Here is a 138,879-nt window from a genome sequence, read left to right on the forward strand (position 1 = left end):
CAGACAGCTCCCACTACCTCCTGTGTGAAGGATAGAATGTCTGGGTAATTTAAGCATGACATCTCCATCTATTTCACAAACTAAGTGCTGCTCGTTCACCACAATAGAATGCATTTAGACTCATATTTATATTGTTAAATAAATGGCCTCTGTTTATCACTGCATGACATTTTCACCACCGTCTCTGTAAGGTGTTACATTTAGTTCCTTTGTCTGTCTGATAGTTTCTCTTGGCTTGGAGTCAAAATAGAATAGAGAAATATAGCAGACACATTCACACAGTTTGTTATTGTTAGCTATGTATTTCAAGAATGTATGATGAGAGTGTTGACTTGCTGGGTATCAGCACAAAGAGGTAATTATCTGGTATGATTACTCTCCCAGTGCAGTGCCACCAGGCGAATAAAGCAATATTACACCCTACCCTTAGGGGAAGAAACATTACACTATTATGTCTTTAATCTCTTGACAGGTTAAATATTACTTAAGGCAAGCTATATAATAATACTCCAGCCCATTATTGTTTAATCTGTCACCTCTGTGTGAGTTTCTACATAATTGTAACTCTATGAATCATTCACTTTACCATATAAAAGCTTTACTGAATGAAAAACTTGCTGTGGTCCATCTGGTCCAGTGTCAGAGTGATGTGTTGTTTTTCAAACAGTAGGAGGTGCTGTGTGATTTCAAATCCATCTTGCAGAGACAGGGAAGAAAAATGCAACCACCACTAGGGGTGTGTGGGTCAGACGACTGCCAGCCATCACTCATGTTGATGTGGCTTTAAAACAGCTAAGGTGCACTGTCGGATGTGACTCAGCCATCAACTGAGAGAGGGAATTGTGATTGCTTCAATACACTTGCCACATATAATGCAGGGATATAATAAACAGAGTGAGCTCTGCACTGAATCACGGCTGGACAAGCTGAGAGAGCGCACTAGGTGTGGGAGTTCTTAGAAATCACATTTCCTCCATGCTAGTTGTGTGTGTATATAGATGTGAGATTTCTGCCATTGGAAATGTGTAATGATAAAGAGGGGGAGACATGCTGATTTTAATTAGATTTTATGTTTTTGAATCATTTTTTGTGACTGAACCCCACACCGGGGATATGCATCTGTATTCAGAATACATTTAATTAAGTTTGGTTAAGCCTGAGATGCTCACATGTGTTTTTGTTGTAAAATCATTGAGCTGGAAATGAAATGATGTCAAATTCATAAAAGCCTTGCTTGTGCTGATTTCAGCCCATGGTATACACAGACCCCCCACTTGCTTTGGCAAACACAATGTATATCATCCCTGCTTGTCTCAGAGTATTCAAGCTTGACAAATACCTCTCATACTCAATGGCACTGAAACAAGGAGAGGTGACAGAAGGGCGACAGCTACAATTACTCAGCCGTGGAACGTCTCTCTTCTCCCCTCCAATCCTCCCATGCACAAACAAACATGGCTTAAAAATCACTGCATTGGATTTCACAGTGCTTCTTAACTCTGTCCTGACAAACGGTGATTGAAGACGTGTTCTGCTTTTGTCTGCTTCCACAAGAGCTCAGAAAAGGTCATAGAAGTAGTCTTTCACTTTGCTTTTGCAGTAGTTTGATCCTCTTAAAAGCTGAAATAGTCTTTGAGCCATGGTTCTTCTTTTACGTCTTCATTGATGTTAATTTATCAAATATAAAACCTGCCTAAAAATGTCCTTTAGATCTGACAGAAGTCTACAGGAGCTACAGGTGTGTCAATGTCTGCAGTACCGGCTACAAGAATGATAGAGACCCACAAATAAAATGCTTGCACATGAACATTTGATTCCTATGTAGTGTTTACCACTGTGGCAATGATTTGCATTTAGATGCAGAATGGGGATGTTTATTAGAAATTACATTTCCATATATCTTCCTTTGAAGATGTATGGCTTTGCTTTGAAGTGAGTATATTATTTTTGAACAATGGGTGTGAAGGAGACATTGGACGGAACAGACTGTAGTTGCAATACTAATAAGATATTTTGTAATAAATAGCTTACAGGACAAGGATTATCTTAGCCATGCTTTTAAGTGTCTGTTTTGTATGTGCCGGGCATTGAGGAAGGTGAGCTACCAATATTTCCATTTACCTCGTTGTATAGTGTGGCACAATCAAACATCCCTTTATATCCACCCATTGTTTTTCAATTAGCCAATATAAAAATAACGCCATCCATAAAAAGCAATGAATATACTGCAGACACAAAGTATGAAGTAAAGAAATAAGATACAATTAAAAAGGAGAAATTAAATGACGGTTTATGAGACAAGGCTTAAGCAGAAATTTGATTTGTTTAAAAAGTCAGACAGGCTACCAACATTTTAAAAATAATGTAATAGACCCCTTTAGATCCAGAGGTGTTCAATGTGATAAGAGACACTTTTAGTTGTATTTTTGATAGCTCTATCAAAGCTCACAGAAAGATCCCTTTCCAAGAAAACCATCTGATATTCATCAAAGCGTTTATTTTTTTCAAGCTGTCAGTGACTTCATTTGTGTGATGAGGTTTTCTGCTTGCCAAGTTTCTTAGAATTGACCGCTGTAATTGATATTTTTACATCAATGATTATGCAAAAAGAATGTGACAATATGAAAGGGGGCACTTGTAGTGATCCTAGAGAGAATTATCGGCTAAAAAAAGCTACGGAGTTTTATAGAAAGTTCCAGCTCGTCTTTGCTCGTTGTGGTTCACTCTCGCTGTCTCCTTTTCGACTTTAGCATGCAGCTGTTTCCGGAAACAAACCTCTCTATTTTACAGCACTGGCAGACACTGTTAGAGCTCGCTGTTGAACCTAGTGGAGCAGCTAACAGCTTGAGAGACAGATATTTCTCTCAGGAGTTGGTAAACGGAGACAAAAACATAGCATCACACTACATAATAAAGTAACTGCTTGCTATCCCCATTTACACTTAGAAGGGGATGATATGTACATTTTGTGTTCACAGCTTGTGCCCACTATCCACACATGTTATGTTTTTGCAATGTTGCATTCTGCTTCCTAGTTACTGAAACGCATTACCACAATTGCAGTTGCTGTGCTATGCAATATTGAACTAAATATCAATATGGCAATGTACAGTAATCTCCTTTTGTCTTCTGTTCTTTAAGGAGAATCGCCTGGTGGTAATGTTAATAGTGAGGTTAAATCGCAGCATGGCCAGTAAAATGTGGGAAAGAGTTGTATATAAATACTCTCGCCTCTCAGCTATCATCAATGTATCCAAAGCTGGCTTGCCTTAACACAACATGAACACAACTAAAGGGTTTATAACTGTTTGCACGTTGAAACCACAGTAAAAATATTATTTACTGATTTCTACACCATGCAGTTGATAAAGTGATTATATCTTAATTCATTGCAGCTTTTTTAAGCTGGCTCCACAGATCAGAGATTGCATTGTTTTATGTGAAATGACAAAGAATCCTAACTGAGCAGCTTACTATGACACCACATCATTTAAACATAAAGAAGGGACTTTAAAATGACTGTTGTTGATGAAAGACTTGTTATACCCTCTGTAGATTAGAAAAGACAGATCACTGCTGAATTTCTCTTTCATTTAAGAATAATGAGTCTCCTCCTGCAGCCAGATAAATTAAGCTTTGTTCAATACTGTATTTTAATTGAACCACTTAAAAAATGGAAATTACATGAAGGTCCTCTTCTAATTTTTGTGATTATGCAGCAAAAAGGAATAATGTAACTGATGTATGTCTCTGTAACAGGACCTCAGCCTTGGCCCAGGGTTGTAGGTGCCTTATATCAGTGTGTTAAAACAAATAGTGAGGATGAGATCATGACAGATGAAAGAGGGGTTGCTCCTCCAGGCTATGTCTATGGGCCAAAGGATATTCTGTCATCGGCAGGTGCACACATATGCAATTTAGGCCACATTATGATGGTATGGTTTCTAGTGTTGTGGTTGGAAAGACCCTGTAGGCAGGAACCTGATCTGATAAGTATTGTAGAAACTGTGGGAAGTCCTGGAAATCATTTCAAAGAGGCGCACAAGAGGCAATAAGAACTCAAACTGCATAGATAGAAAACTAAAGATGTCATGTGAATGTGAATATTCTTTTTAATCCTGCATTTTCTGTCCCTCAAATGATCTGATTGCCATGTTCACCTTGCATTTGATAAACAGAAGTAGGAATTAGCATTACATAACTTACTGATAACTTAATATGCCGGGGCCCCATTGAGCTCTTGAAGGTAACTTCAGAGACGGGTTTATCTTCGTCTCATGTAACAGGTATGAAGACCTTCAAACAGCTTTTGATCTTGAAAAGTGCACTGAGGTGGGGACATGGGGTAATATAACCTCTGCTGGAGCACAATCCTTCACTTGTAGACAATTACACAGCAATATGGAAGTTATTTTGTATCTTTGGAAAGTCCTTAAGTACAAAAAGTTGAACAAAATAGCTTGCATTTGTTGACATTGAAATGAAACATAATATTTAATTATGAATACATTTGCAGCACAAAATAACATGACATCCATTCTCAAGCAGCTGAATAATGAGCTACTATGATACTTATTTGTGTCATATTTATTGAGAGTATGTTTTTTTAGTGTCAGAGCTCCCTCAGCGCCAAGGATTTGCAGTGAAAATGCCTGACATCAAGAATAAAGTCTGAATGTGTGTAACTATAGCCTACAGTACAAAAGGACATACACAATTACAGAGAAACCATCTGTCTGAGTCTGAGAGCTGGTTAGCGTGCCAGTTTGTGCTTGTTTCTGTGACCTGGGCTTTAATTATTGCAACCATTGTTTATTCATCGGTTTTTAACCCTTTGTTTTTCCAAACAGTATGTTGCTGAGCAGACGTAGTTGTGTGCAATCAACTAAAGGCTAACTAGCATATATTCTCCTGTTGGGAATTGAGCAACTGGAATGGGAATTAGCTCTTGGATATTAAACCTCAAAAGGATTTAGTAATGACTAAGGCAGTGAGTAGAAAAGTACTTTCAAGTTGTTCATTGTTGTTTGATCAGACACCCATGATTTAAATCCGTTTTATGCAGCCAACATTGATGTAAGGCTGATAGTGTCTTACACCGTAGAGCTTTTTATTTCACTTTAAAAAAAAAAGGGGGATTTAGTAGAAACAAAATGCTGATGTTTCTGAAAGTAGGGGGTTGGAAATTGTATTTTTTGGCATTTTTGCTCAGGTATTGTATTGGCTGAAGTTTTCGGACCATTCCCAAGTCTACTGGGGATTCATCTTGTTTAGATTCAAATTGACTGAGTGATGATTGAGTAAAGACGGAGGACCCTGGCATGATGTAAAGGACATATCATTGCATTTTCCTTCAGCAAGCCTGAGCACAGAAGTATTTTCCACAGTATTTACCCACCCATATTGTAAATACTCATTAATTCCTATTTGAGCACTACAATCTGTTTTGTGTTGGACACTGATTAACTATAGTATTACAAGGATATTTGTACTAGCATTGCTGTGTTGCTTGGAGCTATGATTGTTTGCTCAGTATTATACTTGCAGATAAAAAAAAGGAAGGGACAGCTGTAATTTACATATGTAAGATTAAAGATAATCCAGGCAGATAAATAGAACAAATACATTGTGATCTACATTTTATAACGAGCCTCAGGGGATAAAGGAAAAAAATCCTTTAGGTTTTTGTTTGGCTGCAAAGGCCTATACACATCCCAGGAATGTGGAGAATGGCGAGAGAGCGACAAGAGAGGCCTTGTATTTGTAGGTCTATCTCCTGCCCGCCCTGTAGATTAGCCTCTTATCTGTTAAATGAGACGGTGCCGACGGATTTGGATAACAGGACTTTGGCATCGACACTATGCTCCCTGCACTGAGGGCTCTGCTGTATCACAGAAAGTCCCTATGCCAGAGTTAAGCGGCACAGACAGCCTTGTACCAAGCAGTGGGTGGATATGGGGAGCCACATAATAGGCAGCTTCAGATGCTGCCATTCCTTCTGCCTGAGCGCAGCTGATGCTTTTTTCCTTATTTTTCCTGGTTGTCTCTCATCATAGATATGAATGTAACATGGGACAATGAGTGATACGCCCCAGAGTTTAGATTTAATTCACACTTCCCACATTTCAGGATGTGTTTGATTCCCGTAGCCATTGACTCATTCCATCTCTGTCTGTGCTGCTATCATGTGACTAGCCGGGTAATAAGGCAGGCTGAAATGAATCCTCCAGCTCTGAATCATGATTTGATCTGACTTGTAGTCGCCCTCACCCCGGGCCGGAATTGATAGGTGGCGTTAAGTACACACCTGGGACCCAATGTTGGGTCCCTGCGCTTTCTCCCTATTTCCTTCCCCCCTAAGCCCAGGGCCTCAGACAGATATTAAACAGGAGTACTGCTCAACTTGGCTGCTCATGCAGACTTACCGAGACAGAGCTGCATGAGTGCCAGTCACCGTCAGGTTCAATGGACGAAACTGGAACACATTCCTGAGACCTTACACATTGCTTGCTAGTTAATACATCTCTAAGCCTGCATAGAAAAACCAGTGAGGTATTGGGAGAGGAAACAGAGTTTTGTTCCACTGAACAGGCTTGTCACTCTAAGCAGAGATTTGACTGTTCCAAAATCATCCAAAGGGGGTCATGGATATCTAAAGCTTCATGACCATCCATTCAACAATTCTTAAAAAGACAAACATTTTAATCTTATAGTGGTGCTAGAGGACAGGACATAGAATCAGTAATGTCAGTAGGCTTCGTCCTCTCATGACCTCAAATGAGTGAACCAAGTGTTATGGCAATCCATCAAATAGTTGTTGAGATATTTCAGTCCTGACCAAAGTGGTAGACCGATGAATGAGTACATTGCCATCGATAAAGCCATAGCAAAACAAAGTGTATATTTAGATAATATGCTGGATCACTGTCCAATCATTGTAATCCAGGCAGTCACACCATTCAATTATTCCATTGAAGAGTTATAGTCATCACTAAACTAAGCGTTTCAAAGGTCATAGCTATTAGACGGAATTAGTTGTAAAACTTGTCTAAATAAGAAACTAATGACAACTGGTGGCTGAATATGTTATCATAGTTTAAATGTTCATCGGGTTTCCGAGGAATTAAAATATATGAGGCTGTAACCACATTACAGCACGGAAATACCCGTAACTGATTTGGTGACTGGGATTTCCAGGCAACTGCTAAAGAGTCACAGTACACATTTAGGGGCTATTGAGTATTCAGTAATCAGGTTTAGAGTTGATTTCTGCTCTTCATTGGGGTCATCCTGTGGCTATGCCATTTGCTAATTCCTGTATTTGCTGACGTCTTCTTGATGTGTTTCATAGTCATTAGACTTGTTTTTCTCTGATAAGAAAACTAATACCTCCGCCACAGAGGCCATTAGGGGCTTTTCCTCACACCAGCATTTAGCATTAGGTGTCCTCAAGAGCTGTGTGTTAACCCTATAATGGAGTGGCCTGATCTGCTATTGGATGAATGTACTGAAACTGCTTATGTCCAATCCCATGTAATTGCCTTTGGGGTCTCTGATGGGGGATTTATTATGCAGTGTAATTTGCAAATTATCGGCTAACTTGACTCAGCAACACTTGGATAGGATTCATTTACACGACATGTACATATAACAAGATGAAACTGAAAGTGCCAATTTGCTTTATACATATTAGACATAATGATGTCATGATTTGTTCTTGTCTTACAGTAAATAGGATGTTTTCACAGCTCAGGGCTTGTGTACAATCAATGTTCGTATAAAGAGCACTACTGATGATGGTACCTCTTGGAAACCCTTAGTTGCGCTGAGCAGTGAGAGCAGATAACTGGGGGCAGGCACAGACAGGAAAAGTACTCTCGTCTAAAGTCGCTGTGCTGAAAGAAAATCCTCCTTCTTCCTGTCCTATTATCTGCTCAACATAACACATGACGGAGTAAGCAGACACCCACTGCAGACCAAAAACAACACTTTAAACAGGTAAATAACAACTTCGAACATTCTTGTAAGCATATCAATTCTTATTGTTACAAATGGGCCTGCAAATTACTGTTGCCCCTTGAGAACCAAAATAGTATTACAAGGCATATGTTCTGAGCTGAACATATAAAAAGCATAAAGGGGCTTTCCGTTTGTTATTGAGTGAAACCGAGAAGGGTTGTCTAAAGTAATCTACCATTGTGAGAAATGGGAGATTGGCTCCATTGAGGGTCTCACTACTCAACCAACCCCCCTCTGCGGTCCAACAGTTCGCTCAGAATAACCCTCCTAATAAGTCACTTGGAAGAAAATGTGGAGAGTCAGCTGATTCGTAATCCGCTCTCTTTCTCGCTCTGTGCTCACACATCAAGAATCAGATTGATATGTGCAATCACATGAAAGCCCTTCTGCGGTGGGGCCATCATGGTCTAGTAGGCCTGCAGGTGTTTTTGTGTATGTGTGTTTTGACAAAATGAGAGCTAGCTGACGCATTTGCAATGGAAATCCCTCATCCGTAATATGCCTCAAGTGTAGATAAAAAGACGAGAACATCAACTGCTAGAAAACACATGTATTTTTCTCCGCTGACATTTAAAACATTTGCATATTAACTCTGTGCTGATGGTGTATTTATTAAATTTAGAGACGATTAATAGCTATAAAACAATAATTACAAGAAAGTGAACGTAACTCTCAATGTGAAAGCCATAATGTGATTAAAGAAGGAATGTGAACATAAATGATATACATGTAATTTAGAATCAATTGTGCACATTCAATTAAAAAAGAAAATGAATTATGATAAGCAATTTCAAATATGTTCTTTGTAGTCTCCATGAAGATACAACATGCATGCTCTTTGTTCACTGTCGCCTAGCAGGGGTGAACAAAGGGTCAGGGGGATTCGGATGATTGACTGGTCGGTGAACTACTACGGACAGGCTCCGCTAATTTAAAAAAATATATCCTAATCACTTGCCAATGGTTTTACTAGTATTTGAAGGCTCTCTTTTGTTTCCATGAACATCAAGTCAATTCCTGCTCTAAGATATATACACAGTTTATAGATCATGATAATGTATGATGATGGAAACAGATAAATGGCATCACATATTTCACACAAATATGTTCAGTGCAGTAAAAGCCATCTTGTTGGCAAAGGGAATGATAAGAATGGCCATTTGGCAGCATAATGACATCTGTGATTGTGGTTTCATTTTTTTGTAATATTGTGCTGCTTTCTTTTTTTCAAAACTGGCTGTCAGTCTGGGAGACTATTCTTTTTTCTTCAAACTTTTCCTTCCTCTTTCAAGTATTTTTCCCAATCTAGCTCATGCCCTATTTAAACCATAATAACGCAGGATAATACAGTACAGCAGTCTTTTATGTAAGCTCATAGAGAGCTTAACAAAGAAATGTCACCTTCTTTTCCACCTTGAAAGGGGAACGTAGGAAGTCGTCAAGGTGAAGAAAAGTAATCTCAAGGAATATTTTGCAGTGCAGAATGCTGGAGAGCAGGACGGGGACTGAGCAGCTGCTCCCCAGATTCACAAAGCGAATCAAACTGTAGTGTACAGTATGCGTATACCTTATATATATAATATACTAAAAGCTATCCAATGCATGTCATATAATTTCCAATTTAGGTAACAGTAGTGGTTAAAGGTTACTTAGTACTTTTAGTTAAGTACAGGTTTGAGTTATCTTTTACTTTTCTGAGTATTTCAAAGTTTTGCTACTTTTACTAGTCCACTACATCTCATTAGAAATACTAAACCTTTTTACTACATGCAATGTTTTGTTGAGTTAGTAGTTACCTTACAGATTGAAGATTTTATAAACAAAATCAATTATTTATAAAATATGATTAAATGTAAAAGAATAATGGGAAAGAAATATGTCAAGTATATAGCTCTATGTGAAAAACCATCTTGCCATAGAAGAACACTTTAAGTACATTTGCTGATTTTACTTTTTACTTTTACTTAAATGTAAAAGTATATCCCTTGTAACAAAGACTTTTAAGGGAAAGTGGTATTGTTACTTTTACTTAAGTAGAGTATTTCTTACATCAATTGGTAACAGACAGTATTAATTGGAGAGAAGTTAATATATTAGGAGACGCAAGGTTCACTTAATATACTTTAACTATAATAATTGACCCTGAAAACACTTCATCCTTGAAGTTTCGAACTCTTGAACCTTTAAACAACCACATGCCTGAATCTTGTGACTAATATCACAGTTGCCTTAACTCAGCTGCCTGAATGCACTAATGCACAAACACATTATTGCAAACAGTCTGCAACATGGTTGTATGATAAGCCTTCTCAACTAGCAGCACGTTGTCAATACAATGATACAATATTCCTCCTTCAGCTAATGTTTGTTTCCTCTGAAGTTGGATTTCCCCTAAGACATTGTACATTATGATACCAAAGTCAATATAAGATTTTGTATTTATAAAGCAACTAAAATAAAAAAAGCTTTTGAAGGTAAGATACAGACATCATGTTGACCTACACACACTGAAAATAAGTCACTTATCATGTCAGCACAGTTCATTGAACAAATATAACCTTCGACTGTGAGCGGTCTGCATCTGAACTGTGTGACTTTGACTTAGGATGGGAGGCAGTTAACTTGTAATTCACAACATATTTATTTTGGCAATCTAAGTAACAATAATATGGAAGGCTCTATGAAGCACAAATAGAGTTTGGGGAGATTTCTTGAGAGGTGTATTTACATTTCTTTATACAGAGCATTAAAGTAGGTGCATGTTTCTTTGTGTTCAATTTTTAATCCTCATCATAAAACAACAGGCTCTTTTTTCATGAAAATGTAGATAGATTCAGGCTGATTGATTCTTGTCTTCACTCTCTACGTTTGTATGTCTTTATTACAGGGAAGGCTATTAGGTTAGATTTTACAATAACTTTAGGCCATTTATATCTTTCAAACTTGCTATTGTGTGTCTTGTGCTTTGTTAAATTCCCTTTGTTGCGTGCTATCTCGCCTCATTTTATTCTGTACTGACTTCTACTTGTTGTAAGATCAAAGTAAGCATATTCTCTGTAAAGTCCTTTCAGATATACTTATGATCAAGGGCTGAATAGAAAAAACTTGACTTTTAAAATGAGATACAATGGATTTCATAATACGTTCTTTGAGAAAGACAGACGCTTGAGAAACATTTACCAGAAGTAAATTGTCAAATGTGATAAACCGTGATGACATAAGTGAGCAAATGTTTTGTACAAGCAAAATTAACTAAATTAACTTTCATGTATGCTTACTGTATTTAGAAAATACACACATTAGTTGTGTGTGTCTATTGCAGGAAAGCTACGAAGGTCCTGGCAATATCCGTTGGCTGATGGTTGCTCTGCAAAGTTATAAGAGAAGAATGTCATCTAAATATGAGTAAAATCACAAACAAAGACACCTATGGTTGCTTTTGCATGGACAACATGTTAATACATATTTTTAATACATACTACATTCTACCCCACTGCAACTCAGAGGTTAGTTGAATACTTTTACCCCACAACATTCATTTGATGCCTTTAGTTACTTTGCAGATTTGGATTAATAATATCAAATGTAATCGACAGTTAAATAATATTTTTGTTACACTGGGAGTAAAACACACAAGTTACCAAAGTAATTAAAATTATATGCACTTTTGCCAGCTTTGATAAACACATTTATGCACCAATAGTTATAATCAATACAAATATATTATTCTGAAATGGGCCATTGTTGATGAATATTTAAACTTTTTTACTTGAAGTACATTTTGATGCTCAAAGTTTGTACTTTTCCTTGAGTTACAATGCTTAATGCAGGACTTTTACTTGTAGCAGAGTATGCTGAAGTACAAGGTCTGAATACTTTGTCCTGCTTTGTGTACACAATTGTGAGGTGATGCACCGACACAGTACAGGCAAACAATAAATCCTTTCAGTGATATTTTATCTTTTTCACCTGCATGACTCTTAACGAAAGAGGGGCGGAGTCATGCTGGCTCACACACACACACACACACACACACACACACACACACACACACACGATTGGCCTCAACCTGTAGACCTGTCTGCGAAGAGGACAGAGGCAGTCAGGGAGGGGTTGCTGCTACCGACATAATTAAAATACAGAGCAGTGAACTATCTGTAGACTAACTTCACCAGCGCGGCATCTGTTCCCCTTCTACTGTGCACAGATACTCTACCCTCTAAATGCTAGATATGCGTCTGTGGCGTTGAGGGGAAAGCGCATGTTTAATGGCATTTTGGAAGTCTCCGCGGCACAGAAGAGGAGACATTACGGCGCGGGTTAGCTAACGTTAGCTCGCTAACAAGGTCAGTTTGAATTGTCTTCTGTCGCCGTTTTCACTATAGCATCGTTGAAAAAGCCACCCTTGTCATCCGGTCTTAACTTGGCTCATGAACAAAATTAGATTGGATTCCCGTCCGCAGACTGGACAGGTAACCAGCTATTTTTGTCATCGGCATTACTCTCTTGACGATAGCTTGTTAGTTAGCCTCCACTCAGTGGCTATCATTGCTCAATCCGTTTGCTCTTATTCGACTTTGGTGTTCGACGTTTGAAAGTGAATGCCTTAATGGAGGGTATTGTGAAGAAGCGAGCTTTGTCAGTAACATCAGAAACAACGCAGTCTGACTGAGCTAACGTTAGGGGAAATATTTGTATAGAGCTAGGCACTTGTGTAGTGGCGGATGCCCCATCAGAGCAGCAGCAGCTTGCTAGAATAAAACAGGTGCATCCCTGCGCTAGCGATGGGCAGATGCAGGAAAGCACTAAATGCCACTAGTTAGTGCATTTGCGGCTTTCAATTTTAAGGCAGTTTTAGGAATGTATTATCCAATAAAGACTGCGTTTACTTATTGTGGGTTGTTAAATGATTTATCAAGGTTGAATGTCGTAGGCGGCGTTATCATTTACAAAGGCCTCTTCTACATAGTCCAATAGAAACGGGGGCAACTGAAACGGGCCCGGTAGCTAACGTCTGAGTTAGCTAGCGTTAGCGGTAACACGGTAACTGGCTGCGGGGACAAACATATCAATCCCTAAAACTGTTGAGTTAAATAGCATTTACGGTGTTGTGTTTAATCACACGATGAAAAGGGTATTTTTGTGTTATCAACCACACGGTATCTATCGCTGCTGGTGTTACATGGGGAAGGGCTGGTTTAGCCTAACTTAGTATTAGTTAGCTTGGATTTCCCAACGTGTTTTAACGTTAGATTGAACGAGTTTGTGTGTCTTATAATGTCACAATCATTAGGTGTAATGTTAATCAGTTTACACGAATTAAGAACATCTTTATGACGGATAATGTTCAGATACAAGTTGTTGGGAAGCTTAACAGAGCAGAGATTTGGTGTTGTTTTACAGTTAAACCCTTACTTTGGTTTCATGCTTCAGAATCCCATTAATTCGCAGAAAAACACATAGGAGATGTATTGACTTTAAACAGTGGGGTTTGACAGCAAACAGTAGTTTTCTTGTAGCGTTAAACGAGTTGCTCTCGGGTCATCATGCCAGGTTAGACTTTCACTCAGCCAAGGCCGACTTCGTGTTTTCTCTCCACATATTTCATTAGTTGGTTGAACAGTGTAGAGGGCAACACAAGGGAAACATCCAATTGCAAAGCAAGCTTGTCTTGTGGATATGTTTGTTATTCAGCTCATGCACTATCTGGAGGCTGCTGGATGTGGTACGTCAATTCAATTGGCCCTGAGTGCCACTGTGCATCTAAGCCCTAATTATTTTTGACGATTTTCAAGTTTTAACTACTGCTGAACTGCAGAAAGCAAGATACTGTGGTTGTAAACGGTTTTGTCCCCCCAGAAGTGCAGGGCGTCTTTGTGAAATGGCCAGAAATTACCTACACTTGAGCCTGTGTCCTTGTACTGTTTACCCTACATATAAAGGCTCCTCACAGTGAGGTTTTAATAGATATTGTATTGAAAATCAAGTTATATTACACTCAACTCCAAAATCATTTTTGCAAGAGACCCTTTGTTTGGATCACTTGGGCTTTTGAAATTACGTCTCTTAAATGTATCAGTAGAATTGCCACATAGCTTAACTCCAGTGCTCTTAGAAGTTGTTATTATGATGATGATAACAAGGAACAATTATTTATCTCCTTCCATTAGCGGTGTGCGATTTGATTAAGTCAGGTTGTCTTCAACACATATTCTTTTTGTGCTCTCTTAGAATGATTGTGATGAAGTACATGATATACGTTTATATTTTTAAGTCTCAAATAATGCGTTTAAGGTCAATCCTATAAACAACCGGTAATATGGCTTCATCATATTATGCATCCTTTAAATCTTGGCCTTTTCTTTAAATGACACATCCTCATTACATGTTCCATTATGCACATGTTTCATTATTGTTTTGTTGTTAATTCGATCGGCGTGTTGGAACACTTTAAATCGACTTATTAAAACGTTTCATATTTCTTAATGAGATGTTGTTTAAATTGGATTCTGAATGACTAGCGCACTGTGAAATGAGAATGTGATATAATCTAGGCCACATTGTGGAGAGCTTACTTTGATGCTCAGATGTGGGTTTTGTTCCACCCCATATGTATGTGGCAACTGCCTGAGGTTAGGTGTGCTCGTTCTGAATGAAATTAAGCCTATGTGTCAAACCTATTTTCATGTTAATGTTTTTGTTTTACATATAAACACACATTGATAGATGAGTCAAGCAATACGTTTTGCTTTTACACTCAGCTGGCATATTGTAGCCTATTGAAGATTCAGCCTTTAAAGATGTACTGCACACTTAAACATGTGTTTTGAGCTGTAAAACTGAATAATGGAATACTGATGTTAATATACACAAACAAATTATAAAATTGTTCTAATACTATAATTCACCCCTAAACCTTGAAAAGCCAATGCTGACAGAGTCCGCCAGTTTGGATTTATCTGTGTCATGAAATTATTGATATTAAAAACTAAAGTGGATGCCACTTTTTCTAATGGATAATGTTAGTCTAGGACCTGGGGGTGAAATTAGACTTAAAAGAGACACTTTACTTTTTGAAGTAAGAGAGACTCCTTGATCTTTTTGTCTAGGATCTTCGGAGTCACATGAGGGTTGATCCGGGGGAATGAGTGATGGGGTAAAAAACCAACTGAACCGGCTCAGTAGATTCCAGACTAGGTGCATGTCTCAACCTGTTTAATGGTTTCGGTGAGACATGGCTCTGTACTCTATTTACAAGAAGTTGACAATGTTGCATTGGCACAACTGGTTATCAGTTTGTTACTGCTTTTAAAACAAAATGTTTACAGTGACTCTTCCTGTTGATGTAATCTGTGTATTTAACGTTATTTATTTGATAAGTCCATTCATCATTTAAAACTGCATAGAGCATAGTGTAGGACACATCAGCCTTGTGAATGTGAATTGATTGTATGTTCTAGTTTTCCCAGCTGGCAGTCTAGTCATAACAGTTCCCTCCTGTGCCAGAAACCCCACAACATATACCTGCGGTAGATATAGATCGTTGCCATTTACAAGGAAAGCTGCATACAATGTTTCACACAATGGTCTGCATTGTTTAATCTCAAGTATTGGCCATCGTGCTTTTAGTAATCATCGAGTGTAGATGATCGACTGACACGATTGATATTCCCACAAACAGATAACTGACTGAAGCTGCCTTTTTAGTGTGTAGGTTTTTGTCCTGTGATGAGTCATACATTTTTGGATTTTCATCAAAAGCAGTGGGTTGGCATGTCTCAATAGCACTGGCTCAGTTCTGCACCACTATGGAGGTACAGGCTTCTTACTATTGTATGATCAGATCAGAAAGTGTGCAGTTATTCGCAAAGGAGAGCCAACATTGCAGAAAGTAGCTTTTGGTGGTATGACCACCCTGGTGAGTAGAAGGTTGAATTTAGCAGATAAGGAATATTATTTAAACGTGTGCTTGTCCTTAGTCTGAATAAGGGCCCCTCAATGTCTGAGGCCAACGTCTTAACACAAGGGAGAAGAATTACATGTTGTTCATTCTTATCCTTTGCAACATATGCTATCAAATGAGAGGTCTGCACAGACTCTGCATGCATTCCCACCATTACTGCCAATTCCCACAGAGATTCCAATCACTCCCACCTGCAACAATGTTCTCTATTGAAATTCTTTCTTCCTCCTCAACAGTGGAAATACAGTCACTCAACTGTTTTGATAAGTCGCCTTTTAGAGGACATGAATTGCAAACAAGCCTAATTAAATGGGTTTTAAAGCTTAAAAGAACTGCTTCAGATGCTGGGAACTAAAGATGAATGACACTGTTATAGATTGTCCTTGTTTTTAGGTACTTGATGTCAATTCCCGCAGGAAGGAATACAAGCCAGATGTTTAAATGTCAGACTGACTCCAGGGCAGCACTGATAATGTTATTCCTTTAAAGAAATGTATATGACCAATTGTTGGGGTAGAGAGGTGAGCGAGAGAGACACAGCTGGGATGAGTGCACTTGCAAACTGACCTTCAGAGTGTACAGTTCTGCTAGAAGAAGAATGATGTGTTCATTAACTCCATATCTTATCCTAAAACAATGAGTTTCAGTGTCTTCCTGTACATTTTTTAACTGAAACATTTGTGTTGGTTTCCATGACATCCTATCCCATTGCAGTGCAGCCTGTTTTGCTCGCTGTGTTTTGAATGAATCATCCAAATATTGTGGGGTGAGTTCAAACCGCATTAAACTCACTTTGAAACATTGGGTTTTGTATTAATTCACTGATTTCATGATGTGGGTTGTTGATCGAAAGTTAAGCCCCTGATTGACATGTATTTTAGTCAGATCCTCTGTAAGAAGGCGCCTGGGTTTGGGGCCATTGGAAGGGGCAATCATTTGTATAATTTGACGTCAAAGCCTTCTGCCAGTCAGCCATTAGGATTCCAGCCGATTGGATGACCCTCCTCTGCCTGTTTCTGAGTGCTACAGGATTGAGGTTGGCTGGGTCAGCACAATGGAGACTCTAATTCCAACCCCGAGGGCACCTAATTAAAACTTACAACCAAGACAAACAACCTTTGACACGCATGCATCTCGTGAGAATTGCTATTACTGAAAATGCCATGACCGAGAAGTGAAGATCAGTAGGCGATCAATATGTCCATTTTCTAATACCGTTTATTACTTTGAAACTTCATGTGTAGAATCTATTTTGAATGCTGTTGGCACACATCACTAATTGCATGCCTTAATTTGGGACCAGTGTTTTCAGCCAGTATCTTTGTTATGATTTATGAAATATATATATTTCCTCTACTATAAATGTTAGAGGGAAGACAAATTCTCCGTCCAATGTCACTCCTTTCCCTGATCTAAAATGGACTTCATAGACATAGAAGTTCATTTGAGACTGTCCCTCCTTCCTTTTCTCCGTCTCTATCAAATTACACACTAGTTTGCTGTATATGTCAAAAGCTAGTTGGTAAACAAATGAAATGCTTTAAGTCAATTGTCAATAATGACAAGCTTTTATAGACTGTATAAGTACATTTCCTGCTTCAGAGACAATGAATGCCTTTATATTGGTAGGGGACACAATCTGCACAAGCCTTGTAAATATAGTGCACTAGATAGTGAACAGAGGGATTTAGGACGCAGCAAAAGTATGTTGCAGTATCAGGAATTTTAAAGGAATAGAACAATGTTGCCGCACCATCATACTCAAGTTTACTACCATATTCTGTGATGGCGTAATACCATTTTCAAACAACTAGAATTATAAATGCATACTATGAAGTATAAACGTGCAATATAAAACTGTGTTGGTAACAATTGGGGTGCTGCGATCGTGGAGCAGAAACCCTACTGTGGAAGCGTTTATACTAATTCTATGTTTGCATTGTGCTTTTTTGCATTCGTCACACTCATGTTTTTTTCTTCTCTTCTGTTTTCTCACGTAGCTGGCTGACATGGCTGTCTAACAGGCTGCCAAGGATTTCTTCATGGATCACAGAGGACAACAAAGAGAGACCACTGCATCTGTGAGCATAGCCAATAACTAGGGAACTTGACCTACAAGCATATCATCGGACGGACGTCAGTGCATGTGGCCTCCTAAGTTGTTCATAGACATCTGTTGGGCAGCCCAAAGGTCTATTGCTATGCACTATAAACGGAAAAACACGAGCTGTGGGGATGCTGGTAGGAGCAGTTTTCTTTGGTGCAGGACTATCCCTCTGGTAGTGGTGCTTCTTGTCACTATGGCCCACGGCGCTGCGCCAGAACAGCAAGAGACACTTGTGGAGATGATATCTGTGGAGCTGGAGGCTTCTATGCAGTCCTCTGTGCTCTCTGAGCTCCAGGCTGCAGCATCTTCAGTCGGTGCGGGGCCGCCCACAGCTATCCCAGATTCCTCTGCAAAGAATGGGGGAGCGCACACTGGCATCCCTGACTCCTCGGCAATCGTGGGCCAGGTGTTCCAGTTGAAGGTTCCCACGGGACCCGCAAATGCAACGTGTCATGTCAAGGTAAGTAAACAGAAGATGAGACATAATAGGAAAAGAACGTTGTTGAAAAAACACTGATTTGACATGGAAAGTTGTCATATTGAATCTTTCTTTGGTGAAATAAGTGTTTGGTACTTACAAGTATGGAATATAAATGAGTTGATGTTCATTTTTAATGAGATGGGAATTAATCAGTCAAAGTTTTTATGTTAAATAAAGAGACTTCTAATAAAGAGGGCAGTATGGGTCGCCTTTAATCTGATGGACTGAAGGTCTTTTTTCCTGTTGATTAGAAGAGGCCTTTTTATTGGTTCAAACGGAAGCAAGCTAAGTGTCATTATTGAAAGGTATAATCAAAAAATGAAAAATATATACCGCAGAGTATGTAACATCACTATCTTCTGTTTCTTTTTATATCGCTTAAGGGGGGATAGTGTTTTTCTTTGACTCTAGATAATATATAGTATTTATCTCTTCAGTTTTTATCACTGATGATTGAAGCTGGCTTTAGTGCAATTTGTTCCAGTCTTGACTTATGAATGAGATGAGATTATTATTGGCCCAAGTTGTGATGCAGAATGATATCCTGTCATGCAGTAATAACTCAAAATGAAGAGTGATGACTCACATAGTTATTATGAATAAACGCTCGCCCTGCTTCCTGTTCATATTGGTGAGATTTGATAAACTGAATGTAATATGGCGGGGTTTAGGGAGATGGTGAACACATTTCTCCTTTCATTCTTGATATTTGAAAGTTCTTCATTCATCTATTAGGTCGGTTTAATCCTAGTTCCTGTTTGACTGGCAGCCTTAAAATTCAGGCTCACAGGCTTATAATTATGTTAAACAATTCGCTCTTAAGTCATTACCAAACATTTAAGAGACCATTTCTACAGTACGCTACAGTATATACTTAATAATAATAATACATTTTATTTCGAGGCGCCTTTCAGGACACCCAAGGTCGCCTTACAGTGCATTTAAAAGTTAAAACAGCTTCCACTTCTTTGAGTAGGAATTGTATTAGAATATGAATCAAAGTCATTTTACAGCATCACTTTTGTAATGTTAACTGGCCAGTCATAACTAATAACTGTAATTTGTCACATTACAAATTAGGTAAAGTTTGATATTTGCTGACTTAAGTTACATCTGTTACTCAAAAGATTAACAATGTTTCTTTTTTCTTCCTGTAGCTCACTGAAATGGGGAAGGAGACGTTGCCCTCCTGGCTGTTTTGGGACATAGAAAGCTGCATTCTGAGAGGTTTGGCCCTAGAGCAGGATAAAGGTGTGTATCATATCTTGGTGTCAGGAGAGGAGATAATTGGCAAGACTGGCAGCCAAGTGTTCCCCAGTACGGTGTTCTCTATTGAAGTGTACCCTGAAGAACGGGCAGACACCGAGCCAGCCCTGCTCACTCTGCAGTCTATCAGTGGCATCCAGCCTTTCACCTGTGGCTCAGAGGAGCTTGTCACTGTCCTCACTGTCATCTTGGACGCTGACCTGACAAAGATGGTTGCTGAACAGAGGGTCAACCTACTGGGCGTTATGAGGAAATTCTCTCATGTGGCCCTGGAGCACATGAGGGTGGTCCCTGTTGTCAACAACCGCCTATTTGACATGTCTGCTTTCATGGCTGGACCGGGGAATGCTAAGAAGGTGGTGGAAAATGGGGCCCTTCTGTCATGGAAGCTTGGATGTGGCCTGGACCAGGGCAGTATCCCTGACATAAGCAGCGTCCAATCCTCCGCTAAGAATGGGACCATGTCAGGCAGGCTGGGATACCCTGTGGTCGGCTGGCACATTGTCAACAAAAAGCCCCATGGCGTGAAACGGGTCAGACGGCAGTTGTACAATACTCCCACTCCATTGCCCTCCCTGCTTCCTCCGACTTCTCACCCAGAGCCCCCTGTACGTGTTGTTCCCACCCCTACTTCGCCCTCTATTGCCCCAGCAACAGAGGTCTCTGCTCCCCCTGTCCGAGGCCCTTTGCCTCTTCCAGTGAAGCCCACTATGAGGGTTAGAGATCAGATAGCCCACACACCTGTGTTTGGACCTCCCCAACCCACAAGAGTACTCGGAACGACAAGCAGCATGCCCATTCAGCCCACCATGACCCGGCCTACAATTGTAGAGGCCACTGCTGTGCCAACACCACCAAGCACCACCAAAAGACCCAAGCCTACTTCTACGAGGAAACCTAAGAAACCCAAAACATCCACCCCAGCACCCAGGGAACCCAAGTCTACCACACCTAAACCGCCCAAACGCACCACTCCTCTCTCTTTGGCTCCAGACATAAATCAAAACCCAGACATCCGCAACGCTGTTGATCAGGTGAATGTATGGGTTGGCACATACTTTGAGGTTAAAATTCCTCCTGATACATTCTTTGACAAGGAGGATGGTACTACTGATAAGCTGCGTTTGACTTTGAAGAAGACCCCCAAAGAAGCAGTGAGTGAAACATCCTGGATACAATTCAACAGCACCATCCAGCTTTTGTACGGCCTCCCAGAGGAGCAGCATGAGGGGAAACATGAGTACTTCATGTTGGCCACTGATAAAGGCGGGAAGAGCATCATGGATGCATTTGAGGTTCAAGTCAACCGTTGGTCTACTATTGACAAACCATCAGTTGTGTTTGCTGCCCGCTTCCATGGCGACCCCAAAACATTAAGCAATGATGTCCATAAGAAGATTCTTTTGATAAAAAAACTGGCGTATGCCCTCGGTGATCGCAACAGCAGCACAGTAACCCTGCGAAGCATCACTAAAGGCTCCATCGTGGTGGAATGGACCAACAACAGTCTCCAGCAGAGTCCTTGTCCAAAGGACCAGATCTCAGTACTCAGCAGCAGGATCTCTGATCCCCAAGGGACACCTAAACTGGCCTTCATCAAAGCTATGGAGCCTGAATTCAAGCCCATTAACATCTCCATTCGTGGCACCAATAAATGTCAGAGCTACACGTTTATCCCGCCAGGAGAGGTGCCAATGCCTGTTCTTCCTACAGCCACTCCTTCACCTGGGACAGGTCGCAGGAGCAGTGACGATGTCTACCTCCACACAGTCATTCCCGCTGTAGTGGTAGCTGCCCTGCTGCTCATAGCCGGGATCATTGCTATGGTCTGCTACCGCAAGAAGCGCAAAGGGAAGATGACCATCGAGGAGCAGGCCACTTTCATCAAGAAAGGAGTACCCATAATATTTGCAGATGAGTTGGATGATTCCAAGTCACCCCCGTCCTCCAGCATCCCGCTTATCCTTCAGGAGGAAAAGCCCCCACTCCCCCCTCCAGAGTACCCCAACATGTCTGGCCCCCACAGTACCCTGCTTAACCAGGATCTACTGGAGGAGTATTCTATGTATCAAGATGATGACCCGAATGCACCTCCTTACATGCCCCCACCACCGTTTACTGTCCCCATAGAGGGCAAAGGCTCTCGTCCCAAGAACATGACCTCATACCGGTCCCCCCCTCCCTACGTGCCTCCCTAACGCACACTACAGCTTTCAGTTTGGAAAGCAGGTGCAACGTAGGGATGCTTGTTGAAAACTTCTACAGGAGTACATTTACACGTGTTTGATGCTTTGACTTTGTAGAGGAGCAGTCAACCATACTCATATATTTGACCGTCATGGATAAGACACTATATCGTACAATTCTACTACTGGCACAGGGCGAACGGATGGGAAGAGTTTGTTATTCCAGCCCTCTTTTTTTTCATTGTCCTTCAGATCTGCTTTTGACCTCTTGCAAATTCTTTTTTGTCTGTTTTTGCCAAGAAGAGTCAATTTTATCTTCAATGATGTACTATTTCTATTGTATAGAAAATAATAAAGAAGCAGGAAAGACTGAAACCCACAGGGACTTTTTGAGCAGATGTCACCATGACAACAGACTTGAGGCTCTCCCTCAGTGTTAATCTTTATGAGTTTCTATATCACTCTTATCTGTCCTTCGGCTAGGTTTACTAAGATTTTGCACCTGTTATTTCTAGAGGGGAATGAAATACAAAAAGCCAAACCGAAAGCATGAAACCATTACACAAATATCTGTTTGTTTCCTAGACTTTGATCTTGCCCTATTCTCCTATGCTTTGCTCCCTCTTGACAATAACATGCAATCCTTGCACTTATGCAAATTCTTGTTAAACCTTGCACTATGTGTCTTGCGCATAATTGAACGCAGTGAGTGGTAGTCCAATAAGGAGAAAATATTTTCTTTTTGTATCCTTGAATTACCACATGACTGAGATTCCTCTGGTACTTGATCACTAAAGACATTACACTGATCACGCCTGTTGTAGATGTAGCCTAATTAAGTTACAAAACAAATAATTACTTTTTTTTTTTTCTTTGTTAATGTGTGTGCCACTGAAACCTGCCTCTGAGAAGACTGGTTTTGCTGTTGCCAAGGTGATGTCTGTGGTCGCAAGGCAAACCATGTGTGGTTGCTGCAACAATAATGAAGGGGCCAATGGAATGCTGTGTTTCTCAGCAGGGTGAGAATTAGCGACATAGTCAATGAGGTAGATCCACTGTCTTATATTGAGTTGGTTTTGCCGCTATGAGGGGTGGGCGGGTGGGCATAGAGTACTGTATTATCACTGCTCTGCCTCTAGGCGTTGCACTGTTATGTTAAGTGCACTGCCTGTGGTCAGTTCAATGAGGCATGGGGACGGGGGGGATGTACATAATCGTGTGCCTGTGAAATTAAACAACTCCATAATGTTAGTGTTTTATCAGTAAACCTAGTCGGGAAAGGGAGGGCCAGAGTGGGAAATAATTTTATTTTTTACTTGTATGTCTAGATTTATGATCACAATCATGGAAAAAAATGACTTTATAGTTTGTGATGGTACAAAAGAACGTTTACCTGCCCATCACAAAAAAAATAATGCATTATCTCAATATGATGGGGAACAAAGAAACCACTACAATATGTGAATTATGTACATTTCATATCTGATATCACCATAAGAAAAAATGGTTAAAAATCTAATGTTTTTACTGAGTTTTTGATACAGTCTTAAACTTGTTTTATGAAAATATATTAATAAAATGTAATACTATTTGTAAAGCCTCAAATATGGTGTAGTCCTTCTTTTGTTTGAGAAAATGGAACTGCATATTCAATATATGTCGATGTACATTCGAGGGCTGATAAATTAGAATATAGTCAGTGATGTATACATGAATATGATTCATATATATGCAAGTATTAATGGGCTTTTGTACAATTGGGAAATTGAAGTGCAAACATTGTGATATTTAAAGCTAGTGTGTAAAAAGGTAGGTTTGAAATACCTTATAAGCCACTTTGCTTTTCAAATATATTGAACCTGAGCTATACACTCTTTGTTGTAATAACCACACACAGCAGGCAGGCCCTGTGAGACATATTTAAAGACAAGTGCTCCCTTTCTGCTGCATTTGTGTGGGAAGTTTTTCTTTTTTTGGCTCTGTGCGCCTACCTCGCTGTGAGAAATATCAATAACAATGAGAAATACCTGCTCTCAAATGCTTTTAGTATAGAGCTTGTGATGGCTTATTTTTGAGAGGTCAAAAACTGTTTTACTGCTCGGCGACCAATGCTGCCTTGACAAATGTACATTTTCAGTATAAGTTGCAATACAAGACCTTTTGTAGACCTAAAGAAACCCTGGAACGGCTATAACCACCTCTGGCTGTGAAAAGTTGCTTCAGGAATTTAAAAACAATTGTAAAAGTCTGTTCAGTTACACTTTAAGCTCCTACAGAATCGCTTATTATATCCAGACTCATCTACCATGACGTATTGCAAAGTAAAAGATTGTCTTTTATATCACAGACTCATGTCCATAGCGTCAAATGCAAGATTCATGAGGCTTTAGTTTTATGTGGAATGAGTAATGTACTTTTTTAATTCCTTAATTGTCGGTGCTTTAATAACCTGCCCTGCTCTCATTGGCTCAGCTTTATCAGTTATAATGACACATAATTGGTGATTATGAGGTGGGTGTGTTGCAAATTGAATGTCATCATTTATCAATTAGCCAACAAGTATGCGAGTGTGGGAGAGCAACACATTTACATATACTTTTTAATTTATGTGCTGTTTCTTAGTGACTCTAAACTAACGAGTTTGATTAAATACAGATTATGTTGTTAATACAACAACAGACTCAATAATGAAAGAGGTGAAATGTCCGTTCTCACATTTAAACTCAGGTTTTTGTTGACTTGGTTTCATGGTGTGGGGTAAAAACGGCATCAAATGTAATGATAAAACAATGCCACACAATTCACTATTAAAAATGAACATAAACAACAGCTGTAAAAGAACTGCAAAACATATTTAAAAATAATTAGAAAGTTAATGTCGGTTAATCTAAAAGGACTGCAAAAATGTCATAGGTTCTAGGTGCGTTTAATTGTTGTACGTGATATTTAATTGAATATATTTCAGTTCTGCACTGTTAGACTTCACCTGAGGCGTTAAGAGATATTGATCATTCATGTTCTGATGTTTTTATTTTAGAGAACAAAATGAAGTTAGAAAATAATGAGCAACTAATATAAATAGTTTATAGATGAATAACATAATTGTCCTGGTGGCAGATCTCAGACATGGGCAGTTTAAATAGGGAGACAACCTTTCTTACCCCCAGTAACTGCAGATTTTGCAAAAGTACCGTGTAATAGCAGCCACCTACAACTGCAGGACTGATTGCCTCTGGCTGTCTCAGTTTGACACCTCTGGCACTCAGAGTATGCGGCTGTAGGATGATATTTTATTCTGCCAGCATACAATCGAGTCGCTGACCGACCGCTGACAGACAGAACTCTCATCCTGAAACTCCGGCAACTGACAGCAGCTTTATAGGAGCTGAGATTGGAAGAAGGCAAAGACTGTGTGCCTTTTTCTTGCAGTGACCTACTGTAATCTGTCATCACTGCACCTTGTTAGCTAGAATGCACCAAACCATACTATAATCTATTTTGCAACTTTAAATGTCTCAGCACAAGTTGCATATCGGATTTAGAACACACTGAACAACTTCTGCAAACTTACTTTACTTTCCTAAAGCACATCTACTGCATGCAGGGATATGATTTCTATTAATACTCCCCTGAAAGGATCCTCTTACTGCTACGAAATCAGTTGAGTAGTTTGAATCTACAAATGGACTCGAGCTAATCGATAGCAGCAGCCAGTAGTAGGTAATGAGGGTGTATCAGAATGTGGAGCCGAGGCTATTGTATGTGCTGCCAATCTCACTTCATCAATCTCCCACTGCTCTCATTAATAATGTACTGGGAATGAAAGTTAATGTATGTGATGAAAAATGTATAACCTTGTGAGAACCTATGGAAGAACTGACCTTTCAGTTGATGTGTATGAGGCACTGCACTTATCACCTGCTGCTGTGGGTGCTCTGCAGCGCTGTGCCCCGAAGCCACACGGTGCATCTGTTTCACAGCTTTTCATTTACAAATACAATATGCAGAATACAAATGCGTTTTTTTTGGGTGTAAATTGCTTCACAGATTTGTACATATTCATATCAAGCGTTTGTAAAAACACCTGTTTTTGTTATTTCAGACACTGGCTGAACACTAATCAACACAGGTGTTTTGTAAGCGCGTTCGTTTATAATTCCTGGGGTCATAACAAATTGTAATTAGGCCCGTGGCGGTGTCGGGCCAAGCTCTCATTGCAAACAGGAGAGTCATTTCCCACTGCAGTGTTATTGACACAAAGTTTTCTCTTGATTAAAATACAAATGAGAAATGAATCAGCCTCTGCATGCACCCTAGTGCTTGAGGAGGCGGAAAGGCGATCTGCTACTCCAGAGGAAATGGAGGATGTGATGGTGGGCAGCAGCAGCAGCAGCAGATGATGTGGACAACTCAGGAATAGGCCTCATTAGATGTCCAGAGCCCAAGTTATGTGGCACTCTGTTTCCCATTAGGCTGAGAGCACAATGATAAACGAAAACTTCATGATGAAGATAATTGTCTTGGTAGCAATGGGTATATATTTCATATTTTATTATAGCAACCCATAAAAAACGTTTTGCATAATATACCTACCTGATATAGATAATAAGGAATGTGCTCTTGCAGTTTTATCTGTATCCATAAAACGGTGCCTTGTGTTAAAGATGCACTCAGGCGATAGAACAACAAACCACACGGAAAACTACCATTGTTTGTTTGTTTTGAATAATCTGGAAATGTAGCTATGCAGGTTCTACTATCGACCAATTATCCAGATCAAAACACAAAACAACTATAAATTGGTGCATTTTTAAGGAAAATGTATTGTCCTGTTGTTTTGTAATATGCCACATAAAGCCAAAGGGGAAACACATGGAATGGAAAGTTTCATTGATAATATCCAGATTTCAAAAGTGATCCAAATACTGTTTCCAGACGCATAATGTGAATTGTGAAGCGTCTCAACATTACCCAACAGATTAATCAAAGCTTTTTGTTGTGACCGAGGATTAACCAAAACTGAAAAAAAGTTTGTTCAACACAAACACATGATCTTCTCATTAAAACACAAGACCAGTCGGATGTTTTTCTTTCCTTTTTTATTTATTTAGGGATCTTACTACTGCCTATTGTAGTTAGAACCATGTTCGATCAACCCGGGGCTTCCATCTGTCATCAGAGGTAAGCTTTAATAGTGAGTAAGAAAATCACATTATTAGTTAGATTTAATTAAATAACTTGAAATAACTGCTTACATTCAAGAATTGTTTTCACAGTGCAACATTGTATTTATGTGTACAAAAATGTCACTGTCACTATAAATCCTACACTCTGTAGCCTATATATATATTTTATTATAGTTTATAGATATGTAAACATGCACAATATCATCCATTCAGTATTTATATATTTCACTATTTGGATGGATTACAACTTGTAGAACACTCAACTTGTATACATACATTTGATTATTAGCAAATGGTTATTTTTAGATGTATATTTATAATAATATACACATGTAGGCTATGTTGTGTCTATTTCCTAGACTTTGTTCTTGTTCCTACGCTTTATGTCTATCTCTAAGTACATATTATGTTTAAGTATATTTAATACAAAAACACATTGCAAGTTAAATTCCTTGTTTATACGGACAGTATTATTGACAGGTGTTTCACAGGAGGTTTGATAGTGGTGTTGCTTCGTGATGTTTTGCTTTTCTTGACATAATGTGTTTACGTTGGACAGCAACCTTTTCGCATAAGGGACAATGCTGATTCCAACATGGCAGGTTGCGTTAAAATGAGAGCAAAAGAGGGTTTGTTTATGTACATTTAGGAATTCAGGACAATAACCCAAATGAAATGCAAGCTGAAAAACATGTGAGACTAGAGTATGTGTTCTTATGTTCTCTTGCAGAATGCACCTCACTTCAACTGCAGGATGCATGTTCTCTTCACAACAACAATGACCACAGCGCCATCTTGTGTAAGAATAAGGTACGTTAATTTGAAGGCTTCATGAAGGCTGACACAATGAGCTTTCCTGCTCTGAGCACGGAACAGGAAGTGTTTTCAGAAGTACATTTAGTGATATGTCAGTAGTGGTTGTACAGATCTTATTTATTCTGGGACTTGGTAGTGAGAATACAAGGCTCTGAGGCAGGAGAAAAGAGAGGAGAGGTGGAGATCACTACAGCATCAGTAGATGGCAGTAGCATTACACCATGGCGAAGGTGCTGAGGTAATCTTTGCGTGAGATTATAAAATATTTAGTAGAAAAAATTCACAAGTAGCCTTAAGCGTCGGTAAACAAAACAAATCTGTAATTATCATTTATCAGATACTTTGTGTAAAGGAAACATATCCTATTATAAGATACTCGAGTTTATTTATATTCATTACCTTCCAAGTAACCTTAATGCCATGTGAATCAATGATTGTATCACTGCTATTTATTAACCGGAGCATCAACAAAGAAGTGATCCTTAGGTAATTCCCCCTGATAATAAAACGTGTCAGTCTCTCTTAAGTCACACTCCTAATTCGAAAGTCAGATAAATTATAACAACTGGAGACCCCCATAATTCAGTCACAGATTTAGAAAGGGTAGACTAATTGCATTTTGGTTTTTATCTCATAAATTGGATCCACTCCAGAGCTGGGATGGAAATCCTCGTCTTCAGCGGTGGATTCTCACGACGGAGCTAAAGTTGGGAGGGTTTCAGAAGCGACGGAGGGAGAAAACATGACAGATGCTTGCTTGTGCTGGCTGCTCACACTGGCGTTAATGGTGTGAGCAGCATTTTAAGCTTGCTTCAGGGGCTGAGGGCGGCCGCAGACACTTGTGAGAGGTTATTAGAAACATTTACATGGCTGTGCATTCGAGTGTTGAGGGGAAACTGCAGCACTGAGGTCAGGTCAAATCCCCGCCTGCTCTGTAATCTCATGCTGAACCAACCTTTACATGAGTGGCAACGATCTCAGTTGAATGAACATCTTCTTTTTGCTCTAAATACACAAGGCAGCAGCAGCAGGATCACTGTTACTTTATGCTGTGTTCAGCATATTCTCAGTGATGTGTGTTTAGCTGGAAACGTTGTGACCTCTGTGAGCAAACACAGTTCAAACAACATCAAAATAGAACATCAGGGTTGCTCAGTGTGTGGTTGCTCTGCACCATTTCTACCTTTTACTGGCACCCAGTGATCTGCTAGACTCGTGTTAGCACAGGAAGTGTGTGCAGAGCTTTGGTCTCTGCGTCTTGCTCGCTCCCCGCTGGACTGCAGGCCAGATGGGCTAGGGACTGTGGAGTCGGCCCCTTCTGTTCTCTGTGAGGGTCCACTCATGGGACTGAGACCCCAGAGACCAGAGTTATAGGAACTAGATCACAAGGTAGTTGGATTGCAAGCTGAGCGGGGATATTCACACACATATGCATTCAGTGCGCACACACACACACACACACACACACACACACACACACACACACACACACACACACACACACACACACACACACACACACACACACACACACACACACACACACACACACACACACACACACACACACACACACACACACACACACACACACACACACACACACACACACACACACACACACACACACACACACACACACACACACACTCAGATACATTGAGGAACTAAACGAAGTGTGCACACGCAGATTTGTTTTACACTCTCCTGAAGAAGAGAGATCTGTCAGAGGACATGATGTTTTTCAGATTAACATTATGCTTTTATCGAGTACACTAGCAGTTGGCAGCAGAGCTTTTATCATTTTCGACAAGCTGTTCAGGAGGGTTACATTATCCAAGTGAGCTTTTTCTTGTCATGTCATGTGGAAATTTAGTCAAGTCATCTTCAACTGTTATTGCAGTCCATTAACGCCATTGTGAAGATACATAATTGATGCAGCCTTTGGGTAGAGTTTAATCAAATGAGGGTGCTCCACACTTCACCGCCAACTGAAAAATGAGACACACAATCTTTAGCGATGTAGTTTGTGTGGTTAGACTATAATTCACACTTTGGATTGATTTATAACTGTATGACTGTACACTCCCTGCACAACGCCCGAAGCAACACTCTTAAGATGTTTTGATTTATGTGGTTTATTCATGAGCACAATTCAAGATCTGTTTTTAAAAAAAAGAGAAAAAAACATATAAAGACACATTATGAAAGTATTAAACCAGACAGCTGTTTCTACCCTCGCAACAAGAAAACTTGTACCGTGTGATTTATTCTCTGTACCTTTCAGATTTCACATTTAATTTCATCTCTGTTTAATGTAGATTTATTTCACTCTTCCTCAACTTTTCATTTCCATATCGGTATTTGTTTTCTCTTTCTCATTTACTTTTCTTTGAAATAACAGTGAACTGTGTGGGATGTGCAAATGCATTGTTTATGCTATTCTCCTTGAAATTAAGAGCTTTCTTGTTAAATTTCACAGCCAGCCACTTATCTCTGTCAACTCCTGTTCAAGGCACAGATGATTTGTCTTGCTTTGAATGCTGTTGTCTTTTGTTGGTTGTGTGGACCTGAGCTGTGATTTCAAGCAACACATGTACTACCTTATTTTATTCAGTCTTCTGAACGTGGTTCATCTTTCATGCAGTCGAAACACAACACATATGCAACATATTCACAAGATGCATGCTGCACTGGGTTCCTCTTTTCTCCATGAATGCCTTTTTCTGACGGGGGGGACATTGGGAGAAAGCAGCCGATTAGTGCACCTACTCAACTGTGATTTCTGAAGAGCATTTCATCTCAGTCAGCCGTCTCAATAACACAGCAGTCAATTCAAATCCATGAAGTCAGATAGGTTATTCTCAAATAATCATTAACTGGATGGAATTAGAAGTTTGGATGTGGAAGAGATGGGAGGGAAAGATGGCAGGAGAGGTATCAGAGTTATTACAGCAGAATCAACACCGTACTAAATCCCCCAGCCAACAATGAGTGAAGATAAAGGAGGTGACTGAGCTAATTGTGTACTGTCAGAATCCATATCTCTAACGACTGTCAAATGAGCAAATTTCAAATTATTCTCTCCACCCACTCAACTCCCCCCAGGAGCAAAAGTGGTGAGAGAGAGGGAGAGGGAGAAATAAATACCAGGAGACACTAATGTGATGAGAATGATGCCTGGTCTCTTCCGCTGATTAAAAATGCAATAACGCTGTGACAAACACACTCACGCACACACTCGCTGTGCAGCCTAAGCTGAGCATGAAGTAGGTCTGTGGACTCACAGATAAGAAATGTCTCAGTGACCAACACTCATTTATGACTTACAAAAGAGGCACTGTATCTTTTTCTTGGATCGATCGCAGAAAAACAAACAGCATCTCGGCTCAGAGCCTGTTTTTAGAAAATGTAGTCTGCCTTTAGTTGGTAGTTAGTGCCTATGAGGAGGAGATGATTCATGTCTGACCAACGGCCATCTTACTGTACAGCTAATTGTAAATTCTTTGTGTCACTATGTGCTGCTTACAGTAACTGGCCTCATTTCATCGGAGCACAGCAGATAGAGGAAGAGAAAAAAAGATGCTGGTAAACAAAAGGCCTCATAAGTAGGTTTTGAGTACAAGATGCAGCAGGGGGGAAATAAGAAGAGTGAAGAGTGTCTTTATCCACCCCACGTTATATCAGGCCTCAGTTGGTCACTGACGGGAAGCAGATAAGGTTTCAGTCTGGCTGGAGTTGGATAATTGGACATTTATGGAGAGATAGGAGAGCCCAGGGCCCAGGAGCCATGAAACAGAGCTAATCTAGACTCCACATCACTAAATTGTCTGTGAAAGAGCGCATCAGGAGTTCTGACAAGATAAGGAAGGCTTTCTTCAAAGGCGGAGCTGGACCAAAGTGACATGAAAACTCGAGATAGAAGAAAGCCGTTTGGCGCTGGGACTTCTACATGTCACATGTGGCACACGCTGAAACATACTTTTTGTCTAGCAGTGCTGTCACCTTGTCATCCAAATTGGGTCAGACACACTTGTAATTCTTACACAGTGAGGACACTTTTGACAACGTTAAAACCAGACAGCTCTTAAGAGTCAAGACTCTTTGGAAAGCCTGTGTACATTTTTCAAGTTTTTAAAATACACTCTTCAACTTCACTTGCGTATAAAACCTGCAATTGACTGTCCTTAGAGTTTGAAACATTTAAACTCTGGTGGAGTGTGCCCTGCTCTCTATCAGTCCGCCGTGATTAGTTTCCTCTCTTTGATGTTTCCCAGGAAACTGCTGCCTACAGAACAGGTGCATACTGAGCAGGTGGGCCCTTACGTAGGAGCCTTGAGAGTTAGAGCTGAAAAAAAAAGCATACCGCGTACTATTTTCAGTGAGTACAAAAAGATCCCTGAATAATGCCAAGTCATAAATATGTTCTGCATATCAATGCTTGCTTCACTCAACGTTTTTTCTTAATATCAAGGTCCAACATACTTCTGCTTGAGCTGTTTACTATTGGTTTGCTTTTTGCTGAGCTGCAACTCTAAACCCGGTGCAGCCTCTATGATTTCTTAAACACAGACACTGACACAGGCAATTAATTTGGTGGGGGAGAGGCTAGTCGTAATTGGGCATAAGTGGGATTTTTCTTGGCTGAGTTCAACACAAAATGACAGACTGTGTGTATGAGAAGTAAAGACCATCTGGTCCCACAGGAGCTGAGAGAGAAGCCAGACAAATGGAAAGAGAAACAACAGAAAACCTGTGTGGGTAAGGATTTCATTCCCTCGTTCCCCCACTATCTCTCTCTTCCTCACACACTCACAGAATAGACGAATCAGCAACTCTTGGTAATATATCATTTGCGGATGTAACAGCCAAGAGGGAGATGCTTACCGGGTGTGGAAACAGAAGTCTCTCATGCGTGGCCTATGTTTTATATAATAATCAATATTGAAAATACTAACATTATGCTTGCTGGCCGGCACAGGAATAAAGAGCGGTTAGCTCGTAAAGGCTGGCCCATCAGTAGGACAAATTGATCCGACATGTTTTATTATTCATGTAGGGGAATGGTGTTGAGACTGTGGTGGAGCAACAGCGAGAGACAAACAACGGATGTGACAGAAAAGAGCAAAAGGTGAGTAGAGGAGTCCGATGGTGGACATCCCCTCCTCTCGCAGGGTCTCATCTCCATTGCATGGCAGCACATGTTCAGCGAGACGCTAATGTGCCCTGTCATGGGGCGAGACAGTAAGCGAGCACACAACATTTCCATTGGTTTACAGAAGCCCATAAACAACACAGTGATTAATAATACTTGTACATACAGCAGTTTAAACATGCAGAGCTCTCTCCTGCTATACAAACAAACATACACTCATACTCACGCACAAGCATAGAAATAACTAAGATATATGCTGTCTGATTTAATTGTATAAAAGATAACAAAATTATTTTATTACATGTTCATAATTTGACAGACATCACAACATACTTGCATGATTGTTCTGATATTTATGTTTCCCACACAATAATGAGGCATAATTTACCCAGCACGAAACTATATTTAAAACAAACATGCTTGCAGATACAGGGAAGGTCAATTCAACAACAGATTAAAGCCATATTCTGTCATTTAATGAAGTTCAGTTCTGGTTAAAGAAACAAACGGCAGAAGGATGGATGCTGAGGCTTATTATCATTTTCAGGATTTATTTCATTTTTTTTTTGCTTTACATCAAAGAGAACAGACATACATTGGCACATGCAAAGTGAACACTTTGTGGTGCTTTTCATAACCATCCAAATCCAATTGAACAAAGACCGGATATCTATTTTTGTACTCCAAACATGAAAATACTCTCAACTATTTACAAAAAATATACTTACAATGCCCATCACTCTAACATAATATTAATCTGGGACTGATTGGAGTTGATTCAGTAAAACAAAGTACTGTATGTGGCAGAGCTTGCTGTTCAAGGTAATTAAATCAATTGCAAGACAAAGAGGCACAGAAGAAAACCACTTAAACGATACAAAACAGAAATCAGATAATGGGAACCCCAAGAGAATATGGCTTTAATGACATTTTAAAAGAAAATATCTTGAAAGCACATCCACTGTCCTTTTTTTTTTTTGTGGTTTGTCCTCGTTCACAGTGACCCCTTTTAGCAGGCAAGTTGTTCTCTGTCAGAGAGAAGGGGGCCACAACACAAGTTTAAAACCTTCAGTTTAGTGAGGCGGAGCCAGCCACACTGCCCTGCAGCCACTAGTCTCTGTCAGGACTCATGTATCATGTCTGGATGAAGATCGGATGCTTTCCACAGTCCTGGAGTGCATAGGTACTGCAGGTGGTGCTGGGATGCCAGCGCTCGCTCTCATGTCTCTGTCTGTCTGTCTCTGTTTCTCTACAGCTCCCTTCCCTTCTCAAATCACAGATAAAGGACAAACGGCATTCATTTTCAAGCAGATCAGATCCTGAGGTTGTTGTAACTCACATATGTTTTCTTGGTTGCTTGACCTGAAAACAGAGAAAAAGCTAATTAAGATTCACTTTGAGCATGGCTGAAAGAAAAACAAGGAAAAGATCTTGAAGAACCAAACATCGACAGATTTTTAAAACTCTTTCTTCTGTGCTGTGCATCCTTAGCACCAGCTGTGTGCAATCAGTTGCAATATGTTTGAGCTCAGTGTATCATTTCAACTCACAATGCCCCGTGTGCAGCCTTAGTTTCTATTTTCAGATGTAACTAGGGATAAAAAACACAAACACCACACAAGTGAGCACCGAACAAATGCTAGGGCATGCGATGTGATCCCAGCCTGGATTGCCATGGAAACATATCAGAATGTGGCTGAGTGCCTAGGTGCTGTGTGTGTCTGTGTGCGCTTCCTCCCGTTTATCCATCGTTATGAGAACCAATTACAACTTCCGTTGAAGGCTGTTAGGTGTAAAGGTAGGTACTTTATTTATTTTAATGTAGGCATGATATTGTGGGGGTTAGGACGAAGATGTGTGTGTGTGTGTGTGTGTGTGTGTGTGTGTGTGTGTGTGTGTGTGTGTGTGTGTGTGTGTGTGCGCGCGTTGTCCTTTCTGTACACAGGAGGAGAAGATCCTCGTACATTTTCTTAATCACAGACATTTCTATAAATTCTTATTCTACTGCTTTAATGTTGCTATGGCGACCAGCTCCCATGGGCTATGCAATTAAAGTCGCACCATTTCTTTACAGCTGCATTTTGTAGTCTTGGCCAGCAAGTATGATGAATAAAACATTAGTAACTGTACAACAGATTCTCGCTCTTAACCATAAACCAGGAAGATCAGTCTTTTTTTTAACCACAGTGTGTGTGTGTGTGAGATTTATACATTCCTTAGTAGTTCAATAGTTCAATCGCATAGTGGATATTTAATCTCAGCCCATAACTTCCCTTTATTATGTTGGCCAATTTTTGTAAGGTTAAGTTTTCTTCCCACAGTACTTATTGTATATTAAACGAAATCTGAAGAAAAACATCAACTCGTCCGAGAAAGCCTGCTTTGGTTAATCTATATTGGAAAAGAAAGTGAGGCATTTCAATATCTCAAATTTGCAAGGTCTTTTAGAGGCGTAATCATGAGCACATTACACAGCATCAGTATCAATGTAAATCTGCCGAGCAGCTAATGCTCTTAATCCCGTAAATCATTCCGAGTCATCGAACACGGGGCTGATGGGTACTGAAATGGAGGTATTTGGCGCTCTGATGGTTACAGGAATTGACGGACAGTCTCACGGGACGGTTAAGGCCCGGTTCAGGTTTTCAGGGCGGTCATGCACATCAATTTGCGATTTAATAAAAGTCACTTATTTTGCAGTCAAAAAAGAAGGGCAAGGGGAGGAGAGTGAGCTGGGAGGGGCGATGAGGCGAAAAGACATTCACGTAGGAGAGACAGAAGGTGAGAGACACACAGAACAGATGACACGGTGCACTTTTGGGAGGGCCTTACGTAGACTGCATGCCCTGCTTGGGGACTTCTGATGTGCAGCTGCGACAGATGTTAATTTTTCACCCTCAATGCAGAGTGCATTTGCTCATTGAGCCACATGTGCGACTGGCAAGGATATGTTCCCGATCCCCTGATACTCTTGCATCAGCGGTCTGATTTATATGTGCGTAACTCACACATCCAGTCACACACAGTGAAACACAAACGCACAGATACACACTTGTAGTTGTAGGCACACACAAGCATATTCTGATACTGACAGATGAGTGGGACAACTGTTGGGTGTCTGGAGAAATTCCCAGTTAAATCTGTCATCTCGTAGGCATAATTCAAAGAGAGGTTTGAGGGACTCGTGCACCTGTGGGTGCCATGATCGCTCTGTGATTAGAAAGCGCTGCAGGAGGGGAGGCCTTTGGAGACTGTGATGTGCGATTTGCATGAGCTGTCAATCATTTTCGTCTCCATCCTGTCAACTAGACAAGAGCAAATCTAAATTCCAGCTTTGGCAGCTTTTTCTTCTCTCTAAAACCCTTTCAATTTGTGGTGTTTCTCGCCACAAACAAACACTATCGTACTGAACTATTGAAGACTGTAGGCATCCCCACTCCCATCCTAAGACCCAGTATTATCTTTTCTAACAGGATCATGCTTACTGTTTTGGATGAAGGGTGGCATGAGTAACATGCAGCCAGAGCGTCAGATTATCTCCTCCACTCTCGCATCAAAGCCCTGCTTCTTAAAATCTCTTCCCAGAGCCCCCCCCCTCCCCCTTCTTTTGAGCTCACTGTTGTGCACTTGAGCTAAAGGTCTAACCATTTATCAGGGAACCCAAGATAACCAGGTCCATTCTAAGGGGAAATTAAATATACTTCTTACTCAAGTAACCACCTAATTAAATCCATGGAATGAAGGAAACAGGAGAAAGTCTCATCGCCCCTCTTGGAAATATAGGACATACGACCAATCAAAAGCTCAGCACAGATATATGAAGAGCTCAGCTCCTTGCTCTCTCTATTTAAGCTGTATTAACTAATTGGCAATCTCAGGACCCATTGGCTATCTGTTTGAAAGTGATTAGTACCTGGGGGCGAAAGCCACTATTTCCAGAAGATCTGGTGTAGCCGGCGGATATCTATAATAATAATAATAAATGATATTTCTATAGCGCTTTTCTTGAACCCAAAGACGCTTTACATTTGGGAGGGAGGGTAGACAAACAAAACAAAAACAAAACAAAAAAAGAAACAAAACAAAACAGAAAAGAGGTCAGGAGGAAGTTGGTTGAGAGAGGGGGGGGGGCTTATGGATATACAGAGTTGAAGAGGTGGGTTTTGAGGCGGGACTGGAACAGGGTGAGGGACTCAGACTCACGGAGGTGAGTGCCAAGATCTGTGCCAAGATGACCTTTTCTGTGCGCTGCTCATTGTTTATACTCTAACTAACGCAAGGATGGAGTTTGAGTTGAGAGAAGACATCTATGACAAGTTGTTTTACAAGTAGCTAGTAAACAAGCTAATTTATCAAAAGCTAAATCATTGTCTGTATTAGGACCTTTTGCAAGCATTCAACCAAAGCCTGTGAAACATTAGTCAATAATACTCGAACTACAAAGTGAAACCAAATTTTGTGTCATTCCTAAATATAATATATAATGTAAATGCATAATCTGTTTATCGATATCAACTCATTGTAGTCTAAAGGAATAGTCTGTGCCGACATGTTTGCAACCGCTGATGAATCATTTGACTTGATTTTGACATCCCAGAACCGACAGTGATATATTTAGGCTATGTGTTCAAACATAGAAAAGCATTCATGTTGTGTTTTATAAGTTATTACCTGAGTTAATAGTTGGCCTATTATACGCTCTTTGAATACTTTTTTGGGAGGAAAGTGTTTAAAAGAGTGAAAGAAAGGTCTATTGGATATTATTTTTGGTTTTGAAAGTTGTGCTTGGACTTGGATACAATTACCACACTACTTTTCCACCAGGAAATCATTGGGTACGTAATGCATTTCTTCATGATTTGGACAATATAGATAATGCGATTTTGAAAATGTATTATTGTGTTTTCTTTGTATCAGATGTGTGAACTTCCAACCATTCTTTCCCCTGACCCATAGAACAGATCTTGGGCACAGACACCTTCCTTGCATTACGGCCGAATAACTATTGCATTCTAAGTTTGAAAGCAGTGGTACATATTTTCACTACACCATAAAGATGGTCTGAACGTGTGTGGTTCTTTGTGCATAGGGATACTCACTCATGGGGTCAGCAGCAGGGTTCTCACACAGCTCAGTCTTAGCCTCTCCGTTGGGCCTCTCGTTGGGTTTCTGGGACAGACGGGATGACATTGTTGCAGCTGTGACCACAGCCTTGAAGCTACGCTTCCGCTTTTGTACGTTCATCTCAGGGTGGAAGATAATAATGTACACCTTGGGCATGTAGAGCATGCCCAGTGCTACTGAGGCACTAAGGTTCATGGAGATGGTCAGGGTGGTTGTTTGAATGTACAGCTGGAAGAGAGCACAGACAGGAGAAAGGTGATGTTAGTACAGACTGGAATGGCAACATACATAATACAAAAGGGAAATTCCTTTTTATGAGATTAGGCAGTTATATGTAGCACACACATTAGTCATTTTAAACCCTTATCAAGAAAAATGAGAGACAAAGGCGCTATGATGGTTTAACATTTGTGTCCAATTACAGACAGTCACACTGTGGAGCACAGCGAGGAGGCAAAACCTAATAATAACCATTGCCTGATAACAGAATATGAGCATCCAGCGAAAAAAGTGAATTGCCGTTGTAATTTCTTCAACACTGGAGTATAGAGAAACTTTTCTCAAGCATCATTGGAGAATAGGTTTGTTTTACTTATATAATGCAACACTTTTTCATAATAACTAACTAGTTCTTTCTTTGATAACCAAATAGTATAATCTGATACATACTGTAGGGATGTGGATATTTGCTATGTGTGGCTGTGGAGAACAGAGCAATCATGCGTACGGTGAAACAACCCAGCAGCGTTATTGAAAGCCTGACCTAGTGCTACTTAGTCAAGTTGAAGACTGTTCAAGCGTATTAATGACAAAAGCAGAAGCATCACCATGACTGTAGCACAACGTCCTCAGCAGGCATCCTTTCTACCAGTTTGTCCACCTAGACCCTTGACTTCACTGTCCGTCACATGTTGCAGTCTTCTTTCCTCTGCCCTCATGTTGGATCATTTATGTCACCACTCACAAATTCATCAGACCAATGTTTAGCCGCTGAGCTACTTCCTCCTCCACTAAGAATGCCTGGAGCCAGTCGCAGTCCTAGAGTACAGCATGGACTAACAACACTGCATCTGCACGATACAGCAGGTCTACCATTTATTTTTCTACAGCCCTGCATGCAGTGGAGAGCAGCCTGTGAAGGGCTCTCACTGTGTTAAGTGGTAAGATCATTCACAAGATACCATTCATGGGAGCACACAGGTACGGTCTCTTAAATGCGTTCCACATAACATTCCCTTCAGAGGTTACATAACACCTTTCACATTGATATGAGATAATTACGAGCTTACATAACCCAGATCCCGCTGCAATATAAGTTGACTCATATTTTATATTGCGACCTCGTCATATGATGCTGATTTCACAAAAGGGTAGGGAGGGCAGTTATTCAGCACGCAAGAGCCTCTTTTTTCATGTAAGGGTCTTAGAGGAGAAAGAATTGCTTCAAGAGAGGAAATTATTGTTTCAAGAGCAGATCACCCAAGCCCCCTCGCTAACTACTGCACTCGAAAGCATTAGATGTCACTTATATGCTGCCAGCAACTGGGGATGGGAGCAGAGAGGGGATACCATTGTAAACACATTAGCCAGTGCAGTAGTGTATCTGCAGAGCAGCGAAATGCTCACTGATTCATTGAGAGGCAGAAATGTCACCATTTGCATAGAGTTTTTCTTGGTAAATAGCCAGACTAACAGCAATGTATTTCCTACAAGGCACTCATTTACATGCCAGTCATGCCTTTGTCTTCCAATCTCCATTGTGAAGCATGATATCATCAACATGCCAATACACTCAACTGCCTCTGTCTCTCTCCATTGCCTCCTGTTTGCGGAGCCGCATGAGAGGCAGCGATCTGGCTGGCGCACCATGCATTAATAACTGTATGAATATCACAATTCCCTCAGTGCACTCTGTTCTGTGTGACTCCGAGCTTTGGTGAGCGGAAATGTTTTACTCTGGCTGGAGTCTGAGCTATGAACTCACACCCTTTGTGATTAGATATTCGTGGCGACCGATCAAAGCATTGCGAGCAGTACATGTGGTCAAATATAAATCACCAGAGAATCTCCATCATGGGCTTTCCATGTTTGGTAGTTGGTAACCTGTCTGGTATCCATAGCAACACCACAGAGTTTGGTGCGAGCAACTAAACACAGCTGGAATAAGCTTTAATGAGATTCTGATACCTTAGACACGGCAATGCTGACCCTATCAGAACTGATTTATTGACCATGCAGAGGAGTTGATTCGGAAGCGGGCGCACAATGAGTGTTTGGTGCTTACTCATATTCATCTCACACAAGCAAACACACACACAAATAACGTGTATATATGTAGGCTCCACTCTCAGACACAGCTACGCACACACACACACAGCACACCAAATCCTTTTTCTTACTGCCTCTAATCACCGAGACAGGATTTTTCATTGTGCCTCTCGATGAGCTTGACCCAAATTCGTAGCCCCTCTCACCCACCACTCGAATGTTTAGCTTGTCACAGAACATTCATAATTAATTCCTGTTTCTTTAACATAAATACATACATGAAGTAATTTTCACAACTGCTTGGCAACTCTCTATTTATAGCTGCAGTAATCATTTATTAACGTCCTCATCAAGCATCAAATCAAACGGTTGCTTTTGAATTTTACATCCCACTGACAAGCGAAATGCCAACAACAGCCACAAGAAGCGACATTTAGACAACAAGCTGTTGAAGGGTGATCCTCATAATTACACCCACCAGGGATATACTTACTGCAAAGGAAAATTAGTGTGGTATGGTTGAGTACTACAAATGCACATAGTGATAAGGACTTGATTCAGTAAGTGACAATTAGGATGCACTCTTGCCTGTTCGAGAATGCCTTCAATAATGAATCCAGGCGATTTGCAGTCTCCTCTCAACTACCTGGATGTCTCTTGTTGTTTTGGGTGGCCTACTTTCTAGCTGGGCTCACCATGAATGACTTTGTCTGGCTTTGTGCTGCCAGTGCGGCAGTGCTCTCTGTGTGGACGGCTTCCCCTCATTTTGACTCTAGTTTGAAGCCCAGAAATAGGGACTTCCTGCACAGAAATAAACATGATGTGACACATATAAGCTTCTTAACATGTGTTAGAGCAGATCATTAATAGATCATCAATCTGACAATCTCGCTATTGATGTTTCCCTGACATCATTCGTTGTGTTTACACCTGCTGATATGTTTGTCTCTCTAATTAATGCCTGTATCTATCAAGCTCGAGTTGGAAATCAGTGCTGCTGTGTACAACATTCTACTGGTGGTCCATGTTTGATCCAAACTTTAGCCATAAGGGTGAAAGTGTATGATAGTTCTTAACTTTTACAACCAGAGCAATATTTATGAGCGGAGAAAAGTTTTGGAAACGCTTGATGGCAATAACCTCTTGACACTTTCTGCAGAAACCTCACAACTTGTTTTGCTATGGGGAATATGCATCTTTCCAACAATGATTACTCTGTCAGAACAAAGAATTTACAGGGTTATAAATAAAACTTTTACTGCTCAAACCTTACACACATTATATTCATGAAGAGAGGTAAAATGTAATATAGTAATGTAATGTAATAAAGCCAATAGCAGGGCTGCATAATTGAAACATGTGATCACATTGTTTCAGTTTATTTCCCAAGACAGGCTAGTTTACAGAAATATATTGACCTAAAGTACAACAATGCATGTTCTCAGTGGAGGGGCGTGCCACAGCCCACAGATGGTTTCAACATCTTTGCTTTGTGTTCACTGAGCCACAGATGGAGTTTGTGTGTGGCATGTTTTGGTAAAACAACGTGGATTGATAGCACTGATCATTTCATGCATCTGAGTCAAATTACCTGCTATTTCAATTTGCATGAAATGTTTTTAGCCAGACGAGCGGCTTGCCAGTGTTTACCTAACGTTCATTATATAAATCACATATTTCTACAAATCATTATTCATGCTATTTATTACATTCTCCAAGGAGATTTGTTTTCAATTTGTTGTCTCTGTTTGTCAGTGAGATAATGGAAGAAATACTGGGTCGACTTTTATGAAATGTGGTGGAATGATTTCCATATTACATTTTGGAGTGGATCCGAATCCAGGTAAAGCAGAGATATACCTTATTTGAATAACCTCCAATGTAATTTTGGTATATTTTACCTTATATATTGTTGGCAATAAGTAACCTGCAAGTACTTCAGACACGTATACCTCAAACTGCTAAATGTAATCATATAATTTCTACCTTGTAGGGGATGTTGTTAAAATGACGTCTCCCTCTCTTGATTAATGCATCTTCTTTATCTAGATAATCATCATCATTTTCAAAATAAAACCCACAAGCTTCTATAACACTTGAGGGCAGCTGTAGCTTCTTGCCTCTGGTGCAATGTGCTCCGATTGAAACTAAGTAAAACAACTGAGGCAGAAGCTTTAGTTTATTAATACAAAATGGGGAAAACTCAATTTCTTACTTGGTTGTTATAAAAGGTTGACACACACACGTAATCCCAAATACACATGCATTATATATGGGGAGATGACGGGTGCTTCCAGGTCGGTGCCTGGTGACTTGCTACCTGTGACCCTTTTGTTCCCGAGCCGATTCTTGAGCTACTTGAGCTTGCCTCTAAAATACTCCCATATCTCCGCGAGAAGTGTCTAGTTCAATTCCCCTCAAATCCATTTGTTCTTTTGAGAGACACAGGAGGATTAGAAGTTGCAATATAAATGTAACCTGCTGGAATAAGGACGTGTTGGGCAAGTATAAAATGTCAGTACTAATGATACTTGGCAGTTTGGTCTCTTAAAAAAGGCTTGTGGGTAAAGGAGACATCTAAGTGGTTTCTAAACACATATTGAGGTATGTTAGTTTTCATGACATGAAGTTCTCCTTCAAGCGTGACTAAATCTTGTGGGTGCTTTACAAGAAAGTTTCCGTCTAGATAGATTCAGCCTCAGGGGAAATGTTTCAATCGACAGTATTGTACTCTTACTCATCTTAACTGTAAGGTACATTCTGTTTTGTGGTCAAAGACGTAACCAAACAATTGACTTCTCATGTTTAGTGACAGCGAATACATGTATTCATTACTGCCTTTGCTTAGAAAATTGCTAACATTGTCATGTTAAAAACAGTGTTTTGTGATTTTGTTAGTGCTTTTTCTTTCACAGTTCTCTGCTGTCTGATGTTCAAAGCTCTGTTTGAACAGTGACTTGCCAGAGTTTCTTTCATGTGGCCCGAGGACAGCTGAATTTGGATGCTGGTGACTCTGAGTGTTAAGTAGTGTACTGAGGACATGCAGGTGCACAGGAGGCGGGGGAGGGCTCTGTGATCTTTTGTTCCTGTTTTCGCATGGCTTCCCTCAACATGGGTTTGAATGGGCAAAACAGATGGGAGGGGGAGGGAGTCACAGGTGTGGAAAATATGGGCATCTGAATGGTGTTGAGTTAAAGAAATTACACTCAGTGCACAGTCATGTCTGCACAATAAAATGTAAGGTCGAACAGCCATCATTTTGGATTATCACTTGCATTCTATTGTTTCGATATTGGACAACATGGGTTGCGAGACATTTTTGTAATCGGCAAGTATTATTTAGCCATGTCTAAAATAAAATAATAGGTACTTATAAAGTCAAGATATAGCGAAATGCATCACACTGTATCCAACAGTTCATTCACACGCACCCACAGAGCATCCATCTGTCATCTATCACCAATGACACATTTCCTTCTTTTTTTTCGGGATCTGGGGGATGTTGTGAGGAATGTGTGCTCATGCTGAACATTTAAGTATAAGAAAGCTGTAACAAGCCGATGATAAGGGAGACCTTTGCTACCCTGCACATTCTGCAAAGGATGTTTTCAAGACATGCAAAGGCTCTTCTCACTTGCAGTGGCTAGGGAGTGAGCAGGAGTGTGCCCACAAAGGCCATTACACCATGATGCTGTGCAGTGAACTGAAGTTGAGTGCAAGGCAGGAGCTGGTGTGAAGAAAGAGTTAACTGTATAAAGGGGAAAGATAAACACATTACTGCCTCGCTAGTCGCTGCGAGTAACATAATGAACTCCTAATCGCCGCTGAGGGTGTAATTCATCTATGAAATCAGCAGCAAATTGAGATGAAGAAAATCAGTTTCTGATCCATCTCATGCGGTAGCTTAGTAGGAAGGATATTGAACGGCGTGCCTCTCAAAAGGTTTGGAGTAACACTTTCCTGTCAGCGTCGATATTCTGAGAGTGGAAAACTTCCCCTACACGCTGTCATATACATACGGCCTGCCAAGCAGCAGGCGCAGCTCACAAATCCTGCCGATGCATCTGTATTCTGCCGTGTGCTTGCCAGATAAGCAATGACTAGCGTCTCGGGTCAAAATGTCATATTCTCAATCAACTCCAGTAGCAGCGAATGTCAAATGCTTTGTTGAGTAGAGCGCAGCTGTCAAGAGAGGGAATGTGGTGAATCAAACTTGCATGTATCCCCCCATTTCTCCATGCATTCCCCTTCTCCCTCCACGTCCACAGCCAGCTTGTCTCTATCTCCAGAATAATGCATAATAGTACATGTTGAGGCCAAGGAGGGAACGCGTGAAGATGATGGCATCTGGAGCGGCCGGCACCCCCATCCGTATCAGCCCTTTGGAATTCAGGATTCTTGTGCTTAACATCAACCTTCTCTCCGCCTTTCTATGCATATGTTTGTCTGGGGTGGTCCTAGTGTGGGTTTCCATGCACTTCGGAGGCGTGTGAATGTGAAATCAAAAGAAAATGAACCCATAACTTATATATTCACTAAATGTGTGTGTGTTTGTGCTCCCTTTATAAACTGCTTGAATGTTCATGTTGTGTTTGTACAAATGCATGTGCGCATGTGTTTGAACAAGATAAAAACAGGGCGAAAGAATGAAAGAGACATTTGTAAGAGCAGGGAGAGACACAGACAAAGAAAAGGGTGGCGACAAAGAGAGGGAGAGGAGGCTAAAGAAAAATAAATGACTCACCTTCTCCGCCGACTGGGCTGTGCCAAAGAAAATCGGGATGAATGCCAGCCAGACTATGCATGTGGTGTACATAGTGAATCCAATGGGCTTTGCTTCATTGAAGTCTTCAGGTACATCCCTTGTCTTGATGGCATAGATGGTGCAGGTCACCATCAACAGGATGCTGTAGCCCAACGAGCAGATTATCTGGAGGTCTGTGATGTCACACTTCAGCACGCCGCGGGCCAGCTTGGGGTTGATGGTTTTCTGCTCATCGTAGTCGATAATGGTGTTAGGAGGGTCCACGGCGAACCACACCAAAACGCCTAGCAGCTGCACGCAGATCAGACTGGAGGTTATGGCAATCTGTGAGGTGGGACTGATGAAGCGAGGGGCCGTGACCGTCTGCTTGCCCTGCTCGAAGATACGATAGATGCGGTTGGTCTTGGTGAGCAGCGCTGCATAGCTGATGCACATGCCCAGGCCCAGGAAGATCCTCCTGAAGGCACACACGGCTACATCAGGCTTGGCGATCATGAGGAAGGTGATGATGTAACACAGAAAGATGCCTGTTAGCAGCACGTAGCTCAGCTCCCGGCCCGACGCCCGCACGATGGGCGTATCATTGTAGCGAACAAATGTCGCCATGACAAAGATGGTGGCAATGATCCCCAGCATGGCCAGGAAGACGGGGATAATTGCCCAGGGAGAGTGCCACTCCAGCTTGACAATTGGAATGGGCTGGCAGGCGGTTCGGTTGGGATTGGGCCTCATGTTGTAGGCACAGAGTCTGCAGGAAGTCTCATCATACTGGTACTGGTAGCCATCACATAGCTCACAGTGCCAGCAGCATGGCATGCCCTTTACCCTCTTCTTCCTCTCTCCAGTTTTGCAGGGCAGGCTGCACACAGAGATTGGCACCTCCTGCTCCCCATCTGGCCACTGAAGCTCCTCCAGCTGGTACAGAGATGACACACAGAGCAAGCAGATAGGGTTAGTGATGGAACAGTAAGCCAGAAGTACCACTGAATATAAAAATGTATGGGGATAGTGTTGTGTTTTGCACATGCCCAAACATACACTCCTAATTCCTTTATTGTTCTTCTCATGAGGTAACAGTCTTTGCAAAAACCAAGTACAATGCAGCTGAAGAAAACAATTACCTAATACAGCAAAGCATCTTTATTGCCAATTTCAGAGGGATTGTCTTTTCTTATACTTGAATTTAATTGAAATCACCATGGCAACAGAGCTTACCTTCGTTCAGTGAAATAAAGAAATGTGAAATGCAAAAGACATTGTGTTTTAATACAGAAGCCAGTGAGGTATGAAAATATGTGATGATAAAGAAGGAACATGGGACTCGAGGATTGCAAATGCCTCCTTTAGACGTTGCAGAGCTATTTCTATTTATGATCTTGTCATCAATATGAAAAGTGCAGTATACAGGCACAGAGAAGAGTTATCTGAAAGTCCAATTCAAAAAGGCCCTGCGGTGTTTCATGGTTTTGGCTCAAACTATAATCTCAATGTACAAGCCTTAAAAAACTGTGAAGAAATTGAATTTTTTAGGGTTCTTACATATTTTGTTAGTGTGCTAAAAAAGCTTTCATAATACTCTGAGCTGATCTTTTGATTTATTTTGAAAGTGCACTGCACCATGACTTTAAAAGGAGCAGAGATTAATGATTCAAGTAGCCAAAATAAATCATTTGGAGTCCAACAAACAGAAAGAAACATAGAGAACTACATATTCCAGTAGTGTGATGGTTACACAGATTTGTATTGCCCTCTAAAACTGATTTAGTATGACAGATTTAAAGGGTGCTTTGAGACAATGAGTTTGAAACAGCCTACATTAAAATCGTAGAGTGGCATGGCATAAAACTATATTGAAAATGAATAGCAATTAATTTCCAGTATAATTTCTGTTGTGTGCATTATGCCTTGATGTGAATTGAATTCATGAAAAGGAACCCTGTGGAGATTCAGAGCTATAATAGCTCTTTGAAGCATTGTGACGGATCGGATCACAGAGTGACTGACTCCTCCACTGACAGCCGACACACACACACACACACACACACACACACACACACACACACACACACACACACACACACACACACACACACACACACACACACACACACACACACACACACACACACACACACACACACACACACACACACACACACACACACACACACACACACACACACACACACACACACACACACACACACACACACACACACACACACACACACACACACACACACACACAGTAGTGAAAGATGCCATGTGTATCCAGGTGTCTGGCTGTGCTGTAGCACCCTTCAGATGTCACAACGACAGAAATCAGTGAACCATGAACCATGCAATTTATTATTTATTTTGCGTTTGTTAATTATGGGGAATGATTGTGTTAAGAGGTAGTTAACCTGTTTATGTTTGGGTCGGATTTTTATGTGGTTTTGAGTTAATTGTGTCACCTGTTGAAGGTAAGCCTGTGGGCTTACCAGGCCCATCCAGTTTACTAATTGGCCCACCCTGAGAAAGCTTCGGTATCATTTAAAAAAAAAAAAGTTTTTTTAATTTTTAATTATTTTATTATTATTCTAAAAAAATTATTCACCCATTGAGAATATCCAATAATTCAAAGTGAAATTCAAGTGAACAAATATCGAGTTTAAGTAATGTTGTATGTGTTTTGTCCTCTGAACCGAACTCATTTACGGTAAAAACTGATTGTTGGTTCCGGCGCGCGGCATAATAACGTGAGAGAGGCAGAGAGCTGCCTGCAAAATAAATGATAGCTCAAAGTTCACTAATGAACTTTTTTTTTTTTAAAGCCAGACTCCAAGAAGAGCCCCCACTGCCCTCATCTAGCATCATTTTCTGATAACGATGAAATAGCCCCGCCTCCCTCTCCCCACGTCTCCCTCCCCACCATGCTCCCCACTTCCTCCTGCTGCTGGGCTGTCAGAAGAAAAAAAATGGAAACGGAAACTCTGCCGCACGGTTCCCTCGTCCCTTGGAAGAGGCGAAGAGGTGGGTGTTTTTCATCTGCTGGTGGACAGTCCGGAGAGATATACACAGGGTTGGGTTGTAACGGAATACATGTAACGGCGTTACGTAATCAGAATACAAAAATCAAGTGTATTCAGCTGGCGTTACATTTGAAAAACGAGTAATCTGAGCACAGTTACTTTCGTAAGCCTGAAGTGAATACATTTTGGAATACTTATTGGAATTATTGGTGGAAAAGTTTCCTCACAAAATGTAATATTCATTACCGGCAGAACTGTGTGCACACTGCACAGCTGCAGCATGTCTGTGTGCTAGAGAGAGATGCAGCGTGTCTGTGAGGCCCCGCCTCCGCACGCAGATGAGAGAGAGAGATCTCTTTTAAAATATATCGAAAGTTAGAAACGGAGATGGTTAGATAAAATGTGCAAGATAACGTTTATGTAGCATTTCTTTATTGTCGAAATGATGACATTTCACAACGGGATCAAATCAAAGTAAATGGCCTGCTGCTGCTGAATGCATGGGGCAAGTGACTGGAAAAAGTTTTAAAAGTTATTACATCGTTTCAGATAATAATAATAATACATAATAATGATAATTCATTCTATTTAGGGGTGCCTTTCAAAGCACCCAAGGACACCTTACAATGCACAACATATTCTAAGGAAAGGTTTTAAGACAGTACAAAGAATGCAGTCCGGGTGATGTTTTTTATGTGGGGTGCAGATGAGAGAGCTGTCCAGAATGACACCAAGATGTTGTGTTTGAGCTCTTGATAAGCCATGAAAACAGTAAAATACGTGTCTCCTGTTCCCCAAAACATACCCATCTATCTGTTATGGAAAAAGAAAGTATTCCAAAAGTATTCTAAAAATAATCTGCCACCGGTACCGGCGGGATTGTTGTTAGCTTCTGATGTGCAGAAGAAAAATCTGGTCCACCCTATTTTTTACAGGCCCACCCTAAAGTACATTTCTGCCTACGCTACTGCTCGGGAGAATGTTGCAGTTGTTACAGGCTTGGCCTGTCACTTTAAGAGTAGCAGCCGCAAGGGGTTGTGGGTTTTGGAGTCTCTGTGTGTGTGAAATGTGATGGCCAAGGCGAAGTGCGGAGTTATGGAGAGAGAGACGAAAGTATAGAGAAAGTGGTCAGAAAAGGAATAGTATCTAGTCTGTATGTATGTAATACAGTGTCAATATAGCTTGAAGGACGTGAATAAACGGAGGTTCTTCCCACGGCACCCGAACGCCTCGTTTCCATCCTCTTTCCCCTCGAAATGTCTGGGCAGCTGGTTACCGGCTGACAACGAGCCAAGTCAGAAACCACCGGTGTGTATTCGAAACTACGGTTTCGGTGCCGAGATACCGTTAATAGTAAAAAGGTAACATTGGGGGCTCGTCCGGGATGAACCTCCGTTCAGGACTGCTCCGATTCCCTTGACAGCGGCGAGATGCTTCTCGACACCGATGCTAGTGACTGGGGAATCGGAGCAGTCCTCTCCCAAATCCAGGGGGGTGAGGAGAGGGTGCTAGCCTATGGAAGCAGGAGGTTGTCAACCACAGAACAAAACTATTGCACCACCAGACGCGAACTTCTGGCAGGCGTGGAGTTTGCCTGTCACTTCAGACAATACCTGCTTGGCAGACCATTCACTCTCCGGACTGATCACAGCAGCCTGCGTTGGTTAACCAGGTTAAAAGAACCAGAGGGACAGCTGGCCCGCTGGCTAGAGAAGCTGGCAGAGTATGATTTTCAGGTGGTTTATCGACCGGGGAGACGCCACCAAAATGCAGACGCACTTTCCAGGAGGCCCTGCAGGGAGTCATGCCCCTGCACAGTGCCAGAGCATGACAGCGAGCGACACCAGCATAAGGGGGTCCAGTGTGACCTGACAGACAGTACAGCTGAAGTTGCCATATGTACTCACACAGAGCATCCTCTAGTGGGGGTAGCTGAGCCGGAGTTTCCTCCAGTGGGGGTAGAGGATGCCTGCAGTGACAACAATAACAGCTATGACCTGCTAAATCCAAGCATCAACTTGGTGAGTGATATTCCCAACACCAGCTTATTCTCTGGTTGGACTCAAGAACAGCTGAGAATGGCTCAGGAATCTGACCCTGACATTGCACCAGTAAAAAAGTGGATGGATGAAGGGAGAGGCCGGCTGCCATATGCAGACATAGCACACTTCAGCCCCGCTACCAAATCATACTGGGCACAGTGGAATAGACTTTACCAGAAAGATGGAGTGCTAATGAGGAAATATTATAGCACTGAAGGAACAACGTTTTACCCCCAGATCGTGCTGCCTCATATGTACCGCAGTTCAGTGATGGAGCAGATGCATGATGGTCCTGTGGGAGGCCATTTTGGAGTAGAAAGAACTCTCACACGCCTGCAAACCAGATATTTCTGGTATAACATGAAAGACGATGTCACACTCTGGTGCCGCACCTGCCCCAGCTGTGCTGCTAAAGCTCGCCCGAAGAAAACTCCTCGAGCGGCTATGGGCACGGTGCGAGTCGGTGCCCCCATGGAGAGGATTGCAGTTGATGTGATGGGCCCTTTAAATGAAACAGAGAGACATAATAGCTACATACTAGTAGTGCAAGACTACTTCAGTAAGTGGGTAGAAGCCTATCCAATCCCAGACCAGCAAGCATCCACGGTGGCAGAAAAGATCGCCTCTGAGTGGGTGTGTAGGTACGGAGCTCCCCAGTGCTTGCACAGTGACCAGGGCACAAATTTCGAGTCAGCTGTTTTTCAGGGGATGTGCGAGCTGCTGGGGATTGACAAGACTCGAACTACCCCATTTCACCCACAGTCTGATGGACAGGTAGAGCGCTTTAATGCCACTCTGCAGAAAATCCTGGCTACCACTGCAGACAGATGTCACTGGGACTGGGATCTCATGATGCCTTATGCACTCATGGCTTATAGAGCAACTCGACACAGCTCCACCGGATTGACACCAAATATGATGCTTTTTGGAAAAGAAGTCACTGAGCCAGTCGACCTGGTCGCTGGTTTGCCACCTGACAATGACAATATCGACACTAACACCCCCCCTCAATATGTCATGAAACTGAGAGAACGTCTGGAGCTGTCTCACCAGCTGGCACGAGAAGCTCTTGGGAAATCTGTTGAGCGAGCTAAAAAAACAGTATGACAAAAACATTTGTCAAACCCAACACAAAGTGGGAGATGCAGTCTGGCACCTGATTAAAGGCACCAAAAGGGTTAAAAACAAGGTACGAAAGTTTCTGCCATCCTACGAGGGCCCTTACTTCATCGTAGGCATGTTGGATGACCTGATCTATAGACTCAAAAAGAGCCCCAGAGCCAAAGTCAAAGTTGTCCACCATGACAAGCTCAAGCCTTATTATTCCAGGACCCAATTAGACAACAGCTGGGTGTTCAAAGACACAGAAGCCTGGGCGCCTGTCGAGGTGCCGCCCCCTCAGCCAGACCTCAACTCATCTGACACAGTCATCGGGCCTCTCCACCTGTGGGACCCCCCATCAGACGCAGAGGATCTAGCTGTGGAGACCCTCCAGGACCCAGGTTCTTCACCGCCAGTGACGCCGAGCAGCAGCGGGCTTCATGACAGACTTCCTCTGACTCAGCGCCCTTCCAGGGCCCCGGCCAGTGGTCCCCTACGGATTTCTACCCCTCTACAGAGACCCCAACGACTCTGCAGAGCTCCTGACATGTTAGGTGACTGGGTCAGTCACTAGGGTTTGTTAAAGTTTAACCTGAGTCAGGGTGTCAGCAGGTTAGTTCCTAACTCAGTAAAAGAAAAAGAAAAAAAAGAGTTCCAGAGTAATTCTATGCTCTTAAGCTAAAGTTATTTAATTATATTGTTATACATCCACAGTTTGTGGTTCTATTTCATTTAGTTGCCTGTGGTAATGAGTAATGTGTTTACTGCTTTGACACTTGATGCAGGATGTAACTGGTTAGAGAAACCAAACAGATGGTAAGATTGCTTGTTGTTGTTTGACAATTGTAATGCCTAAGAGCCACATCATATGTCACAGTGTTTAATTTAACCCGGGTTGATTAACTACATCACAGTATGTTATGTACATCAGTATGTGTGTTTATACACCTTTGAAACGTTGAAAAAAAGGATCTATGCAGTATGCTTCGTGGATATTGTTATGGACATTGCCTCATGATTCAAGCTGTTTCCACAGCAAGGAAGACGCCTTCAAGGACTGTGGGAAATGGGGATTATTGTGGGGAATGTGTTGCCATTAATGTTTCATGCTTTCCTTTTATAATGTTTATATGCTGAAGTGATGTTAAAGGTTGCTTTATCATCATCCAGAGTCGGGGTAGTGTTACAGGCTTGGCCTGTCACTTTAAGAGTAGCAGCCGCAAGGGGTTGTGGGTTTTGGAGTCTCTGTGTGTGTGAAATGTGATGGCCAAGGCGAAGTGCGGAGTTATGGAGAGAGAGACGAAAGTATAGAGAAAGTGGTCAGAAAAGGAATAGTATCTAGTCTGTATGTATGTAATACAGTGTCAATATAGCTTGAAGGACGTGAAATAACGGAGGTTCTTCCCACGGCACCCGAACGCCTCGTTTCCATCCTCTTTCCCCTCGAAATGTCTGGGCAGCTGGTTACCGGCTGACAACGAGCCAAGTCAGAAACCACCGGTGTGTATTCGAAACTACGGTTTCGGTGCCGAGATACCGTTAATAGTAAAAAGGTAACACAGTGAAGGCAACAGCTGGGACGTGTTCGGGAGATTGTTGCAAACACCAGAGCATGTTTACTCTCCATGAGTGATGGACGGCCTGATTTGGTCTTTTATTTTGTTTGTTTAAGTTGTGCTGTTTCGCAATTTTTTTGTTGCTGTTAAAAATAAAGTTTTGGAGCTTAAAACAACCGACTAAGCCCATGTTTCGAACGGACAAATAGAACCCCGTCACAAGCATGATCTAACGGAAAGTCATAGTATGCTGTAAAAATTCATAGTATGTCATAAAGTCAATTAAATGCATGGGTAAGTATGCCTTAAAAAGTCTTATTATAGTGTGCCATTAAAAGTTATTGTATATAATTTAATAAAAGTTAAAAGAGGAACACTATAGTATATCCTGTACATTAACAAAGGGTATAGTATATAGTATAGGGTATAGTATTTAATACAGTATAAAGTCATAAAAACGTCATAATGAATTATGCCGTAAAAATTCATAGTCTAGTATGCCGTACCCAGTCATGGTATAGTATATCATAAAAAGTCATACTGTAGTATACTATGACAAAAAGTCATGAAAAGTCATGTTGTAGTGTGTCATACAATGTCATAGTTACTGTAAGTATGCTGTAAAAATTCATAATTTAGTAAGTCAAAATAAGTAAGGAAAAATTATAATTAAAAAAAGTCGTAAAAGATGCTGATATAATAGGTCATATAAAATCATAAAAACTTCATAGTGAAGTCTGCCATAAAAAGTTATTGTATAGTATTCCATTAAAAATAATATTAAATATCATTAAAAATCATAAAAACTCATGTCGTAAAAAAAAAAGCTCATAGTATAATAAGCCGTAAAAAGTCATAGTTTAGTATCATTAAAAAGTTCAAAGAATATAAAAGTATAGTATGATACTACATTTATAGTAAAGTACACATTTTTTACATTAAGAATGTTTGGTTGCAAAAAATCATATTATCTGACTACAGTAAGACTGCAGGTTAACCCAACACAATTCTCGATTTTCTTTTAATGGTAAGATGCAGGTAATATTATCTGACTATAATATCATGACAAAGTATAAAAAAGCTATAGTTATATAAGTATATAGTATGTTGAAAAATGTCATTAAAAGTCATAATATATGATGTCTGAAATATTCATAGTTTAGTATTTCATTAAATAAGTCATAGTATAGCATGTCCAAAAATGTATTAACAAAGTAATAGAAAGGTATTTTGAAAAAGTCATACTACTGTATAGTTTGTCAGAATTTTATGAAAAAAGTCATAGTATAGTATGTTGAAAAAGATAATAGTATAATATGTTGAAGATGTCATTAAAAATCACCGTACAGAAGGTCAAAAATGGCATTACAAAATTCATGTATGTCCAACATTTTAATAATAAAGTTATAGTGAAGTATGTCAGGCTGTCTCGGGTATATATACCGCAGATCTTTCCCTCTAGAAGCAGTCAAACTTTACAACCACCCTGGTCCCTTCATATTTGTATATTCATAATATTGCTACTGACCTTTTCAGACTTGGAATGTGTAATTATAATGTAATTTGATGCAACAGTGTAACAAACAAATGTCCCCTCTTTTAGAAAAATAAAGGAATTCAAAATGTCAAAATTAGTCACACAACGTGCAGAAAGAAGGTCATAGTATAGTAGTATGTTGAATATATCAGAAAAAAAGTCCCGTATGACGAAAAATATCCGAATAAAAACATTATAGTATGTCGTGAAAAAGTAATAGGTTCGTGTGTCAAAAATATCAGAAAGAAAGGTCATAGTATAGTATGTCGAACAATATAAAAGTCATAGTACTTTATGTTGAAAAATGCCAATATTTCTTTAAAATGTATGTCAAAACCTTCTCTCTATTCCTCATTTCTAGTCTACACTGTCAAATCAAGGCAACAAATAATATAATAAAATCTATAGAAAGGTCTTTATTCAGTGCTCATCTCTTCCTTTCTGTGATGTGATTTTAATATAAACCTCTATGACACATTAAACATGTGAAAACACTCAAAGACTGACCACTATCCAACTCATGTTGTTTTCTACCAAGTACAATTATTGTCACATACAAAATGAATCCAACAGCCAACAATTACAGACACAGAGCTGCAACTTTGCTGCGCACGCGCACACGCATGCACACACACACACACACACACACACACACACACACACACACACACACACACACACACACACACACACACACACACACACACACACACACACACACACACACACACACACACACACACACACACACACACACACACACACACACACACACACACACACACACACACACACACACACACACACACACACACACACACACACACAGTGTTTTTGTTGTGTACCTGTTTGACAAATGTGTTGTTTCTGTAGTGTCTCTGTAGATTATCATCTGCCATTTATCTGGGGGCATGAAGGTGCCATTTGTTATTTGGACAATGAATGGTGCACACTGGAAAACCTCCCGATACACACAGCGTGGTAACAGTAATGAGACCAACAGCTCTGTTGCTATGGAGACTGGATGCAATAATTTTGACACTTTGGACTCATTTTCATTTGGGGTTTCACTTCAGCTGTTAATTATACAGTTCATTAGAGTTGTTGTGAACAGGAACAGCCTTTCATTGAATTATCAATGATCAAAACGTGTAAAAGAATAACCGTTGAATGATCCTCATGTGTTACTAATCAAGGTGATAGCTATTGGAATATAATTGCACTGTAAGAGCATTTTGTTAGTAATCACGCTAAAACAGAATGCAGCGCAAATCTCCAGCAACAGACGTTGTTCCACCTTTGCCATCCAATCCATTTGGTGAGTTTAATTCTTGTGAACCAGAGCCATTATGCAAATGTTACCTCATCTGTATGTAAATGTAATGTTTTTTTGGGGTGTAATCTGAGTTACATAGAAATGTTCCTCTTAGGTTTCATCCGTTCAAACAGCGTGGACATTTTCAACCATGTTTGCCTTGAAATAAAATAAAACTCATCAGTTGCTTTATTGTCCACATGAATCACCCAAGCCCATTCTTGTGTTGTGACAGTGAGATCTATCATTGTAGCCGCAAACCAACACCTTGCACCTATAAACAGCAGCACAGCGGCTGTGTTCCAGCTCTACACCTAGCCTGATATTAGGCACTATTTTTTGTGTAGGTAGTTATTCAAAGCTACCAAGACATGAAAAATACCCAACCCATGTTGGTATCCCTTGGGCTCAACTATCTATGCAAAAAAAAAATACATAATTTTTATTGATATGATTTATCTTGCTCTAATACAGTAGATGTACCTTAAATTCCATATGATTATAGATTTAGAGTTTAACAGTAAAACCAGGCATGGGGAAACAACTGAGCACAGGAGTAACATAGGAGGTGTTTATTTAGGTGTCAATTCCCAACAACAGCTCTCTGCTGCCAAAAACTGAACATATATGGTTTGACACTTTGGGTTAACAACATGTTTTTCTCCTCCACCCACTGAAATCACCGTCAGTTCTCTAAACCTGTGCAGAGGGAAAAGGGAGATCTGAAAAATGCAGTGCTGTCTGTTGGTAACTGTCTCTATTATGTCTACTTTCTTACTTTGTAATGTATAACTCTAAAATCAAGCCTTCACTAATGTTAAGTCATGCCCTGATATCCTTTCACAAGAGGACAAATATCAAACTCCTTTTAACAGCAAATCAAATGTGACACACTAGCATTTCCCTCTCAAACTGATTTAAAAGAATGATTGTCAGTTAAATTGCATGTTTTTTTGTATCTCTATACAAGAATCTAGTGACACATTTGATACTGAATGATGAAATAAAATGTTTCATTTAATTAAGTCTAGACTAAAAGTAACTTCCTGTAAAACTTTGGAATACGATTAACATTTGCCTTAAATTAGTAGGCAGCACATCAACTAAAGTGTGGGTGAACATGTTTCTCTTTTCATTGTTGGAGGAATATATTACTTGATTTATCTTCTGGGTGGAGAGTAACACTCCCTCTTTCTTGCTAAATTGCACAAACACAATCATTTTGTACCCAAAAAACACCAATTAGACTGAAAGAGAAACATGTCTGCACCTGAGCTCTCTCCGTATTTGAGATGCAACTAATGTGCACCACCTTGTCATTTCAATTTTCAGAAACCACACAAAATATTCAGGCTTGTAAATCTGTCGCATCACTGAGCTTAGACATCCTGTTTAGATAGTATTCAAATGGCATTTTGTCAGTGTGTTTTATCCAGTGAATCGTCATACCCTGAGCTGGAGGTTCTCCACCCACTGTCCTACTATCTTATACTCTGGGGTGGAGGAGTTGGTCATCTGGAACTGGTACAGGTCATAGCGTCCTGGAGCATCGCCGTTTTTGTTAAACACAACAGAGGTGCCGGCACTGCCTGTACAGAGCGAAAGAGAGAGAGAGAGAGAGAGAGAGAGGAAAGGATAGAAAAGTGTTAGCTGTTGTGACACAGAGAGAAACACATACACTTTGAACCCTTGTCTTTTTCTGTGTGTTGTTATACATGGGCCACACCTGGGAGCACAGCGTGTTTGATCTGTTACTCCCAGTTAAAAGCTCAACACACAGTGACCTATATCCTCAACCTTTTATGATAATCACGTATACAGGGAAGCATGCTCCCTACTGACCAATATAGCCCTTCCTCACCTGCTTCCTATGCAGCATCACGGCTGCCACAATGGCCTCTGGAGGAATACATTTTCATATTCCAAACACTTGAATATATCAACTCTCAGCTTTGCTTTCATATCGGAAATTCAAATTAACGCATACCTCCTCAGGTAGGAAGAAATGCATTTCAATCACACAGTGGACAACAACAGCAGATGCAGGGAGGATAAACAGGTCAGCCGGAGCATCATACGGTCCCCATATGCTCGCAGTGTGTAGCAGCCTGTCTCAAGCAGAGCCCTGAAGATTTCTCTAATTAGCTCAGAGGTCTGCGGACACCTGAAACATTACGCATGAGGAAAATGCATTTTCTCAATTTGAGGGAGCTCTCGAGCCTGTCAGTTGTGTTGTGCATATCACTCAATTATGACTGCAGATCATGTGCAGAGTAGTGTGTTCATTCAGATGTCAATCAACGCAAGATCTCTCTTATAGCAGTAAATGTTGAATGGCATTAATGTTTTGCCATTAATGCCATTCAACATTTACTGCTATAAGAGACTGTAGTACTTTATTTGTATACATGCATTGTTAATGAGGTCAGTTGAACTATCCAGAATGCTTAGAGACAATGAACAAGTGGTGCGTTTCACAAGTCTATTCACCTTGACACTGCATATAGTAGCTTGTAAACACAAATGGAGATACCATTTTTTTTAAATGGGACAAGGGGGAGTCTGATGCCACTTGGCATGGGAATTAAGTACTTTAATAGCTTTGGCTATAAAAAGTAAAGAGAGAGGACCAGCAGCATATGTCCAAAACTCTTTGGGAACATGTTGTCTTTTGTATCTGGAACAGTGCTCGTGGCTTTTGGATGCAAGGCCACTGCACCTTTTCCTTAGTTTGCAGCCAGGAGGGAATTTTGTCTGCCTCCAGTGTTTGTTCCAAGGACATTTGTCATTGAGCATTCAACAAAAGTTTCTGGCCAAAAGACTCTTGTTAAACAAGAAAGGCAGAGGTGTATTAAAACACTGTGGACATGCACCCAAAGGTTCCTTTTTGACCTTGTGACACCGTTGTGCATTGAGAATGTCAGTTTATAAGACTTTAAGTGTCCTTTGCAATGTTGATGCAGAGCCACAAATCCTTTACTCTCTGCTGTTGCGCTTTGTGACAGGACAATATATATATTAAAGATTACATTAATATATGCAGTGAGAACCGCAGAGCACTTCACCAGGACGGAGCTGCCATCCATGGAGGACCTCTACACCCGGCGGCTCAGGAAGAAAGCCCTCAGGATTATAAAAGACCCCCATCACCCCAGCAACAAACTGTTTGCAGCATCAGGAGTAAAACCACCAGACTCAGGCACAGTTTCATCCCACAGGCCGTAAGATTATTCTTCACTTGAGCTTGCACTATTTTTATTTTTATTGTTGTTTTTTATATTTATTTTTGTTATGTCTTGAAGAACCTGCGATCTGAGTTTTTTTAAACATTACATAACTAGACCGTAGCTGTGTATATGTTATGACAATAAACCTTTGAATCTTGAATGCAGATATGCCAATACTGGAGTAATTTGCCCCGTGCAGTCTTTTTGTTTGAAAGTAGAGCACTAATCATAGCTATCCATGTGCCTGCACAGAAAATGAATCCGAATTCATTTCGAGTGAGGTGATGGTGAACACTCTCTGAGTGTAAAAACCCAACAAAGAACTCAGTGGGTGACAGTCACCCTCCTGTCACTTCTGCTTCCACCAAACAGAGAGTAGACTGGTTGACACAGTGAATAAAGATGTTGACAAGGTATTGACTCCTATGAGCAGGAGCTCTGGCAGGGGAGCGATCCTTACTTTACGCTTCAGTGAAAACATGCAGCAAAACAAACACACAAAGTCATTCAGTAAAGTGACATGAGTGATTGGGCACTTGGCGCTCTTCAGCTTTAGAGCAAATAATTAAGCCGTGTCTCTGCATGTGGAGATACAAATGCATTAGAAATTCCTTTTTTGTTTTCTATTGCCTGATATTTTCAAGGGAGCAAAATGGTCTGCGTTGGCTCCTTAGTGAGAACGCTGTCTAAGATGAAAGATTTATGCATTTGCATGTGGCTCTGAACTAAGACATGACAAAAAAGTGCACCACCGCTGTGCCGAGCAGAGTGGGTGGACCGGGGATCCACTGCTGTGTTTCTCTCGCATCATTATTCTATCCTTTTCTTCTGCCTCTCAGTCTTCAGCTCTGTGACTCCAGCACAGTGGGGAGATCAACAAAGGAGGCTTACACTCCTTCGCTCTCAAACATACATTAGCAGAGGCACGTACACAGAATAATGTGCGTGGTTCCAGTCTTTAAATGCAATAAGGGGCAGTGAGATGTGCCTGACGGAGCCTCAACCGAACAACCTCTGCCTGCCAGGGAAAAGGTTTGAGAATATAAAAGCCAGACAGGAAGGAGAACAGGAGGTGGAGCAGGTATTCTTGGCTCGGGTGTAATGAACCGGCATATTTGTCAGCGCCACATGAGGGTAAATGTTTTTTAGAAAATGAAAATACCCCCAAGAAGTCAGCACAACCTCAGAGGGTTATTTAGATAGGACTGCAGATGCTCAGTCCCATGCATGCATCTGTACCCAGTTAAAGTCTGCTGAAAAAGTTAGCCGTGCAAAGGCAATTTCATATATTTGGTACTTTAGTTCCACCTAAAAATGTCTCCTCACCTGCTGCCATAGTAGAGAGAGGCTCTTTAGGCTTTATCTCACTGACAGAGGTTTGGTTTCACGTTTGTTTACAAGGAGTTGTCAAGACTTATTAACCGTGTACACATGATCAACATGCTGCTTACACTGATAAAACAAATGTGCATAGGATCACTTTTGGATTCATTTATATTGAGGATGAGATGCTATTGTTTTAATCCCTTAAAATAAAGATTATGGAGACATTTCATACTTTTTTATGATCCCCAATACCAAATAAAAACATATCAAAAAGGTCACATGTGTGCACCAGGTGACATGTTCCCTCATTGTGATAAATATGATCTAGTAATCTGCAGCTAGAAAGACTCCTGTTTGAGTAACGTTTTCTACCATCTATTGTGCCCAAAAAATACTGAGCCTTTAAAAAATGTAATTATACATTTATGACATATTTATAAGATTAACGTCTTCAGTAGGAATGAATGTAACAGCCTATGCTATAGGGAGGCAGAATAGGCAAGTCAATCTAAAATATAGATATATTTCGACGCTGTATCCAAATAGACTGGTAGAAATGTCAGAAGTTGGATCCTACCCTCTGCTTCACTCAGCATAAAATGAACTTCAGGAATGTTTTAGATGAAGTATAATGGATCAGGCTTTAGCAGCATTACCTTGTGAAACCCTCTGTTGCATAATGATAATATATGATCCTTGAATCTGGTTCTCAGCTGTAAAAATAGGTAAAAATTGAAATTATTTTCAGGAAAGGTTACTTATAGGAAAAAAGATCTTCCTGTGCCAGAGCCAGAGGAATTCATAAAAAACAAGAAATAACAACTCAAAATCTATGTTTCGACTAAAACTGATCTCAACGGGATGGATTTGTCACTCGCTTACAGATGAATTAGGAAGACACAAAACAACACAACCTCCCAAACTAAAACCAGCTACGGAAAAATGGGTGGGACTTTCGGAAACAGTTCTAAATCGGTTTGAATCCTACCTAAAGGACAGAAACAACTTTGTTTCTATAGGTACATACACATCTGAGTTGACAAATATGACATGTGGGGTTCCTCAAGGCTCCATCTTGGGGCCTCTTCTCTTTAACATCTACATGCTACCACTGGCTCAGATAATGAAAAACAACAAAATAAGTTACCATAGCTATGCAGATGACACACAAATCTACGTAACAATTTCACCAGGAGACTATGCTCCAATTCAAACACTGAGTAAGTGCATTGCACAAATCAATGACTGAATGTGTCAGAACTTTCTCCAATTAAACAAAGATAAAACTGAGGTAATGGTTTTTGGAGCAAAGTCAGAACGTATAAAAGTGAGCGCTGAGCTTCTGTCTGCAATGTTCAAACCAACAGATAAAGCCAGAAATCTAGGTGTAGTCATGGACTCTGACCTGAGTTTCAACAGTCACATTAAAACAGTTACTAAATCAGCCTACTATCACCTAAAGAATATATCTAGGATTAAAAGACTAATGTCACAGCAGGATTTGGAAAAACTTGTCCATGCTTTTATCTTCAGTAGACACGACTACTGCGATGGTGTCTTCACAGGTTTCACTAAAAAATCTATTAGGAAGCTGCAGCTGATTCAGAACGCCGCTGCTCGAGTCCTCACTAACACTAAGAAAGTGGATCACATCACTCCTGTTCTGAAGTCTTTACACTGGCTTCCTGTGTGTCAAAGAATAGATTTCAAAATACTGCTGCTGGTTTATAAAGCACTGAATGGTTTAGGCCCAAATTACATTTCTGACCTCCTGCTAAATTATGAACCATCCAGACTGGTCAGCTTTCTGTCCCCAGAGTCAGAACTAAACATGGTAAAGCAGCGTTCAGTTATTATGCTCCAAATATCTGGAACAAACTCCCAGAAACCTGCAGGTCCGCTGCAACTCTGACTACTTTTAAATCCAGGCTGAAGACTTTTCTTTTTGTCGCTGCTTTTAATTTAACTATTCATATCTTAGACTGCACTGTAACTTTTATCCATGAATTTTTTCTTTTAATGTTTTAAATGTAAAATTAATTAATTTCTCCATGACATTTATGAGAGGGACTGCTCGAAAGTAGGATATTTGGGATATCCATCGTAGCCAGGGTTTCCGATCAGTTTTTGGGTGATTTGTACTGAGCAACAAGTATCACATCACCGACGGGTGAAAAATAGTGTTTTGGTAACACGGGGTGTTCAGGTAACACTTAAAGACTTTGTTATGGAACGCAAAGCAGAGTAGGGGGCTAGTACACCCTCCTGAGGGTCCGATTGTGGATGTCATGCGAGCAAAACATGGTGAAAACAATCAGTCTAAATTAACAATCGGGACGAATGTTCGGATTTCCAAAGGGAGGTTCTGTGAATAAATAAAAAATCAGGAACCGAAATAATTGACCTATTCATATCTTAGACTGCACTGTAACTTTTATCTTTTAATGTTTATTTTATTAGCTTTTCTTTTTAACGACTGATTTTAAATGCCTTTGTCTGAATGTCTTTCATTTTTGTAAAGCACCTTGAATTGCCTGGTGCTGAAAGGTGCTATATAAATAAACTTGCCTTGCCTTGCCTTACCATGACAGAATAATGGCGCAAAATTAAATGCCAATTTAGTCGTATAATAAGGCTAGAAATCTGTTCAAACTCCTCAAGTTCTACCTCTGTTAATGACTGATGACACTATTATAGCGTGATTTAATCGGTTTTGCTACCAAGAGTTTGTTCTTTTTTGAACACGTGACACACTGAATGAAAGAAATATTTTAAGTTTTTAAGTTACAGCATGTTTTTGAAAGAAATATGAATCCAGAGTGTCCATGTATTGTTGTTCATTCATTTAACCAGGCAAAGAAACAACAAATATGTTGTTTATTAGAATTAAGTTTATATTTTGTGCATCATTTTGTGTTGAAAATATACACTGAAATAAGACATAATAAAGAATCAGGATCTAATGTTTTAATTAGTATGTCTATCCCACTTGAGTACATACTGTACAAGTACATTTTTCCTATATATCTAATAAAAACCCACATATGAAACATTCAACACTTAAGGACACAAAATAAGATGGGTCCTCCTTTTAAAGTAGGCCAGTTTTGGGATATGATAACGCTGATTCTGTACTTTAAACAGCTGAATCTTATCTAGAACATTTTGTGAAGACACAATGTACTTCAGAAGAGACTTTAATGATCAGTGGCTGACATACATGCCAGCACATTTGTAATGACAAAGGTTTAAACTCATCTCCCATCTGGCTCTCTTCCTCCACTTACTCCTGCATTTCAGAGCAGTTGTCATTAATAGCTATTTGCCATTAATTGTTAAATATCTTCCTCTTTCTGCAAAGGGCTGAATAATGCAGAAGTTCAAGTACTGGCAGACACATACTATATATCATATTGGCTCATAATACAACACAGTTCAAGAATATAAAAATGGGTTTGAGCTATCATTTAAATGCTGTTTCAATTTAAATTGAAGCTGACACATAAGCAAGTGCATATGGCAAGTATAGAGAATGGGGGGGTATTTACTTTTTTCTCATTTGCCTACTTGCTTTAGTCTGAAGCTATTATGTCCACACTTTTTTCTCTAAATTGCATTTTCAATTGACACTGGGGATTGATGTGGACACAGCAGCTTCAAGCAAATACTTGGAGGATAATGTAGTAGTTAAAGGAATAGATACCACATTTTAAGAAGTACATCTATTTACTTTCTTGCCAAAAGTTAGATAAGAACATTCATGTAAACTTTCCTCTCAGGGCCAGTGTGTGGCGAATACCTATAAATCCAATACCAATCCCTCAAAAAATCAAAACAATGATAGAGCACACCATGTTTTTTTTCAGTTTGAAGGGTACTTGTTTTGCTTTGGATGTTGTATTTTGCTTTGATTTGACCTTTTGTCAGAAGTACACCCCCTCCCGCTCACTCTCCCCACCCTCATCTGGTCTGCTAACCATCCCCACTTCACGCCTCGTCACCATGGGTGCTCGGGCTTTCAGCCGCTCTGCTCCCTGACAGTAGAACTCCCTCCCGCCACACACCCGACAGTCTGAGACCATCACAACATCCAAATCCACCTCAAAGTCACCTGCTCAGACTAGCCTGCTCACTGAAGGGCTCACCAGTCTCTACGCGTCCCTGAAATGTTATTGTTCTTGTCCCCCTCATTTGGGTATTTGGTTGTTTGTATGGTGAACACTGAGGCGGATAGCTACAAATGTTTTTGTTAAAATATATTTTAAAAAGCTCTATTTGCTTGTTGGGCATTATGACTTGTTTTCTCTTTTACATTTCTATTTCTAACTGCTCAAAAATAAATCCTATCTGATCCATATTTAACATACAGTATAAGATAAGATACAATTTACTTTATTGATGTACAGAATTTGTATTGATATACTGTAGATTTGAGAAAATATTGTTCAAATATTCAATCAACTCTGAGCAAGAAGAACATTTTCCAGAAAAATGTCCAATCATTTTAAAACCACGTCTTTAAAGGGCCCATGTCATGCTTTTCCGGTTATTACCCGTCCCCTTGTGTTATGAAGGTTTTTATGCATATAAACGGTCTGCGGAGTCAAAAACCCTCAAAGTACACCCTGTAGGGAGTAAAACTCTAACACGCCTCTAAAACGCCTTGTTGGAGATTTCTCATTTACTTCCTGGGCACTCTGACGTGGGGATACCCAGAGGCCACACCCTCTGCCAGCCTTTCACGAAACAAAGCTTCCCAATCCTTTCAGCGATTCATGCCGGATATGTACAGCGTAGGGCACTGAAGAACGATGCTGTTCCTACTTTGTTTGGACCAGCGGGAGATTCGGGTACACAACCTGTAAGTATTCATTGGTGTTTGTGTATTTATGATGTTTAAAACAAACAAGGTATCTACCACGACTGTTTCAATGGGTAAACGTTTTTCGGGCTACTAGTTTGGGATCGCGGAGAAATGCTCTCCGCAGACCCATTCTCACAGCGTTATAAACCTTTTTCTTACTCAATATCAAGCCACACTTATTGTTTTTACTTTGGCTGTGAGTGTTTGTGTGTGCTCAGGATGCATTTAGCTTGTTCTCCAACAAGCCGTTTAGGACAGAGAGTGAATACACATACTTTACAGAGATGCTGTATGAGAAACCAATGTGAGTTTGAACAATTGCACAGTATAAATCTATTTTAGTAGACCTCAACAATGGAATTATGATCAGTAGAAATGGCCATGACATGGGACCTTTAACTATTCTTGTTTCTTTTCATGAAATTGTCCAAAACTAAAAACAAGTTTTAACCATTATTTTCCCCTTCACACATTTTGGCAGCATTTTCTGATCTTTACAATGTGATACTCACCATTGAAGCTGGTGTTTCGTATGTACTTCAGAAGAATCTTTCCCTCGGCAGTGTCCATGTGTGGACACACGCCAGGATGATCAGGACACAAGTCTCTATGCATGTTGTGCAGAGCGTGGGCCATGGCGTACACCGCGTCAATCACAAACTGCACCTTGCCTTCCTGCTCGTACTTAGAATCTGCACCGATGCGCTCCTTGCCTGAGGGGAGAAAAGGAAAGAGGAGGACTTGTAGTAAAATACACCATGAGCCATTAGACATTACATCCTCCCTGCACGGCCTATCATCCCCAGCTGCATTTTTATTCCTCCATTTACCATTTTCTGCCAGTCACTTCAATTGTGATGTTGTAGAAATGAATCCTAAAGGGACAATGCCGCACAGCAAATAAGACGACACATTTCATTCCCACATGGAAAATATCAAGCCGGGCTGCGAGACAAAGTGTTTGTCAGAAATACAGCCGGCACATATTGAATTACTGAGGTGTATTATAAAGTAATAAGCTGCTAAGATTGGACCTCACTATAGTCCCATATGCAAGGTGATGAAGATCCCCATGGTCTTTTGTAACATACTCTTGTTCAGGGGCTTCCTGCTTTTTTACATCCTCCTTCTAGAGCACTGCTCTTTCACTACTGGCTGCTGTAAAGGTGTTGCCTCATGCTGCGGATGCTCTGCTTGAATACATCATTTACAAACTCTGCTGGATTTCTGTTTTTGTTACGAAACGGAATTAGCCTTTTATTTCTCTGGTAGATGAAAGCTGCATTTCAAGGACTGAATGGAAATTATAAAAACAAAAATACTGCCATTATGTTCAGTAATAATCATTATAATCATCATCATCATCATCATCATCATCATCATCATCATCATCATCATCATCATCATCATCATCATCATCATCATCATCATCATCATCATAACTTCGATATTCAAGCTCCCAGATAACAAAAAAATGCACCATGGAGGAAATAAATCTGAATACTAAAAGACAATTTTCTCCTCACTGATAGCTGCTCACATTGAGAGCTCAGCGGGGGGCAGATGTTGATAATAACACACATATAAGGAAGTGGGAGACTTGCATAAAGGGTCACAAGCATTCTGTGCTGACATTTCAAGTAATTTTTTTCAGATCTACACATACATTTCAGCCCACACATAACCTTTGAGCTTTTCAGAGCTCTGCATTGTGTGATAAATGGACAGGCTTTGAATGCAAATGCCTCCCGTTTTTATTTAACATCCATAGATATCAGCTCAGCTTGAGGTGTAAAAAAAGAAAATAGAAACAGTTATAATGCAAGAAAAGATAAAAGACATTTACAGGCATTTTTCAGTGGGTTTGTGGGGCTCAGTGAGTGGACGAGCATCTCCTGTCTTTGACGCATGATAAAAGACACCAAACAGGAGATTATAAAGGAAACAAAATCCCCCAGCAAACAGTAATTTGTGTCAAACTGCCATTACCGTCATCACATATGCAAGCAAGATTAATACAGCATCCCACATCACAGGCATCATCCCCTTAGATAATGAATGCAGCGCAATGCCTGTCACAGCGTTGACAGGCAGGGTTTAGGTAATAGGAGAATGCATCACTGTTAACAACACTATCATTAATGTTTCCATAAAGATGGTAATAAAGCATAATGGGGGCATGTCTCATTTTCACTCAGCTTTTTGTCCTTTTGCCTGTAATTTCCAAGCTAAAGAAAGTGTGCCTCGGCTCTGTGCGGTTAGCACACACGGCACGACTCTGCTGAGCTGTCAAGGTGATGGGTTAAGGAGGAAGAGGGTGGGAATATGGGATTTAAGAGTTACAGGACATTAGCTACAGGAGCAGCCAGTGTGTAGTATGACTAAGACAGGTAATACATTATTATTCTAATAATAAACTCTGCCTGTCCTGCACCCGCTGGGTAGAAACACCTGGTGTAAGACTTTCTTGTGGGAATTAAAACCCAAACAGTGGATCTGCAGTTAGTGATGCGAACAAAAGGTCCAGTTCACATCAACCTGACAAGCGAGGGTGAAAATATGCATCGTCTATTAGTGTAATGCAGACTTGTCTTACATAGTTCGTGCCAAAAACTCATGTACCTGTGCATTTACGGCTCGTATCCTCTCTCTTCGAGGCACTGAGGAGCCTGCAGTCAAAGTTTTCCTCCCAGAATTCAGCAAACCACACGTTTCTGCGGTTGTTCTCCAGAGTGAGCCCAGTAAAGTATTCATCAAACCCTGGGTGCGGAGGAGAGAGGAGAATGACTCAGTTCCGGACCAATTATCAACCAATTCAAACCTGGGGGAAATGAAGCGAGACTTGCTGCAGTGGTGTCGTGGAGGTGGGGGTGCCGGCCGCTAGATGTTGGAAGCACACCAGCAAGCACTACTTCATAAAAAATTGACCACGGAGTTTCCTCTTCCTCTCAAGCCCCCATGGAACTTTAATAATTTCTTTCATCTAGGATATTACATTAATTAAAAAACAGGATGCATAATAAATAACGCAGAGATTGTAAATGGTGCTGCAGCCTGTTGCCCCGGGCTGCGAGGGTCCTGCAGGTGCTGAACAGGTTTTTTATTCCCCAGATACATCACAATGGAAAAGGATTGAAGGCATGATGCATTCGCTTAAGACTAATTTAAAAAGGAATTAGACGCCTGTATAGAGCATTTGCTTCAGGAAGGGTAACTTGCTGCAACAAAGGAAATACAAAGCTTGTATGGTGAATTTGTTCTTGTTTGTGCAACTTTACCACCCAATGTGGGTCAGGGAAATAAACTGGAACATAACTTCATTTGTGATGCCGTATTTTTTTTAAACCGTCTCACAATTCTCTTGAGAATAATCTGCAATTTCACATTTTTACATCTCTCTGTCTGTGTTATCCAGTCATATCAGATGAGTCGTGGGTAGAGGTGATAATGGCTAATCAGAGCTGAATGACTTTCTTTTCAAAAGACCATCAATGATGCATGGTGGATTAATAATATTCTCACTGCCTACAGAGCGTACATTTGTCCTGGGTAGACCTCACTTAATTACGGGAAGCTTCATAAAACTCAAGACTTTCAAATTTCCTCGATTGTATTAAGGAGCAGTTATTGGGACTGGGAAACTGGATGGAACATAAAATAAATGGAACATGCTGCGAATACTCCATTTCTGCTCAATCTGTTCAGTGTGTAGTATAATTTCTTCCTTTTTCTTGTTGGTGAACTACAGTTTAAAATCTACTCTTAATTTGAAAAGTTATTCTTTCGGGGATATAAAAAAGAAACCCTATCAGTTCTTATTATTAAAATCTGAATTAAAGCTTTTCTCCAATCCAATTATTCAACAATGATACCGTAGAGACCAAAGATACTAATTCCTCCGCAGTTGAGATTTAGGATTATTATTATTACTGCACAATTTGGTAAAACCACACTGATGAATGTACCTGGGATGACACAGCAAAGGCTGAAATAGTTAAATGTAAGAGTTTCGTGATCAAAGTACCCAATTTGTCCATACTGACTTTAGTCTGGTCATGTACTACCCACGGCCAAATGCAAGAACAAGGTCACACTTGTTCTCTGAGGATTGTTGGAAAGTCAATGTGAAAAGTAGAAAATTGCAACTAAAGTGGAAATAGATGAGGCAGGGGGCAAAGTGGGAGCACCATTTGTATTTGTGTTGTGAAAGGGGTCACTCCAGGTGATGAACCCAGAGAGAATGATCACCTGACTCTGCATTTCCTCTCAGGTAGGGCCCCTAAGCTCTAAATCGTTAATGCTAAAAGCAGCTGTTTGCCTACAAATTCACCATATCAACAGTTTAGGAGACCGGATGAATGTGTTTGAAGCTTGTTTTGCTGCCTCCCTCGAAAAAGATCCCCCAAAGCAGCTGTGATCGATATTATTTATTAACAGCAGATTGCACGTCTACTTCACCCAAATAGAGCTAAAAGGAGATTTAATAGTAAAAACATGAGTCCAAAGAAATGCTGATGGGACCTGTAGCGGCAATAACTCCCTATGAGTTAGCTGCTGAGAGGCTAAAAAGTGCTCTTTGCTGTGACGCGTTCCATGTAAGGCTGCGGCCCCACGAGGACGAATTCGGTCGTTTGCGTTACTGTTTAGTGTCATATAGACCGTTCGGCCACACGAGGACGACCGAATATGGCACTAAACGACTGAGGAAACGACAACGGGTCCCAAGGTGGATAGAAATGCATACGCCACTCTCTGGGGGGTCAAACAGCTCCGTGTGTGCGCCCTATACGGACATTTTCAGATCACTGATAGTGATTGCGCAATAGCCCCGCCTCTCCCCACCTCTTCTGCTCACCTCCGTTTACCCCGCGCCAGTGCTGAAGTGTTTCGCCACCAACAACAACAACAATGGCGGATCGCAGAGTTGCTATCGTGCTCCGGACGCTATTGACCATGCTACAGTTGTTTGTGCAACATCTACAGCAATAATGATGAGGCAATAGTCCCGCCTCTCCCCACCTCTGCTGCTCACCCCCACGTCAAAGTAAACTGCATCCTGAATTCAGATTATTTATCTTTCTCTCGCGAGTGAAGTCTAATCTGACAGGACGGAGACACGCAGCTCTGCTCACCTGCAGCTCCTCCCGCTGCAGCAAAACACACACTTCAAGTCAGATCATCGCCCTTAGCTATTTTAATTACCTCTCAAACTCCCTAAACTAGTTATAAATATGTTTATTTTTTACTGTCGGCCGGGTCACTCATTATTGGATCAGCTGCTGCATGAGACAGACACTGACGCTGTCCGAAGAGAAGGAGGAAAAAGAGAGGCTCCGTGTATTTTATCATTATATTATATAGAGTCGTTATTCATTTGTTTTAAAGCTCAATAAATAACAAAGAAGACCTTTGACCGGCACTTTTATAATTTTGTCCGGAAGATTTCAACTTTAATACACGCTGACTGGCGAAAAACTCTGCCCGGTTCCCTCGGCCCCCACCGCGGAGAATAAACAGAAGGGCAACCATGACAACCATGCTTCTTCGCTGCTTTTGTGGAGGAAGTTACAGCGCCACGTAGAGGCTCCTGCATATGTACTGCAGCTTCTCCAGCGGTTGGAGCTAAACGGAGCGGTCTCGTGTGGGCAGACACTATCCGGATAATTATTGCATGTGGACGGAAGCTGTTTGCGATTGCGTTTGCGTTAATCCTATGCGTTTAGCCGTTTTCGTCCTCGTGGGGCCGCAACCTAAGAGTCCGTAGTCCTTTGTAGTCCATGGTGTTTAATAATTGAACTGCTGAATATGTGAAAAGGCAATGTGTCAGTGTTGGAATCACAACTTGTTTCACATCTCAGTGACCCAAACGAACGATGATTGCCTGATGTTTTTCATACAATTTTATAATAATATCTTTGAAATGTTTTCTTTTTTTGAGTAATTGTACAGACACCAAAAAGACTACACAATTGAGAAAATACACAGTACATTTTGAGCAATAATCTGGTTCTCAGCATTAATATCATTGTTAATAACAATATAACATTGTGTACATTTTAATGTATATTTTATACATTTTGAAATATTTATTGTTTTTATAACTGTAGTACAATGAGCGCATTTGACTTTAAGCTCTTATGTAAATGTTCATTTATATATCTTATTGTATTCATTTTATTTCCGTTTTGTTTTATTGATCAGATTTAATTCTAAATCCATCAGGACCAAAACCTCTCGCAACAGTTTCTTCCCCTCCGCTACCGGCCTCATCAATAAGGCCCCCCCCCCCCCATGACACTTTACTTCAGCCACATCATAAACTCTATGCATTACACTAATGCACACAATGCACAACAACATCTGTTTTCTTTTCTTATTACTGCCGATGTTTATTTTTATTCCATATTTTATTCCTTTTTATTCCATTCCATTGCAATGTAAATACTGTTATATTTATATTTTACTATATTTTTTCTAGTTCTCTATCTCTGTTTTACTTACCATAACATAACCTGATTCTGATTCTAAAATGAAGCGACCGTAACAAAACCACCTTTCCATCCTGGAGTAATAAAGTATTCTGATTATAATAGTACCAAAAAAATAAAAGGTAAAATAGGAAAACAACACGTGGTGAAGTCTGTAGTGTGAGTCTCTGTGCGTACGACGTACCTTCGATGGAGGAGCGTTTGGGCAGGATCGTGACGGCTCCCACTGCTACATCCTCGAGCTGGAGGATGGGGTTGCCTTTGGACCCCCAGCTGTCAGATCCAATCCACAGGAAATGGCCCACCTGATTGGCTCTCTTGGTGGCATTGAGAACTCCCCTGCAAGGACATCCGTATTAGAATTAGGAGAGAGCACAGGGGGTATGTGCAAACTAATATCTATTACACAAAAGCACAGCTGGTTTAAGGACTTGGAAATTACACCTCTGGTTTGTACACTTCTTCAATTCATCTCGTTAAAGCTGAGAGAAAAAGGAGAGGATGTATTGTTATGGTTTTCTATTGTTTATATAAGTCATGTGTGTTTACGATAACAGGGAGTTACAATAATTAACCACCATGTCTTCCACTCCTCTTTTCTTTTCCATTTCATGAGCATTCATTCTAAATGTACAGGTAATAAATATTTGATTATTTGCTTCTTTACATAAATATATCCCAAGGGGAAATGTAAGAGAAACCGCATCTCTCTGTTGCTTTGTTGTGATCTGTATTTCAACTTCTCCCGCAAGGCATGATTGTGTTTGTGTTGTTGGAGGTATGCCTGTGTAGCAGTGATCCTGTATGCATTGCAGATCGGTGCCTGGAGCCTGTCTTCAGGAGCTGCTGCTCAAAGATTAAAGACCTCAACGTGGCAACCCATCAACGCGCCTAAACAACACGAGAGCAGCCAGAATGTGCAGTGCTCCTCACCGTATGTCTTCTTCACTGGCGAAGATGATGACTGCCCGCGAGTGCGGCGTTTCCAGCAGTTGTTGGATGGCTTTGTCAAAATCCTCCAGCTTGGGGTTGTGGGGAATTTTCAACGACTGGGCCATGCAGATTCCACCTTTTTTACGAGGGAGGAGTAAGAAATGATAAGGCCTCTGGGATGATCCACCCATTATCACTCTTACACACAGATGTACAGTAGGAAGTGGCACACTCTTACAAAAAAGCCTGGGGTCACAATAGCTGCTGTTTTCCGATGGAAATCTCAAGAATATTGAAATGGTAAACATGTCAACACAATAGTGAGCTTTGATGATGCAGTCATGGTTGCTATAAAGCCTAAATGATGGTCTTACAGTGTATACATTTACATTTTGGCAATGATATGAAAACCACAGGGGCATGCAGTATAACACTCAAACTGCAGCTTTCGACTGAGCACTGCAGTCATTCCACAGAGAGAGGGAGTTATGAACATATCAGCTGTAACCAATTCAATAATCCACGCCAACAGGGACATATCGCTACATGTTTCATAATATGGATTTGAGAAAATCCAACAGCTTGCCATTGAATTTTCATTAAAAGTCATTATCAGACATAACTTGTTGGACCAATCATATAGCACAGCTGGCAATAACAAACAAAGAGAATATTAATACTGACCATAAATCATTCTCAGACAGGTCGCTGCTGATGAGTTTGTACACACTCTAAAAACAAATGCCTTGGCTCAACAAAGAAAATCAACACACACAACAGTTTGCATCGATGTTTATTGAGTTAAGACAACTTCTAATGAAATTGTCTCAAAGCAACAAAGTTATTTGAGTTAGGGGAGAAGGCTTTTCCTCTACAATCAGAGGTGTTTTTAATTACCACTTACTTGATAATTGGTATTATAAAAACAAGTTTTGAAGTTGATTATTCAAAAGATTAAGTTGTTCTGACTAGTTTTACCGTATGATTTAAAAGGAATTTTAAGTTGTATGTACTTAATTACCCTCATTTGGGATACACGTTTTTAAATTGACAACCATTTATAAAATAAGTTGCTTTTTCATGTTTTTGCCTTTAAAGAAAGAAATTAATTGATTCCACAACAAAAATATTAGGCAATTCACTTTTATTTATTATGCATGAACACCTGAAATCACAGCTGACTGCAGGAGAGAGGAGAACCATTTTATAGTTTGGCTGCAGCACGTTGATTGGCTGCTGGAGAATGAGGTGAAATGTAATAGGTTAAAGAGAACGCCTGTGATGAGCTGATTATATGCAGCTGCGGAGTGGATGTATACACACCCAGTCTTCCTGAAAGAACTTGCGCTGAGCTTCATTTCAATCTTGAAAATAAATAACACAAATTGAAATTGCCCCACAAATAATAAATAAACACATTAGCCACATTACCATGGGACATGGGGACACAGCAAATACATGCTGCCATCACAACGCAGTTAGAGGCCTTTGCAGATTTAAAACCAGTGCCAAATATGTCAAATCTGTAAAGTTTTTGTAAAACTACAGAAACAAACTCTCAATGGCCACCAATCTGCAGATCACACACATCCATTTGACAAAAGATGTAACAAAGATGTTTACACTGCCGTTAGTCATTATTTCAAACAGTATGAACACATTTAACGCAGAATGCTCATTCATTTGTTTCCCTCGACCACGATGGTTGCCATCGTATGGTCAGACCCTGGGGTGGACCGGTCACTGATGAAGACGATATTCATGTCCTTATGAAGAACATTAAATAATAGGTTAGCGCATAAGAGATAATGAATTAGGTAATTGCATACTTTTTAAACTGTCACTCTTAGTGAATTCAGAGCCATTATTACCAGATGCTAAAGCAACGCTGGTATTGTTTTCATCTATTGAGTCTGCATGTGTGTGTTGTCATGGCAATGTGGTCCTGAAGACACTCAGAGGTCCTTTTGAGTACTTTGCCTAGTGTTTAAATGCATGTGGACAGATTTTGTCAATCCCAACCGTGCAAGTTTTAGTGTCCCTTCTCATCTTTTTAGCAGGTTCCATACAATATGTGAGCTGGTTAAGAAGAGCAGAAGCCACTTTTCAAATGTTACACAATCCCTTTCCCACGCCATTGCTGTCAACACCTATCCATGCTGAACGTTGCTAAGATATTATTGATTGGGGTGTGGCCAAGAGTGCAATATGCTTCGAAATGTAACTGACACTATTTTATACACTGTGCCCGTGGATTTTATTTTATTTTAAGATTTTTAATTATGTCGCTAAACTCCTTGAAAAGGTCCTCTTCCTTTTCTCCAAGGTACACGACAAGGCAGCGGATGGCTATAGTTCTCTGCGTACTTCAATTGTATTGTGCTATTTTTGAAAAAGGAAAAAAAGAGAAATTACCTAAATGAATATATTCTGAATGGGTGACTGCCAACAACTTGCATTTCAATGACAACTCTAAATAACGATCCTACCTCAAGAAGCATGTCCTTGATCTGCTTCACGAGATTCATTTTTTAATAAAAAGCGATATCACAATAGTAACCAAAGTATTTGTACTCTCACAGTAGCCTCTACTACTTTGTATCCTCTCACAGAACTATTCACAGTTCAAAGGCGGCTAATTTTGGTCAAACAGCAATTTGCCTATACAGTGCAACTACAAGGCTATACTGTATTTGAATGACAAAAGATGATACTCACCTTAAAATGTCCTTTGTATATTTCTATTTGTCTTAACTGCCGGAACTTGTCCAGGCATGTTAAGTGGGAGTGGACTTGAAATCCTTAACTCAAGGTGTAGAACAATTAAGTTATCAAGCCAATTGCATTACTTACTACAACTTGAATTTTGTTTGAAGTCAATTAACGCAGAAATCAGACTTCAAATTACACACAATATTAAGTTGATGTAATTACCAACATTATTACATCATCACAACTTATAAATTAATGTTTGCAACTTAAAATGTTTATCTAAATCAATTAACTCACATTTTTATCTTGCAACCATGCATTTAATGAAGTGGAGGTGAAAGGTCGCCTGAATTTGTTTTTAGAGTGCAGGATGAAGGGTACTGATTGCTTCCATGCGTTACTAAATAGTTGCTATGCACTGTATTTGGCACAGTGTATTATCCCATTTAGCTTTTAGCATTTTGTCAGCTATTGTTGCCTTTAATGTTTCTATTAAGCTCAATATTTTGTGTAGAAACAAAATTATATCTTAAAAAAACAAAAAAGTTGAGCTTTCCTCCATTATGGTAATTACAGGTGCAGAGGACAAGCTGACCTTTGAGGCCCTTTGGATAAACAGATAGTAAGATCACCTGTGCTGTGCAAAGGAACTATGTTAGGCCTGATTTGAGGGAGCAGTCTATGTCCTTAGTCAACAGCAAAGCAAACCAATTAAAATGTATCCCACTCAAGCATTTTAATAGCCTAGCCAATAACCTTTCAGTTTGAGTTTCCATGAGTAGACAGAGAAATGGAAGCATCTTCTAATTGCCAGTCTCCTCAGGCTCATTACTTGAGTATAAACAGCTTTTAGCTGGCAGATCACACATCTCCAGGCTCAGTTTACTGTGGCATTTCTAATGGAAGAAGATAGAAAAATGACAACTGCTGAGTCTCCTCTTAACTATCCATTTTTAAGTATCAGCCGACAGAATTAGGAATATTTTCAACACGAGAAAAACATTTTGTATGTGCCAAAAGACCGCTGGGATGGCTGCTGTTATCCTCCCTAAGTGGACTCAACATAAAAATGGAGATCCTGCAAATGGCCTAGCTGTTGCTTAAGGGTTTGTGGGATCCTGTTAAAGTGTAACGTGTTTGGTGTCAATTGTGCAGAGCAGACAGCGTTGTTGGTCTCCAAGGGACAGCACTAAAGCTCTCTCTCAGCACAAGGATTTCAGTTCAGCCAGAAATCCTACAGTGACACTGCACTTCTAGGTTTATAGTTCAGGAACCCCTAGCACTGTAAAACATGATATCCTGGCATATAAGCAGCACCTTTCAGTTATAGGGGGATGGTATGTCTGCAGGTAGTTAACACATTAGCGTTAAATCCAGAGTAGGACAAAAAAGAAAAAGCCTATGTTTTTCACTGGGAACTTAAAGATAAGAATGGAGAAACCAGCTCGAGTGCGCTAGAATTTGAAAATACACAACCGGAAAAATCTGCCTCTTCCTTCAGACTTCCTACAGAGCCCCTCCTCCAACACACACGAACACGCACATGACCAATGAGGGCACGAGATAAGTTTGTGCACAGATGGAAGGCTGACAGGCAGGTAGGCCAGTAAAAAGCACGACCAGTTACTTTAGCCGGGCGCTAAAGTAACTGGTCGTGCTTTTTACAGAGCTACGGCTTCCACAGATGAAATGTGTTTATGTATTTATTGTCAAAGCATTTAATATATTCATTGCTATTGGGATGTTAAGAGCATTCCATGGAATATAACAAAAAGGGTTTCTGAATTGAATTACCTACCCCACCTTTAAGTCTCATGAGAATGCATTAACTCCATTAAGACGTAAAACCTTGGGGGCTTGTGTGAAGAGTTATAATGGTATAACAGTCTTGAGCAGAGAGATATTAAAGGTCACAACAGTCAATAATACAGACCACAGAAGCCACTAATGAAGATAAGAAGCATTTGGAGCAGGTCCCATCTTCAGAGAGAGACGGAGCAAAGAGCTGAACACGGAGCGGGATTAAGGCTGCCCTTAAGACTGCGGCCAGGCAGTTAAGCAGCGGTGGCTAAATTATTGAAAGCCTGCAGAATACCCCATCTGTCAGTCAGTCGAATGGCCAGTTAGTCAGGGAGTCAGACATGATGGTTATGAAAGTATCGTATCTATACTTCTAAGTTGGCAGGCTGTGGGTCGTCACGCCCTCACCTGTCACTGGAAGGCACCGTGCGGACATGAAAGACAACTCGACTCAAGCCGTGGGTTTCAAGAAGAGTTGCATGTCTGTCTTGGCCGAAGGTGTGTGATGTGAGACAGCTAAATGTCAGGCATGGGGAGAAGAGAGGGTTTTACTCCAACTCGTTGAAGTGTTATCGAAGAAATAGCATTGTATCAGAAAGAATTCTGCTGGACAGATTAGATGACTTTATTAACTCAACAGATGACCAGTTTGGCTTTAAGGCTAAACATGGCACTGACTTGTGTATATACGCCTTAAAAGGAAATTGTCAACAAATATAGAGGTAATAACTCCTCAGTTCTTATGTGTTTCATTGATGCTTCTAAAGCCTTTGATCGTGTTAATCATAGGAAGTTATTTGTTAAACTGAGTCAAAGAGGGAGGCCCAAATACATTGTGAGAGTTCTGGGCTACTGGTATGGCCACCAGACTATGCAAGTCAAATGGGGCAATAGGGTCTCAGCCCCATTTGGAGTTAGCAATGGTGTCAGACAAGGTGGAATTATGTCCCCAGTTCTTTTTAACCTTTATATTGATGATCTGTCGAAGCGACTGAGAGCCTGTAACACTGGATGCATGATAGTAGCTACTCTAGTGAACCATATTATGTGTGCCGATGATCTTGTTGTGCTGAGTCCATCTAGCGCTGGTCTTCAGCAGCTTCTTGCTGTTTGTTCTGTGTATGGTATGGAGCATGACATCAAATACAACGCCAGTAAGAGTGCTGTCATGATCTTTAGAACCAAAGAGGATAAATGTCTTACATTTCCTGATTTTAAATTGTCTGATATTAATCTTAGTATCTGTAATAAGTTAAAATATCTTGGACACTTTATTACAGAACAAATGACAGATGATGAAGATATGTATAGGCAATGCCGCATGATGTATGCACGAGCAAACATTCTCCTACGTAAGTTTAGTGCGTACAGATGGAGTGGAGATGTCTCTGTTCAGAGCATATTGCACACCGCTCTAAACGGCACATCTGTGGTCAAACTACAGAAAAGCAAGTTTACGGAAACTTCAAGTAGCTTATAATGATGCCATGAGAATATTGCTGAAGAGACCTCGATGGTCGAGTGCAAGTGAAATGTTTGTGGCTGCAGGAGTCAATACTCTACAAGCTGTTTTAAGAAATCTTATGTATTTGCCGGCTTAATGACTCTGATAATGAAATCCTCTTGGCCTTATCGAACATAAGGTTTAGTACTACACGCTACCAATCGCAGCTGTGGAGACATTGGTATAGTTGTCTCTTTGTAGGACACTGATTTAAATTATTCTTAAACTATGAATTCTTTTTACGCTGTGTATGTAATTTATTATATGTAATGTCTTGTCTTTTATCTGGACCCTGAGTCTGTAATAAAGTTTTCAATTTCAATTTCAATATCAAAATAACGTAGAGTGCATTCTGGCTTCCACTAACATGGCAGTAAGCGTCATCACAAATGCATGGCAGATGGTCACATGGATAACACTGAGGGGTGAATTCATTGAAGGATTGTACACCATTTCTGGCCGCTAAGTGCAAGTGCAAATTGGATAAAAAGGAACAGTATGCACCCCATTCTGCTATGCCATGCAAAATGTGCTTCCTGGGCTATTTGCACATATTTAAATGCTGTAATATGCATATATTTGGCGTAAAATTGGCTCCAATTAATGCAAATGAGCCTCATTGCAAAAACACTCCAGCTCTTCAAGCCACACGCAATAACAATTCGCTTATTCAGATCATTTTAAGTATCTGAAACCCATTTAAAAAGGATGGACGGTACTACTCAAGCCATGTCATTAAAAATAAATTAATACATTTCCCGATACTGTACAAGGCATGTTTTTGAAAATGAGGAAAAACAAAAAGAAGATAAGGTTTTTAAATAAACGACAAATAATTTCTTCCCTCTCCGTCCTTTCCCAAATCCTGGGCTTACATCTTTCGCTTTCCTCACTCTCAATTGCCTTCAAGAGGATTTAAGGGAAGCGGCACATGGCAAGCCTCTCCTGACAAGACCGCTGACTGAGACTGACTCTCAGCCTTCACAACCAATCCACTGGCCTCAAACGCTTTTATAGTTTCACCACCATCAGATGCACAAACATTCAAATTGCACTTAGCCTTAAAACGTTATGGGTGTGTTTGTGCTGTAACAACTTCATTAGTGCCATATGATTTGTGATTCAGGGTAGAGAGTGGTTGCGAAAGACGCACTACTGTTGATATCAGCGTCCACAAACCCTTCTTTGGTGCATTCACCCCTCAAAATGCTATATATGCTCACATCAGAAGGGAGTTTGTGACACTGCCATTCGTAGCAGAGCTTTACTCCTTTACCTAAAGTATCATCCTCCAACATTGGCCTAATTCAAAAACTAAATTCACCATAAACTCCTACCCTCTGCTCCACATTTGATTAATATATCAAAGACGATGTAATGATCACGATGGCTAAATTCATCAAGCCCTTGGAAGTTCTCCGCTTATCTGTCTGAGTGGCACAGGTCATGCACTGCATTAACTACTTCAATTATTCAACCTCAACGGCCTCGTTTCTAAAAATGCACTCCAGGGCGAGGAATCCAGCTTTGCCATTTTGCTTGGTGAAATACAAATCCTTTTAAATTAAAGGCTCTCTTGATGGATTCGACCCCCAGCCCGCCTCCTGAACACCCTCCAAACCCAAACCCTCCAGGGGATCCATTATGCTGCAATTATATTTATCACCTTGGCAGTCCGAAGGCATTTCTCCAGGTTCCCGCCTCAACACGTGGGAGCACATCAAAATGGGCTGACATGTGGCTGACATTCATATTCTACATCTGTGTGCCCTTCTACTGCCGGTCGGGGACTTGCCAATGTCGGAGGGTCATGCAGGAGTATGGTGCTTTTTTTAAACGGTCTTTAAAGATGTGTCAGGCTTCCTCCCCAGTCTTCTTCTACTGCTAAACATCAGTGCCTTACTTATCTGGCAGAGCCCCCCGACAGTCATCTAAGAATGCATGGTGTTGGCAATGTGCTGCAATCTATTCCACAGTGATACTTTGTGGGAGGTTTTCCTCAAATGCAAGTCTTTTTATCAAATGGGAAAACTGAACTCCATTGGTCTGGCCTTGGTCCAGACAGAGAGAGAAAAATACAAACACGATTAATCTCTGCCAGAGTCACCTGGAGCCAGGATGAAGGTGCACAATGGGAACAGTGCCTAAACAGGGGGAGAGAAAGTGGAGTGAAAAAAAAACAAGAATAGAAAAAAACAGAAGAGATCAATACAGGCTGACCATCACTCCAGACTCAGCTTGGGGTAATGGGTAGCCACATTGCATTAGTCCACTAGATGGTTCTGCTTGAAGTGGTGAAGCGAGGATCCTACTAATGCATCTGACGTTTCACTGCAACCAAACAGGGCAGCCACAAAATAAAACACATCAAGAGGCCTTACTGAGCAGCTGCAGGGATGCTGCAAAACACCGACAGCAACCTAAAGTGTTTGTTGTTGTTTCACACACTCTAAAAACGAATTCAGGCGACCTTTCACCTCCACTTCATTAAATGCATGGTTGCAAGATAAAAATGTGAATTAATTGATTTAGATAAACATTTTAAGTTGCAAACATTAATGTATAAGTTGTGTTGATGTAATAATGTTGGTAATTACATCAACTTAATATTGTGTGTAATTTGAAGTCTGATTTCTGCGTTAATTGACTTAAAACAAAATTCAAGTTGTAGTAAGTAATGCAATTGGCTTGATAACTTAATTGTTCTACACCTTGAGTTAAGTATTTCAAGTCCACTCCCACTTAAGATGCCTGGACAAGTTCCGGCAGTTAAGACAAATAGAAATATACAAAGGACATTTTAAGGTAAGTGTCATCTTTTGTCATTCAAATACAGTATAGCCTTGTAGTTGCACTGTATAGCCACATTTCTGTTTGACCAAAATTAGCAGCCTTGGAACTGTGAATAGTTCTGTGAGAGGATACAAAGTAGTAGAGTGAGAGTAAAAATACTTTGGTTACTATTGTGATATCGCTTTTTATTAAAAATGAATCTCGGTGAAGCAGATCAAGGACATGCTTCTTGAGGTAGGATCGTTATTTAGAGTTGTCATTGAAATGCAAGTTGTTGGCAGTCTCCCATTCAGAATATATTCATTTAGGTCATTTCTCTTTTTTTCCTTTTTCAAAAATAGCACAATACAATTGAAGTACGCAGAGAACTATAGCCATCCGCTGCCTTGTCGTGTACCTTGGAGAAAAGGAAGAGGACCTTTTCAAGGAGTTTAGCGACATAATTAAAAATCTTAAAATAAAATAAAATCCACGGGCACAGTGTATAAAATAGTGTCAGTTACATTTCGAAGCATATTGCACTCTTGGCCACACCCCAATCAATAATATCTTAGCAACGTTCAGCATGGATAGGTGTTGACAGCAATGGCGTGGGAAAGGGATTGTGTAACATTTGAAAAGTGGCTTCTGCTCTTCTTAACCAGCTCACATATTGTATGGAACCTGCAAAAAAGATGAGAAGGGACACTAAAACTTGCACGGTTGGGATTGACAAAATCTGTCCACATGCATTTAAACACTAGGCAAAGTACTCAAAAGCACCTCTGTGTGTCTTCAGGACCACATTGCCATGACGACACACAGATGCAGACTCAATAGGGGAAAACAATACCAGCGTTGCTTTAGCATCTGGTAATAATGGCTCTGAATTCACTAAGAGTGACAGTTTAAAAAGTATGCAATTACCTAATTCATTATCTCTTATGCGTTAACCTATTATTTAATGTTCTTCATAAGGACATGAATATCGTCTTCATCAGTGACCGGTCCACCCCAGGGTCTGACCATACGATGGCAACCATCGTGGTCGAGGGAAACAAATGAATGAGCATTCTGCGTTAAATGTGTTCATACTGTTTGAAATAATGACTAACGGCAGTGTAAACATCTTTGTTACATCTTTTGTCAAATGGATGTGTGTGATCTGCAGATTGGTGGCCATTGAGAGTTTGTTTCTGTAGTTTTACAAAAACTTTACAGATTTGACATATTTGGCACTGGTTTTAAATCTGCAAAGGCCTCTAACTGCGTTGTGATGGCAGCATGTATTTGCTGTGTCCCCATGTCCCATGGTAATGTGGCTAATGTGTTTATTTATTATTTGTGGGGCAATTTCAATTTGTGTTATTTATTTTCAAGATTGAAATGAAGCTCAGCGCAAGTTCTTTCAGGAAGACTGGGTGTGTATACATTCACTCCGCAGCTGCATATAATCAGCTCATCACAGGCGTTCTCTTTAACCTATTACATTTCACCTCATTCTCCAGCAGCCAATCAACGTGCTGCAGCCAAACTATAACATGGTTCTCCTCTCTCCTGCAGTCAGCTGTGATTTCAGGTGTTCATGCACCTTATCATATGGCTTGTGTCAATACATGTTCAAACTAAATGAATTATCTCCTGATTGAAACATCATGTATTGAAATAAACAACTGCAGTTCAAAATAAAAGTGAATTGCCTAATATTTTTGTTGTGGAGTCAATTAATTTCTTTCTTTAAAGGCAAAAACATGAAAAAGCTAAGAAAAAAAATGATTGAATACAATATATTTGGAGCAACTTATTTTATAAATGGTTGTCAACTTAAAAACGTGTATCCCAAATGAGGGTAATTAAGTACATACAACTTAAAATTCCTTTTAAATCATACGGTAAAACTAGTCAGAACAACTTAATCTTTTGAATAATCAACTTCAAAACTTGTGTTTATAATACCAATTATCAAGTAAGTGGTAATTAAAAACACCTCTGATTGTAGAGGAAAAGCCTTCTCCCCTAACTCAAATAACTTTGTTGCTTTGAGACAATTTCATTAGAAGTTGTCTTAACTCAATAAACATCGATGCAAACTGTTGCGTTGATTTTCTTTATTGAGCCAAGGCATTTGTTTTTAGAGTGCAGTTTCTGTTTAATACATCCACTCACACCCTATGTTCTTTCAGATATTCTCTTTCTATATTCCCCAGGACGTTTGCTTCTTCAATCCATTGCAGTCTGTTCTGGTGCAGAACCGATGCCTTTGAATTCATTCTCCGGATGTAATGTTATGCTATTACATAATTAATGTGTTTATTAAAGATAAGATGCCTTGGGTACTGGAAGATTTTTACTTTGGAGAAAATAATTCCCATTTCGTATATGAACATAAAATATTGCAAAGTAACTGCCGCTCAGTAGCAATAGGATGAGTCAACAACAACAATGGCTTATAATTTCATACTCCTTGTGTAGCTGTTCAAGAGTCATAATAATAGCAGTGTGTTTACTCCTCATAGTAAAAAAAAGAGAAACATCAGTGAGAAATGCATCTAAGGAAACTATCTAGAAGAAACTGCTTATCCACAGGATTTAAGATAAAGGGGCATTTCCAAAATAAGCCTTAAATCAGATGCTTCCCTATTTGTTCCTAAACCGTCTGCCTTCTCGCTCTCTGCATCGATACAAATTACACTTCCACAAACAGCTTCCTAACATTTTAATGAGCAATCACACTGGACGCGAATGCACACAGATAAAATATTCATGCCCGCTGGACTTCTGATCAGTGCCTGTGGGATATCATTAGCTTTCCTCATTTAAGAGGTTTCCGTACATTAGAAGAGACAGAGATCACTCCCTGAAGATGTACAGGAAATGGATTGGGATCCATTGAAGGTCGACGTGAGAAGCAGCAAAACACTTTCTCTTATTGTCTTGAGCCAATGGGGTGTGTGAACTCGTGAGATCTACGGGATATTTGTATGGTAGTGCGTTATGTACACACTGAGTAGTTTACTAAGACGGCCTGCTGGGTACAGCTCACCACATCAATGTCAATGTTTGTCGGAGTTTTTTAAACCTATTTTAATGTATACTCTAGTATTTCTAGGGGATACAACAGTGTCATGGCAGGTTTATTACTCAGGACCAAAGGCAGCACTGCGTCGTGTTTGAAGTTGTTTTGATGAGTGGTTTAAGGGGAAAGCTGCAAGCAGCAATACCACATGCCAAGCAATCAGCCTGTTCGAAAACACACGTTTTGAAGGGGCACTGCACTGCATATTTACAAATATGGAAAAAGGGATTGGGAACAGCAATTGCCAACACTTTTAACTGCTGTTAAAATAATCAGTCAATTCAAACTCACTGGACTGTATTATAAAATGTATCCGTGTTCTACTCTTGCAGAATTACTGAAGGGCAGCAGATTGTAAACCACATGATTTGACAAATATAGCCGACCCGTTGTACTGTATAGCAACGGAGTGTCTCCTGGCGACAGCAGTGACTGCTGATTCACATGTACCACCACATGCCCACAACGGCATCAATGTGCAAAGAGCAGGTGAGTCAAGCATGTGCACAATTGTCAGCCCAGTTACAGGCAGAAACACGCCAATACCTTGTCTGAATGCACATTTCTGTTGTGAATACTCTTCAACATCCTTATTCTAACCCTGCTAAACCAAATGCAAACTAAATAACTTAACACTTAAACGTGAAGACAAAGTATCATTGCCACTTTAAACAATCACCATTAATGTTGCATTACAACAAACAAGACAGTTTCTAATAGCTTGTTTCCAGCTCATTCAGTGGGTTGGCTCTCTGTGTAATCACGGCTCCTGCGAGAAATGTCTAGAGACATCTACTTAAGAAGGCTGGCTTCTTCTCTAAAAAGACTTAATATCTAAAATGCTGCGGCTTCCTGCACACAACCAGGCCAGATTGGTTTGAACTGACTGACAACGAGGCCGACTGACCATCATTACTACCCTCAGAGTGCTGCATTCTCACTAGCAGGGATACCAAATTGAGGTTGAGTGAAACAGAAAAGGCAGAGTGAAAGAAAATCATGTCTCCCACATGACCCGCTCAGACCAGTCCTCTCTCTTCTGTGCTGGCTAAAGAGAAGACATTTTCAAACAATTCATTTTCGGCGTCTGCGAACAGCTAAATTAAAACTGTGATAGTTACATACATTACATTGACAAGGGTACAGGCTATGCTCATTATAGTGACGCAGCAGCTGTTTCTCTAGTTGTTTTCTTCCAGTAACAACTCACTGGGGGACTTAAACAGCAGTTGCCAAACAGATCAATAATTCATCCACCCAAAACAGATTTAAATCATTGAAACACTATTTTTTAAATAATTTGTATTCTGTTTAGTGCCCATTGCTGATCATCGTTTCTTACCTGCTTCTTTGGAGAGTTGTGTGAAGGCCTCCACGCCCTTCTCTCCGTAGCTGCCCTCTGAGGCGATTGTGGAGACGTAGGACCAGCCCAGGGCTTGGATAATGTCCACCATGGCCTGGGCCTGGAACGAGTCTGGAGGAACCACCCGTGAGAAGAAGTCATAGCGCCTGTCATCACTCAACTCCGGGGCTGTTGACGCATAGCTTATCTGCGGGATCTTGAAGGGGACAAGAGGGGTCGGGAGGGCAAGGAAATGTTAACTCGGGCTATTCTGGTAGTGATTAATAGTAGAAGAATCACAGTTTTTAATGGTTGCGTTGGAAATCACTGACCTATTTACCGGTAGATAAACTGTCTGTCATTTAAGATCATTTAAAAATGTAGGATCAACATGCCCTTAGTCCAGTGCTCTCAATCAAAGAAATATAGCGTATTTTTGACATGTCGGATGCAAAAATTACAGTTGTTGCCAGGATCAGCTATTTTCTGCCTTTAAGGGATACATTTTACATTTTGATGAACATGCTTATTCGCTTTCTCTGTGGCTATCAGACTATCAACAAAACTCTCATTCCTGTGCGCTACAAATGCAACTACTCCATCAAACTAGCTGTGCTTATCACAAAGTCATTTATTTGTTCTACTCTATCCAGCTGCTGGATGTTACTCAATATTAAACATACAGAGGTGAGAGTGGTATCAATCTTACCACACAACGCTCAGAAAGAAAGCAAATGCCTATATTCCCCAACATATACATGTTATATTAATGTGTTTCACTTAATATTTGGTTACTTTATTGTGTGCTGGCAAGAAAGATAAGGTTAAGCTATCATTTAAGTTGACACCTTTATGCATTGTTTATAGGTCAAATAACTATGTAGGCTATGAGAATATTATGTATCATTAATAAAATATCCCTTCCCATGAATAGATAATAGCAAAATCTTTTATTGTATACACATTGTTAGATAAGATACAGTAACTGATTTTCACATCAGTGTCCTTTATGAACAATATATTTGTCTCATTAATTAATAAAGTAATAAGTTTGTAGCCCACATAGACAGCTGATGCCTTGCAGAACAAACGAACGATACATTTTTCATATATTTCACATTACCATGTCAATTGATCATCTACGAATATACCTGCATTATGTTAGGTAATATTGTACAGAGCCTATATTGGGTCTGTTATCTGGGCAACCTGCTGTGCTGTCACTGTCCTTTTTCAACATATCAATGAAGACTTACCGCAGAAATGTCTTTGCAGCACTTTTTGTATGAACTAGCAGCACAAGCGCTCCTTTACACTTCCCTCCTGGTGAGACCAAGGTCTGTCTTCATCACCCCGCAACAAATCAAGATATTAAACCTTCTATTAAATTCAGTTTTCAATTGCATCTCACAATCTTACTCAGCTTTCAAGTCTTTGAAGAAAGACGGGTTATAATGTGACCCAGGTTCCCTACTTGTCAAAAGACGAAAACTCAATCTGCTGAGGAAGACAGCAACATGCCATTTAAAGTTCACGATAGCTTTTTTGTCAAACTGTCCATCCATGATCAAGAATTAACTTATGTGGGGAATTTGTGAATGGTTACATTTAAATGTGTTACTACTCAACCTAATAGCTTAATGTTCCCTCCTTAAGAAAGGCAGCTTAATCACACTAAATTATAACTGAGACATATTATCAACTGGAACAGTGGAGATGTAGGTAACTCAAAGACTCTCACAGGATAAACAAGGACTATATCAATCAAGTTCTTTAGAGGAAATGCAAGATAGGCATTTTCCTAATGTTCAGGAACCCTCTTAATAGTCGGCAGGTGTTGTTGTCACCCTTCTTTAAATTGCTCTAATCTTTTAGCAAAGCCTGCAGCATTGCTCTGGAGAAATGACAATCTGTGAGTTAACATGCTGAGGTGGTGATCATGGAAAATATTATGCCTTCCTTCCATATCTTTAGTATTGCCATTTTTAGCACGTTAGCAGGCTGGAGTTAGCATTTAGCACAAATATGTACTGCCTCACAGAGCAATGGCCAGTTTGTCAGTGGTTCTTTTGTGTTCTCTTTCTTTGGGGCAAATAGTACATATATATAGTCCTAGTTGTCAAATGTGCATCTTGTTCATGCCAGCTAAACCTCTCTGAACAAGTAAAATAATTACATTGGATTTACATATCTGAATGCATTCATCATCACAAATCAAGAGTCAAGTAAATCAGTTGATCCATGGAGGTTGTTTGAGGTTGTTCACAACGCTGCCTGCTTAAGACCTTAATATCTAATCAGCAACTGTGTTTGAGGTTTTAAAACAGCAATCACAGCTGGTGGGACGTCTGGGATCAAACTGGATACCCCCCATTAGAGAGGTGGATGCACATGCAGAGACATGAATCATTTTCTCCTGAACCCATCGCAGAACCTCATGACAGAGTCTAATCTAAGCACTCTATGAATGCCATCCATTGCTGTTAGGGTGATCAGAAGCAGCCGGACACTGGGGAAACACAGGAATGAGGACGCAGCGGATGCTGATGGGATTGCTTCAACTCACAGATTCTGAGTTATAGCTTTGACCCACAACTCAAAAGGGGTCAACCGCACCAAAGCTGACAAATTGAGGAGTCAGACTCGAGACGACTCAATATGTTTCAGTTGCCAAAAATAAAAATAATGGAAACTACAAAACCGGCAAACAAAAAAATCAGCGATGCAATTAAAGGAATTCACAGGTGGGAATCCTGCCGCGATGCCACACGTTAAATCACTCCAGGGCTGCCTGAATCGAGTGTAGTGGGTAAAAGAGGGATCGCTGCAAAGTAATGGAAAAGCAACTGCAGCAGTGATTTCCATTTAAAAAGACTCTTCTTTCCGAAAAGTAAAGCATCTATTTGAAACATTTGATAGGGGATTTATTTTAACAGGGCAGCTGAAGTAATAGTATGCAGTCAAAAGGTGTTATAGGTTTGTTGAATCACGTCCCATCTTCGCCCCAGCTGGGAAAATAAGCTGCTTGAACATTTGTCTCTCTGGAGCTTTTTGCTGCAGGGAACCATTTAAGATGGCAATGTCTTTTTACTTTGTCCTAGGCTTGTACGCTGCTGGTATCGTTTTTCAATTCTATATTCCCCAGAAATCTAAAAACCTCTATGTTTTCAGACTGCATATTTTTAATTACCACTTTGACCTCCAGGTAACACAAGTGCTAAACCTTGATTGATAATTGCAAGGGTGTCAGGATTAAACCTGCTGGAATTATCAAACAAGGAGATGCTAACTAATACTGATAGGAATATAACACCTTTGTATTTTTTACTCTGGAAGAGGATGGGCTGCAAATCAAGTGGAACCCAAGTTAGTAATTAAACCTTCTTTATGAAATAGAGGATTTAATTAAAACCTTCTGAACTTGATTAATATCTTTCTGAGTAGGTGAAAAAACACAAAGTTTAACTTTGCCACTTCACCGATGGTTTCAACAAAATAAGCTCTTGATCCACACATTTAAAGCAGATTTGAATTTCTTGATAATGCCAAAATAATAGGGCGACAAGAGTGTATATTGTTATCAACATTTTAGAACACTTGATATTAAGCTCAGAATGAGTAAAGGATTATTTTCTCTAAATACTTAATCTTTTATAGGATTTTGCATGTTTCACCGTTGCATACCATACGGCTTGCATCTCCTTATTTTATTAAGTAGGTTTTAATCTATAAAATTTGAAACATGGCATCACACATCACAATATAATCCCTGCCCCTGTGGCAACAAGGTGAAAAGGTGAGGGTGATGCCTGCAAGCATTCTGATTTTGACAACTACTACAGAAACCGCAAAACCGATCATGAGCAACTGAGTTGAGGCCAAGAGAGCGATGATTAACGATGCCCCCTCTCAGTGTAACAATTACCCAAAGCTGATGTCTGGCACCTGTCATCTGCTGTATACATCAAAGTTAGGATTGCAGAGGGTAATGGCCTTGCTTGCTCTTGAATGTATCTGCGCTGACAGGATCGATGGAAGGACAACGCAGAGGTCTGTTATAGGGGGACACTGTTTTATTGATTTAGCACCACAAAGTGCTGTGGCCGCCCTGAATATAAATCTGTTGCTGAAGTCTAAAAAAGGTTATGAAAAAAAGAAGGAAGGGGTGGGAGGTGGTATGTGGGGGGATGGAGGTAATCTGCTTACTGACATTAAATGAGAATTTCAACCTGGGTGTTTAAGAAAAGATGTGACTAAGCAAGGTTGTGTAAAGGTTAGGCACGTTCACAGTAAGTGGGAATGCCAGGTGAAGTTAATTAGAGTGCCTTGGCCTTTCTGTTGCATTTTCACATACAGCAGTCCACAAGCACCATGGGCAGCTCTACAGAAAGGCGAGAGAAAGGAATGTTGTGCTATGACCGCCCTGCTCCGCTAATGCAAGGGTGATGCTTCTGACGAGCTCAGAGCAAACCTTGCAGCTAGCCCCGCTGCTCTCATCCGTCTCTTCTCTCACACGTTCGATGCAGTTAGAAATGTTATTTGAAGAAAATGGGCAGCATATGGCACAACACGACTCTCAGTTGGGGTAATGGCAACCATCTATCCGTGCCGTCTGAGAGGAGAGCAATCTGCAGATATGAAAAGACAGAGGGGTACGACAGTCCACAAGTTCTTAGACAAAAACAAAAGCTATCTTTCATACGCATAGCTATGATGGTTTTTCCTACAAAAGGCAGCACTGAGCAGACACCACTCAGTGTCAAAGATTAAGCAGAGAGAAGTAGAGTGTTGTCCATACTGCGTTTGGTATCCATTAATCTGAGAGCAACCCTCTAAAACATAGCTGTGAGTGGCAGAGCTAAAATGTTTCCCATGAATGGCTTTAACTGGGGCGAGTGCTGCCAGGCAGTTGCTGTTGCAGGAATCCCTGTGCCTTTATTTTCTGCATGATTAGCTTCTAAGTATGTCTTGACATCAGTCCGCTCGATTCGGCTGTTTGCAACAATCTCCACGGTGACGGTGGAAATGACAGCGGGTTTCTGACAGATCCGACTCTAACCCCATGCTCTCTGTGGCCGTACGCCAGTGCACAGATTGTCCTTGTGACACCAGCACAATGACACAGTAAGTATGATCCCATGGACTAGCCAAGGAGCCATTTTGAAAGCAATTGAAAAACCACACACCCCACCCTTAATAGAATAAATATTTGCTCACAAAAAACATCCCCTGTCAGAAAATGTATTTGCAGCTCCACAGCCTGGCGTTGTAAAGCAGCAACGGTCGATATCATATAAACAAAATAATACAGTATGATACAGGCCCATACAGATATTGAGCAGTAACCAAGTTGTACATCGTTCCTGCTATATCAAGGCTTAGCTACTCTGTGACAAATGGGGGGGGGGGGATCAGACAGTCACTGGTTTGTATCCAGACAGCAGAGTTAGCAGGGCAGAGGTAATGACTGTGTCCATACATTCAACCTCAGGCTGGGCATTTGTAATCTCCCTCTCCCAGAGCATGGCACTGCCTACAGTGTCGCGGAGGCAATGAGGAAGGGCGGGGAGAACCGACAGCTTCCCCTCCCTCACTTTGTCCCTCACTCCCCCTCTCTTCCTGCCCATCTGTGTCTCTCACTCAAACTCTGCTTTTGTGAAGGCTGTGTTTCATCATCCTGCCCTTACACAACCTGTGACTTTCAGCCCAGCTCCACTGTTCTCCGCCCCTCTGTGTGTTTCAGCCCTGTCAGAGAGGGAGAGACAAGTGAGTCTCATCTTCCATCATCCCTGCCTCCCTCCATGTCCTCTGCCTGCATGCAGCCCAGCCCACACTGATGATCAGCGGACACTTCCTGCCCAGAGAGGTCCTCTGGCTGCCAATTTGCCCCACAATCAGAGACAATCTGCACTCAGTATTTTGCTCACATGCCACCCAACTTTTCCCTCCTAATCTTTTTCCCCCTTTTTTCTCTATAATTTTCTAAACCCTTGCTCCTAATATCTACGCTCAGGTATGACTCACTCGCATTAGTAGATATGTTTTGTCGGAAATTTGTAATTCCACCGAGATTAGGTTTAGCCACGGATTTCATCAACATTGTAACTGTGAACGTTTATTTTCCAAACAATATTTGCACGTGGCAATCATGATTATTATTCTGATGGTCGTTTTTAGGAAACTCAAAACTTTAGTTTGAATTATAATAATAGATTTTTGGCAACATAGCGGAAACACACAACTCTAATATATTCTGACTTTATAATAATACAATTGGCAAACGTGTTAAAAAACGTTTGCTCATTAACATATCTATTGGGCTCTCGTATAGCTCTATTACTGGTCCACATGGTTCATTGTTCATGTAGTGTTATTGATTATAGCAGTTTTGAGAAAAACGATAGAAAAATGATAGTCTCTGCTGACTATTCAGTCAGTATCTCAGACTTGTAGCATTAGATGAGAAAATTAGTATAGCATAATTAGATGCGTTACTTGTGAATTCCCTCTCCCCCACACTTCTCACCAAGGCAAGCATCTCATCACACTCCTACTTCATTCCACCAGTTACACGCCTTTTTATTTTTGCAAGGAACCTTACCTGAATAGTGTTATGTGCTTTGCAGAAGCTTTTTGCACCAGGACTCTCCAGATTGCAGAGTTGCCCACACGGCTGAACTACACTTTGTGTTACATGACGGAAAGTTAGGCTTTTGTAATCCTTTATCCAACACGACCTTCCGCGTCTCCTTTTTTCCGCCCACTTCTGCTTTTCCCAGTCGATTCCCTCACCCTCCGTCTCTCCCGCTCGCACCACGCCGGTCCCCTGGGTCGCTCCAGTGCTCGGTGCCGGCCTGCAGCTCTTGCATGGCTGCCCTGCCAGAGTGTATTTTAAGACAACCAGCATGTTTCTCCACGGTTACACAGGCTAGGTATGACTCACGAATCAGATATTTGACCAGCAGAGCCACCCAGTAGAGTAGAGCCGAGGCGTGGGAGAAAAGTGTGGATCGCTCACAAAGGGAACCTGACCGACCTCTTTCTTCCCATCTGGTAAACAGACTGCTATTTCAACTCTATTGCTGTTTCAAATAAATAATCGTTTCCAAACACTAAACAACTCTCAAAGCCACATCGGAGACAAGTCTATACTGAGGAGAGGCTTTATGTATAGAATGAACTGTAAATGTGCAGTGATGCTGGTATGAGCACATTCCATAAATGAAGCCTATACAACGACTTAAGGATCTTGCCTTCCAAGCTGACATGACAGTCAAACCTTTACGCCGTCACCCATGAGAGTTATTTGTACAGATACGGTATCTTTTCAAGTAATTTTGTAAAGAACCTTTTGACTTAAGCTTCACACAAAGCGAGGCCCTGCAGAGAGCAATGCGGTTCAGAAGAGCAGCCTTGGTCATCGTGGCTGTGCCGTGTGCTCTCTCAAGGTGTGACAGAAACTCCACTTAAGGTAGGAGTAAAACACAGCCTGCAGGTTTATGACTAAGTATTATCAAATGTATTCCTTTATATCCACAGGGTCTCACATTACAGATGGCTGTATTGATTTTTCCAGACTGCAAAGTGCACTGGACGCAGCCTTGTTTTCTCTTCTGTGTTGTTTTACAGCCAGCATAACTTCGTTTTTTTCTCTCTCAGAGACATATTAAATATCAATAAACCAATACTGAAATATGCACGACATTATGCCCCAGGTCAGGAGAACAAGAACAATTATTCCAACAGAAACAAACTAATACAAATCTCTGTTTGTGTTTGGGGAATTTTTCGACGTGTGCAATATCTGTTCATGTCTGCACTGCTTCATTGCTCTGTCCAGTACTGTGACAATCTGTGAATCACTCACACATTATTCACCAAAGATATGGCATAGGTGCATGTTTTTTTCCCCACCTACACCTGGTGCATCCAGGGTCTGACACATCCATTGTCACTCGAGCACCTGCAACACTCTGACCTGCATTGCAATGACTCCCTCTGCTCTACCCCCCCTCTCTCCCTGTATAGCTCTCTCTTCAGACTCGACAGAGCATCATCACCAGGCCCATTTCTCCCCTAATAGTGCAGGCAATGCGGGTGAGCCTCCTCGATCTTATCTTCCCTCTCTGTCTGCTCCTCACAAAGAATCCTTTAGCAGGGCATGTAATTACGAACTGATCACAGCCGTGGAAAATATCACAGATATCCTATTCCTTCAGTTAGTGTGTCTGAACCTCTACTTGATGCCATGCACTTGAGATATTCGGTACCAGTTAAGTATAGACCGCCACACTTTAATAGGCAGCTATTTGCATGCTTGGCAATGCTTCGGGTGTTGCCTTGTACCTCTCAAGAGATTATAGTATCTCATCAGCTATCCGTAAATTCATAACATATGCCAAATCCACTGTCAGCCCATATGGATCTGGAGTGTCAGAGAAGTTGCAATGTCATTAGGAATGCACAGATGAATACACTTTCCTGCAAAAGCTTTCCGTGAGCATTCAAATGGCTAGAACGGATGTTATGCCTGCTGTTTTGTGCTATACATTAAGGAAACTGCAACCATTTTCACAGGGGTGTTTGGAAATGAATGTATGCAGCCATAGTGTGATTAGGCAGAGATTATATTCTAGAAGGAAAAATGCAGAATATGCTGCTTAAACTACTAATCACACAAAGATACTCACTCATCGAGCAGTGCTTTAAAATACTGGAAAAGCAACAAAGAACGTTAACATCTTTAAAAAGGCAAGACAAATCCAGAAACACATTTACAAGAAAAGTAGTTAAAAATATATGGATAAACAATTGAAGGAATAAATTAACAACAACTAAAGATAAAACATCCAGACTGTACCAGGATAAAACTACAAGTAGGCAAAACCCTGAGTACACCAGAGGATAAGACTGATAATAAAAGCAATTTGAAAGACAACCTTGAGTGTGGGTATAAAAAAAAGTCTTCAAGGTAGGGCATTTCACAGTCAACCAAAGGACTTTGTTGTAGCTGCAGCGGCAGACCTTCCTCCAAGGCTTTATACAAATCTCTCCTCCTCTGCTAGAATTGTCAGAAGCAGAACAGGCTCTTACATTATTTATCCGTAACCAGAAGTATTTAATTGGTAGACATTGCTGATTAAAGTGTAAACCCCCAACCCGGGAGGCTCAGTTCAGGGCACTAAAGTCCCTTCTCTCCCGCAGTGTTTGCATCCTGGTGGCAAAAGCACAGTCACCTTTCCTCTACTGTCAAGACAGGGGACATTCAGAATGGCCTGAAGATATCATGCTTAACGTGACTCATAAGAAGAAAAAAACAAGGTCTGCTGAGAGTCCGAACAGCGGTCGGCTATACAGTATGTCCACAGATCATATAAGAAAAATGTTCAAATGTTCAAATGCTAAAATCAAGAATGTATGGTCCCTCAACGGTTCTGAAATTCTGTCTGCTGCATTTTTAAAGGCCCTGTCACACTGTCCCGAAATTGACACCCGATGGACACACGATAAAGGAAATGTTCAAATTCGGCTGTGATCGTAGCAACATCGGGCCATTCGTGAGGGCATCTAAGCCATCGTATGACCGCCGGTGGAGTTTCTCAGGCTCCGGCAGCAACTTCGTGAGCGGCAACTTCGTAAGGCACTCGTGAGGGCATCTTGTCAAATCGTGTCATCTTCGTGTTATCATCGGTGCATTCACATTCACTCTGATCGGGGCGAATGCCCGATGGCACCGAGGATAACAAGATGCCCTCACGATGGCCTTACGAAGGGCAAAATTGACACACAAATTCAACACGAAAATGAACCTTCGCAAGGTCCTTTGGCAATTTTTTGGCATGCCAAAGATTTTGCCTCCGCTCACGAAGTTGCTGCCGGAGCCTGAGAAACTCCGCCGGCGGTCATACGATGGCTTAAGATGCCCTCACGAATGGCCCGATGTTGATACGATCACAGCCGAATTTGAACATTTCCTTTATCGTGTGTCCATCTGGTTGTTTCATTGCACAACACAATCATGTAAATATATTATGTAAATAACCCAATTTGTGTTCTGTGAAACTAAAAAGGATATAATATATTATTTTGAAGGACAGTTGACAGGAAATTGTTGTTGTTATGGAAACAACATTACGGAGAAAACGTAATATTTTCTACATATAAAGACGGATAAAGTAAAGAACAAAGTCTGAAGATATCAGTACAGTATCATAGTACTGTAACATAATTGTTTTTGGTACTTTCATTGCAGTTGTATGTCTTAAATGTAATGTAAATGTTGCCTTCGTGTGTGGTTCGGGGCCATCTTCGTGCGAAATTCACAATTCCATATTCGTGTGTCCATCGGGTGTCAATTTCGGGACAGTGTGACAGGGCCTTAATGACTCGGATGCTTGAGGCAAGAACATGGAAAGTGAAAAGTCAAGCTCTTAATGTAGAAGCACATATATGGTAAGGGTTCACATGTTTCTAGGATTGGCAATTCAGTTTTTTGGTCACTCTACGTGCAGAGATTTAATATGACGTTTCTGTTTATTAGTCATTCAGGTGGCTTTATTGATGGAAATTGTGTCCTCTCAGTCTACTACTTTGGTCCAGACTGAAGTATTTCAAGAATTGTTAGATGGATTGACAATTTTATTCAGGTTTTCCTGTGAAATGCCTTTAAAATTCATTCTACATTCATGGTCCGCGGAGAATGAATACAAATGACTTTGGTGATCTCCTGACTTTTGCTATAGTGCCACTATGAAGTTGACATCTGTGATTTAAAGTAAAAATGTTTAACTGTTATTAGATAACTTGCCATGAAATTGGGTGCAGACATTTATGTCCCCTTCAGGCTGAATTCTAATCACTTTGCGATCCCCTCTCTTCTAACCTAGTGCCATCATTAAGCCAGAAATGGACTATAGTTTGCCCAGTACTGGTTAATGGGTCAATAATGACATTGGCATCACCCTCAACTGTTTTATGTTTTTAGTACTGATTAGGTATTAGCATATTAGCAGGGTAAATTAAGATTGCAAACTTTCAAAAATAATTACTGGGTTAGCAATATCTTTTTGAGCATGCTAACATTAGAATTTTGTTCTAAGTATTTCAGCCTCACAAAGCCGATTGAAGGACTGTAAGCCTTTACTCTTGTTAGACACTTGTGAGTTTTGTAAGGCTTAATTCTATCACCTACAGTCAACTTATAGGATTTAAGTTGCTGATTACTTTATTTAATTATTGCGGTCTGCACAGGCTGCTGTGCTTCAGACACTTTAATGCATGTCTCTTCTCAATTACAGGCATCCATTGTCTTCTATTAATTTCTACAAAATACAAATATATTGAAATGTCATGAGTTGTGTAACCCATCACAGTTCACATCAGATCTGCACTCTGTTTTTTCACAGTCATATATAAGTGATCCGGTAATGCAGTACAGACTCATTCTGCTCTTTCAGTGCATTGCACCGTAATGATAAAGTAACATTAAGCAAACACACTGGTACGGTCATTTAACCTTTCAAATATGTAATAACACTACCACTGCGACTACTGCTTCTAATCAACATCATACTGTTCTGTGAGCAATGGGGTGTGAAGAAAGGTGGCTGTTATATGGTTGAAAACGTTAGGTAAAGATTATTAAAGTCGCACTATGTTTGCTACTTTCACTGCGGCTCACTCTGAGGATAATGATCCTGAGTGCAGTCGTGATCTCTCTGCTTTGCTCTGTGCTGTATGTGTGGAGCATCACTCGGGGCATCTGACCAGGTAGTCGTGTCAGCAACACACTGGCTCTGCCACGTAGCCAACAATGGACAATGGTGCTCTCAGTGAGCACAAAAAGCTTTATTTTGTTCCATACTGAAAAACCTGCCAACTCCGAATGAACTGGACACAGTTTTTAGAGCTTTTCTTTGTCAACAGACTCATTCTCACTGAGATCATGATTCATCAGAGCAAGTGTCTTGACTAATGGACCGGGAAGATTTATGTGTAATGTGTTTTTGTGACACGCATATTTCACATAACTTCCACTCGCAGTGAAACAAAGTGTCAGAAGGCTGAACACTGACATGTATTTCAGAGCCAGAAGCAGAGATGCGCAACAGACGCCAGATCAGACAATTACCCTCAGACAAGTTAACCAGCCGAAACAGGAATAGACCCAGATGAATACAATGGAACTGTCACACACCGCTACTGAAGGCTTATCTTTATTTTCAACAAGAGCACTAACATGACTCTTCCCCAAAACAACTCATGTGGAGTTCAAGTCTGCTCAAAACACAATCTGTCAAACGAGATGAAATAAGACAAAAACAATCCCTTGCTTAGAAGATCTGAAAAACAGGCTTTTGCCTTACTGATCATTCAAAATAAGGAATAGTGTTGATCTATTTCACTTAGTCTTTTAAATGTGAGTTATATTAAGTATAACTGGTATAAACAGATTGTGGTTTTAAGAATGAAGAAGACAATTCCTCTAAATCAGTATTATAAAAGCTAAACATATGAACACTGGCAGAAAAGTGTGATGTTAACTGCATTTGGCCTGAACAGATAAAATGTTACAAATATTCATGGTAGTGTGACTGTACAGAAAAATAATCAAAGTCTTCGGGTAAACTCAATTACTCACAGCCACTTGTAATATGACCAGCTGAGTGGGTGAATTTATGTGCCTTGTGTTTATGTATTTATTAATTTTATGTTCATTAGAGCACATTGAAAATCATAACATCTGTATGGATGGTTTCTCCAAATAGAAAGATGGGACGTGTTCCCAACTGCGCACAGGAATTGGAAAATTGAAGGTAGGATTAATGCCACCCTAAAACTCACAGAATTCTAGGACATTGTAATTACACATGTTCAAAGCACAGATGTGTTTACCTACCATTAACCATAAACACAACATCTCTAACTGCAACCCTTACCCCAAAATAGCCTGAAGCAAACTAAATAGAGCAGTATTGTTAATAGCTTACCTAGCAGGGACCAGCGTTTAATCTCCAGATATTTGAGACCTTGTAATAATCAATGGGAGTATACATACACACTTGCCTTGACTCAAGATCTAAAGTTGTAAATTAGGGGCTTATTGCATGAAGCTGCCAAAGCTACGCTCTAGGCCAGGGGTGCCCAACAAGTCGATCGCGGGGAGATTCCCAGTCGATCGCGAGATGTGTCTAAAAATAGAACAACAATATTCAGTTTTATCGTTAATGTCCTATAACATAATCTTCCTGTGCCAGAATAATGCACTTGAACGCATCAAAGCTTTGTGATTGGCCGGCGTGACCCCATGTGTCGGGGCGTGGCTGGTGGGCAGTGGGCAGTGCACTAGTTCGCTAACGTTGTCCGTGTCAACCACTAGGCTTGTTTGAGACAAGCAACACCTGCGCAGACCTGCGCAGTTGCGATCAACGTCTTGCTCGTGCGTTGCATGATGGTTAGTCATTTTGTCCGACTTGCTCTGGAGGCTCCGCCCACATGAGACTTTGAAATCTCGCGGGACAAAGACGCCCGCAGCCTTGAGAGCGAGGCGAGGCGAGTTGGCGCAGTTGCTCTCCACGAGCTGCGGAAGCGAAATGCTTGATGGGAAACGGCTCGCTGGTATCTCGAGCTGAGCCTCATTGGTGGTTTTTACCACGTGCTGCTGATGAAACTCTCCAATTGGCTGGCAAAAGTTTGTTGTTGTTTTGTGTCAGTTTTACTTCGCCACATCCATTCCCATTTTTCATCATTGTTCCACAATGTTTATCATCATGAAATGAATATCTATATATTTTATACTATACTGCTTACCGTTTTCATACTTTATATATCTTAGCATATTCATACACACTGTTCATACTGCTCACAGGCTGATATCTAGTGTATTCATACCCCTCACTGTTTATTCATCATTCAATTCATTCTATATGTTATTCTGTAGATTGTGTACATTACTTTCCACTTCACTGCTTGTTGCACCTGGTTAGAAGCTAAACTGCATTTGGTTGTCGCAGTACCTGTAATATGTGCAATAACAATAAAGTTTATCTTTAAGTTAAACCAAATCATTAAAATAAAATCTGTTGTAATGTAATGATTTGGTTTAACCTTATTTATTGAATACATCATTTAAAATGGCAAGATTAAATCAAATTACATCCATGTTGTACACATCATAAAGCTTAAAGTGGCAGCTAAAGAATTAACACAGCAGCAGGTCTGTTCAATTCATGCTCATGAAGCTTCATGTGTGCGGATCTGAAGGGACTGATCATTTGTAGCCTGTCCACCTATCAGTTTTGCAAACATTAAGAGGGAGGAGCATTTCTAATTATGGAACCCAGTCACTGGTGTGGTTCCTCATCATGACTGAATTAACAAACCTATATAAAGCAATGGAGATCACCTTTGTCTACAGTGGGTAAAATGGAATTTGTGGTGCTTACACTGCGTGATGGACAGGGAGACATCACTGTAAGAGTCTCACAAGACATTTCCCAAAGACTACAAAATGGTGAGTAAACAACTAAATTGCATTCCAACAATCTGGATATGATTTTAAATTATGTAAATTATTTTTCAGATAACAGTTTAGCAGCTGCACTTATGCAGCAAGCAAGGGCTGCAACAAATGCACAAGGTAATCTATCATTTAAATCAAAAATGGTATTGTCTTTTAATGCAAATCAAACAAATGACATATTCATGTTTATTGTAAACAAATATTTAATTTTCTCTCAATCACAGTCCCTTTAGATCATGTCATTCTCCATACAATACATGTGGGATTTCTATTGCATCCACTTCATCTGCAACGAAAAACGCCAACGCAATTTCCGCCATTGCAAACCCAGCCAGTCAAGCCGACTCTGAGTCCGAGCTGTCCGACTTAAGACGAGCATTTTGACACCTCCCCCGGCTGTGATCGGCTACTCTCGTCTACTTTCGAGGCGAGCCGCAATGTGTCTCAAACAAGCCTATTGTCAACACCAGGAGTGACAGTCTGCACACACACAAGAAGCAACACATAATTTTCACTCCGAGTGGGAGGATGATTATTTTTGTATCTATTCCAATTCAAAGTTCATCTGTCTCATCTGCAATGTGAGCGAGGCTTTATCTTTATTTTATTTAAAAACCGTTATTAATCAGCTGTAAGTTTGAGTTTGTTTGAACTTATTCATTATAATTATTGTACAAAATGGTATAAGAATGCAAACTTAAATTGATTATAGTCTATTATCAATTCAGGTTAAGAAACTAGTGTTGCTTGCATCCTATTTTAAAGGCATTTCTTTTTATAATCTACTAAAATGCAACAAAAAAAGGGTTTGATTTTATTAATTGTGTCTTTTTTATTGCACTGTTGCAGCAGATTCCGGTGTAGCTTCAGATCTGAGTTGTCTTATTAGTAAGCCTAATTTTGTCACGATCTGTCTGTAATGTATTTTGTCTTGTCTTTTTCTGTCCTTTGTTTCATGTTTTATTTTGAAAGGTCTTCACCCCCCGTCTTGCCTGTTTCTGTCTGCGTTGTGTCTTGTTTAAATCTGTCTGTGGTTCCCTGTCGTTAGTTTCCCTGGTGTGTCTAATTTACCCGAATGTGTTCACCTGGTGTCCCCTGTGTTTTCTCCTCCCTCCTCACCTGTGTCTTGTTTGTATGATTAGTCTTGTGTGTATTTAAGTTCTGGTTTTTCTGTCTGTCTTTGTCGGTTCGTCTTGTGTCATGACTAGTTCGTCGGTGAGTGTTCTGTTTTGTCTTTGTTTATCACCTAGCCTTGAAATAAAGGAATTTTCACTTTATTCTGCATTTGGGTCCTGCCTGCTTCACACACCGTAACAAATGTATACTTTTGTAGCAACACTATTTTTATATAATGGCAAATAAAGGGTTCAGAGTATTTTCTTTTTTTCCTGTGTCATATGTGGCAGCACTGTTCAATGTTTCTTGAAAACATTACCCACTGTAGTGATGTGTGAATAAACTCCAACTCTGTATCAACAACACTGTTGTGTAACTTTAGTTAAATACTTGAATGTGTGTAGATTAGAAAGAGGTAAGATAAAGGATCTGCAGTATTTTATGAAGTATTAATCGTACAAAGGTCAGTTTTATACAAGTAGAAGTGTGTATTTACCTGGTAGTAGGCTGTCAGTAATGGCTATGCCTCTCTATTTGGACTGGTAGATCTCGGTAGACTGGCAACTTTAAAAGTAGCTCTCGGTTCAAAAAAGGTTGGGCACCCCTGCTTTAGGCTATGCTGTGTCAGAATTGGGCCGCCATAAAAATGTGACAATACACTCGGTAAATGAAAACCCATGGGAAATGCAAGAACTGGGACAAGTCTGTTTGTGTTTCTGATGCTAATAGTGAAGACGATGTTATGGAAGTTGAGTTGAAACACTCAGTAGTGTTCGCCATTAACAAACATCTAGCGAAGAGATGGAAAACCTTCTGTTCATTGAAACCCCCACTCTCTATCGCAGCATGATGGACCGTAAACACGGCCGCTGCTCAGGGAGTACTCGCCTGTTCGGTAATGAGTCAAGGCAAGATACAGTAGGCATTTAACCTGGATGTAAGTATTTGTGTAGCCTATTGCTGTTCAATATACAAAGATAATGGAAAAATGTAAATAACAGTTCCTGTGGGGAATACAAAACAAGATACAGTCTTATCACATACAATGTGTCTAGTGTTGCTGTGGTGCCATAAACTGGTGGATTCTGATGCTAAATTATAAATCAAAACCTACTCTGGGGGCATCTGTGGCGGGGTCCTGTGTTAACCACGTGCGTCAAGCATAAATCTGGGTTTCCATAAATTCTTTGGAGACCTGTTGTAAGCTTAACCACTGCATGCCTAGCCATACTATAACTCCTGCCGTAACCGGAAACCAAATGAAAGCCCTGAGATGGTTAACCTTGAGGGGCCACGTCCCCAGGATGTGAATATTTTAACATATTGTTGTCCCATTAACATGACTGATGGATGGAAATAAAAACAAAACCATCAGTCACAATATGGACCAAGCTGATGGAGGTATTTCATCAGGTTAGTACAATAGTTTTCTTAAAACGGATCATAATCCTCCATAATAAAATATCAAAAATACATTCTATAAGTGTATCTACTGGCAGAAGTGGGGTAAAGAGATGTTCTGGAAGATGCATACAGATGGTGGTGCCTCCCAAAGGTCTGAGTATATTTACAGGAAAATATTGTCCTTCGACCTCCAGATAGAGAGCTCTTGACAGCTCTATGCATACTCCATTGATAAATGACATGCTATTGATCCTCCTCTCTTCGTTGAGGGCCATATGCGAGTGCTCCAACACTGATAAGGCAGTTAAAAAACACTACATTCTGTCAGCAATAGCTCCCGTCCGCAAGTCAATTTTAGTTTAAGCAATCCTATTTGAAAGGAAAGAGCTTAATTTGCAAAATGTCAATGGTGATTGAGGTCTTCCCCCAAATCAATGTTAGTGTCAGAAGCATGGGTTCAGGCAGCGCTTGAATCTCACAGGATTTGCATCTGAAAACAGTTATCCTGTCAACGGATTTGTTATGTATGCTCTGGCTGCTGTGGTATACTTTTCAAGCTCAAAAGAGCAGAAACACATGTTCAAACAGAACCCACACGCCACTGTACAGCCAACCAGAGAAAATAAAAAAACCCACGCTTGCAAAGCATCGTCTCGAGGGGAATAGACCAAATTAAATTGAATCTAATGAAACACCAAAGTTACACTATTTCATTTCATGTAAAATCAACAGGTATTTTAGCATAACTACCCGAGGCCCATGCTGCACTCTAATAATTTAGTGTTCCTTTAAAGGTCTACACTGGGCTGGCTGATATAATGATTATATATTACTGAGTGTTGTTAGCAACCGTTATGATGCACCCTCAGGCCCTGCTGTAATATGAAGGACAAGGAATGAATCCTGGTGACAGTTTATTGTATACTGTGAGCACACTCGGCCCTGACATCCACGAGATCCAAAAGTACACACACACATGCACACACACGCAGTCCAACGCACACACCCACACACACAAGCGCACATACATTTTTCTGCTACTTGATAGTTCAACCTCTTCAAATTTCAGAGGGGGTTTTACACACAAAACATATAATCAGCTTAAAAAAGGTCATTCCTATTGTAATAAATCAAGCTATGAAGCAAAACTATATTATTTGAAATTTGCTTGACAGTCATAACAGTAAAATGCTATTTACGCAATTATGCAACATTTATAATATTTAAATAATTAATACAAATTATAATAAAACCCTTGCATGACCGGCTGGATACTAGAGGTAACACTGTGGAAGGACTATTGTGTTTTCTCTCCCTCTCTGCTGCGTGCTGCTCTTCAGTGGCATGCCATCTATATTATAGCCCTCACATGGGTGTGCAGTCTAAACAGAGCCTCGTGCCACCAGCCTCCAGAGACAGTAAGACAGCCCTGTTAGCTGTGCACCTCCTGTCCCTTTTAAGTTTGCAGCACATTGCACACATTTCTTTAGACCCTGAAGATGAGTGCATCCATGTGCAGAGCGTGGATAGGAAGCTGTTGTTTTGTTAGCCATACTAGGGGTGTAGCTTTCGGCAGTGGTACTTTGTATCCTCAGAAAGCAGAGCCCCCCTCTACTTTTTTCCATATTTCATGACGCCATCACCCTTTGTAAATTACTGCCTGCTCTTTCAAATGATTTTCCATGTCTGTGGATCTTTTAAATAGTGCCAACTGCTTTTTCTTCTCAAATAATTTCTGACCTTTACCTTTTCCTGATATCATTTCATTTTGCTTGGCCGCATGCTGTCTTTAGCTAGCGTCTCACCACAGATGACACATTGTGTGTGTCCGAGACACCTTCCTATCCTTCATTAAGACCAACGTTAAAGTCACTCTTGAGATGGAGACCTTACTTTTTATTTTTCTACTGATGAGTCATCAGCACTTTCTCTCACACATTTTGTGTCATTCATTAAAAACAGGGATGCTCTGACTGCAGGAATAACGAGGACGAGCTGCTAACAAGATGGTGATAGTGACTCAGAGTTAGACTCTTTTATCAGAGGTGTTGAGGTCGTAGAAGGGTGGCCTAATAAGCAGCCTAATATTTTGAGCACAAAAATATATATTTTAAAATAATTTTATCTGAAGCCTTTTATAAAAATATCCAGACAGTGTGTTGTTGTGATTTTAGATAAGTAAATCTGTAAATCTAACTTTGACAATATCAGAGCAGGCATATCTTTGCACACCTCTGTGATCCTTAGCGCCAAGGGGACTGTCCCATGGGACCATTGTTTGTATTGGTGGCGAGTCTGACGGTCTACACATTTGATCCAGACTAAATCATCTTGACAATTATTGGATTGGATGGATTTCCATGAATTGTGTCCAGAAATGTATTGCTAGAAATAACTTTGGAGATCACAAGACTTCTCCTCTTGTCCCATCATAAGGTCAATTCTGACAAATTACAACCAAAGACCTGAGAAACATACCCACTAGCTTTAGTTTGAATTGTACGATGTATTTAGTACCGATTAGCAAATAATACATGCTGCTAATATTTTAAACTAAGATGGTGAGAATTACCATTATACCTTCAGCATGTTCAAATTGCCATTGTGTACATGTTAGCATGCTAACGTTAGCATTTAGCCTATAGAGTGGTGCAGGAACGAGTCCTAAAACCCGGAGGTGAGTTAGCATTGTACCACTCCCGGTTCCCTCGTCTAAGAGTCAATGGGATTTCTCCATAGGATTTTGGAAAATAGCTTGAAATAAGGTCTGTGTTTGACACAAATTTAAGAGACGGATCACGTTTTGTTCTACGACATTAAATACATCAGCAGCAGTGACCCCACTGGTGATTTTTGAAGTGTCTGAAAAACGATGGTTGTTAACAAGTGGCTGAATAGGACTTCAGAAGTTGTCGAGGACATTGTACGTAATTACGCCGAACACGTAAACACTCCCGCTAAGTTTGTTTGCCCCTGTTCTGCCTGAAAACAAGTACCTGCTTATTGCAAACTGTTAAAACAAACGCTTCAACTTGTACAATTTTGAATCTGTGTTTTTGAATATCGATCTTAAGTTGTGGTGACGTTGAAGTCGTGCGACCCTGCTGTACTCAGCTGTAGTTCGTTTATAGCATAACGTTAGTATTTTGCTTCTGGCCATTAGATTTATGATTCGAAAATGTTAAAAGTAGGGTAGACATGTGGAGATTATCCGGCTGAACAAAATGTGCATTTATCAAACAGGTTCGTTTTCCACAGACCTTATTTTTTACAATATTCCAAAATCCTATGTATGGAGAAATCCCATTGCTTTTTGAGGGAAACCATGCGCAGCTTACTTCCGGGTCGGCTTACAAAAATACGTCATCCCTGCACCACTCATTTAACACTGCATTAGATAAGCCTCACAGAGCCATTCTTAGTCCTCTGGTTGCTATCCTTTTTTCCTTAAAATGCATCTTTTATGTGTTGCAAGGGGATTCTCCCTGACAAGCAGATCCGCAGGATTAGTCTTAAGTGCAATATACTTTGAAAGGTGCAATGTGGTTTCAGAGCAGGGGTGGGGAAAGTGTTGAGAAAGCGATAAAGCAGAGAACAAAGCATAGGGTCTGAGAGGAACTGCAACAATATACCTCTGTTTGAAGCAGCAGACACTCACAGGCAGCAATAAAAGGCAGCCGTTTAACAATTTCACTTTAAACTCATTTAGCAGGATTTGAGGAACTGTGAGATGAGAGGGATGTGCCTCACAAAAACAGATCATATTTAAAAGGCACATTTCTTATTGATCTACAGACGTTTCAAACTCAAATAAGGTTTTCTACCATGGAAAAATACTTGGATGATATTCAGAAGTCTGCTATGGCTTAGTGACTTTGTAATCCAACCAGAATGTTGCCTGAAACCCACAGTGGTGCGTTGCAACAACTACAATTAACCCTGTTATAACGCCTTTCAGCCCAAATCGTTTTCTGCTGAAGCAATGTGGGCATTTTTCCTTTTAGGAGGGATGAGTGAGAGGCCATCCAGAGCCAGCAGAGAGCTCCTCATGCTTCTGCACACATCCGCGTAAGAGGATCGGACGTAATGGGGTTTCCTCTTCTGTGGCTCCTTCTGCTCGCCAGATAAACTGCAGAAAACTTCCGACAAAGTCTAAGAGTGCTATTGTTGTCACACTTTGCAGTCATTGCCGACAATACATTTTAAAGGAACGCGGGTGTGACCTCAGTCGGAGCAGAGATAAGCTTTTAAGCAGGTGCCTTCTTCTCTCGCCTTGCATGAAGTGGCAGAACATGGCGGTGATAGCCAGACTGGGAGAGTCAAGAAGAAGAAGATGGACCTTTATTTATCAAGCTGCTGCAATCCTCAAGCAGACTGCAAACCCATGAAGGATGGGACCTCATTAAAGATACAGAAGCAGTACTAGCTATAAGCACAATCATCACAAAGAAACTAAATATGTCTGAATTTAAATGACAAATGGAACAAGTGAACCAGCTGTATTTTCATTGACAAACATTTATTCATATAGCATTCCATTATGTTGCTGAATAATAAAGTACACCATCCCCCAAGGCCTTTGGGAATAGCTAAGACCTTAATATCAGGCGTGCACGGTTTCATTTATTCTCCTGGTGGCAGGCTGCTGATCTAATGACCTCATGTCAGCTGCAATGACAACTTGTTTGACACAGGGATATTTTATTCATTCTATTAATATTGCATTAATGGCTCACAGTGTCTAGTGTTTTCGCATGTGGATATACACCTGCTCCACTGAACATGAGAGCAACAGCACTACAAACAACATGTCCCGCAAAAGGTCAAAAGCATGGGAATTAAAATAAATAAATTAGTCTCACAGGCAACCCTCTTCTGTTATCAGTTTAGTTATTGCCTTTGCAGGTCTGAATTGTCCCGGAGTATAGTTTGTGCTTCGGAAAACAATTAACAGACATGGATTTGTATTTTGCAAACATCCCAACTCGATTATAAAAATAATGGATTTTTTTCTTTGCATTATTTCCAATTCCAACACCGGATCTATGTAATCGGTTAAACCTGGCACTCAGACTCGTGCTGCCAGTTTTTCCAACCAGATCACATCAGTTAAATGCATTTATCTGCATACCAGTATAACTACCATGTTCATACCAAAAAGCTGCTTCTTGTTTTTAATTGATCTCATCTTGTTCACTCCTCAATCTGTTAGATCTCCAACCTGAAAGATAGCAAGGCTCACCAGCCTGCAAGCCAATTTGAAAGTCCAGGCGGGATTGACCTCTCCTTAAGTATCTATTGATTGTTTGCTTCCTTGTTTCTATAACTGCATGCCTAAAGAACACAAACAGCAGGACAAGGTTCATGCTTTCTGGCTCTCCATTAGTGCAAGGATAGAGATAGTGGAACAAAAGAGTGGAAAGTAATCAATAAAACAGCTGCGTTTCTCAACCTGAGGAATGCTTTTGTTAGTTTGATGGCCATGCTAACACCCTCATGTAATGCTTGGTAACCCTGGCCACATTATTTCCTGTCCTACCTGCTTTTTGACACAGCATGCGAGTAAATGTTACCTTGCCAATTCTGATCTGAGCGGGCCATAAATCAGCATCTCATTAAATGGATGGAGTAAAAACCAGCAGGGCACTCGGGCCCAAGGACCAAAGAGGAGAATCACTGGACTGAAGATTATGTATTTAGTATATCCATGGGACAAATAAAAAGTAACACTTTTAAAGTTCCCAAAAAACCCCTCTACTAAAGTGTATTCTATTATCATTTATATTATATCATAATACTGTTACTAGGCAGTATCATTTGTATTCACACTGTAAGACTTTCAAGAATGATTTAACATGTTAAAAGTTTACTTAATTTATTCACCAATTTCATAGGCAATATCCTAGTTCTGTAGGTTATATATAAAAATATATAAATGGTTCTACAAAAACAGTATGAATTATCAAACATTTAAATCCTGTCAGGAATAATGTTATTTATGAAAAGAGTGTCATTAGACTGTAAATCAAGTGTGTTTATAGTTCTGGAGAGGAGACCTTCTTTGGACAGTTTTGTATGCAATGTATTGTTTTTATGCTCTTCGTGGAAAACAAAAAAACAAACAGTATGGTGCTGTGTTGTTCTCTTGTCTTCTTTTATTCTACAAGGACGTAATGTTTCAGACACAAATTGGGTCCCTCGGGGCTGTACTTCTTGATGTAATGCTGATGTGATTTTCACATAGGTACAATGTTATTCTTCCTACTAGTGTCTTCACAGCTCATCTATAAATACAGGCATCCTCCCAACCCCTTACCTGATGTCATGTCCATGTAGAATAAAAGGAACATTGGGAATAGGATAGATGCAACAGCAAGCTGCTGTTAATACGTTTTCTTGACTTCTCCATGAAACAATCGATTGAATATAGTTTGTCTTCTTTTTTAGCTTTAGGCCAAAATCAAGCTTAAATAGAAACCATTTAGAAAGTCAGACAGATAGACTCACATTGCTCATTCTGATTTAGTAATTCCCTTGTTCTTTGGTCTAAGAATGATTAACATTGTGCATATTCAGCCAGTTTTCTCCTACTAGGTGAATCCCACTGAGCCTTTCTCAACCTGTTTTTTTCATTCTTGTTCGACTTTCAGACTACCTGACTTTACTCTTAGCTACAAACAGGAGTCTCATTCTTTGCTGTACCGTAAATGAGAGTAAACTAACTAACTGCTCCCACCCAATAATAGCATCTTTACAAACACACAAACATATATATATTTTATGTACATAACATATATATTAGATAAACATATACATAAAATAGCTCTTATGGTTTTCTCACAAGAGGCTTGACCATACATTGGACAGAAATGTCAAGATAGATGAGAAGTGGAATTACTTTGTTTTCCATTTTCTCACATTCTTGTTATGAAGAAATAATGCACTGAGTGGGGTCTTTGTGTCACACTCTGAATGAATAAAAGCCAATTAGCAAGCAATGGAAACAATATAACGGCCAAAGTCACTGGTGTGGATCATGAAATATCCATGAGACGATTGTGTTTGCATTCCTTCAGAAATGGTAATTGAGCTCTTTGTATGCATATATAGATGTGTGTGTGTGTGTGTGTGTGTGTGTGTGTGTGTGTGTGTGTGTGTGTGTGTGTGTGTGTGTGTGTGTGTGTGTGTGTGTGTGTGTGTGTGTGTGTGTGTGTGTGTGCGCGTGTGCGTGTGTGTGTGTGTGTATCTAATCACATTGTGCATACGTGACATACCAACAGTGTCCCCTATGATGGGGCTGAACACAGTGCTAGAGGCGTGAGCAATTGACCTGCACTAGCTCATGCATCAATGTTCAAAGGGAAACAGTGTTTAGAAAAACAGATAATATAATTAACCTTTGACATTTTGTGTGAACCTGTCACTCAAGTCAAACACACAGCAGTCATATATGGCGTCCGTCTATACAACAGTCTCTGGAATAGATCACACTGCAAGTCTTCAATCTCCTTCAAATCAATCACGGTGGTGATTCTGTAAAAAAAAACGAGATAAAAAGCCGACCGGAGCCTGTCAGGGCTCTGAGAGCAGAGGACGTCAATGCCTCACTTAGACAGCTCGTCTGAAGGGGCTGCTTCCCCAGACACGGGGACAACACGCAGTTCACCTGCATTCAATACAAAGTTTTGCCCCGTTTAAAAAAAAAAAGAGAGATGGATAGAGAATTGCAAGCTGAACTCCCTGATGTAAATGTCATCTGGATAAAAATCAATTTCATGATTCATTCAAGGGGCCAGGCCTTACAAATAGACACATTTGCCGGGTCTTTTCAACTACAGTGTCGTCCTCCCCGAGAATGACTGGGTGCTCCATGAGCTACACAGAAGGGATTGGACGATTTTTCAAAAGGTGCACACCATCATTGCTCCTGGTAACAATTAAAAAGTTTGGCTGATTGATTTTTTTGTCCTCCTGTGGCATTGTTGCTTCTCATTTCCAACACAGCATGAAAGGCAGTGAAATAAAAACATCTTAGCAGCAAATCGGCCTCACCATGGCAACAGTATTGATCAACCCTCCTAAGTCCTCAGAAAAATCTTTCCCCCTTGTCAATTTCCCAGCAATAACAGTTCAGCAGCTACTCATGTCTTGAATAGACAACCGTGGTGTTTTGCACATGGAAATACAAATCTACAATCAACATTAAGCTGCACTGATCATTCATTTATCACAGAGGGGAGACACCAAATCACCTGATGATATTCACTGAGAACAAAGGATGAAAGAGGCTCGGAGAAAAGCTCAGTGAGAGCACATTGACCAAAAGCTTAATGTGTAAAGATTTCACTTCAAAGTCCATTAGACTGCTTAGTTGTGGCCACAATCGAATGTAACTCAAATTGGCAAGGACAAGAAACACTTTTCTTCTGAAGAAAATCGGCTTTGCTTCATTGGCTTCATTAATCATAACTGAACAGGTGTTATTATCAAGCTTTTCATTCTTTTGGCTTGAATCACTTGATGCTTGATGGATCGCAGTTATATACAATCTCTGACATTTGTAAAGACTGCAACACACTATTCAAATGCAGTAAAACTAATGAGCGTAAATGTGCTGGGAGCTCTCATTTCTGGTAAGTATTGATTATACACTACCATGTGGCCTCACATTTAATTCATCATCGTCTATTATCAGAGCTATCATCACCGCTGGCTAAGAAAAACAAGTGTGCTGAAGGGCAATTGGCTTCAGACTGGATTTATCGTGTGTGCAGATTTGACTGTGGTTATTAAATTCACCTCGATTCAACGTTTGAAGGGAAATAAGATGAAATGCAGAGTGTCTGACAGAGCTTCATGAGTTCTGCTCTTCAATCCAGATTCCTCAAGCTTGAGCTCCAGGTCAACATTGTTCATGGACTACACCCTACTCCTACGCTTTACATGTACAGACACGCTGGTATGCCTGACATGGATTTCCCACACTGCGAAAATAACAACTGTATTGAGGGTGCTTCAAAGCATCGCTAGGGTTTACCAACTTGGATAATAAAAAAGTAATTTGTTATCTGAAGCTGAAGGTTGTGATTGGGACCATCGGTCTAATTGTCCAGTCTATGGAGCCAGAAAACCCCAAGGGACGACTGCTGTGAAAGAAAAAAAAAGTGTTGCATGTGTAAGTGATTATGTGCATGCGTGTGTGAAAAGAAAAGGAAGAGGAGGGCTAAAAGCATGTTAAGCACTTTGATGGTCTTGCAGTGCAGTTAAACAGCTACTTAAAGCCAGGCCTCATGATTTGTCTAATTGAACTGAAACAAAACACAAGATGACAAAACTATGAGTTACAATCTGCAACAGCAAATCATTAGCACTAACTCTGCCACTCTGATGATCCGCACTGCTGTCCTCTCTCAAGAAAACGACATAAAAGTCTTCACATTTGCATAAGCATCCACATGGTAGTTCATGTAATTAGACATTTTGCTATGGAGATGTGTCTTAAATAATTCATCTACTGTATTGGTGCCCTGCTGTGTTTCCTTCTCCACTGCAGCACCACCAGTGGGCAAACACTGTCAGTCTACTCTCATCCAACAGGAATAGAGATGCTTTTCCCATGAACCCCAGCTAACTCATTCTGAAATTAGTAGTGCAAATTCATTTAATTAACTCGCAGCCACCGAGCTCAAATAGGACACGAAGAGTTTGAAACTCTTTTCAAAGAAGGTGCCTCCTGTAGATAAAAGCAAGCCATAAATCAAGGCGTTTAGGTTCAAAACAATTCATAAAAATGCCTGCAGTCACTCTGCACAAGAGGCTCATATAATCATGTGCAATCACATGGAGCGGGCCTGTTATTCTCAGGAGGGGGTTGTTGAGTTTGGGTGTGATTGTGTCAGGCTGTCAGTGCCCACTCATCCAGACTCTAGATTGAGACTGGAACAGACGGGAGCTGTTCTTCACCACCACCGGGGACAAGCGACAGCAACTCAGCTGTCTCACCCACAGTGTGGTGGAGGAGAAAACCACCAAAATCACTTCGCCTTTCCTTTGTAACAGTATGTTAAGATAGAGAAATCTAGAGGAAATTGTTATAACATGCCCCAAATTTAAATGGGAGAAAATGAAATTGTATGTGTAAAAAGAGAAGATTTTTGTTAATACCAGTTACTTTGTGAGATAAGGTTTTATGGTGGTTACTATAGCCTACTCCCTGTTCACGTCTGCTTCCCGTAACTGAGTGGGTTGCAATGAGGCAATGGACACTCCTCCCTTTAAAATCGATTATTACCAGATGCTTGGACACTAGCTGCATCAGTGAAAACACTATTTTAAAAACCCACAAAACTATCGCTCACGCTCAAAGACTTGCCTGAAAGAGGCGTAGGATGTTGGCAACCATAATCGATACTGAGCTCGCCGAGGCTCCGATGACTCCCACCACTTTTTCAGGCTTGACAAACACCGGTGGCTCCCCGTTAGTGCATCTCACGTCGGAGGTGTCCTTCGTGATCAAGGCTTGAACGAAAGTTAAAGATTGCTCCAGTGCGTAGGTATCCCTCGAACACGTCTCCAGCACCCGGGCGCCTAAGGTGATGTTGGGTAGGAGTGTATCGTCCTGGTTAATTTGGTCCAAAGCGTACATCATGGCCTCAAGCCGCTGGATCCCGTTCTCCTTTTTGAGGTCCCCGCACGGCATGCCATCGGCCCCCCTGGCATGCACCGGGAAGAGTCCACCGAGGGTCAGGTGCCCCTCGGTCCGTATTGAATGGGGCGCATAAGTCTCCTGAGGCAGCGCGAAATCTACCACAGTCCTCATGAGCAAAAACGCTCTCCATATAGTGCTCAGTTTCACGCACGAACCTGGACCAGCCATGATCAACTTTTAGGAAAAATTGAGTCTACAATGCACGGAATGTAGAACCACAGGGGTAAAAGAAGTTTGTTAAAACGAATCCATTATTTTTCAGCAAGGAGGAGATTCAACAAGCTGGGCTGAAGAACCGAGACGCAGTGGATGGTTCAGACAAACTGCGCCCATCGCGTCGCTGCCAGGAGTGAGCGGTGCAGCTTGTTGAACAGTGAAGCTCCTGACGGTAATACAGTTCCTTCGGAAAGAGACGCTACATCCATTAGTCAGAAAACATCAGCAATAGAAGATAACCACCCGCTTCTGATGAACTGGCTTAATTTAGTCTATTTATGCTGATTTCCAAGCGCGTAACGCAATAAAGCTGCTGCAATCGTCACTACCTGAAGCAGTGATTGCACAACATTAGAAATATAGTGATTTTTTAAGGAATTATCTTTCAGGATCAATACTTAGATGTTAGGACCGGCAGAAGTAGGTGACATTCTTCGTGCTCAGACCAACTCCACGGGAGCGCAGAGACGCATCGCTCGGCTGTGGTGTCTGTCTCCCCCGGGGTTGCATATCATCTCCACAGTCTCCAAATAACAAGAAAGAAAAAGAAGCGAGCTGAAACGAGCGGCCGACTAGGAGAAAAATCCAGCTAATTAAAACACTGACTCTCGGTCCCTGCAACCGCTTGTGTTTATACAAAAGGAATGAGTCACAGCGAAGGAATCACTGTGCGCCGAGTTTTCAGCCCCCATTCCCTGCGAGACGTCATTCAGCTGGCTAGAAAAAAGAGAAAAAAGAGTAGCATCACTTCGTGGCAAGGTTTTCAGGAAGTTGTCTTCAGTCCGCTCAACGAGAAGGTAAACAAGGCGAACAAATGCACTTATAGACTTGAAGACAATTGTTCCTCTGAGTGCATCTCAGTGTGCATTAATCTCTTTCCCCCTCCCTCAGTTATTCCCCCTCAAACACACACAGAAAAACACATGCAGAAGTCAGAGAATGTTTTTTTCCTCTTTGCTTTTGATGTTAGCTGTGGCAGTGATGAAACAGAGATGTGTGGCATTAAGAAACAAATCAGAGCTGCAGGTATTGAGGGCTTCACCCACCAACTAAGAAGTGCCTTCATGAAATAGTTGTGGATGCATTACTGATGCACCTTTAAAACGGAGGAGGGAGGGAGGGAGTGGGAGAACAGACACGTTTGGAGGGGTCCAGGCTGGTCTCCCAGGCAACCCTTCTTCAGAAGACACTCCTGATTCATCCTGCGCACACACACAGACACACACGCCCACACACATACACGACGTACACACTTGGTGAGCCTCGTGCTGGCATGCACGCTGGCTGGCAAACAGACTGGTGAGAATTACCACACCTTTAGGAGCAAGGAACCCTCACATCTTCCCAACAAAACACTATCATCACCAAACTATTTAATTGCACAGATGGCGCTTTTACAAACAAGCAGATTGTGATCATTTGCATGCAGTGGGCATGCATTAGCCAGGGACCCGCTCAGCAATTTGTGGCATTAAATAAAAAAGCTAGTTTCTAGGTGTAATTCAAATCCCTTCTTTAAAAATACAACAGTGTAAGACTGACTGCTGTATTTATTCAGTGGGTTATAGTTTTAGAAAAGGTGCAGATTGAGCACTCTGTAGATACATAATTAATGTACTGACCACCAGTACACCACTGCCACAAATCCATCAATACTATCTACATGGATGCTGTTGTCAAGATATCACAGCAGCGCTCTGGGAAACTGTCAAACAGGACGCAGTAAAAGGATTATAGGATGAGTCAGTTAAGTTTCTTGATCATTGACTAATAAACAGCCTCTGAGAGTTGCTTTATTGCGAAAATGATTACGAGGCATCGAATCACATTTTATGAACATGTTCGTTCCATTCGTTTGTGTTCAATGAAAAGATTAGAAAAGGCGATATAGCTCTAATTGAAACATGTCCTATTGACATTACAGGCTTGGATGGACACATTTGTAATTAATTGAATTGAATAAAGATTAATTCCAGCCTTATCCTACCCATGGAGTGTATTTATCTCCATTAGCCGCACTGATTTTGCATGAATATTTTCGTACAGGCAAATCGGCATTTCACACTCCAAGCATGTCAGTATGGTTGTGGGGTGCAAAAACAGCTTGTCAAGGCCAAAATTCATGAGCTGCACCAAAAATACATTTTAGGACACAGTGTGAGAACTGCTGGGAAGAGATTGCTGAGGAGAGAAATGAGGAATGTGAGACATGAGGGAGGCAGATGGCCTCCTACACTGTGAGCGCACTCAGAAAGGAAGGCATGCTTTTGAAAAAATGCTGCAAAATTCCTACAAATGACGCCCTGAGAGACTGGTGTCGCTACGCACGACACTAATTCCACCGCTCGGACTCTGCGGTGAGAGCCTGACACCCACTTACACTGTCAACGGAAAGGTTACTTTTGAAAAATGGGGCCCTCACCGTGATTTAATTTACTGACTAACCCCAAGAAGAGGGGTCTTTTCCCCAGGCAGGCAGTGTGATTTAGACTGAGATGATCACACTTTGGTTTGGATCTTCTCTCTTTCTCCTCACGGACACAAACACACTCAGATTATATCCATTTTGATTTCGTCCTGGGATAAGAAAGCTACAAGGGGGGAGAATTGCGAATGTGTTCAATATAAAGCTGACCAAACAAACAAACACTGCAATGGTTTCCATATGCCGGGGGTGCACTACATTTCAATGTTTCCCACCAGAGGTATTACAAGCTCCTATGAGAGACCAGAGCTTTTGTTTCAAGCATTCAATAACACGTCTGCTCGATGCTGTCTTCTTCAAGTCAATTACAGGGCTGGCATTGTGTGCTCCTTTAAAGAAAAGAACAATAAAAAGTCAACCTTCAGGACAAGAGGCAATAAGGTTTCCTTTTGGGCTGACACTGGGCACAATGGGGTCTGTCTGTCAAATTAATTAACCTGGAAACCTGTTTAATTCCCAGACTCAAATGAAAGGGCCGTCGTATCCACAGGAAAGAAATAACTCCAGAGCAGGAGGTAATTGCATGTCGGGGGGTGATTTGTTCGAAAGCAAGCAGGCCACCAGCCCCGTTTGGAGTCATGCATATTCTGTGAGGGTTGAGGGTTAATGTTAGATCAATGTAGGGGCAATGTTAGATTAGCAACATGAAGGTCACTGAGCTGTCGTGCCCCCGTCTCATTTTGCACCATCTGCTTTGGAATAATAAAATCAGGCTATCTACAATTTTCTTCATCAGTGTTAGCAGAATAAGCTCCCGTGAATAGGGGAACAAACTGAAAGGTATTGTAATTCCACAGGCACGCTGTATGGGAAGACGAATTCTTACCTCCTCTGCTGTTTACGTCAAAGACAAAGCAGGTGCACTGCAGCTAGGACGATACACTCTCCACGCTCTCAATTATCATTGTAATCCATCTGTCATACCAGCTCCCTTCTAATTATGTTTCTGTAAAGTTTCTGCTGTGAGCCCAGTGCCCATTCACACTCGGAAATGTGAAAGATAGACAGATAATACACAAGTGGCCACCGGAATACATAACTGCAGGGGTAGCTTGGGAACAGGAGGTTTGTCTCCCTGGGCTATCTTTGAAACTCATGCGTTAAATGACAATGAGTTTGCTTAGATACACAGACATGTGGCCTTTGAAAGGAGCAAGCGAACACAAGAGAAAAGGAAAAGCCAAAGGAATATAAACTCCTCACCGCTACAGTTTTTGTTACCGCTGTTTCAACTGTGGGTTCCTGATTGGTGGCCTGCCTTGATAATAATCAGATGTATTATATATGACAGTAACAGCCCAAAAGATGCTGACCTTCCACCCACACAGTCCATGAATCTTCCAGAGACCCTATTAGTGGCTGACGGGGTCTTTGTTTTGATGGCTAACCTCATGGTCCACTGGGCTTATGTGATAAGTGGGTGCAGCTGTGTTAGTTAGCCAGGAGGACTTCAGCCACAAATTTAATTGTGATAGCAAATGCCTCTCGCCTTGTGTCTGTTAATTAGCTGACCTTATGAGCCGCTCTGGACCTGTGTGAATCATGTTATCAAACGTGCCCCTTCATGGTACATTGTGAAGGCGGGGATTTTGTCATTAGTCTTTATGAATGACTCATAACAACCCCTTTCTATGTGTCTTTGTTGGTTTTTGTGTATGCAGCAGGGGGATGTAATATACCTGCGTACAGGGAGGTATATGACAATATATTCATAATGAAAAATGTCTCCATTGCAGGTTTAGTGTTTATTTAGTAACATTGTACAATAGTGGTTACAAAGATGAAAGGGAGGAATACATTAGGATCTAAATGAGGATTAGAAAATATGTAAGAATTATAATAACAGACCATTTTTGAAGTGAATCATACCTAGTAGTTACATGTTTCTGGATGTCATTATTCATATTCTTTGATTAAGTAAAGGTAATCGTTGTCAAACCACAGCAGAAGTCAGGAACAAGATAAATACATGCAGTGGCATACACATCAGGTCCTTTTTGTGTGAAGATAGAGTGTTTTGATCTATGATTCAACAAAGGTTTGCTCTTGTTTTGAATTGATTTCTGTCTCCATGGTAAACATTGCCCAGCAATATAGTTATTATGTGAAAGTACAGACTGTAGCTTCAAATGTAAAGTGGCTCTGCACTCCCGACGTGACACAGAGGAGAGATGAGCTTGGAAAGAGGCAGGAGTGCCACATGTTTGGGCAGATTAAAACAATCTTGATGTTAGAGAGGACACCATCACTGAAACACTGCACATACGGACATCATAACCTCATCATCGCCTCACTTTGGCAGGCAAGCCTCTTAGTTAGTTATTCATTTCAATTTATGTTCTGGCAGCTGGTTACATACCATCACGGTTACTTAGAGTCTCATGTGTTTGCATTGCAAAAGCCTTGTTTCAAAGTATATTATTAAAAAATAAAATGTTGAGTGTATCATTGCAACGCAAATGAGCTCATTCTGAACTTTACACTTGGAAAGTATTAAAAGTGTGTGAGTGCATTATAGCTGTGCTGCTTGAATTAACTGCAGTGCTGTTTGTGTTGCAAATAACATATTTTCTTCATCTTATGGGCGACTGTGGCTGCGAGGGAGTGCGGTCGTCTTTCAACCAGAAGGTTGTGGGTTCGATCCCAGCCCATGCAGTCAACATGTCGATGTATCCTTGGGCAAGATACTTAACCCTGAGTTGGTGAATGTGTGTGAATGTTAGGTCCTAGAGTTAGGTACACTGCTCTGTATGAATGGGTGTGAATGGGTGAACGACATGTACTATGTAAAGCGCTTTGAGGGGTCTTAAAGACTGGATAAAGCGCTATATAAGTACAGTCCATTTACCATTTATGCAGTTCATTACCATATGGAGCTGCTAGCAAGGACTGTGGTGGAGGACAGGCCTACTTATTTCAGATAAGTGCCCCTGCAGTCTTTGCCAGAGTTTGAAAAGCATTCACAAAAGGTACTTTCACACACACATGCGCACACACACACATTTTGAAGAATTTGCTTAGCCTGACTGCTTGCCGCTGCGCAATTCATCATACACATGAAGCAATCTCTCTTACTCATTCGGTGGAAATTAACTCCGTTACAAATTACCGCACATAGCTCTCGCAAAAGGTGGAACAATGAATCATATACCTTTATGTTTAATAGCCATCTGCTTAAATTTAAGCTTATGGCTGCTGCCTCATACGCTGTACATGTATGTCACTGTACATGTATGTCACCTACTTGAGCTGGAGGCTGTACTCAATTAAAATAGGGTCAAATTAAACGTTCCCCATTTCTAACCATGTGCACGGCTGAAGAGCATGCCGTTTACAGTAATCCCCTGGGTTTATCTGTTCAGTGAGCTCAGTGCTCCCGTGGTCCCCAGAAGCCCCCAGCCTCTCAGCCACGGTCTGACACCCTTTGGGCTCCCAATGGCCCGGTGGTCCCATAGGAGCACTGTGGCTGGAACTGTGGATCACAAAAGCTGCCTTTTCCCCATGGTCGCCACTGCGTCGGCACACTGGATGCCCTTTTTCATCCCAATAGTGATGGCTAGTTTTGGAGTCAATTTTAAGTCAGGGCGTTTATCCCTAAGTGACATCTCCTGCTAAGAAATCACTGCTTCAAAATGAAAGGAAATGACAGGAGGCATTGTGTCTTTACAGAGTTTTGAGGAAGGAATGATTGTGTATTGTAGATATTATGGGATCCCGACACTGTGGAGCGAAAGTGAGTCCTGTCGGCACAGGGCACAGTACAATACAGGCTGAGCAGAATGGGACTTCTTATGGTTGCTCTGGGATTAAATAAAGCCCAGTTCATTTGCCACATATCACATTTTGTTACATGGTTTCCCACAATTCCTCATATTTCATCCGTGGAGCTGGCAATGGTCGTTTTATATCCCTCCTATTTCCTCCACCTTTCAGCTGGCTTTAAGCTCCTCCATGTCATGATGGTGATTTTCTTTTCTTTTTTACCCTTTTTGGAATGTCTCTCTTTTTGCTTTTCAAGCTGAAAATCAAATCTATAAATCAAAGGCAATGGTAGAAAAGACACGCGGACTGAAGGGCATTTCAATCCTTTCATAGATCCCAAAGCTTCAGAGAGCGAAATAAACAGGAAATTCAAATGGAGCTGGAAATGGTAGCAATCCCTCTTTTCAGGGGATTGAAACCAGGTGTATTTTTTAATGCTTCTTCCTGATTTATATTCTTCTTTGTAGGGAATGAATCCATCCTCCTCTCCTTTATTAATTTCCTTGAAAGACGAAAGGAATTATAGTATTTGAGAAATGCTAGAAATGGCTAAAAATGTACAATGATTTTTTTCGCTGAATTGTTTTTGAGGTTTTATGTATTCGAGTCATCAAAATCAGTTGTTGTGCTTAATGTGCAAAACCATGAGTTATCAATGTGCTTTTAAATTGTATCCCACATGGGCTCAGTCTTTCATACTGTATGAAATCATGTTTGACTCTGCAACCGTGCCTGCTCACCTGGCTGTGTTTTATCAAAATATTGATGCAGAACAAAGCGGTTGACTCACCTTCAGATTAGGGCTGAACGATTAATCGATTTTAAATCGAAATCACGATTTGAAATGATGCGATTATCAAATCGCAAAGCCTGCGATTTTTTTTAACTTTTTTTTTTTTTTACAATTCTTTTTTTGTTTACAATTTTTTTGTTTGTTTTTCTTGTGTGTCAGTCCTCCACACATGTACCAGCCATTGTTAATCAATCAGAAGTAGCCCATGATAGAAGGTGATAGACAGATTGATCCAATCACCTGCCAAGTGCTTCTGAAAGTGCCTGCCCTTTCCAAAGGCTTCAGATGGTTTGGTGAAACAAACCATCTGGGTCAGGTTAGTAATGCTCCATCACATGTTTCTATTACAGGGTGAATCTTAAACTGAAGCTTGACTTTAAAGCAACCCAACGGAAGTTTCATGTAAGTTTAGTTCTTTCACTCGTAGCTCGGGCTGCGGGGGTGCTAGAGACGGGAGCACGTTGATACGACCTTCCTAGCCGGAGTTATGGCCGCATTTTACAATAAACTTCCGTTGGGTCGCTTAAAAACAAATATCGCAATTCGAATCGCAATCGCAATATTTGTCAGAAAAATCGCAATTAGAAAAAAACAAATCGTGCAGCCCTACTTCAGATTTAACGTAATTTGCATAAAAGCATATGATTAGAGAAGATTTAGCCACCAATAGAAAACTATTTTGTTCACACATGACAAGCATTGACTGCATTCATGAATGAGTGACTGGGCACAATTCACTATTTAAGGCTCAAACATGTGAGTGACCAAGCAGTGCTTTAGCTAAATGCAAACATACTCACAATAAATAGGGATCACCAAAGTTATTCAAATGAATCATAATCAGAGCATGAATGTATCATATTTCAAGCCAATCGTACAAAGGTTGTTAAAACATTCACATAAAATCATGTCAGCTTCATGGTGCGACTAAGGCAAAACTCAGCGGATAAAATGTTTTAGGACCATGAATGTCCGTATGAAATCAATTGAAAATCCATCCAAAAGTTGTTGACGTATTTCAGTCAGAAAGTGGTGGACTGACAGATAGTTCCATCCCTTGAGTCACAGACTTTGTATTCTTATCCAAGAATCTGGTCTTATGAGTCCAGAGTCCTACAGTATGACACATTTAGTTGAATGACACATGTCCAGAGTAAATATATGAATGTCACTGCTATATTTGTGTTAAGAGGGAGAAGCGATCACAGAAGAACATTATGAGACATCATTCTTATTCTCGACAGCATCTTGCCAGCATTTTAATGAACCCTGAGCCTAACGCCTACACATGGATCACACTTTCCCTGAACACCAATGTAACACTATTGATTAACAACCTATATCTTTCCACATAATGTCAACACTAGGGTTAAAATTGAACATTAATTTCAGGCACGGTTTCTTAATCAAAGACAAGAGCCAGGAGACCAACGCTGCACAAATACAAATAGATGTAATGCTCGTAGCGCAGATCGATATTTGTTTCTTCATCGTCTTGAGTTGACGTGTGAAGGAGAAATCCGAAACTCAAACATAATCACATCATAATGACTGTTGTATGAAAAATGATACGTCTGCTCCTTTTCTTCAATAGACTACCATACTATACACACACTATACACCATCAAACTGAAGTTATAAATCACAGCACTCCAAAAGCATAGGCAGGAATGAGAGGCATGCTTTCTTTTTAAGTGGAGGCTTACGATTGAACCTCAGGCACTAGAGTCCATAAATCGCAGCATCAATTATTAACCTAAATCTGTTTTAATGTGCCAAAAGAAACCCCAGTGGGCAGGCTAATGCAACTAGCAGGAAACGAGGAGAACAGATAAAATGACCAGTGTGGCCAGAGTTGGCCCCTTTTTAAGTCAGGGATGGTGTAGAGTGCAGGAAAGCCTCAGACGCAAGCCCATTATGTCAGATGTTAGGGGCTGTAAGGAGCCATATTAGCAGCTAAATAATAGAAAATTCCATTCATTGGAGAGTGGAATTATGCTGGTGAGCCATGATGACATAATAGATGAATGCCTCAGAGACATCTCGGCGCACAAGGCCAGCAAAGCAAAAACATTCCCTGTTCACTTTCCGGATGCTTTTTAGGAAACGTGTGTTCCAGTTCACAAGGTGATTAAAGTCATTTGAAAGTGCAGTGAAAGTAAACAGCAAACCATTAGCAGACAACCTTAGCAATCACGTAGCTGCAGGGATGTGGGTATATCATGATAGCAGGCTGAGACCAAAAGCAAACACAAAATCCATTCCCTCCAGAGTCAGTAATGTTCAGCACGCTTTATTTTGCAGTAACATGTTATTAACCTGTTGATGCTCGCAGAGCATGCAGCAGTCACAAATGCAAAACATCTTAAAGAAATGCTTTGCATGCAGGCTTTTGTGAGGAGGATTCAGGTAAACACCATTATCTTTTATTAATCTCAAATCCAATCACAAACGTAGATGAAAAAGAAAGAGGTTAGTGAAGGATGCTTAAGCTTCAAAAGAACAAATTGTACAAACGTAATACTATTTCTCTCTTTTATCACTTCAGGAAAATGTAAGTTGAGGCACTGATGACATTTCCCTCTTCTTTAATTATTCATCATGTTTTCTAAGGGGAGAAAAAGGGCATGCTGATACGGATGCAAGTCCTAATTTAGAAAAATGGGTGCTTGCCAGCATACCGTAGCAACGCAGTAGCCTCCAGTTGTGTACGGTGATGAAAACCTGTTAAGTGTTTTTGATTTTCACACATTCAAACATCGATGGGGCAGAATCTACTTCTGCCTCACATCGAGCCAGGCAGTCAGTGGTGTTTGTTCTTACTTATTTAAGCAATCGGCTTTATTTCTTCCCAGTGATCACTGGGAGGCTCTCCAGGAAGCACTCAGATCTCTTCCTTCATCTGACAGAGGAGAGGAGGGGAGGGTGCGAGAGGAACAGTGAAGCTGTCTTATTAGTGCTAAACTCTCCTGCTCAGGCCTTTAGATTGACGGGAAAAAAGAAAAAAAGCGTTCATGCAGGCTGTGCCATAAACAGTGGCAGTGATAAATATCTGCTGTCACTTCCCACATGACTCACGAGTCTGAGTCTTAGCTTTACTGCACACAGAGGAGGCTGGACCAGAGCAACCATACACTGCTGCTAAATCTTTATCAGATTACAGAGAATAGATGCACTCTATAAAATAGCTTATATTACTAGGGAGTGAGTTGAAGCGTAACACAGTTCACCACCAAATTGTGAATAATGAGAACAATTCTATAAAAGCACACACTGGCATTGATACAGGTAAAAAGCCATACAAGCGCTCATTACTCTTCAAATTGAAGGCCCATTCAGGTTGTTTAATGTAGGCTTCGCTTTCTTACTACCTTAAAGTGTCCTGTCTGAGAAGGGGCCACTTCAGACCTCCAGTCACCACGGACCTGTCTGTGAGTCGGGTTTTTTGGTTGGCAGTTAAGAAGATAGAGAATGGCAGTCCTGCAGAAAATGGACCCGAAACTAAAGATGCAAAAAATCATATTGGGCCTGGAGTTATTCAACACAAATCCATAGTCACTTAGACAGTATATTGTCTGTGAAGCACTGGCTGTGTGACACTGCATAAAAGCATCAACACTGGATGGGGGTGATTCAGGTCCTTTGAGTAAAAGTAAAGATTCATCTTCTTATTACAGACACATGCATTTCCTAACATTCGGTCTATATGCTGTAAAATGTATTATCTCTTCGATTTACACGTCTGTCCGTCCTGGGAGAGGGATCCCTCCTCTGTTGCTCTCCCTGAGGTTTCTCCCATTTTATTTTTTTTCCCTTAAATTGTGGGTTTTCTCTGGAAGTTTTTCCTTGTACGATGTGAGGGTCTAAGGACAAAGGGTGTCGTTTTTCTCATACTGATATTCTGAACAATCTGTGCTGTTGTATTTGCTGTAAAGTGTCTCTACTGTAGGCTATTTTTATTATATGTACAGCACTTTGGCTCGACCAAACATCGTTTATAAATGTGCTATATAAATAAAACTTGATTGATTGAAAGATTCAGCAAAATAGAAATACTGCATTGCAAGTGAAAGTCCTGCATTGAAAATGTCTGTTTTCTATAGATTCTATTAGATCTGTTAGTATTTAAGGATCATAACGCAGCAAAACAGCCTCTTTGTGTGTTGAAGACTTCTGTTAGCCTATTCCCTTTACCAAACATATAAATGCTTGTTTTGTTCTCTCTCATTTTTTTATGGTTGCAATAAAAACACTTTTCTTAAGCACAAAAAAGTTCCGTGCACATTATATTTGAATCCATCCCCCTGACAGGTGTGGCATATCAAGATGGTGGTTACAGCATGGTTATTACACAGCCTTTGGCGAGTTACAATAATAAAACCCCCCTGAATCTATTTCACATTATTAGTGCTACAAACACACATTTCTTGATCACTCTGGATTCTTCCATGAAGAGAATATGTCTCCAAAATGCCACTCACCATCAGAGGTTAGCATTTGCCCACTCAACTCAGTTGTGGCGACAGAGGATGACGAGCCCACAGATGAGATCGCTGAAATGGTTTCTGTCAGTTTGTGTTGCTTTTTTTTGGTTGTGCAAACCAACTGTTGCATCAGCTGTTCTGGTGGCTGATCACAGACGATGTTGTAGTTGAAATACCGTGAAGGTCTTTGACGGGCGTAGTTACACGTGGTCCTTTGTTGTAAGGAAGGTTGTTTGTAGCCTTCTGACAAATTCTCAAAAATCACATTGGTGGTAGATTATGAGAGTGAGACTAATATTCACTTTGTGCTCATCAACATTGATTTGAACAGATACTAAGATAAGATAAGATAGAGCTTTATTGTCTCCCTTAGGAGAAATTTGTCTTGGGCATCGAGATAATACACATAAAACATTCAGGTCAATCAGTCATAGATACAGAACAGAGAATACATATCACATGGCAAAGAAACAAACAAGAAACATACAGACCAGAACTTTCCCTATTGCACATACATAATCAAATATTGCACTTTCCCTATTGTGTCCATATCTATGTACACATAATGCACTTCCCCTATTTAACCTTCTCGATAGCACAAACTACACTGTAAACATACTAAACCTGAGAAAGGAACCTTTTATGTGCATAGAAAATTATTTGATATTTTATTGGACCTCATGGATAATAAGAGAGGAAGTCATATGTTTGTACAGAGTATTATCGGATAATTATAAATAATGCATTAAGTAGCATTTTATTGTTGGTTTCGGGATGGAGCAAATCATCTTTATCTTAATTATCGTATAATGTAATCTTTAGAAATGCATCATATTTAACAAAGTAACTATTATTATATGTCAAATAAATGTGGTTCAGTACAAATAACATTATTGCTCTGTGAATTGTGGTGTTCATATTCTTTAAAAAGTGCTTTTACAAACATTGAAAGCTGAGATTGACACTTGTTGCTGTGGATAATTGACACAGCAACAACAGAGCTTGTTCATTTGGCTTTCCTCCCACTCTAAACACATGCAAATCAGGGGGATTAATGATTCTAAATTACCTATATGTGTAAGTGGGACTTTGTATGTGAATCTCTGATTGCTCTTTGACAAACTAACAGCCTGTCAGAGTTGTTTTTCTGCCTTTATATCCAGTGAGGCTGAAAGATTTCTTAAGCTCCTGAATAAGATGTTGATAACAATGAATGAATGTTGTGCATTTAGATAAGTGCAGAATAAAAGCGAGCATCCCTAATTACTGCCAAGCTAAGATCAGTATAATAAAGTCTTTGGGCCTTTATGTTACATTACATTAGTTAACATTCATTAACTGATCCTATCCCTTTGAAATACTTACACAAAACGTAACTGTTAAGTCATTAATACTTTCTAAAAAGGGCACGTGTTTAACTGATAATGAGACAAACATAATCACTATAGAAACACTTTCTATCAGAGAATGCTTGGCTAGTGCAAATCCACTCTGCTCTATCATTTAGGCTCTCTTTAAATTAAAAGGCAAGACCCCATCAATGAACCAATTAATCAATTACCTTCTGGAAAAGATTTAATTTATTCAATTTATGACCAATTTATGACCAATTTATTAACGTTAACAACTCCAGATTTGATATCTTATAATAGCGGACATTAAGCAGCAGACATCGGTTGCCGTAATAATGACTCATTGCCTGCAGATCTACTTATTCAACAAAAGGTGAGTGAGTAGAGATTTTTTTCCAACCTTCTGAGTCCGGTTTTTTTCTCAAAATCCCAGCTCCTTGGAGGATTAGTTGGGGCTTTTGGCAATATAGGAGCTCGAACTATAATCAATGTGTTTTAATTAAATCGTGTTTACTCGCATGATCATCTATATGTGTTATCAAAATCTCCACAGGAAATGTCCTCATGAATTTACCTCTGAGAAAATGAGATTGACTACCTCTCGTAAACACCACACACGACAGAAATGAATTGGGATCGGCAGCCTTTCAGAGTTCCCCCATCTTTAATTCCCAGCATAGCGACGACATGCAGAGCACATATGCTGCCAAACAGCCTTTGTAACCAAAATAAATCTCCTCCAACCTGCAAACAGACATTTCTCTACGTGAAAGCATCAAGCGGCAGGGGAAACGGCATAATAGTCCTAAAATCTCACAGCTTTTAGAAAAACCTAATGTGAGCACACTTTCCCGTTTGCAATAAGCCACTTTGTTTGCTGAAAACTCGCCAAGTGTTATAAAAACAGCTGCTATCTCTGCAGTCTCAAGGGGCTAGTTAATTTTAGAAAGATAATCTCCCGCAATGTGCTCAGGGATTAAAACGTTAAAAGTCCCAGCATGGGAAGGCGATAAGGCTTTGTAGTCATGGACAGAAAGAAGCATCTAGTGCATTTCAGGAACAGAGAAGTATGTTACTTATGATAATCAGCATGCAGATCAGGAAAAGCAAACACCAGTTGTTCAATGACATGTCTTTGTAATTTGCCACCACCCCTCTGTCTGTGAGCCACACATTATGACCGTGATGACAGCAGTTCATCTTAGGCTATTAGCATTGTCTCCCAAGGCTGTATTGCAGTACGTTCTCGAGAGATTACCTGCAGAAGAGGAATGCCACACTGAAGTACTGTTCTATGGCTTAATCAATCCCATTTGCATATGCAGGATAAAACTAATCCTCATCAGGGGGAGGTTCTCCACCTGAGGCCTTTTCTTGTCCTTTCCAAGCAATTCTTCTTCTATTAAATGATCCCTTGACAATATTCACCTTGCCAGAGAGAACAAAGCTATACTATCACACGGTGTGCAGAGGAAGGGATTCTCTACAGGGAGGCTTGGATTCAGTATGAAGGCGTGATGTGATGCAGTGAATACATGCCTAAACCTTTTATAATGTCTGGAAGTCAACCAAACAGCAAGTTACGGGTGAATATCAATGTGTATTTGCAGGAATCGGGTTACAAAACTGTGGCTTGGTCCAGCCTCCCGCCTGCATCTTGGGCAGCTGCCAGGGTTTTTAAACACCCAACACCGACAGCCGGAATACCCTGCTGTTTTTCCGCTGTGCTTGAACGCAACACAAAACACAAAAGGGTAACAAAATAGAGCTAATGTACCTGAAGCAACCTGAGAATGGAGAAGCTATTCCACTGTTGGAGGGATTTGTGTCACATAAGAGGGATGCCGAGCAGGGAAGAAGCGGGTTTTTCTAAAGATCCCTTTGGCCCACGTTCTTTGGAGGCAACCTCTCTCCTCTCACGGGGGCACCTTTCACTATAAGATAAGCAAATTTACACTGGAAGACAAACGTGACATTTCCCCTGCTCATGAGCTGCTTAGGAGGGGGCTTCATAGGTGGGCATGGTTGATAAGACGACAGCTGGGATTGGAAAGACCTGAAAACCAGCATGAAAAGGAGGTGACAGAAATCAGCAAGAGGGGGATTTTTCCTACCCTTTGATTTTCAACAACATCCTTTGTGCAAAGATCCGACACCAGGGATCGGTTGGAACGTGATGACCTGCCCACACACTAGACCGGTGCTCCTCTTCATGGTTATTTCTTTATGGTAATGTCTACCTCAGGGGGCTGTTTGCCTGCCTTTCCTGGCTGGGGCTCATACAAATCTCACCCTGTTTACAGGCTATCAAATGGATTACAGATTCATTATCAACAGTGTCGTGTGGCCATATAAAGCCTGTCATTTACACCACATTTCCACTGTGTCAGCCACAACACCAAATTCCATGGCTAGAGAGTGTTGAGATGTTTGTTTATTTCTGGGGTATAGAGAAAAGTGCCCGCGCTAAAGGCAAGGCGGATCCGTTTTAACACGCTGTGTGATTTCTGAAGTTGGAGCAAAACGATTGGCCATTGAGTTCACCAACAGCCAGGGACTTACTTACGAACAGCAGCAGTGTTTACCCCAGTTTAGAAAAGAATGAACGGATATTATTTCTTTCTTTTTCTGCTCTATTTTCTTCTCACTGACCTGAATGCAGTGCTGCACTAAACTCTGATATGCATGGTGGAGCACTGCTTTGTGGCATGTTGGTGTGATGTAATGCTGTGTGAGGCTCTCTGAAGGTCTGGGCCATGCATGAGACAGTTTAACATCACTTGGCAATGTGAATCTCCCTGCGAAAGGTGACAGGAGAAGAAACTAGTATTATTCAGCTCGAAAACGACAAGCATTGGCCGTAGTCTCTCTAACTCAGATTGATGATCCATTCTCCCTGCCCCGGGGCCACAGTAATGTAAGGGCCTGGGATCCACCGAGGCTGCACAGAGACAGATGGGACCTTGTCTGCTATGACCTTGATGAGCTAATATTTCTCCCAGGCCTTGTCTGTTGCCTCATCATTAAAGGTGCATCGGCTATTAACATTGGGGGAATACTTCAAAGACACTGTTTACTTGGACAGGACACAATCCGTAGTGTTACAAGGCAAAGAGTGATTGTTTGGCAAATGGGAGAGTGTCATGTGTGTCGATTTGTTTCACTGATGCCTGTGCAGTCTTTGAATGCCATGCAGTCCTGTGCATATGCTGTACACCTTTCACAACTTTGAACCACAATCTGCAGGTTTTTTGTCATATACGACCGTTATCTTAATATTTATAGGGTAAATATAAATATGTAAAGTTTCTGATTAATCAATTCATCAAAACAATTAGTTGCAGCCTTAATTGAGAGACCGACTAAATTGGATATGGTGGCAATCCTCCTCAAAGCACTGTTTGTTGTGCATAAATCGGGAAATAAAATATGTCCAATTGTTTTCACGGCAGAATGTTTTGTTTGTGATAAAATATGAAACTCCCTATGAAGCTGGATTGTTCCGCTGAACAAACAATAGGTGATGCTCTACCCTGCCTATGGGATATTTACACAAGGCACTGTATGAATGATGCTAGAGAATCAACAAGGATCCGAATCGCAGATAAAATGCCTTTTTCTCTTTGTTGAAGGTCGGGAAGAAAGTACCGGACAAACCAAGCGGCTCAGGAAGAGCTTCACCTCAGGCCAACTGGATCCGAAATGAGGCGCTGGGACCTGTTTCACAAAGACAGAATTCTGCAGTGTAAGGTCTTCATTTTGCTCTTATGTTAGTCAGCGCAAGTTCGAGTATTTCTAAATATATCTAAGCCTAAAAAGTCAGCCAACCTGTCCAACGCCTAACAAAAAGCCCTGTTTCCATGGTAACAATCCGTGGCATCTGCTGATCAATGTTTCCATAGGAACACCTTCTGACCAAGGCTAAAGGTCAAAGTTCATTGATTGTTATTGTAAAAACGAAATGCAGTTTGAAGCTGCTCCATGCTACACAAGATAAAAAAAACAGCCACGGTCGGTCAGCCATGTTTTGTAGTTTTAAAGCAAGAATTCATGTCAATTAAATCCTACTGAAGATAGGAACATGAAAGCTTTGTGTAACACATGAGTCAGAATCTAAATCTATCTTTGAGACGCTGGTCCCAGGTGTCAGGTACCACTCACCTTTAACCTTCTTTTTGTCATTTCTACTTTATTGTGCCATTCTTTTGCTGTTTTGTGGGGATATTAGGCTTTGGAATAAATCCACTGACATTAGGAATGGATAGTGTTATAGGAGTCAGACTGGAAAATATGGTCTAGGAAGCAATCCAGTGGGTCACTGTTACTCATCGCCCGCCAGTAAAAGAGAGATAAGGGAGAAATCAAAACAGAGAGACGAGGGCCAACTTCAGCCAGATTGCGCTGACAGATGGGCTCCAAGTTTAATTATTTGGTAGCCTTCTTGTCTTATTTTAACCAGCCCACTAACGCTCTCACTGCTGATATGTGCTTGCTTATGCAGACTATTTAGTGTTTTATCTGCACAATAAAGCAAAAAAGAAAAACACCCCGCAAGCCCAAATTCCCTTATCTCTAGCTTCTTATCTTTCATTAGCTTTGGCCTGTGATGTGTGTTGGGGATTTGCAGAGGGGGGGGGGGGGGGGGGGGGGGGGGCTAATCTATTGAAATATGGTTTCATTTTGGATAGACTTTATCAGGAAAGCAAATTACATTTAGATAATGAAGAGCACTGTGAATCCCCCAAGTGCCCTTGTACTGCTGCGTACATCCAGCACAACAGTACACAGCGGGTGGTAATCATTGTGTAATCGCTCAAACAACAGTGCACAGCCAAGCCCCCCGGTCTCTAGCCACTCCCCAGGCAGCCCGGCCCCTGATATTTGCTGGGCTTATGATTTGTTCTCGTTTCTAAGCAATAAGTAAAGGCTCCTTGTGGCCTTGTAGCCAGATTGAATTGCAAACATGTTGCACCTGGTGCAGCTGAAGCAGGAAGGAGCCGTAGCAACAATGTCTGAATCCGCTATCTGATGGCTGCAACCTTATTGAAAATCTGATAATGATATTTGGTGAGCTTAATGGATGCCCTCTGCAGGCTACAATCAGTCTCACTCAATTCTGTTTTCGTACCCACCGCACCACCACCCCCCCCCCCTTTTCTTTTTCATCTTCTGCCTCACTTACACAGCATGCGGCTGACAGCGAGAGGCATGATCTACGGTTGTCTTGCTCAGTTTTAGAACCACATCATTTATTTCCTTTGCATTTTGTTTTGAAATAGAATGAATTTCTGCGTCACTGAATAATCAATGAGCATCACTGCAGGTGATAAACACGTGCCTGTCCGCTTCTTGTGTGTATTCTCTTCTCCTCAGGTTCAGCTGCAGAACAGAGAGATGCTATTGTCACAAAGGTTTGAAGCTGGACTTTCATCATTAAAGGAAAGTCTGTTTCCTCATTACACCCCCTGCTCGTTTATAGGAAATGTAGGATGCCAATACATGGTATATGTTCAGAGCTTCCCTCTAACATGAAGGTGTAATGACCCAATATGCCCACAGGGAACATTAAAGTTTCATCTGATGTGTTCTAATGGCAGACCTGCAGACGTTACTGAAAGACAGTGTACATATAAAACCATCAATCTGCTGTTTGGCTGACTTTAACATTTTATTAGGAGTTCTTGCAGCACAACCAATACATCACTTCCTCTGAAGTACCTAGAGGCTTTCAAACTGTATTGGCATTTCCATTGTAACGCATTTGTAGTACCACCCTTGCTAGCGATTCCCTCTCTAGTTTAGCATACTCAGCTTCGTTGTCCCTGGCCATAGAATCACGATTTTATGGGGCCGGAAAAACTGGGGGGTAATACACACTAGCCGGTACTACGCTATATGGAAAGGCCACCAAAAACTGTCCTGGCCTGGACGCTAAAGGACGTTAAAACGGGGCTAGCCGCTGCAATGGAAATGCGCTATAACATACCTTATTCTTACTCCGAGCACTACTTCTGCTCCTCCGTCGCTTCACACTTGCAGAGGGCGATTTCTCTACTGGCCGAACTGGTGTCCTGGTCGGTGATGACACCAGAAAGACCGATGGTACTGCATCTCCATTGAGTAATGGTTGTTCTTTAAATCCCATGTTATGTTTGATCATACTCTCAGAGTAGTCGTCCGGAAATGTGAAATGTTCGCTGCATACATGAGCCTGTAAATCTCTCGGTTCGGGCCGGCCACATTTCGCTATCCACTGCCTCCGAATGTACTTCTTATGCTTACCTTTTGGCAACAGATGGAACCGAGCATTCCGTGGATTGTTCCTATCCGAATTATGGCAATATTTCGCGATACAGTGAGGCATATTTGAATAGAGAAACTACAGTAAATAACATGGAGATCAACGTGTCTTCGAAAACCAAACGCATGGATTACGTCACGTCCGGGAAATGACGGCGCCCACAGTGTTGATGTTATTTCGGTATATAATCAGTTTAAAATCACTGATAATGTCATCGGATTAAAAAAAAAAAAAGAGAGGCTGGCAGAGACTGGTCTGTTTTATCGGATGATAATTTTTTTAAAATGAGTGTCATGAGCATACCATTCCTTTAACAGTCCATAAAGTAATTTATAAAACTAGCTCACCCACCTGTCTGCAACAGGGAAATGCTACTTGCAGAGTGATGCGTTGGCATGAACAACAATATAAGACAATAACTTAATAGAATTGTACTGAAATTTGCACATTTATGTTAGCTACTTTTAGTATTTTTGGCTGATACAAAGGATTTTAAATGCTAGTCTTTTACTTGGCAGAGTAATATTATATTTCTGTATTGCCTTAAAGGTCACCTATTATGCAAATTCCACTTTATTATGTATTGTATACATAAACATGTGTCCCCTTTGTGTAAAGAGATTCTGAAAGTTTCAGGAAAAAAAGATTCGCTCACTTTTTGTCCTCCATTTATATAAAAACCTGTACGATATCATACCGTGTTTTTGGCTTGTGTAACCATTAGCCAAAACCAATAACCAACCAAGGTAACTCCCCCCCCCCCCCCCCCCCCCCCCCCTTATCACCTGAATCTCCTCCTAGAGCACCATTGTGTTCTTTTTAACCAAATATCTGTCAGAGGGGCGTGGCTCCTTATTTTCATCTAAAGTAAAAGACAGAGAATCTGCACTTTTGAAACAGGGCTGAAACAGAGGGGATTGTGGGATGCTACAATGCATGATCTGTTTGGTATTTCAGCCAAACACTTCAGAGACATGTTTTGTATATAGCCTATCTGAGACCTATCATTTATTGATGAAAAACAGTATACTAGGGGACCTTTAAAGAATATGTTCTTAAACCTCATTGTTATGTCCTTCAAAACAAGCCATTATTTCCTCTGTGTAGAGCACAAAGTGAAATTGAAAAACATATTGTCAAAGTTTTGTTCACCTCACCGGCTCCGCTACAAATTCACTCAAAACACACTATCTTTCCTCCTGTGCAGGCAAATGCCTTTGACACGGGGGGCTAGGTTGGGAATGGTTCCAGAAGACCAACTCTCCATTTTGCTAGCTTCAGCACTCAATAGCGCCATGATTAAAGCCAGTCTATTTTATTGATTGAAAAGGAAGGAAAGAAAGAAAACCCAGAGCCTTTCTACTCCTCAGAGCGCTTCTCTATCTGTAAAAGTGGTGGAAAAGCCTCCCTTGACCATGTCCAGGCAATTTAGGTGAAGCGGGCCTCTCCTGTTGCACTCAGTGACTTTGGCTATGCTCTGTTACCTCATCTCATCAGCTGGGAAAGTATTTCTGCTTGTAGCGCCGGAGAAGGCGGCCACGAGTTAAATTGAGTTACCTGTTCAGAGATGGTTTCATTTTCCACGGATGGCCCCGGAGATCCTTGATGGAACTGCTAACTGCTCATCACCCCGCATGTCCCCCAGTGTCTGTCTGAGCACAGAGCTGCGACATGGCGACAGCGACAAGGCTCAGGTGGCGAAGACAGCTGGCTGCAAGGATCCATCACGCTGCCTCAACGGAGGAGTGCAGTCGGATAAACCAACACATGAGACATTGCTGTGTTTTATCTCCTATAGTGTTCAGATTCTCTACCTGCCTTTTCTTTATTTAATGTGTATAAATCATAAAGTAAAGTCAACTTCCTGACGTATTCGCTGATTCCTTCAACTTTTCTTATTCTTCAGAGCACAGAACAAATTGTCTGCATTCATGGCCATTCACAAGGACAAGCAACCAGGCATATCAGATGAAATATGGTCTTTGGACTCCCTGAGTAATACGATAATGATTAATTTGATAGCTGTGATTTATATGAAAACTCTATATAATGTACATTAATCCTTATTGATTAGGACATAATGGACTTTCTTAGATACGTCAATCTAGCAGCGATATGGAAGGGGAAGGGTTTGAGAAAAAAAGAAATACGTCCGTACGTTGTGGACCAATGTAGTTATTACACGTTTTTTTGTGAGACTGGGTTAGAGGCTCGGCTCATGTCCCGTCTGTCTCTGTTGATAACCACAGGGCAGGAGATAAAAGGCGGAGAGGAGAGGTGTAAAAAAGTGATGTGGGGAGATAAGAGTTGAGAGGATAAATTAAAGAAGAGGAGTAGAGGATGAGAGGAGCAAACAGCAAAGGAAGGGAGCAAGAGGAAGGTTTAGTGGATGAGCAAACATAAGAAGATATAAGAGCAGAGGAGAGGGGAAAAAAAGAGAGGACAAAAATAAAGAGAGGATGAGAAAGGAAATGTGAGGATAACAGATAAAAGAGCAGACAGCCTGCCACCCCACAGTCACGTCACACAATTTACCATGTTCTGGCCCATAATGTTTTATAGCACAATCACTGATAGCACAGTAGTCAGTAGTGATCTCATTTCACAACCCATATCCTTAGGTAATGTGAACACAAAGAGAGAAGCAAAGCCATTAGCAGTGTCCATTAGCAGTGTCCAGTTCTCCTCTACAGCATAATTGGCTTCCATGGTATAGGAAGCAAGAAAGGGTAAACAGCAAGCAATCATATTAACTTCTGTGAGTCCTAATTGAAATCTGTTAACAATCAAGGCAGATGATAGAGGCTGAGGAGACGTGGGGCCGTTCATACCCCGAGCCCTCTTTCTCTCACGCTGCTCTCTGTGTATTGACACGCTGCAAGACGTGGGTCTGCATTACAATCAAGAGTTATGCTTCCTCAGCTCGGGCAGCGTAAAAACAGCAGTTTGGCATCCGTGCATGTGAGCGTTTTACCTCACTCTGAGATTTGTTCAAATCAAAATCAGTTCCGACAACGTTACACATTGGTCATTTGAGGGATTTTCAATGGGGTAAATATACAGGACTGCTAATGTAATCATGAATATAATAAATAAGATAATGAAGGAATTCATTTTTTGAATTACATTTTCCAAAATATTTCCTTTCACTTTGTTGCCGATGTTAGCAGCAGCCTGTTAGCTCAGCTCAAAGACTTGAAACAGCGAACAGCTAGCCCTTCATAAATGTGAATGTCAAAAACAACGTTTCTACCATCATACCAGGGGTACTCAAATACAAATCTTAAAGGTCCAAAATAAATGTTTCAATAAGACAAAGGTCCATTTATTACCGTCATTCAAACTTTTAAACAATTGCAACAAGATTCTTAACACGAGGTTGCAAAAACAAAAATAATCTGTATGCAGCAGTTTTCATTGTTATTGTGTCTGTGCTTGATCCCTCAGAGTCGCAGTGTAAGAGCTGCACAGTTATGAATAAAGGCAGCTGCACTCTTTTTCATTCAGCATTCCCATTATTGCTTTATAAATGTCTTGCCCCCTTGTGTGTCCACTGAGGTTCGTCAGGCCCAACACATCTTCAACAAACGCCCCCTTTGCCTCATCATAACAACTCACAAACACCAGCAACTGAGCAATGTCAGTGGTGTCAGTGGACTCATCCACAGCTAAGGAAATGCACTGTGCATTTTTTATTCCATCACAAAGCTGATTAATCAAATCACCAGCCAGTATTTATGTTCTTCTGGTTGCTGTGGAATCTGAGAGGGGGATTTGCTTGATTTGACCTGTTATTTCCTCTTTTTGTTTGCCTTCAACATGGTCTCCATCACTTCAGTCATGCATTCTTTCAGTGTGCAATACTGAATACTTCAATAATTCTTCAGTTATTATCCAGTGGAATATCCTTACATACTAACCTAGTTAAATCAAAGTGGTTACTTTTTTTTGTCTGGGCAGTGTAGTTTTACACACCGTCTTATTTGACTTTCTCAGGACTTAAAACTGTTTTTTGGGGGCAGACCCCCTCAAAGAAAAAAATATATTTACACACGTAAGGTCATCATCTTAATAGTTTTGTATGCTCATCCGTGAGCAGAGCATCAAGTTGACGTGTATTACAGCTGAATGCGGCGATTACCATTTTGTTCAGCAAAACGCCTCACAAACGTATTCAGATCAACAGCTTTAGTGCGTTTTGATTCAATGCTGAGTGCAGCCACACTGACAGTCTCTTCTCTGTCAGTGTAGACCGCAAATACCTCATTCCTTCAGTGCTTGGGTCCGAAATTGAATGCTTCTCGTTTTGCGCCGTCCCGTTCAAATGAAATCGCCGCCAATCATATGTCCACGCTCGCGCCAGAGCCGGGGGAGGGGTTACATGACGTGCATCTTGTGCTGCATTCACTTGCACTCGGACATTAGAGATTTTCTCTCATAAATGTCCGATGAGCGCTGTTTGCAGTCTATGGACATAGCGGATCATTTTGACTCGTTGCGTTGTGGCGATGTCTCGCAGATAACACAGATATTATAGATAATACATATGAAAAGTATAATTTGCTCAGAGTCCAGAGACAGTTGTGGTTCGGGCGGATCCGGACCGGAGTCCGTACTTTGAGGATGCCTGATATATAGCCTACAATATATACAAAAACCAAAGTGTAAAAATGTGCTTCCAGAAATCAGGCTATAGGCTACTCAATGAATCCCAGGAAGCAGGACGAGTGAGAAAGAAAAGGGGTTTGCGGCTTGTAAATAAAGTTATTGAACAAATAACAGAAATGTATGATGGCGATTGGACAGGTATGCTAGGCTACAATGCAAGATTAATCAAGGAAGTGTGGAGTGTTATGGTAAGAATTCGAAACCAACAAGCCCTTTACTTTATCAAAGACGTATGTTGTGATGCCACCTAAGCATGATATAGTTTGTTGTCCATTGTTGTCCCTAATTAGTAGCAGCATAGACTCGTTTGCTGCTGGCGGTAAACCACAGCAGTTCAATGATAAAGAAGTGTAGGGGGGCGGGGGGCTTTGCATTTTTAATGTTTAAAATAATGTATGAAAAATACACCGCAAATGAGATGGTTGGAGTCGAGTATAGTGCAGAGGAGCATACTTGCAATGTAAAGCTCTAGTCCTATATCTAGTCAGAAGCATGAAACTCGGGATGATAATAGGTCCCACTCTGGCCAGTAATAGTGAAAGTGGAAATGATGGAGTGCGCCGGATGCCGGATGCGTCACTGTTCAGTTGAGTTCTACACCACTAGATGGTGTGCTTGTCTCTTCACACTTACAGAGCGCTACATCCACCAGATGGGTTGTGTGGAGCAAAACACTAGCTAGAGACTCATATTGTCATCTAGCATTATCTAACACATACAACCGCTTTCACACCAGGTGTTTGGGGTTTTGAGTGAGGCTTTCTTCAATAATGCAGTGCAACCACTATGAATACGCAGCATATGGCGCAGTAGAGCCGCTTCATGTGACAAGTAAACAATCGTGCACTGTCTGAAACTGCTTCTCAACAGAGAGCTCATCCAGACTGCAAATTCAACTGCAGAGAGAAATGAAATAAAAGTCAATCCTCCGAATCTTTATACAGTCGCTGACTCATTCTTATTTGAGTCTGGCTGTCAGCCGTGCTAACAAAAAGCAGTTCAAAAGCAGGAAAAACACTTAACACAAAGGGTGTGTATGTTCAGGTTCAAGGGTTCAGAAGCGGCCGACAGACGCTATGGAAACACTTCAGCTACAGTTGCTTTTAACGTTGGATACAGTGGGT

General features: G+C 40.8%; 2 protein-coding genes across 3 annotated transcripts; one reads left to right on the forward strand and one right to left on the reverse strand.

The window, feature by feature from the left end:
• Positions 1–12,086: 12,086 nt before the first annotated feature.
• On the forward strand, positions 12,087–23,118 carry dag1 (dystroglycan 1). Its single transcript, XM_034087363.1, has 3 exons — positions 12,087–12,365; positions 17,983–18,549; positions 19,728–23,118. The coding sequence occupies exons 2-3, from the start codon at positions 18,127–18,129 to the stop codon at positions 22,032–22,034; spliced, it is 2,730 nt and encodes a 909-aa protein (XP_033943254.1). The 5' UTR covers positions 12,087–12,365; positions 17,983–18,126; the 3' UTR covers positions 22,035–23,118.
• A 9,975-nt stretch (positions 23,119–33,093) lies between these two features.
• grm7 (glutamate metabotropic receptor 7) lies at positions 33,094–114,587 on the reverse strand. 2 transcript variants are annotated; one of them, XM_034087914.1, is made up of 10 exons: positions 113,359–114,587; positions 85,946–86,162; positions 72,740–72,875; positions 71,991–72,145; positions 67,941–68,078; positions 65,831–66,031; positions 57,351–57,490; positions 45,316–46,251; positions 38,279–38,531; positions 33,094–34,541 (listed from the first exon to the last, which is right to left on the reverse strand). In XM_034087914.1, exons 1-10 carry the CDS (start codon positions 113,860–113,862, stop codon positions 34,492–34,494), a joined length of 2,730 nt encoding a protein of 909 aa, XP_033943805.1. In that variant the 5' UTR covers positions 113,863–114,587; the 3' UTR covers positions 33,094–34,491. The 2 variants fall into 2 exon arrangements, with proteins under 2 accessions (XP_033943805.1, XP_033943807.1); XM_034087916.1 differs by lacking the exon at positions 113,359–114,587 and adding an exon at positions 92,547–92,608.
• Positions 114,588–138,879: the final 24,292 nt, after the last annotated feature.

The sequence above is a fragment of the Pseudochaenichthys georgianus genome, chromosome 7 (assembly GCF_902827115.2).
Source record: "Pseudochaenichthys georgianus chromosome 7, fPseGeo1.2, whole genome shotgun sequence".
Classification (NCBI taxonomy): Eukaryota; Metazoa; Chordata; class Actinopteri; order Perciformes; family Channichthyidae; genus Pseudochaenichthys; species Pseudochaenichthys georgianus.

What these genes read in the sequence shown, in the direction of transcription:
- dag1 (XM_034087363.1), top strand. Translation starts at nt 18,127, where the DNA reads ATGTGGCCTCCTAAGTTGTTCATAGACATCTGTTGGGCAGCCCAAAGG. An exon ending in ATGCAACGTGTCATGTCAAG is followed by an intron (nt 18,550 to 19,727) that starts GTAAGTAAACAG and finishes TTCTTCCTGTAG; the next exon opens with CTCACTGAAATGGGGAAGGA.
- grm7 (XM_034087914.1), bottom strand. Translation starts at nt 113,862, where the DNA reads ATGGCTGGTCCAGGTTCGTGCGTGAAACTGAGCACTATATGGAGAGCG. An exon ending in GCCAGTGAAGAAGACATACG is followed by an intron (nt 72,146 to 72,739) that starts GTGAGGAGCACT and finishes ATGTCCTTGCAG; the next exon opens with GGGAGTTCTCAATGCCACCA. An exon ending in ACGAAACACCAGCTTCAATG is followed by an intron (nt 57,491 to 65,830) that starts GTGAGTATCACA and finishes CGCTCTGTACAG; the next exon opens with GCAGTGCCGGCACCTCTGTT.